At 43.8% G+C, this 144,179-nt stretch overlaps 1 protein-coding gene and 2 non-coding genes across 9 annotated transcripts; 2 read left to right on the forward strand and 1 right to left on the reverse strand.

Moving 5' to 3' along the window:
* The first annotated feature begins 7,526 nt into the window (after window positions 1-7,526).
* On the forward strand, window positions 7,527-79,553 carry FAXC (failed axon connections homolog, metaxin like GST domain containing). 7 transcript variants are annotated; one of them, XM_039252126.1, is made up of 7 exons: window positions 7,527-7,753; window positions 8,547-8,668; window positions 14,450-14,585; window positions 29,599-29,795; window positions 38,701-38,924; window positions 69,290-69,406; window positions 78,486-79,553. In XM_039252126.1, the coding sequence occupies exons 2-7, from the start codon at window positions 8,562-8,564 to the stop codon at window positions 78,773-78,775; spliced, it is 1,071 nt and encodes a 356-aa protein (XP_039108057.1). In that variant the 5' UTR covers window positions 7,527-7,753; window positions 8,547-8,561; the 3' UTR covers window positions 78,776-79,553. The 7 variants fall into 7 exon arrangements, with proteins under 7 accessions (XP_039108057.1, XP_039108061.1, XP_039108058.1 ...); XM_039252127.1 differs by lacking the exon at window positions 7,527-7,753 and adding an exon at window positions 7,779-8,038; XM_039252130.1 differs by lacking the exon at window positions 8,547-8,668 and having other exon boundaries at window positions 7,531-7,753.
* Window positions 79,554-91,238: 11,685 nt separating this feature from the next.
* LOC120245207 lies at window positions 91,239-91,344 on the reverse strand. Its single transcript, XR_005531730.1, has one exon. It is a non-coding gene; the product is annotated as a U6 spliceosomal RNA (small nuclear RNA).
* Window positions 91,345-111,905: 20,561 nt separating this feature from the next.
* On the forward strand, window positions 111,906-112,012 carry LOC120245206. Its single transcript, XR_005531729.1, has one exon. It is a non-coding gene; the product is annotated as a U6 spliceosomal RNA (small nuclear RNA).
* Window positions 112,013-144,179: the final 32,167 nt, after the last annotated feature.

Below are 144,179 nucleotides of genomic sequence, written 5' to 3' on the forward strand. Positions count from 1 at the left end.
GGGCTGTTTGCCTCAGTTCTCTTAGAGCTTCATTACTTCATTACTAAAACAATGGCATGCTACTAATTGCAACTTGAGAAAATGCTTTAAAGGCCCAGAATAAAATTATATCCTTACTTATTATAGTTATAAGTTTTGCTACTGTAAGAATGATAAATTGAAGAAAAATATTAAAATACAGCACATCCAAAAAATCTCAGTCAGGCAAAAAAGTCACAGTGCTGGACACTATTTGAAATGGCTTTATGATGTGTACTAGGGACGTCAGGAGGGCCTCCATGCTACTGTTGACCTAGAACAGCATTGAGAGGCAACAGGTAGAGATTTAGAGAGACTGCTTGGTAACCAGGCACAGGGGCAGATTATGTTTACTGGAAATATTTTTCAAACTTGGACTGGTGCGGTCCCTTCAATTCCATAAAACATATTTGCATCATAATAGACTTGCAGAAATAGGTCCAAAAATCTAAGAATCCTAAGAAAATATGGATGTAGAAATAAAGACGGAAATGACCAAATGAAAGAAAATACAACCAACACATAATTGCTTTTATTAACTTAACAATGTGACTTTATTAGAAGGCAGATTCTTAGTTGATTACTATTAATGAGATGCAAATGCCATGCAAGCCTTCTCTGTATTAAAAAAAAAAACAAAAACAAAACAAAAAAAGTCCTGACACTGAGGGGTTGCATGAATGAATGAAAATCAAGCAAAAGAATTGATTGTGAGATCAAAAGCCCTTGTGTCCCAGCAAGAAAAGGATGAGGACTTACGAATGAGCCGCTGCTTAGGAGCTAAAAGGCACCAGTTAGACCCAAAGAAAAAAATTCGTTCTCAAGATGGTGTGGCAGAGCTGAGAATGGGGGTAGGTGAAGAGTTTCAAGGTCAATATGGATACCAGATGTTTCCAATTTGCTGGATTTGAATTTTTGTTTCTTGTTGACAGAACTAATGGACATAGAGCTCACTGACATGTGGTCTCCATTCATTTTTCTAACTCTAAAACAGTCTCTGTAGTATCTGGGGCCTAGAGACAGGCTTCTGAGGTTCCAGGAAGCACTTAAATAGGGAAGAAAATGCGGGGGGTGGGGGGGGTGGCAACTGGTTGGCTCAGTTGGTAGATCATATAAATTTTGGTCTTTGGGTCATGAGTTTGAGCCCCAGTTGGGCATAGAGCCTACTTAAAAAACAAACTGACAAACATTTGTGTGTGTGTATGTGTATTTTTCTGCTGAGAATGTCCAATGGCTCTCGTCAGAGTCTCAAAAGAATTTATGACCACACAAAAATGTTAAAAATTACTAAAATACTGCAGTGGGAAATACAGTCTTTACTTAGCAAAGTATGTCAGGAAAAGAAAAATATGGTCCCTCCGTCTTTTGCCTGTAACCTGTAAAAGTGAACATGATTATTCAAAAGTTGTGAAAGGCTAAAAGTGGGATATTTAAATTGCCTCTTTTTGTTTGTTTGTTTTTTAGTAGGCTGTATGCCCAATGTGGGGCTTGAACTCATAACTCCCAGATCAGGAGTCAAATGCTCTAATGACTGAGCCAGCCAGGTGCCCCATTTTTGGTCATTCTCTTGATACTGAATCAGAGAGATGTTCTGGGATTCTGTTTTTAGACTTCGTTTGTCGGGATGGCATGGTGGAGGGCCAGCCTGAATCAATGAACAGATTTCTGCAACGTTTAAAGAATTTCAACTCATGAAAGAGATTGAGATAGAGAAAAACAGATCAATAGATAGATGGCTAGGTGGATGGATGAATGGATGAGAAGTACTCAACTATGTTATCAAAGAGCGTAAGGGAAGGGCTGTAATGCACTGTGATACCCAAGCAGCTCACCTCCCTGCCCTCAGCTACCCCCACGCTCACACAGAGCATGAGGAGGCACCCAAACCCACCTCATAGTAGCCAGTCCTTTGCCCTTGCCGGCCACTGCTTATTAACTTGAGCACTCACAGACCTGTCAGTTTTGCATCCAGAACTTTCCCTAAGAACCAGTCAAAGGAGGCTGAAACTTCTCTTCTAGAAGCAAATCTCTCTGTGCTCCTGAGGTGACACAAACTGATCAGGTCCAGCCCAGGTGTTCGTGCTCCAGGGACCTGCTGGGTCCAGACGTTTTTGACATTCATTCTTTTTTTTTTTTTTTTTAATAGTTTATTGTCAAGTTGGTTTCCATATAACACCCAGTGCTCATCCCCACAAGGGCCCTCCTCCATGCCCATCACCCCCCTTCCCCTTCCCCCCACCCCCATCAGCCCTCAGTTTGTTCTCGGCATTCAAGAGTGTCTCATGGTTTGCCTCCCTCCCTCTCCCCCACTATTTATCCCCTTCTTCTCCCCCGTGGTCCTCCGTTAAGTTCCTCCTAATCCTCCTATACGTGCAAACATATGGTAGCTGTCCTCTGCCTGACAATTACGCTTAGCATATAGCCCAATAGGATCCCTGCTAGCCATGGTTACTGCCCAGGATTTAGACACCCCCGCACTGATTCTTTCCTATAATCTCTACTGGAGACTGTCTCTTGAGTTCTTATCTGCCTCCGTCTCCCACTGCTCCCTTCTGCACTTCCTGCTGCAGTTTCTAGAAGGCCCCCTTTCATGATTTACCGATTACCCCACTTCTCAAGCCTTCCTCGAAGTTTTCTTTACCTCCTACTTTAACTGTCCTCTGAGGATTTGATTGCATCTGGAGCCATTTTGAGAGGAAGTTTCACATTCTCAGAATTGAGAGACGGAGTTTGTGTCCTCTTTACTCATGGCCACTACTCTTGTGTCACAAAGCTCTGGTGTCTCCAAGCCTCCAGTCTGGCTGTCCTGTCCTCCACTTGGTCACTCCCTTCAGTCACAGCATCTTTTTTCTTCTTCCCCGTCCCCTGTTCTCCAATCTTCCTGAGAAACTCCAATGTCTATGTGGGTGGTTTGTGTCTTACCTCAGCAGCAACAGGGCCTTGTCTCTAGAGGCTTCTTCCTTCACGGGCACACCCAGTACTTGAGGTCACCTAAGAGCATCTGAAACTGTGGACTGAAATATCCTACTCTGTGGAGGAAGCTCTCTAAAACTATGAAAACCAAGAAGCGGGGCACCTAGGTGGCTCAGTTGGTTAAGCGGCCGACTTCGGCTCAGGTCATGATCTCGCAGTTCATGATTTCGAGCCCCACATCAGGATCTGTGCTGACAGCTCAGAGCGTGGAGCTTGCTTCTGATTCTGTATCTCCTTCTCTCCATGCACCTCCCCTGCTTCATACTCTGTCTGTCTCTCAAAAATAAATAAACATTAAAAAAAAAATGAAAGAAAACCAAGAAGCCATAGAGGAAAAAAATGGAAAAATAACAAGCTGGGAAAATATTTGCAAGTCAATTCACAAAGAGTTGTTTGTTTGTTTGCAATTAGAAACTCAGGTAAATTAATTAAAAAGTTCTTATAACCCAGTAAAAAATGGAAAGTTCACAGAAAAGTCAGTACAAGCGTATTTTAAAGATATGCACCCAACCTCACACAGTAACAAGAGAAAGTAAAATTTAAAACCAAAGTGAGGGCCGCCTGGCTGGCTCAGTCTGTTAGGTGCTCAACTTCAGCTCAGGTCATGATCTCCTGGTTTGTGAGTTTAAGCCCCACATCAGGCTCTGTGCTGATAGCTCAGAGATTGGAGCCTGGTTCCATTTCTGTGTCTCCTTCTCTTTCTGTCCCTTCCCTGCTCATACTCTGTCTCTCTCAAAAATAAATAAACATCAAAAAAAAGTTTTTAAACCAAATGAGACACTTTTCTCACTTACCAAATTAGGAAAGATCAAAGCATTTAAGAGATGTGTGGTAAGGGTATGTATGAGGGAACAGTTTAAAAACTATCAAGAGTTTAAATTGCTCTCTATGACTTGTTGGGATGAGTACTGGGTGTTATATGGAAACCAACTTGACAATAAACTATAATAAAAAAAACTTTAATAATAAATAAACATTAAAAAAATAAATTGCCCTCTATGGAGGGCAATATGCCAGTATATATCATAATTACAATGCATGACTCCTTTGACCCAGAAATTCCACTTCTAGAAATATAAATGTATGATTAAGTATGTGTGTGTGTATGCATGTATAACCAGTATATTATATGCAACTATAAAACAAAAGAATCAGGAAGCTTAGAGGTTCCATATTTAAGATAAAAAGGCAAAGAAAGTAATGTGGAAGACAGGCAGTTAATGATACAATTTGTGTAAAAATAACTTAAAACAATATATGCATATATACAGGTACATGTATATATAGAAAATGCTTTTATAATGCATAGACTGTCTCGAGGAATAAACACAGAAGGTGTTGGCTATATTTGTCTCTGGGGAGGGAAACTGGGTAACAAGAACAAAGTTAGGAGGGAGACTGTCTCTTAGAATCCCAGCAAGAGGGGCCCCTGGGTGGCTCAGGTGGTTAAGCATCTGACTTTGGCTCATCATCTCTCAGTTCCGTGAGTTCGAGCCCCTGGCATACTTCTTATCCTGTTTCTCTCTCTGTCCTCCTCTATCTCGCACACTCTCTCTCTCAAAAATAAACATAAAAAAAAAAAAGATGAATCCCAGCAAAAAAACTGAAAGCACACTTAATGTGGGTATTCTGAAGAGAGGCAAAAAAAAAAAAAAAAAAAAAGGACTATTTACAAAACTGCATCCCAGGCCAGGCAGCAGCAGGATGTCATTCTATCAGCTCCTGAAGGTGTGTGGACTTGGTTCCTGAAATCCACAGAAGGTGGCAGTGTGGAGCGACCTGCGTGATAGGAGCCATGGCCCTATGGTGACTGGAGGAGAAGACACTATGGCTTTCTCATCCCTTCCCTACTCTCCTCCTCTCTTCCAACCTCTGTCATGGGGCACACTGCATGAGGGACATTTCAGTGCATTCAACCAAAAGCCACAGTGCAAGGAAATCATTGATGTTCTTTATGAAGGCCAGCCTCCGGAGCGGAGAGCAGCCTCCGGAGCGAAGACTGAAGAGAAGAGAGCCCCTCTGGAGGTGAGGGGAGAGTATCTGGCATAGAGAGCTACCTTTCACTGCATTCTTTGTAGCTGTTGAATTTTGCACTGTGTTTCTGTATTTATATTAAAAATAAATTACATAATCTCTTTCTTAAAGAATGGGGAAATACTTATTTCCCTCTCTAATGATCACCTTTGCTTTCCTCTTTCACAGTCAAATTCGTGGTGGCTGTTATTGACACCTCCTTTCCTTCATTTTTCTTTTTTTTTTTTTTAAATGTTTTCTTTATTTCTGAGAAAGAGAGAGTGAGAGAGCGTGAGCAGGGAAGTGTCAGAGAGACAGGGAGACAAAGAATCTGAAGCAGGCTCCAGGCTCTGAGCTAGCTGTCAGCACAGAGCCTGATGCAGGGCTTGAACCCATGAACCGTGAGATCATGACCTGAGCCGAAGTCGGACCTTTAACTGACTGAGCCACCCAGGCGCCCCTCTTTTTCTTTTTTTTTAAATTTTTAACGTTTATTCATTTTTGAGATACAGAGAGGGACAGAGTGTGAGTAGAGGAGGGGCAGAGAGAGGGGCAGACACAGAATCTGAAAGCAGGCTCCCGGCTCTGAGCTGTCAGCACAGAACCTGATGCGGGGCTCAAACCCACAAACCTGAACCGTGAGATCATGACCTGAGCCGAGGTCGGATGCTTAACCGACTGAGTCACCCAAGTGCCCCTTAAATTTTTTTTAAAGTTTATTTATTTTGAGACAGAAAGAGCATGTGTGCGCGTGCACACAGATACACGTGCATGCACAAACACAGACACACATACACACACACACACACACACAGGGGAGGGGCAGAGAGAAGGAGAGACAGAATTCCAGGCAGGCTCTGAGTGCTGCCATCATTACAGAGCCTAATGCAGGGCTTGAACTCAGGAACTGTGAGATCATGACCTGAGCCATCAAGATCAAGAGTCCACCGCTTTGTGCCACCCAGGCACCCTTGTCTCCTTTCACTTTTATAGAAACTGAGTTAATAATCTTTCTGCTCTGTCACAGGCCTAAGAGCTAAATTTTAATTTGCACCAAATAAAGATTATATTCTAGCTTTTCCCACAGAATTTTATTTACATGTGCATCTAAAAATAGTTCACCTCACGGTGTCTCTGAACATTTAAACCACATTGGAACCAAAGACCAGATAGTGCTCAAAGATGATGTGCTAAGTCCAGGAAGGCCACAGGCCTCCAAGAGTGAGCGGGGCAGGTTTGCCTACCAGAAGAGCCGTGACAGTAAAATGCAGTAAGTGGCTCTTGGGATCAAACCATTAAACTTCGTCTGGTTTCTAACTTGTTTCCCGGACACAGATTTTGCCAGTATTGATTCTCCTCTTCGCCTTCCATGAAGGCTTCACTGAAGGTAATTTATGCTCATCCCCATGACTGAACCTAGATACTCAGGCCTAGCGCTCAGTACCGAGTAACAAACGATTACTCTTTAAATATTGGCTCGGCATTTAAGGAGAGCAAAGGTCTCAGTGCTCTGTGGGAAGGGCATACAGGAAGAATGAAGAATCACTGGTGTCAGCTCCTTGTCCCATCTTGGAACAGAGCGTTTCTGCTCTGATCCCAAACTTGCCCCCACTGCTTCCTATGAACAAGGCTCCGAAGCCCTCTGGTGCCTCTCTCTGGAGGAATCTGGGGACCACCTGGGTCACTCTAGCAGCCCCTGGGTTTCACTCCCACAACCTGCTCGTGGGAGTTCCGGTTCCAAGCACATGCATTCCTCTTCCAGAGAGGTCACAGGGTACCTGCACAGTGGTGTACGGGCCCCTTTCCCCAAGCCTGGCCAGCACCTCCCGTATCTTCTTCAGGCTGGCAAAAAGTCCCTATTTTAGGAACGTGACAGCATTCACTGCTCTTCTAAGGACCTGATGTGGTAGCGAAGTAGAAAGGAAGCGGGGAGACTTCCTTCACCCAAGTGTCCCTCCTCTCACGCAAAAGGTTTGAGGGTTCACACATCTATCCTTTCACCTTGGGAGTGATAGATAAATCCCCTACTTGAAATTCTTTTCAGTTCCTCCAAACAATTTAAAACTATCCATGCTCTTGCTAAAATTTATGTGTATATCATAAAACTATGAAACATGGCCCTATTGTTTGGACTTAGGATTTTTTTTAAGTTTATTCATTTATTTTGAAAGGGGGGGAGGGGCGGAGAGAGAGGCAGAGAGAGAATCCCAAGAAGTCTCCCCGCTGTCAGCACAGAGCCTAATTTAGGGCTCCAACCGCAAACCGTGAGATCATGACCTGAGCCCGAGTCCCACGCTTAACTGACTGAGCCACCCAGGCGCCCCTCGATTTACGAACTTTTAAAATGAAATTAACAATGAAATTAAAGGAAGAAAATTGAATACACACACACACACACACACAGTTTGCCAGATTCTCTGCATCGAAAAGGAAAACAAATCAAAACACCCCCATCTGCGAGTCCCCCCCCCCCCATGACTTCAAAGGGGAAATAACTGAACTGGGTCAGAGGGGAAATCTCTCTAGAGTGCATTTTTGCTGTCACTTGTCAAGCCAGACATCTCCTCTCCGTGAGCACATGGCCAAAACCTAGGTAACTGTGCGCTGTAATAAGAGTGTTTTATAAATTATGCAAATACACGGCGCTTTCCTGATGGCCAGAACAACCTAATTCCCGACCTTAATCCGGGCGCTCGTTCCCAGCCCCCGCCGGGTGGCGTCTCCTGCCTGCCGCTCCGCGCGGCCTCAGGTGAGTCCCGCGCGCTCCCCGCTCTCGGGCCTGCGGGAGGGGCTGGAGCGACAGCGGAGGGCGGGCCGGGGCTTGGGGGGGACCGAGATCCGGGCCCTGACTGCAGCTTCCTCCCGGCGGAGCCGCATTTCCAGGCACCTCCGCAGCCCCAGCCCTTGCGCGCCGAGCCGTTCCCGGCCGTGCCGCCTGGAGGCGCGGAGCCCGCCGGGCGCGCCCAGCCCTGCAGCTCTGGCCGGGGCGGAGGCCGCCGGACCGCGGAGATGCGGGGCGGGGGCAGGGCGCGGGGTAGGTGACTTTATCCCGCCTCTGTTTCCCTGCCCCGGGGAGCAATGACATCACGCGGCCTTCTCCAGGCGCCGACACAAAGAGCGGCGTGGAGAGGCCGCTGCGGGGGGAGCCGGCGGCCGCCGCTGCCGCCCAGGGCCCCGGGGCCCCGCCGGCCAGGCCCGCCGCCCGCGGCCCGCGTCCTTCCTGCTCCTTCGCCGCCGCCGCCGCCGCCGCCGCCGCCGCCGCCGCCGCCGCCTCGGTCGCCTCCGCCCGCGCCGCCCGCGCCCCCCGCGCGCCGCTGAGCCCGCGCCGGGCCGCTCCGGCCTCTTCCCATGCGGGCGGCGCGGGCCCTGGGAGGGGCGCCTGCAGCCAGCCGCGCAGCATGCACTGGGGGGTTGGCTTTGCCTCGTCCAGGCCGTGCGTGGTGGATCTGAGCTGGAACCAGAGCGTCTCCTTCTTCGGCTGGTGGGCCGGGTCCGAGGAACCCTTCTCCTTTTATGGGGACATCATCGCTTTCCCTTTGCAGGATTACGGTGGGATCATGGCAGGGCTGGGCTCCGATCCCTGGTGGAAGAAAACACTTTACTTGACCGGGGGAGCTTTGCTGGCCGCAGCTGCGTATCTGCTCCACGAACTCCTGGTCATTAGGTGAGCCGGAGAGAGGGCCCCGCGCAGGGGCGCCGAGAGGGGCACCTGGCCAGGGCAGGGCTGGCGCGAGGGGGGACCGTGCCAGCCTCTCGGTCACGCCGCCCCAGATGCCCAGGAACCCTGCCCTTACCTTTCCCTAGAGGCAGTCCGTGGTCACCTGGCCTGAGGGGCAGTTCGGAGTTAACAGGAAAATTAACCTGGTACGGGGAGGGGAAAACATTGGTCTCCCGATCCTTCGGCGCTGAAAGCAAAAATTCTCTGGGTTGTTGTGGAGCAAAATAGTCTTGTTATGAAATGCCCTTAGTAAGATCCTAAGTTCAGTGTTTGCAACAATAGAACTAGGCCTTGTAGAAATATTAAGGTACGCTCGGATGAAATGCCTTATTTGTTTATAGGTAATAATGCCGGGATGCTAACCACTAACCTTATCTTTTACTTAAAGGTTAGTTCTCCACTCTCCCTCCCCATATGTCAACATCATCAAAAGGCTGAAATTGCAAAAGCTCCAGAGACCTCTGGGTCCCTGTTAAAGAGGCATGGTCAAGTGTAGTGGTGTGCAGTTCTGATGCAGCCTTAACCTGGTTATCTGCTGATCAGGTATTTACAGCTAAGCACCATCTTCCGGTTTCAATGCCATTGTTGTGTGAACAGTAGGAGATCCGAGGACAGCACTAGCACATGGGCGTGTTTGACAGGAACAGGGGAGTCACCCAGTGCCGTAAACAGTTTCATCGGCTGCCTGCCGCAGAATGTTTACAGGTCTGACTCGGAAATAGCAGAAAATGGAGGCCCCTACCGTTGGTACATCTAGAGCGACGTGAGATCTTTGTTTGAGTAGGATAATACCATAGGCTCCTGTGATGGTCCTTTGGCTCGTGGATGCATCAGTTTATGGTTAAAATTTCCAGGCGTTTGAGCCCTCTATCACTGGGAGATGACCGGAAGCAGCAGTTCTCAGTAGCTCAGAAAATCCCTTCAGCAGGTATTTTTTAAATAGTGAGAGATGGGTTCACACTGCCCTTTTCTAGCGGGGAATCCTACACAATAGGTATAAACAAAGACAGTGACAGGTGACCTTTAACAGGCCTGCAGGGATTCCTGGGCATGGTGACAGGCTAACGTAGGTATTTTGAATATTTCTAGTCTCTGAGAGGGTGGGAGATCACTTAGGTCTGAGGAAATTACTGGCTTCCACTATTATTTAACCACAATTGAGAAGTTTTATCTTGAACTTATTATATACATTGAATTCTAACAGCACAGTGATTGAATCATCTAGATGAAGCAGATAAAAAGATTTCAAGTGAATTATGTCTCTAGCTTATTTCCTACTTTTGCTAGTTTTAGAACTCTATTTCAAGTTAGGTGTCAAGCTATATGGAAAAGTAACGTATTTGTCAGTACGTTAAATGGTAACCCCGTGGTTTTCGGTCCTATTCCAGTCCAGAGCCTTTTCAGGATCCAGAACCATGTGGCTTCTCACCTGTTTTAACGCTTTGTGGAGGGGAGAAGGCACAGCTTCACAGGACCGGGTCTAAACCTTGCTTAAATGACCTTGCAGAAATAGGCAGTAGCCCAAAGCTCATCCGTGGGAGCAGGCCTCACCCTGGCAGGTGGTCGCTGGACAAGGAAGACTTTCTGCCCAGGGGAGTGTCCTTCCCCACTTAGCGGACTACATGCGTACTTACTTAGATGGAGGGGTTTTTAATCCTTGTTTGATTCACTTTGCTCCTTGACAAATATTTAAACCCTGAGTAGGAAATATGTTATAATGCAGTAGACAACCCTGTTATGATGCAAATAATAAAAATGGCTGCCCATTTTTGATCCCTTAGTAGGGACTCCGAATGGAAGTGTTTTACTTGCATCTATTTATCCCTCACAGCTATCGTTGGATGCTTGATTCCCATTTCGTAGATAAAGAAAGTACAGCTGGAGGAGGTTAAGGCACTTGCCCAAGATCACATGTAAGAGTAGCAGGATCCAGACCTGGGAAGGTGTGTCTGCGGAGTCTGTAGTTTTTACCACTGGCTCCTAGAAAGCACCGATGGTGAAATAAACTTGGATGGGGGAAGAGGAAGAGAAATGTAGAGAATTGGGGCATTGCTCAGGCAAGAGAGGCCTGTGGCAGGGACCTGAGTTTTTGACAGCCTCTAGGGTCACAAAGAGATAGGGGGGAAAATATGAGCAAGGTCTGGGACTGACAGAGGTCACAAGACAGAGACTTCCATTTAGGATGAACTCTAAGTTTCAGTTGTCTCTGTAGTTTAGGCAAAACAAAACAATCCGGAATATGCAGGATGGAAAATACACCTTGAAAAGATCACAGTGTCTGAGGTCACGGGCAGCGTAAAGTCGTGACCACTTGAATTTTCTGCTGCATAGCCTTAAGCCCAGTGTATGGCCGTGCCTCCAGTGTCTAAAGGAATGCTGACCAGTGAGAATTATTTGGGAGTTTAATTAATGAGTATAAAACCAAGGGAGGTATTTTGGATTTTGTGCATGGCTTTTCCCACTGCAGTATTTTTAAACAAATAATAGTCTCAACCCTCTACTTTATTTCCTTCAGTGGGAATAGCCTAGCAGTTATCTTAAATTCAGCCCATTTGGAAATGTGTTGTTTGTAAAGTGATTGAGTAATGATTTCATTGTTGGTAGCTCATTTGCACATAGGGCATTGGGCTCAGACTGTCCTGGAGAACTTAGGGAATCAGAGTAGCCCACAGGTCAGCCAACACCTGACTCCATATGTGAGCAGCTCATCAGCTGTGCACAGAGGCATTGTCATCTGTGATAGCCTTCATGCGGGCAGTAGAGGCTCGTCTTGCTGTTCTGTAGGTATTCTTTCTGTTTTAAAACATTGTATTTTATTTATTTTTTAAAGTTTGTTTTTGTTTAGAGAGAAAGAGTGCAGGCAGGGGAGGGGAGCAGAGAGAGAGGGTAAGAGAGAGAATCTCACACTGACAGTGCGGAGCCCCACATGGGGCTCATGAACCCTGTTAAACCGTGAGATCATGACCTGAGCTGAAATCAGGAGCCAGACAATTAACCGACTGAGCGCCCCCGCCCCCCTTCCCCCCCCCCCACGCAAGCTCCTGTAGATGTCCTCTTTTACAACCCTCATTATAAGGCCACTTTAGAAAATATAGCTATGCAAGTGTATATACAGGTGTCTTATAAAATACCTGCTCCTCTGATGCTGAGTTAAGAGAGTAGTTCCTGATGTGTGGAAGGAGGGCTCTGGAGCCAGAGTGGGTTCAAATTAACTTTGCTTTTAACCACATAACTTTGACTATGACAGTAAGCTTCTGGGCTACTTGGTTTTCTCATCTTTAAAATGGGGATAATAATGGTAGACTTCCTTATAAAGTTAAGTGAGTTAAACGTGAAATGCTTAGAACAGAGTTTGACATGTAAGAGAGTCTTCTATAAAAGTTGGCCATCATTAGCTATTATAACTCTATCAGAAAGTTCCAGGCTTGAGTGGCCTGAGTCAAACTGGCTGTTTTGACTAAATTAACTAAGAAATTGCCCATTTCAGTGTACTTGCTTAAGACTTTGGGATCTAGAGGGGTGCCTGGGTGGCTCAGTCGGTTAAGCTTCCTCTTTCAGTTCAGGTCATGATCTTGTGCTTCGTGAGTTCAAACCCCATGTCGGGCTCTGTGCTGACAGCTCAGAGCCTGGAGCCTACTTTGGATTCTGCGTCTCCCTCTTTATCTGTCCCTCCCTTGCTTGCGCTCTATGTCTCTCTCTCAAAAATAAACATTAAAAGAAAAAAAAGAAAGACCTTGAGATATGGAGCTATTAATGACCTAATCTCGAAGTGATATTCCTTGGACAAGTTATTTAACCTCTTTGAAGCTTCAGTTTCTTTATCTACTGTATAATACACTAAATTTAAACCCTGACAGTATCCACTCTATGGTGTTACTGTCGACATGAAATAAATTAATATGCATGATGTATAAAAAGTCATTGGCATATGCTTGTCACATCGTTATTATGGTATGGCCCAAGTTAACCATTAGAATTAGATGTTTCAGGCCAGTGGAGCAGAAGATTTTATATTTATCTTCCCTCTTTCCAGTTCTTAAATTTTTGCCTGGCTAATTTACATGAAAATACTACTCTGTGACTTGAATTATCTGACTGGACAAAATCAGTTAATTGTCAAATCTAGTTCACGCTCTCTAGGAAGAGTCTAAATGGCTCCTTGATTTTTATATTTGGCCTCCCCTGCATTTCATCTAAATGAAAGTCTTTGTTTTATATAGCAAATACTGCCAGAAAGCAGCAAGTATTTTTATTCCTTTGACTTGACCAGTGTTTTCAAAATGAGTTATTCTGAACTCTTTAAGTGGAACGGACGCTCTGGTGGTAAACTTCTCCAAAAGAGTTTGTTTTACTGAACGCTGCTACTATAGTAAGTGAGCATCATGGGATGATGATACAAAGAGCTTGCCTCTTGCTTGGGTAGAAGTAGGCGTGGGATTAAACTGGGAGTGAAGTGAGGGAAGCAGAGGCTCAGGGAAGGCCACCGGGAAGGAACGGGTTTATCTGACCGACGAGTGCTCGGGTGGAGTGAAAAGATGAACTGCAAAAGGTTCCTGAGGGTGGTGTAAGAGGGAAGCTGTGCCGAATGATGAGACCATATCTCTGTGAATGAGAATACATTCTATGACTCTTATACAGTGTTGGATAGCTTGACAAATCTTTACCGATTTTTGCAATTTAATCCTCATGAGAATTGATGCAGAATTGATACTACAGACACTTTCCATGCGTGAGAGGAAGAAAGGCCTAGGGTAACATGACCAGTAAAAAGCCGAGGTTGGATTTGAACCCAGGTTTCCACACTTGGAATCTAGCGTTTTCTCTATTATACTGTGTCTGTGGAAAAGCTGTACCAGGGAAATCCTCCCCTGGAGAAAAGAAGCCAAGGAAAAGACAGATGTGTGGCTGAGTCTGGAGGAAGGGAAGGGCAGGGGTATTAAGCTATGTGCCGTGTGGTGAGAGTAGGGACCCTGGGAAGCTGGAGAAGATGAAAAAGAGCCCAGAGGGCAGCTTCCTTGGCATCACACAGGTGAAAGGCCAGGTGAGGGCACACATAGTTTGGAAGAGGGACCAGAATATTCTGGGTCTCAGGTTCCCCGCAGACTGGTTCCCAGCAGAGAAAATCTGCCCTGTTATTCTTGGGTTCATGGACAGTTTCATGATAGAGTCTAGGGGTCAAGAACACGGACTCACTGCCTGGTTCAGTCCAGGTTCTGGCGTTGACTAGCAACGTGACCTTGGGCACGTTAATCCACTCTGCCTCAGTTTCCTCAGCTATAAAACACGGATAATAGTAGTACCCCCCTCATAAAGTTATTGTGAAAATTGGGTGAAATAATACCAGTGAACCCCTTAGAGCAATGCCCGACACCTAGTAAGCACCTAGTTTATATCCATCCAGCTTGTCCCTGACAGGTACCATAGCCGGCCAGAGAAGGTGCGGGCCTGTTATAGGACATACACTTCCTGCTCATAGGCTATCATTACCAGAAGGAGGTTGATGTATAGTCACTTCCTGAGCCCTCGGGATCATGGTGACAGTTTGTGAGCTTCTCCTATGGTTTGGCTACGCTTCCACCTCTACATGCTTCTGGGTGAGGTGAGCCCCTGTGACAAACAGATCTGCTTGCTCATGGAGGAGCTACAACCCAGCAGGGGCCTCTGAGGAACTCGGAATTGTATGTATAACATGTGGATTGTTCTTTATTTCTGTTTTGGTTTTGGCAGGAAACAGCAAGAGATTGACTCCAAAGATGCTATTATTTTGCACCAGTTTGCAAGACCTAACAATGGTGTCCCCAGTTTGTCTCCTTTCTGTTTGAAAATGGAAACTTACTTAAGGATGGCTGACCTACCCTATCAGGTACTTGTGTGCAAACGTCTTTTTTTTTTTTTAATTTTTAACGTTTTATTTATTTATTTTTGAGAGAGAGAGGGTGGGGGGAAAGAGGGAAGGGGGGAGAGAGAGAGAGAGATTGAGAGAGAGAATGAGTGAGGGAGAGGCAGAGAGAGAGAGGGAGACACAGAATCCAAAGCAGGCTCTGAGCTCTGAGCTGTCAGCACAGAGCCCAATGTGGGGCTCGAACCCACGAACCTTGAGATCATGACCTGAGCTGAAGTTGGCTGCTCCACTGACTGAACCACCCAGGAGCCCCCAAACGTGTTTTATTTTCATGACAGTCATGTCAGAGGAGGAGTTCCTAATCTCACACCGTGGGAAGGGCTTGCTCTTGGTGTTGAAGGGGTAGGTATGAAATGAGCAGTACCCAGTCCTTACTAGATACTTAGCAGAGACTTGATTCTAGTGTCTGTTGATTTTTACATTTAATTTAATGAGGGATCCAAAGGGTGTGGACTTTTGTGGGGTTCAGTGTCATGGTATCGTTTCTCTGACATAGAGAAGGCTTCGGTTTAGGCCTTCTAGGCAGCTGTTGATAAAAGTGGGTGTACCATTGCTCCACGTGGTTTTTTCCTTTAGATTTCTGTTTGACAGCATTATATTTTGTCCTTCAGGAATCCTGGGGCCACCAGGGGGATAGTTGTAGATTTTGTGAGAGCTTTACCATGGTGCTCCATGTTGTGTTCAGATGGCTTTCAGGGAAACATTTGCTCATTTCAGCATTAAAGAATGAACAGAGGAACGCAGTTAAAGGTATACATTTTTCTGTGGCTTGTGTCTCGCAAATTTGACAGGTTGTATTTTTGTTGTCATTCAATTCTATGTATTTTCAACAAGTCCCTTTTCTTTTTCTTTTTTTTCATTATTAGTTTTTTAATTTAAAAATTTTTTTTAATAGTTTGTTTATTTTTGAGACAGAAAGAGACAGAGCATGAGTGGGGGAGGGGCAGAGAGAGAGGGAGACACAGAATCCGAAACAGGCTCCAGGCCCTGAGCTACCAGCACAGAACCTGTTGCGGGGCTTGAACCCATGAACCGCGAGATCATGACCTGAGTCGAAGTCTGACACTTAACTGACTGAGCTACCCAGGTACCCACCCCTTTTCTTTCTCTTTTTCTTTTTCACCTGAGATTTAGCCACATACAATGTTTTAAAGCTTTGATTTTTGTCATTGTTTTTTTAACTTTATGATCAGAGCAGTGATCTATGATAGTTGATAGGGATTCCTTGGAATTTACTGAGGCTTTAGCCTAATGTGTGGCTAGTTTTTAGAAATGTTGAAAATAATGACGTATTCTCTGTTTGGTTGAAGAGCTCTCTGGATTTACTTGCTTGAGTGTGTTTAGTGTATTTTTTAGATCTTATATTTCTCTGCTAATTTTTTGTTAGCCTGTTCTAGCAGTTTCCAGAAGGAGTGAGTTAAAATATCCAAGGGTATTTGTTGATTCATCTTTTCTTCCTGCCATTTTCTTGCTTCATGCTTTATGCAAGAGGTTATAAGGTTAGGCATTCATCACATGAACGAACACATTTGTCCTCTTGTTTCTTTTCCCAGTATATAGCACTCGGCTGAGTTGCCCTTTTCTTTTTATCATAATTTTATCATAATTTTATATGATCAGATATTGAGATTGATTCTCTAGCTTTCTCTTTGTTCATAATTGCTTGCGATATCCTTCTCCAACTGCTGTCTCTTTTGTTTGTGTATCTATCTTTCAGGGGCAATGTTATACTTATAGCCAATCTAAGAGTCTTTACTTGGTGAGTCTTTTCATTTAGGCTTGTAATTATTCTCTCACTATGACTTATTTCTAACATCTTACTTAAAGTTTATTTATTTATTTTGGGAGAGAGAGGGAGGAAGAGAAAGAGAGGCAGAAAGAGAGGGAGAGAGAGAATCCTAAGCAGGCTCTGCGCTGTCAGAGCAGAGCCCATTGTGGGGCTGAACTCACGAACCACGAGTTTATGACCTGAGCCGAAATCTAGAGGCAGACACTTAACCAACTGAGCCACCCAGGCACCTCTCTAACATCTTATTTAATATTTTTCTCCTTACTGTACTTTGTTTTTTATTTCTTCTCATTTCCTGCTTTCTGATGGATAGGTAAAAGAAAAACTTTGTCATTTAAAACAAATTCTGTTTTTATTGTTATGGTGGTTGCTCTGAAGTCCCCAATATTGAGTTTATTTATCCCTCCCCACTTCTCAACTATTATGTTGGTCCTCTGATGATACAAGTATGTTACGGGCTCACCTGAGTCTTGAGTCTCTCTTTTCCCAGCCCTGATCCCAAGTGTGTTGTCAAACATTTTAATTCTGGAATTTTGGAAATGCTTTCCTTTTTCCCGCAACAAACCAGACGTGTCTGACTAGCCTTATTTCCCATATAGCTTCTCCTCTGGGATTATTTCTTTTTGTTTGAGCACTTCCTTGATATTTTCAGATTGAGCCTCCAGTGAGGCTCATTATGCAGTGAGCCTCCAGTGACTTTGTGTGCCCGATGACATCTTTATTATGTCCTCACATTTGACATGGATATGTTCAAAGTTCTTTTCCTTCAGGGCTTTACAGGTATGATTCCTCTGTTTTTCTGCATTGATATTGCTATTGAAAAATATGATGTTAGTCAGATTCTTTTCCTTTCTCTTTCTCTCTGGAAGCTTTTAGAATTTGCATTTAATCTCAGCATGCTTACATTTCACTATGATGTGCCTTGGTGTGGGTCTTTCTGTATCTTGTTCGGTCCTTTCTAAATTCTTTTAGTCTGAAGTCTTTAATCTTTTTTTGATTCTGGGAAATTACTTTCTTCAAATACTTCCTTTTCCTTTTTATTTGTTTTATCCTTATTTTTTTATAAGTTTTTTTTTTTAAGTTTATTTGAGAGAGAGAGAGAGACCAAGTGTGAGAGAGAACAAGGGAGGGGCAGAGAGAGAAGGAGAGAGAATCCCAAGCAGGCTCCACGCTGTCTACACTGAGCCCAACATGAGGCTCGATCTCATGAATGGTGAGAGCATGACCTGAGCCGAAATTGAGTCAGATGCTTAACCAATTGAGCCACCCAGGTGTCCCTACCTTTCTTTCTTGTCTCTTATTATCTGGATACTGAAATCTCTGCCTTTATTTTCTGTATCTTTGAACATACTCCTTCATTTTTCTTCCTTTTGAGTGTGTTTACCTTTCTGAGCCATTGCACCACTCTGTTCTCTTCTTGTATCCATCATCCTATTTATCTATTGAGTTCAACTTTTATATTTTTCTTCATAATATTTCCCCTGCATTTGTGTTACAACTTCTTGTCTTATACCTTAGATGATATGTAGTATGCTAATTAAAATGGTTTGGTCTGTCTCCATAATCCTGCTTCATGTCCTATATATTCAGTCTGGTGTTCTTCTGTTATAGTGATGTGTGCCTCAGGCGTCTGTTTTCATTTGAGATTTCCTTTTACCAGAGATGTCAGCTTTCCTGCCCGGGAATTTGTACTGGGCAAGGGCCACAGCTTAGCCTCTGAGGGAATGTAAGAAAAGTAAGGAGGTGAGCCTCCGGCATCCCCAAACCACTCCTCCAGATGCATCCTACTGGTCTTACAAAGTAGCAGCATTGGGAGGAGGTGGTCTCCTTAGCTGGTAACCGCTGGGCCAAGCTTTTGGCTTCCCAGATAACGATGTTCCCCCTCCAACTCCTGATGCCCCTGGGCCTGTGCTTTCTGAGCTAGTTTCTCTACGGAGGAGAGGGATGGGGTGGTAGTGATCCTCCTAAGATGGGGCCGGGATGAGAGGAATGGCATCCTCTTGGCTTGGAGGCCCCACTGGGGGTGTGATGGAAGTGGACCTGGGCTTTGGGTGACGGGCTCTGGGAGGGCACGTGGTGCTTGGAGAACAGAAGGAGGTTCTTTATGACCAGGAACTGGAATGCAAGGGCTGAGTCTGGAGAGAGGAACAGGGAGATCACGCAGGACTTTCAAAGCAGGGATAGAGGACAAAATAGCACAGAAGACAAAGCTTGAACCATCTAAAGGCGGAGGATCAGATTTCAAAGACCACTGTTCAGCTTGGTGTTGGCACTCAGCACTAGAAAGCATGTGCACTGAGGGGTTCACACTGAAGGAAGGAACTGCTACCCAGCAGCTGCCTGTCTCTGTCCCATCGTCGTCTTGACCAAATCATATCCATCAGCCTTGCCAGCTTTGGGGCCATCAGGGTGCCAATACCGGATGTCGTGCTGTAGCCTGTCATGGCTTTCTGGATCTCTTGCACCCCCTGTCGTTGATGAAGGATTCTGCTCTTTGCGGTGGCTGTGACCGCTGCGGGGCAAGCTCCCATTTCCCTTCTTGCCTTCACGCCTGCCAAGTACTGCCAGGTCCTTACCAGTAGCCTGACTACCTTAGTTCGTGTTGCAGCTGCTTCTAGTTAGTGTGGCTGGAGCAGCAGCACACATGTCTTGCCACGAAGCCTGAATCTGTTACAGAGGCCTTTGAGGAGGTGACCGCTTACCCCCTTCCAAACTTATTATTTCTTGTTACGAATATATACATATTTTTAAAAAGAAAAGTGTAGGACTGCTTTTTCTTCTGTGAGGTCTGTATGGAAAGTAAAGGAGGGGATGTGCAGCTCGGGGCAGAGATTTAGATAGAGAGAAATGGTTCTGTGGTTTAGAAAGGGCTGCTCCGTGCCTGCCCCAGGTGTCTGGGGACCTGTGTGCTGTCAGTGAGGGCTTGTGCTAATGCAAGTGGTGCCTGGGAGGTGCTGGTGGGCTCATCGCCTGGACTTGTCTGTGCAGAGACATTTTGTCAGCGGTCCAGAGAGCTCTGCTCCCTGCCCCTTCTTTGCCCCGTGCCTTAAAAAAAAAGAATAAAATGCCATATTCCTAAGAGCACGACTTTATATTTGAAGCTTCTTTATTTTTTAGCCTAAGAGAGACTGGAATAAATATTTGATGACCATTAGTAGAAACTCACAAGGCCTTTGTTGTCGTTGTTGTTGTTTAAAAGCCTGATCTATTGGCACAGTTACTATCTTTTTAAAATCAGGCTATAAATATTGGGAGGTCAATTTCAAAAGCATTTCATTTTGTAATAATTACAGATTCATAGGAAGTTGCAGAAAATGTACAGGGGTCCTGCAGATATGGCTAATTATATTTTTCAAAATGAAAATAGCTTTTTTCTGATTCCATGTAGATGCTATATAGTCCTTATAAGGTTTGCTAACAATACTTACACAAAAGCGCAAGTGGAAAATGGAAATCCCCTGCTATCTTACGGAGATTACCATCCCTGATACTTTGGCCATCCTTCCATGCATTTCCTTAGACGTGCACAAGGACACCTACATCATTTGTCATAACCGGTTGTGTAAGAAGCATGTATTGCACACAAAAATTCATTTTCAATGTGAGAAAGAAAATGGCTCCTTGGGAACTCTGTGCTCTGGCTTTCAGCCCTAACTTTTGATTGTTCTGTTTATTTGCTGATCTTGTCTGTTTTCCCCCATTGCCTTTTTATTTTGAAATTTTCTAAGCTAAAGACAAGTTAAAAGAATAGTAGTATAAGAAATTAAAAAATTCTTTTTTAGTGTTTTTTATTTATTTCTGAGAGAGAGAGAGACAGCATGAGCAGGGGAGGGTCAGAGAGAGAGGCAGACACAGAATCCGAAACAAGCTCCAGTCTCTGAGCTAGCCGTCAGCACAGAGCCTGACACGGGGCTCGAACCCACGGACTGTGAGATCATGCCCTGAGCCGAAGTCAGATGCTTAACTGACTGAGCCACCCAGGCGCCCCAAGAAAAATTTTTTAATGTTTATTTATTTTTGAGAGACAGAGACAGAGCATGGGTGGGGGAGGGGCAGAGAGAGGAGGAGACACAGAATTCGAAGCAGGCTCCAGGCTCTGAGCTGTCAGCACAGAGCCCAATGCAGCATTTGAACTCAAAAACCACAAGATCATGACCTGAGCGAAGTCAGACGCTCAACTGATGGATCTACCCAGGTGCCCCAAGAATAGTACTATAATACCCGTATGACTTTCACCTAGATTCACCAATTATTGCCCTTTTTTTTTTTTTTGGCTTTGTTTCTCTTTATATATACCTTTGTGAACAATTTTTTTTTTTATGAACCATTTGGAAGTAAGCTGCAGAAATCATGACACTTCACCCTTCGTACTTCAGTATGCAGCTCCCCATTGGGGCTCCATTGGGTGGCTCAGTTGATTAAGCATCTGACTCTCAATTTCAGCTCAGGTCATGCCTGCATCAGGCTCTGTGCAACAGTGTGGAGTCTGCTTGGGATTCTCTCCCTCTCTCTCTGCGCCTCCCTGCTTATACGCTCCCGCTCTTTCTCAAAATAAATAAATAAACATAAAAAATAAGGATATTTTGTTTATAAAGCTACAATATATAGTTGTAAAGGGAAGTACTCAAGTTTTTTCCTTCTTACACTGGGGAAAACCCAGCTTTTCCCTATTGTGTGTTTCTTCCCTGTGAGGCTCCTTTACTAACATAAAACACCTCATTTCTGACACTTCTGATCACCAAATGTGTAGAGGATTCCCCCCCCCCCCGCCCCCGCAACACACCAGGCAACTCTCTGTGACACCATCTGAATGTCCTACAGTTTAATTTGATTCTGATGCTCTCTACCCAGTGTCAGATCCCACAGGGTAAAGGCTCAGTCTCACAGACTTTATCCTTCCCCTCTACAGAATTCAGGGAAACACTTATGTTTACCAGTTTATTAAAATGGTAAAAGATCCAAATGAATTAGGATGTCTGGGTAGCTGAGTCTGTTCAGTGTCCGACTCTAGTCTCAGGTCATGATCCCAGGTTTTGCTAGATCAAGCCCCACCTTGGGCTCAGTGCTGATGGCATGGGATTCTCTGTCTCCCTCTCCTTCTCTCTCTCTCAAAAGTAAACAAATAAACATTAAAAACAACAACAACAACAAATGAACAGCCAGATGAAGTCCTACTTAGGGTGAGGTCTGGGAGGGTCCCACTGTAGGAGCTTCTGTTCTGTGGAGTTGGGGAGGGTCACCCTCCCTGCATGGGTGTATTTGCCCAGTGAGGGCTCTCTGAACCCCATACGTTTGGGATTTTATAGCTTCCTCACATCGACATGACCAATTATTAATTCTGTTTCCAGCTCCAGGGAGGATGGGGGAGAGGGTGGGGCTGAAGACTCCTGACTTCTAATCAAGGTTTGGTCTTTATGGTGACCTGTCCACCACCCAAGAGCCATCCAAGGAGCCCACCCAGAGTCACCTCAGTAAGATAAAAGATGCTCCTAGGACTCTTATCCTAGTGCTCTCATCACTTAGGAATTTTTATAAGGCTTTTGGGAGCTTGGTTCTGAGAACTGGTGGCAGAGACAAACATACATATTTCTTATTATTTCATAACAGTGAATGCATGGGCTTTCCCCCCATTGTGTTATAATCCACAAAAGTTGCTCAAATATCTCAAATTTAGCCAGTGGGAGACCTTTCAAGATGGCTCTGGGGGTGCACTGAATGTGATGGATACCTATTTAGCTGAAAAGTTGGGGGTACCATAGCTCACGTAGCAAGTCAGTGTCCCAAGATTTTGGGATTTCTTTTAAGGTTTCACATTTTGCATTTCAAAATGGTGATGGTGATGTTAATACTTCTGATGAAGGCACTTGTCAGGCACTTCATTGTGCAATTTTTCATTTACTCCTATAACTCTTGATATCCCCATTCTGTGATTGAGGAAACTGAGGCCCAGGGAAGGTTAAGGGAGACTCAGAGAGGGACCAGGGTCACAACTGAATAAATGATATAACCAGATTTTTAAATCTAAAGCCTATGGCTTTCACCACTGTGCTAAAAATGTAGTGTAAGGGTAGATTAATCTCACCCAGAACAGACTTGCAGGGGGAAACTTCAGCTCCGAAAAAATATAGAGGTTTTACCTCTTCATCTTTCTTCTCAAAATTACTTTCAGAAACTACCCTCAGTGGCCAGTTGGACTCCAGCTGCTTAAATAAAACAGACTGGGAATTCTTCAATATATTTAAGGACGTTAAGGGAAATTAAGTCTTGTTTTCAAAAAGAAATGCTTTAGGGTGCCTGAGTGGCTCAGTGAGTTAAGCCTCTGACTTTGGCTCAGGTCATGATCTTGCTTTCCGTGGGTTCGAGCCCTGCATCGGGCTCTGTGCTGACAGCTAGCTCAGAGCCTGGAACCTGCTTCAGATTCTTTATCTCCCTCTCTCTCTCTGACCCTCCCCTGCTCACGCTGTCTCTATCTCTCTCATAAATAAATAAAACATTTAAAATAAAAAGAAACACTTTTATTTTAAAAGTAATAAAACCACATTCTGAAAAATTGAAATTCATGGAAAGATCATCTGCATCTTATAGTCTTGCCAATTACTTTAGACATTTTTATGTTTCTCTTTTAAATATTTTTTGAAAAAACAGAATTCCTCTGATTTTTCATTAGATACAATCCTAGTGTCTCTAAAGTGTCGTCTCTGCTTTTTTATCTAGTAAGCAAAATACATTTCTTTTTAGTTGATCTCTTTTTATCTTTATTGGAGTCTAGTTGACGTACAATGTGATGTTAGTTTCAAGTGTATAACATAGTGATTTGACAATTCTAGATGTTATGAAATACAGCAGTAAGTGTAACTGCCATCTGTCACCATACAGAGTTATTACAATATATATTATTGACTGTTTTCCCCATGCTGTACTTTTCATCACTATGATTTATTCATTTTGTAACTGGAAGTTTGTGCTTCTTAATCTCCTTTACCTATTTTGCCTGACCCCTATATCCCGTCCCTCTTGCAACCACCAGTTTTTTTTCTGTATTTATGAGTCTGTTTCTAGTTTGTTTGTTTGGTTAGTTTTTTCGATTCTACTGGTAAATGAAATAATACGGTATTTGTCTCTTCTGTCTGATTTATTTCACTTAGCATAATATCCTTTAGGTCTATCAATATTGTTCAGATGTCAAATTTTATTCTTTTTTATGGCTGAGTAATATTCTACTGTCTGTCTGTCCTTCCCACATCTTCTTTTTTTTTTTTTTTTAAGTTTTTAATGTTTTATTTATTTCTAGGAGAGAGAGACAGCGTGAGCAGGGGAGGGTCAGAGAGAGAGGGAGACGCAGAATTGGAAACAGGCTCCAGGCTCTGAGCTGGCTGTCAACACAGAGCCTGACGCGGAGCTCGAACCCATGAACCGTGAGATCATGACCTAAGCGAAAGTCGGACGCTTAACCGACTAAGCCACCCAGGCGCCCCTGTCCTTCCCACATCTTCTTTAGCCATTTACCTATTGATGGACATTTAGGTTACTTCCATACCTTGGCTATCGTAAAGAATGCTGCAGTCAACATAGGGGAGCATATGTCTTTTCAAATTAGTGTTTTTGTTTTCTTTGGGTAAATACCTAGTAGTGGAATCACTGGATCGTATGTTCTGTTTTTAATTTTTTGAGGAACCTCCACGCTGTTTGGCGTAGTGGTTGCACCAGTTAACATTCCCACCAACAGTGCGTGACGGTTTCCTTTTTCCTACCTTCTCGCCAACAGTTGTTGTTTCTTCACTTGTTGATACTAGCCATTCTGACTGGTAATATCTCGCTGTGGTTTTGATTTGTATTTTCCTGATGATTAGTGATTTGTGCACCTTTTCATCCATCTGTTGGCCATGTAAGTGTCTTCTTTGGAAAAATACCTATACAGGTGCTCTGACCTTTTTAAAATCAGATTTTTAAAATTTAAAAAATTTTTTAGTGTTTTTTTTTTTTTTTTAAATGTTTATTTATTCCTAGGAGAGAGAGACAGCGTGAGCCGGGGAGGGTCAGAGAGGGAGGGAGTCACAGACTGAAACAGGCTCCAGGCTCTGAGCTGGCAGGCAGCACAGAGCCCGACGCGGGGCTCGAACCCACGAACCACGAGATCATGACCTAAGCGAAAGTCGGACGCTTAACCGACTAAGCCACCCAGGCGCCCCATATGGGAGTTCTTTACATATTTTGGATATTAACTCCTTATTGGATATATCATTTGAATATATTTTTTCCCAATCAGTAGGTTGTCCTTTTGTTTTCTTAATGGTTTCCTTTGCTGTGCAAAAGCTTTTTAGTTTGATGTACTCGCAGTTTATTTTTGCTTTTGTTTCCCTGGCCTGAGGAAACAGATCCAGAAAAGTATTGCTAAGGCTGATGTCCAAGAGATTACTGCCTATGTTTTCTTTTAGAAGTTTTATGGTCCCAGGTCTCACATTTAGGTATTTAATCTATTTTGAGTTTATTTTTACGTGTCATGTGAGAAAGCAGTCCAGTTCCATTCTTTTGCATGTAGGTCTCTAGGTTTCCCAGCACCATTTATTGAAGAGACTGTCTTTTTTCCTTCATATATTCTTGCCTCCTTTCTTGTTGGTTAACTGACTGTACAAGCATGGGTTTTATTTCTGGGCTCTCTATCCTGTTCTGTTGATCTATGTGTCTGTTTTTGTGCCGGTGCCCGTAGTGTTTTGATTACTGTGGCTTTGTAGTATAGTTTGAAATCAGGGAGTGTGATACATTTGTTCTTCTTTCTCAAGATTGCTTTGGCTATTCAGGGTCCTTTGTGGCTCTACGCAGCTTTTAGGATTATTCATTCTAGTACTTTGCTAGATATTAATGGTATTTTGATCGGAATTGTATTCAACCTTAGACTGATATGGGTAGAATGGACATTTTAACAATATTAATTCTTCTACTCCATGAGCATGATAATATCTTTCTATTTGTTTGTGTTGCCTTCAGTTTCTTTCATCAGTGTCTTATAGTTTTCAGAGTATAGGTCTTTCACCTCCTTGGTTAAATTTATTCCTAGGTATTGTTTTCTTTTTGATGCAGTTGTGAATGGTATGTTTTCTTAATTTCTCTAGCCGCTAGCTCATTATCGTATGGAGATGCAACAGATGTCTGCATATTTTTTGTATTCTCCAACTTGACTGAATTTATTTATTTGAATAGGTTTTTGGTGGAGTCTTTTTAGGGTTTTCTATATTTAGTATCATGTCATCTACAAGTGGTGGCAGTTTATTTCTTACCAATTTGGATGTCTTTTATTTCTTTTCCTTGGCTGATTGCCACCACTAGGATTTCCAGTACAACGTTGAATGGAAGTGACGAGAGTGGGCATTCTTGTTTTGTTCCTGATCTTAGAGGAAAAGCTCTCAGCTTTTCACCACTGACTATGATGTTAGCTGTGTGTTTTCACATACGGCCTTTAGTCTGTTGAGGTGTGTTCCCTCTGTACCCACTTTGTTGAGAGGTTTGATCATGAATCGATGTTGAGTGTTGTCAAATGCTTTTTCTGTATCTAAAAGTAAAATCTGTGATGGTGAAGACCTACTAGAACTTTCATTTCCATAAGAGTCAGCCACTAACTTTTGTTACTCCAGTTTCTAAAAGTGATCTAGATAAAAATGTACCAAATACTCAGGGAGGGGATGGTTCAGAGGAAAAGGCAGAGGTACAAACAGTAATGTAATACGAAGACCGGAATGTACTCTGCATAGTGGAAGCATGGAGGAAAGGAGATAATGGTGGCACCTTGAAGACACAGGTCACCAACAAGGGCAAATTTGAACTAAATATTTTGGATGGATATGACTTGGCAGAGGTTGGAGGAAAGGGATTCCTGTAAAAGGTGAAGAGTGTGCTAAGTCAGAAAGGTGACAGAGACCTTGACGTGGGTGTGAGCAGTTTGGAATTCAGGAAACCAGAGGGATTGATAGCCTGCCCAGGCCCGGGTGGGCAGCAGCTAGATGGTGTAGGCCCAGACTGCCGTGTGGGAAGGGTTACAATAGACCCATTCAAAGCCCCTGGATAATTTTGAACAGCAGAGATTTTGCCTCTCTCTGCTGTTAGCATTGCAGTTTCCTATGATGTCAACATGCAGCGTAGAATCCATCTGCAAATGGCAGGAGTCCTGAGGGGAGGTATTAGGAGGCTATGGGTGGTATCAAGGGTGATCTGAAAGAGGTGCTATGGTATACGGTAAATCTACATCTTTAGTGCACAGATGATGAGAATGTGTGATGTAATAGCAACTTTTAGAGGTATCTGACATTTCTCCTGGTCAACATCAAGGGGAACGTCTAGGGTTGCCATGTACTGTTGTGCAGGTTGTTCGCTGCACAAGAGAGTCTGGCTAAGGAGTGAGGGTGACATCTAGATGGACCCACTTCTGCTTGCCAAACTGTGAACCCTGGCATAGACTGTATTTACCCAGAGGAGGTTCTGTTTTAAAAATTGCAACAAAAACATATGGCTAACAGCAGCCCCAATAGCTCCCCTTTCTAGGCGAGGCACAGAATGAATTTCTTTAGAATAAGCAATGAGATACAGCATACCAAGAGACAGGGACCAGGTAAAGTCCCCATTGTTCTTTACCAAGACAGGGGTAGCACATGTAACTAGTACCTGCTCTGCTTTGCAGAAAGGTGATATTACCTCAAAGATTTGAGAAGCTTGGGACCTTCAAACGTAGTCTAAGCTCAGTTCTGTGGGTACAAATAGACAACTGCCTTTAAGGGCCACGATATTCAGCTATAACCCTCTTATCTCACTGGCCGCCAGCTCAGTCTTCAGGCATGCTTAGTACATACCACATGCAACTGGCAAGCAAAAGTTCTAGACATAGAGAGACTGGACTTAGAAAGCTGGCAACGTTCTATGTACTTATCCCTTGTGCTGGGATGTATGTTTGCTTTGGGGGAAATTCATGCACAATTCTTGGTGTGATTTGGGTGAGAACTAGAATGATAGTTACCGTTGTTAATCCCAATGGTTTCCTACAAAAAATGGTAGTTTTTTCATTTCTCAGTAAATTTTGGTTTTGAGCTCCAAAGGAGGGTTTGACCAGGCGTCTCCTTGAATGGGGACCTGGCCGAGTTTTCTGTCATCTGTGCAAGGAGAGATCTACTTATCCAGGGCTTGATGCAAATCGTAACTTAAGGTTATTTTGTTTCTCTAGGAAGTGATGAGGGTTAAGGGGCGCCCCTTGAGCAGAGGTCAGCAGGCTATAGGTTTGTGGATCAGATCGGGCATGTGAGCTAAGAAGGATTTTTATATTTTTAAGAAGTTGAAAAAAGTAAAAAGGAAAATAAAAACTTCATTGTTCCCAAACAGCCCTTTACTGCCACACTCATTCGCTTCTATATTGTTTGTGGCTGCTTTTCTGCCACAGCTGTGAAGTTGAGTTGCGACAGAGGCCCCATGGCCTGCCGGGGACATACTGTATGCTGACCTCTACTTCAGAGAAAAGCTTAAAGATGTAGAGGGCTGATGCATTTAAAACTTATCTCATGCTATCTTTTTAAAGAAAAAGCCCCAGCTTTATTGAGATATAATGGACATATAATAAACTGCACGTAATTAGTATGTATAACTTCATAACTCTGACATATGTAAATACTCAAGTAAACATCACTACAGTCAGGATCGTGATGTATCCATTATGCCTAGATTTCCCTGCTCCTTTGTAGTCCTGCCCCTTCCTGTCTCCCATCATCCCTAGCAAATATGGATTAGCTTTCTGTCACTATAGATGAGTTTATTTTATTCGGAGTTTGTTTTATACGAGCGGAACCCTACAGTAAGCATTCCTTCTTTGTCTGGCTTACCTCAGGTAGCAACATTGCTTTGAGATTCATCTGTGTTATTGAGTATATCAATAGTTCATTCTTTTTCATTGCTGAGTGCTATGCCATTGTAAGAATATACCAGAATTTGTTTATTCATATACTTCTCAAGGGCATTTCTGGTTTGGTTTTGTTTTTTTTTTTAAGTACAAATCAACCTTCTCTGAACATTTGTGTACAACCATTTGCATGGGTATATGCTTTCGTTTCTTTTGGGACTGAGTTGGCTAGGTCATATGGCCAATGTTTTTTTAACTTTCAAAGAAATTGTCAAATGGTTTCAAAGTGATGGCAGCATTTTACTTTCCCACGTACCGTGTTTTGAGAGTTCTGTCCCTCAGCAAGAGCCAACATTGCTATCAGCCAACAGTATCTGCGCAAGTCAACTTGCATGAAGTATAAGGAAGAGTAATAATCTGATTTGTAATAACCTGATTAATTTAGGCTGTGTAGACAGCCAAAAAAAGGATTGAGATTTAAAAATTAACTTTGAGGTCTCAAATGACCCAGATTTACTGACAGAATTGATAGAATAAATGCAGTCATTACCACAGAATCCCCTGCACCAGCATGGTTAAGATCTTGACTTCTCATATGGCAGGCAGTACATGTCACTGTAATTCCCAGTGGACCCCACCCCATCTGGACCACGTCCTGTTGGACACTGTAAGATTCTAGCACAGGTTTGAATCAAAGAGGAGCTTATCACAAACACAGATTTCTGGGCCCCACTCCCAGGATTCTGCTGCAGACGTCTGGGCTGGGGCCCAGGAATCTACATTTTCACTCACACTGGAGTTGAGTCAATTAAATTGGATATACATTGTTATACCCAAGTGTTATCGTTTCTGGGGCCACTTGTTTGCAGTGTAGCAGTATTAAACATTATTCAGGCATGAGCTCCTGGGTTTCAGATGAGGTCTTAGGTTACCAGCCTGGTCAGTGCCAGCCCCATGATGGTTTATTTACTCTTTTTTGGCATTTGTGGATTGCTCATGCATTGTAACTGGACGACTCTTACCAGGATCATTTCAACACTACCTCTGGTCTTTTTTGTAACACTCACTATACAAGAGTCCTGGATAAAATCTGTGGGAGTAAAGTAGTGTCTTCATGTGAGGTAAATCCTTTTTCTTTTTTTTTCTCTCCAAGAGTAACTATTTATTGTCTTAAAGAGTTTCTGTGCTGAGTTCATTCACTTGAACAGTCTAGTCACTGTCAAATACAGGGTCGGAATGTTTGTTTCTGTTAACCATACAGTGAAACTTAATAAAACATTGCTTTTCTCTTTTTTCAAATTGACTCTGCTTAGAATTATTTTGGTGGAAAACTCTCTGCTCAAGGGAAAATGCCTTGGATTGAATATAATCATGAAAAAGTTTCTGGCACGGAATTCATAATTGACTTTCTGGAAGAGAAACTCGGAGTGAATTTAAACAAAAACCTTGGCCCTCATGAACGAGCTATCTCCAGAGCAGTGACCAAGATGGTGGAGGAGCACTTCTACTGGTGAGTCCCCCGGGCATGCTTGGCGAGAGCCCAGGGCCTGTCCCCAGCCTGCGGAGGAAGCCCAAGTTCTGCTCCACTTCTCAGATACTCCCCAGCCTTTGCAAAGTCTTCTACATTCTGACTGACTGAGGGTCGAAGTTGTGACCATCGAGTGTCTAGGTCTCTAAGCCAGGGGTAGACATTTTCTGTAGAGGCCCAGCCAGCACCCGTTTTAGGCTGAGCAGGCCATGGCCCCACTGCAGCTTTGTAAACTCTGTCACTGTAGTGCGGGTCGTAGATGACATGGACATGACGAGCATGACTCTGTTTCACTAAAACAATAAAAACACTGACATTTGAAATTTCATTTAATACAAAATGTTATTCTTTTGACCCCCCCCCCCCCATTTAAAAATGTACAGACTTCTTAGCCCATGGGCTGTGGTTTGCTGACCCCTGATCTCATTGAGGTGAGGAAGGGATCTCAACGGATCCTGCCCTTTACTAACACCAACTGCCGAATTACAATACTATTACATCAGACACGCAGGGGAGGGAACAGAAGACTAAGGCAGGATGGAAGTCTCAGGTGAAATAGATTACTGAAGCTTTGTAAAGCTCACTGCCAGTTTTCCTGAGATGACGAGAGCTTCTCTTGTGTTCCGGAAGTGAAGTGTAGTACTGCTTTCTGGGTGCCCTGGCCCCGACTGGCTCACACCTAGCTTGTTTTCCTGTCTGAGGCACACACTCACACTGTGTTGACGAGTCGTCCGTGTTCTGCATGTGGCGCTGTGCTGGCTGGGACATGTGAGTTAGGTGGACGTGGTTCTCCTTGGCTTATAAACTCATGGTCACGTGGGTTGTTTTTTTCTTTTCCTTTCATCCATTTTTTCTGGAGTTTTCGTACCTTTGTGTACACTCCAGTAGATAAGTTTTCTCTCCGATTTCTGTAAACTTACCTTGTTCCAAAGATTGAATTAAGAATCATGGGCCTGCTTTTTTTTGGCATTAATTGTTACTCCTGGGTCACTTGCTCATGCAGTAGTTCTTACCTTCCTCCACTGAGAGAGACACTTAGCATGGAGTTGATTTTAGAAGTTCTTTCCCTCACCTTCCTATTTCATCAATTCAGCTCTCCTTCTAAATGGAAACTTGCTGTCCCTCTCTTGGATTTTAAGTGGCTCTCTGTTTCTCTTTTCCTCTTTCTGCTTGCAGCTCCTGCCCAGTTTACTCCACGGCAGACCTGAAACACCACTTCTCTGCCCCCTCTCCTGCAGAGGTGAAAGGGGTGGGAATAAGGGGGGATCCAGGCAGAGTGGAGGCAGGGGTGCCCCTTAGCGTGGAAGTCATCATAAACTCTGCTCCTGGAATGAACCCATGTGCTTTCCTTTTAAAACTTGTGAAGAACTGTTGGACTTCCCCTCTTAAAGGGTGCAGGGGTTGTAGGATGGGCCAAATGGATGACGGCATGTAACGCGCTTAGCCTCAGGGAAAAGCCTGTGGCACAGAGCCCATCTCACCTGCTTGCCAGGTTCCGGTCCCCACTTTGCAGCAGCTGAGGGAAATGAAGAACCAGCACAGGGCCGCCCTGACCCTCTGTGCCTTCTTTTGATGCAGCCCCGCAAAGCACCATCTCGTTTGGTTGATGGGCGCATTAATGCGGAGAGCTATTGCTTTGTGAGCTCCCTGAAAAGAGGCTGAAAGAGGCATCTTAAATGTTCATTGGTACTTTTGCTACAACTCTTTGATTTTTGTAGTGGGTCATAAAATGTGTATTCCAGTTAGAAAGGCTTTGATCCACGGAGATTCCCAACTACCACCTGTCCCTGCTTTTTGCTCTGGGTATGTTTTATATCTTTACTCTGTGGTAGAAGTTCATCTTCTGCCCTTCCTTCCCCTTCTTTCCCTGCACTGGCCACAGGTAATACTTGATTGGAGGCAGCTCTTGATGGAGGAGGGAAGGGTAGTAGCAGGGGAGGGGCGGATGGTGGGCTGGGAGGTCGTACTCTGGTGGCGAAGAATCTGAATTTTATGGACCATAAAAACCCAAGTGTTTGGGGAGTTGCTTAGGTCATATGTTGACTCTTCTAAGGATAGTTTTGTTTCTCTAATCCACTCTTTACTTACAATGTATTTTTTTGCAGAGGGGCTTTAGCTACTATTTCTCATGTGTGTCTCCTCAAAGGTTAATTTGAGGAAGAAATAGTGAAGGTGGAAGTTCAGGTCTTGACTGAGGTACAAATATCCAGTGCATTTGCAGAGACAAATTCCTAATTCCTTCAATCCCCTTTGGTCCCAAGCAGCAGAAGGAAAAACAAGCCTTCCTCTGTTTCATAAGGTTCCTTAGCCATTAACTATGTTCTTGCCTTGAGAAGACCTCGAACAGGCTTTCCTGTGAGCTCTAAATCCTAATGGAGAGAAGACCCCTGTTGCCCTGGTAAGAACATGCCTGAGGCAGAGAGTCTGTGGACACTCTTCCTCAGGCTCCTCTCCTGTTTCCCTCTTTCTTGTCTCTGGGCCACATGCAAGATGTGCACCTGTGGAAACCGGGTCCAGCATAAGGAATGGACCGCAGTATGTAGGAAAATACTACAGGTATGAGCTTTTCATGAGAGCTGGATAAATCCTGATGGTCAGTAAGCTCCAAGGCTGTGTCTGTATTTCCAGCAGTGGAGGAGATGAAATCAATTGTTTGACTCAATTGATTCAAACTATCTGGAGTATTCAGATATGTTTATTTTGTCTGAAACTATAAACATACTCCAGGTATGATTTTCTGAAAAAGCAAAGACAATGGAAAACTGACATTGTTATGTAAATACCATCACATAATTCCTAGGCTCTGCTTCAGGATTGTTCAAGTAAGCACATTGTGCTATAAGGTGGGCTTTTTTTGCACTTGAAATCCATACAATTATGTCCAACGTGCGTTATAAAACTATTACTGGACATGAAGAAGACAGGTTTCTTTTTTTTATTTAAAAACATTTTTTAAATGTTGTTTTTCTAAAAATTTATTTTGGAGAGATAGAGCGAGCCAGCATGAGCAGGGGAGGGTCAGAGAGAGAGGAAGATACAGAATTCGAAACAGGCTCCAGGCTCTGAGCTAGCCATCAGCACAGAGCCCGACGTGGGGCTCGAATCCACTAATTGTGAGATCATGACCTGAGCCGAAGTCGGACGCTTAGCTGACTGAGCCATCCAGGCGCACCCCACTGAATGCTTTTTTGATCCAACGCAAGGAAGTTGGTATAAAGGGAAGTATGAGAGACACGTGGTCAAATTAGTGGGATGAAATTGACTTTTGGTAACAGACACTGCAGCCTCTTTTGTCTGAGACAGTAGTGTGTTAAGTCTTCCAGCCCCACAGGGAAACGTGCAGGGCACCGTGGTCACGCCATCTAGTCATCCCACTTTGACCAATTAAAATATAGGCATCAGAATAGGGATTTCAGTTTTTTTTCTAGGTTGGCCATAATTTTTAAATTTTGAGTTTGGCTTTTGGTATAGTTTCCCTGAATGGGGGAGGTAGGATCCTTACAAAAATGACTTACCCAGATTATCTAAAAGCCAGGAGTCTTTCTCCCTGATTAAAACTGGGTCGATGTGTTCCCCTCTTCCATCCTCCTTCTTACCCCCAGTTTTAGATGTAGAGAGAGGTCCTGCTTGGAGGGGCTAGTCTAGTGCCTGTGCAACCCAGAGAAGCCACAGAAGCTGGTCATATGCTCCTACACCCTCATGCATGTGGAAGACAGCAAAAGACAACAGGGATGTAGCAGGGCATGGAGAAATGCGTCCTCACGGTCAGGAAGGCCACATGCAAAGATTCACTCATCAAATGGTAGTTTGCCATGGTGTGTGGTTCCCCACAGGTTAATACCGTTTCTGCAAAGGGCCAGGCCTCATGTCAGTATATAACGAGAGATATCTTCATGGAAACAGCAGGGGTCAGCTCTTCTTTCCTGTCCTCTTGATCTCCTTTAAAGATGTTGAACAGTGTTTATTCTTCCATTCTGACTAAGCTAATCAGTCTTCAAAAGAAACCTTGACCCCATTTTGCAGAAGGGATCAGAATCATCAGTTGTGATAAAGAAAATGAGTATCAACTTCCCGAAAGAGGTTCTCAGAATGATGAATTCTTTTAATTGTTCTTCCTCGCCTGGTTTCCACATTGGCCCTCCCTGCCCTCTCCAGTTAATGATTCATGAATCCTTGTGCAGCGGGCCTCTTCCCAGTAGAGAGTGACACAGACCTCGGGAGGGAACATGTCAGCCCCTTCTTCGTTCTTCAAAGGCATGTCTCTTTTTCCGTCTTTCCGTTTAAACATTGGCAGCCCTTAGAAACACTACTTGGCAGTAGCTGGCTCAGAAGTGAAGCTTTTTTACATTTCAGTCAATAGATCATTCTTTCAGTAAACTTAATGAATGACTACTCGTGGCCAGGCTCCGTGCAGGAATGGGGGTGGAGGGGAAGCAAGGTGATCAGATGCTGTCTCCGTCCTCAGGTGACTCGTAGGCTGAGGGACACGTCGAGCCGTCGTAATGGTTGGTGCTGGGGGAGAGTTTGAAGAACTGAGGAAAGGCAGCCAGCACCTGCTGGAGTGATGAGAGGAAGGCTTCCCAGAGGACATGGTGTCACCACAGAAGTTAGGGACAGTCAGAGTGGTGGGTGCAGGGGCTGGGTGGCAGGGGAAGATTAGGATATCCAGGCAGAGTAGCAGCATCCGTTGCAGTTGAGAGGTAAGACAGAGGAGGTATATGTGATTCTGTGTGGCGGGGGAGGCCGTGCAGGGGGATGGGGCCAGAGAATGGCCAGACCATGCCTGGGTCAGACTGTGGCGGGGCTGGCGTGCCAAGCCCAGGAGTTATGAGGAGTTCATGAATGACTCTGAGCAGCAGCCTGCTATGACTCGATTTATGTTTTAGGAGCTCATCGTGGCTCCCCTGGGGCACTTGGGTTTCTGAAGGGCCTTGAGGGGATGTCAGTAGGAAGCCACCGGGTGCTCAGGATTGAGAAACGTGGATTGAGAAACATTGAAGGGCTGACTGACGTGCTAATTGAGTTGGAGAAAGGGGCAAACTCACAGGCAGACTGGCTGTCAGGAGTGAGGGAAAGAGAACAGTGAGGAACGACACCTAGGATACTTTCGGGTTTGGATGAGGAGAAGCAGATTTGAAGGGAAGGAAGATGATGAGCCCAGTCTTGGAAATGTGGGTTTGCAGGTCCTGAGGACCCCTCACATGGACCCCTGTGTGTCAGGTCAAAGGTCTGGGCTGGGTATGGGTTTGGGGGTCATCAGTTTGAAATCACGGGTGCAAATTAGGTCACCCCCACAAGTGTGGAGTAAGAAGTAGGAGGCATAGTGATGAAAATCTCTGGAATATGCATGATGGGACAGGAAAAGCAGTAGAGATGTAAGCTGAGGGAGAGTTCTTCCACAGAAGACATGGATAATGCCAGATGTTGCAGAAAGCTCAAGAAAGATAAATATAGGAAGAGTCTTTATTTGGGTTTTGCAACAAGGAGGTATCATTGATTTGGAGGACAGTGGTTTCGGTCAAGTGTCAATAGTTTGCCAGAAGCTTGGTTATGGGAGGAGGTGGATTCTTGATTGTAATGATATGGAAGCATGTGTAAATGAGGTTCGCTACCTGCAGTGATTGAGTCAGGCATCCATGAGTGACCCATTTTCTTTGGTGTTTAAAGTTTGTACCCACTTCACAGGGGTTGACCCTTATAGAGCCTGCCTGGCCCTCGTTTGCTTCTCTTCCCTGACATTGGCCTACGGTATTGGGCACAGGGAGGGAACGGGGAAGGAAATCAAGAGCAGAGTGGGAAAGAGAACAGAGGAAGACCAGTTTCTCAGGTTACCTCTAGCTACTAGAGGTAGCTACTTCTAAATCAACCCACTGTTCTTCTTCTGTGCCCTCCATTCAACTTGCTAAGGCAAGTAGAGAACCTTACACCATTGCCTTGGTTGGGATTCCTCCAGCTTAGCTGTGTGACCCAGAACAGCTGCCTCTTCCCTCCCCATCTGCTACTCGAACCCATTTGTCATCCAGAGCTCTCTCTCCATCGCTGCATCCTCATCCTGTGCCCGTGAAGTCACTAGGCAGGAACCCTGAACCTCTCTGCAGCCCCTCACCTCTTGCAACACTTCCTTCCTCTCCATCTCCAAGAACATAGTGTCTCTATTCCTCTCCAAGCTGGCCCTTCCAGCCTGGCCTTTTCACCTTCTTTCTTGCTCCTTGAGCTGTGGATTTCCTAATACCACTCCTTACCCTAGAAACTTTCTTAGGTGACCCCTTTCCTCCGACAGCTGTAGAACTCTCACTGACATGCCCTCACCTGCAAATTCTCTATCTTGAGTCTAAATCTGTCTCCTAGTTCTCAACCTCTGGATGTGTTCACTTGGGGGTTTCATGGGACCTTCAAATGCAACAGCTTAATGCATCTTTCATCACCTAAATCCATTGTACTTGGTGTGTGCCCACGCATACTGGCAAATGGTATTGTTATCCTCTTAAACCATCAGCCTGAGAGAAAATACCTAATCTCTCCTTTTACCTAATCCATCAGTCAATAGACTCTTTTTCTCAAATCTCAGGGTTTCTCCTCTGCATTTCTGTATACCTCCCCCCCACCACCCCTGCAAATTGCCCTAGTTCTTGGGCATATTTGCCAGTCTTCTAACAGCCTTTCTACCTATGGTTTCTCCACTTCCAGCCCTTCCTTTATATCGACACAAATCTTGTTACCTTTCTTGTCTGCTTAAAACTTTTTGGTGGTTAAACTTTGCTTCCAAAATAAAGTTCAGCAACCTTTGTCTCTGGCCCATCCGTATCTGGGTCTGGCCCACCCTTCTAGCCTCTATTCTTACAGGCTTCCCCAGGCCTCCTGTGTCCCCTAGCCAGTGCTCTTCACACTCCCTCCTTCTCCCCCTCTCCCTTTGCTCCACCTGGGAGCTTCTGTTCATCCTTCAGGACCAGTTATGCTTATCATAAAATCTGTATATTTGTCTACAAAGAAGGTACTTTTCCCCCCCAGATCAACCTGTCAGTGTAGAGCCACCATATTCCTCATTTGTACTCTTTAGATGCTTATTGGATGCTATTACCTGGTCACACCTATCAAGATAATTCAGTTTTATTCTCAGATCATGGACTTGCAAAATAATCAAGGATGCTATACCCCTTTTATTGTGTATTTCAGTCTAGTACAATTAGAATCAAAGTGCTGAATTATTCTAATGGAATGTGAAAATTGATACCTTAATTACTGCAGGTGTAAAAAGAAGAGCAAGTAGGAAAGTATTTAGTTTGTATGTTTATAAAGAATTTACTAGAATGTGAGATCTTTTATGTCAAAGGATAACAGTTGACTGTTCAGACTGTACGTATTTGTTACCATTGCAATGTACTTTTTCCTGTTTTCACCAAAGTCCATTCTTTGACTCAATACTTTATTTTGAGAAATTCATAAAAAAGAAGTACACAAAGCTTTCTAACAAGATTTGTAAGCATTCTTTTAAAAAGGTACCAAAGAAGAGTTATGGTTACGGTTCAGAGAGTATGTTGAAATTGGCTATAGGACTTTTCAGTAAAAATCAGGAATGCTTAAAATTTTTTAGAGAAGTCTTCCCTTTCTTATTTTCTTTCTTTCTTTCTTTTCTTTTCTTGTAGAGTTAAGAACATGGGAAAGAATAGAATTATATAAAATGATAAACATTTCAGGGACTCTGTTTTTCTTTTAAAAAGATGAGGTCGAAATGTAGCTATAATTTATTACAATTACTTGTGTTCTCTCTGCAAACATATTTTTTCACTCTCATTTTTTCAAAGTGACCATCATTACTCTGTCAACTAACACTAGGAGTAGACATGACTGTCCGTCTATCTTTTATTGCTCATTATGGGGAAAAACTAAAATATCTTACATCTGTACTCTCACTACTACACTTTCCTCAGCCTTCAGCAGGAAACCATTTTTATTTCTATCCACCAGCATTCTTAGCCGTAGAAACAGTCCTGCCATTGCACAAGTTCAAAGAACAAAATCAGTGTCGGCCTGAGCCTGCAGCCAGCACACCACACCGACAGCGAGTAGCTGCGTAGCTATCTGTGCGCAGAACGTGGGAACTCCCGGCCAGAGCGTTTGGCCACATGCACCACCCAGATGGGAAAAACAACTCAACTCAGTTCCTTTGGTATTTGTGTTCACTCTAAGAGCCCTGGAGAAACAAACGGAAGCAGAGTCGATTTTCTGGAGAGCAAATCCTATACATAATATTTATAATTTATATAGTTTATAATAAACACGGGCAGGTCTACCTACTCCCTAATCCCCTGTCAAAAAGGCAGAAGTTTTCCTTTTTAAAAAACTCTTTGCCACTGTAGAATGTAAAATGCACACACAAATCGTACAAAATTTATAAAGGGCAGCTTAATTAATTACCACAGAGCATATACCTGCATATCCATCACTTAGATCAAGAAGGAGAGTGAAGCCAGCACCGCAGTCACTGTGCCTCCCTCCTGGTGTCCCTGTAGGCACACACTGTCCTGCCTAAAAGCCTCTTGTAGTGGGTTTCTAGTATTTTCTGAGGGGTTGTCTCAGAGGAAGCAGAAGCGAGCCTTGGGAGGTTGGGGGGTGGGCGAGGGTCTGAGGGCGGGTGCCAAGAGACGTTTGCTGGAATTGTAGCATGGCCTCGTTATCTGGATTTGTCTTAGTTTCTCTTCCAGACCCGAAGTCTAGGCCCTGACCAGAAGCCGTTGTACTATCTGCTATGCACGCTGCTCTTTGTAAAAGCTGCGCTGACTCATTTCCTCCGGAGTGTGCTAACTTCTGACGCACTCACTGGAAATGGCCTCTGTGGAGCTGACATGTATCTAATGCCCGCTAGTAACCTGTTTCCACACAATTCCAGGACGTTAGCTTATTGCCAGTGGGTGGACAATCTCAATGAGACCCGGAAGATGCTCTCTCTTAGTGGTGGCGGTCCCTTCAGTAACCTGCTGAGGTGGGTCGTGTGCCACATAACGAAAGGAATTGTGAAGCGCGAGATGCACGGCCACGGCATTGGCCGCTTCTCAGAGGAGGAGATTTACATGCTGATGGAGAAGGACATGCGGTCTTTGGCAGGGCTCTTGGGTAACGTACCACACCTTCTATTCTACGTTTTCTGTCCTTGCTGTTTGCATGATTAGTAAAGCACTGTTAGCGTACTGATTGAAAGTTTTATTTTGGTCGGTTTCTTTGCTCCCACGTGTACGCTGCAGTCCCCCCCTCCCTCATTTAACCAGATCACCTCATTTCCAGGAGCAAGTGTCCCTCTTCCCAGTCGCTAGTGCGAGGCAGTCTCGCGCGGCGGGCGGCAAGCAGAGGATGTAGCACTCGGCTGCCGGAGTCGCCGCTGGCCTCTCAGCGGGTGTTGGGAGTTGAGGCTTGTTCTGAGCAGGGCAGCTCGTCCACGTGTAAACAGGCCAAGTGCTTGCAGAGTCAACCGTGTGTCCGGGGACATCAAGCTAACAGAAAGGCTGACGGAGCTGGTTCCCACCCATCCGGTGTGCACGTGCTGCATGTCCTTTCTCACGTTTCGCATTTGCAAGCTTAGTCCCCCTCGTACTAGCAGAGCACGTTGCACCTCTTCTGATTTTGCATTTTCTGCACACGGTGGGTTTAACTGTGCTTGGGACCCCTCAAAGAGAAGCCCGGAGCAGCACGGGTCTGGGCAGGTGAGGCTACAGAGTGCGGAGTAAATGTGTCCTTTCTTACTTCGTTGGACACTGGAGGTGGCTGGGCCAATGCGATTCTGTACTGAGCAGAGCTTGAGTCTTAACTATGTCAGTTAGTAAGCACATCATTCGAATTCAGGAGCTCCTGTGTGTGAAATGATGTTTTGTCCTGGAGACAACTAGTGTACAGGGAGCCAAGCCCTCTGTGTGACTAGCCATAGGGTCCAGTCATCTGCGACTGCTTGTTTTGCCTGGTGGAGGTGTTTTTTTTTTTTTTTAATTAAAACAAAATTTTTAATGTTTGTTTATTTTTGAGAGAGAGAGAGACAGAGTGCAAATAGGGGAGGGGCAGAGAGACAAGGAGGCACAAAGCTGAAGCAGGATAAGGGCTCTGATCCATCAGCACAGAGCCCACCACAGGGCTGGAATTCAGGAGCTGTGAGATCATGCCCTGAGCCAAAGTCGGACACTAAACTGACTGAGCCACCCAGGCACCCCAAGGTGGGTTTTCATTAACTTTTGGCCTCCTCATCTCCATCCTATTTTTTTTTTAACTTTTTTTATTTTTAAAATAATTTTTTTTTTTTTTGCATTTATTTATTTTTCTAGAGACAGAGCACAAGCGGGGAAGGGCAGAGAGAGAGGGAGGCACAGAATCTGAAGCAGGCTCCAGGCTCTGAGCTGTCAGCACACAGCCCGACACGGGGCTCGAACCCACAACTGTGAGATCATGACCTGAGCTGCAGTCAGCCGCTCAACCTACTGAGCCCCTCAAGTGCCCCCCTCATCTCCATTCTAGAGCACACTGGGTTCCTCACCTCCTCTAGGAAGTGGGGTTTGGGGTTTGTTTTGTTGAAACCCATCTGGTGCTCCAGGAACTGGGGGCTGTGCTAGGTATAACCTGCCCCTACAGGATGACTCACTCTGGCTCCTTCCCTGCACGGCACTCCAGATGTTTATGAGACCGGGAGTCCTCCCCTGAACCCTGGCCTGCAGGCGGGGATCCCAACTGCATGGCCAGCTCTCTGCCAGTTTTCTTTTGTAGAGGTTTGCTGCTGGCTTCTGCTCTACTCAGACATTCAAAAGCAGTGCATGGTTTGAGGACTGATGCTGTCTGGACCTTCTGGTGCTTTACCTCTCCGGTCCCAGAAGGGCTTGCCTCTTGTAGGTATGAATGGGATTAGCCTCAAGTTCACCTTGTTCCAATGGAAACAGTACTGGACTTTCAGTCTCACAGGGCAGGCCTGCAGTGGGTCATTTCCTCCTTTGTAACAGCTCTGTCCATTCCCAGCTTCCTTTTTAGCTCATGCTGTCAGAGCCCCAGCAAGCCAGGCATTTAGCCCTCAAAGTTAAGACAGAGATTATGCCAGGAAAGTGCTGCTCTTCTCTAAAAACTTAACAGTGTTGGTTTCTTAACCAGGGAGGGGGTGATCACCACTTTCTGGAGCGCTTCGGTTGGGAGAACCATGGAGCAGGGTGATAGCAATAAGAATAAGTGTTAAGTGTCTAACTTGGGCTTAGGCCATGATCTCACAGTTCTTGGGTTTGAGCCCATCATTGGGCTCTGTGCTGACAGCTCAGAGCCTGAAGCCTGCTTCAAAAAAAAACATAAAAAAAAAAAAAGAAGAATGGTAACTGTCCATGTTTCTCTGGCGCTTAATGACTTAGTAAAACGCTTCTTCCCCAGTCCCGGTGAGATGGGAGGTAGATCTATTATTGATAGCGAGGGTGGATACCTGGCAAATATTTCAAACAGCAAGTCTAGATGATTTCCTGAAATGAGAAATTGACTCAGTTACTTGAAAAGAGTTTGCTGGAGTTCTATTCCATGTGGGGGCGTAGGGAGCAGTCTAGTTTCTCATAGAAGAAGTACTTTTTCTGCCTTTGGGGAGGGAGAGGCTCTTTGGCTGAACATCAGAGTTTTTCTTACTAAATGAGATGAACAGCATTACCTCTCCCCTCCCCTGGAGATATAGCTTACTTTAAGATGCCTAGGAGGCTGAAAATGCATAATGACTTTTGTTAAGGTAGTTCAAGATTTGGGAAAATTGTCCAGGGATGTATTTGCCTCATCAGGAAAAATTAATTATTGATGTTTCAGTTCAATTGACTTCAAGGATTGAATACCTTCTCTGTGGCAGGAGTTGGGGAATACAAAAATGAAGAAGAGATTGTCCCCTCTCTCAGGTAGCTTATACCTGTTCACTGGGAGAGATGAACTTATAAATAGGAAGAGGCATAGTTGGTGGCCTGGTGTTTTTTTGCTTGTTTTTTTTTGTTTGTTTGTTTTTTGTTTTGTATTTTAATGGTCTCTGAGCTAAGACTGGTTTTACCATTCAAATATGAAGGAAAAAAATGCAACAGAGATCAAATATGGTCCAGAAAGCCAAAAATATTTACCATCTGATGCTCCGTGGAAGTTTGCTGACCTATGCTCTAAATAAGTACCCATGTTCAAGTTGGGCCATGACAGGTCACATGACAGAGGTCTACGTGTGGTGCTCTGAAGACATGGTAAGAGCAGGGATGAAATGACAGGGAGTTGTGCTGGCCCCAGAAAGTAAATGGTTGTCCCAGGGAAGAAAATAAGGAAGGAGCATCTGGGCAAATCATGAGAAAAGGGGTCACAAGTGAGGGGCATTTTGGAATCATGGTCAAAATGAAGATGAAATAGTAGTTTAGGGCCATATTATAAAAAGTAATAGTTATGCCGAAAGACTTTGTCATACAGAAAACATGGAGGTGGTTCAGATTTCTGAATGTAAGAGTGAAAGAGTCATATTTGTGATTTAGAAAAGAGGCACTGTTGGTGTCATAGTGAATGGGCCTGAGGGGGTAGGTGGTAGAGAGAGACTGAATAAAGGCAGTATATATCTATGGATGTAGTTTTAAAAATTGTGATTAAATTCAAATCAAAATAAACAACTAAATTTAAACAAAACAAAAATTAGTTGAAAAAAGATGATAGATATCTTCATGTTGGAAAGGAGGAGACGGAATTTTTATTTATAGAAATGAGATTATAGAGCTAAAACAACGGCGAATCAATTAATTACAGTTAATGAAAGAGTTCAACAGGTTTACAGAGTTACAGACATACAGATGGCTAACAGACACATGAAAAGATGCTCAACATCACTCATCAGGGAAATACAAATCAAAACTACAATGAGATATTACCTCACGCCTGTCAGAATGGCTAAAATTAGCAACACAGGAAGCAAGTATTGGTGAGGATGTGGAAAAAGGAGAACTCTTTTTGCACTGTTGGTGGCAATGCAAATTGGTGCAGCCATAGTGGAAATCGGTATGGAAGCTCCTCAGAAAATTGAAAATTGAACTAGCCTATGATCTAGGAACTTCACTACTAGGTATTTATCCAAAATATACACAAAAACACTAACTCAAAGGGATACATGCACTGCTCTGTTAATTGCAGCGTTATTTATAACAGCTAAGCTAGGGAAGCAGCCCAAGTGTCCATCAGTAGATGAATGGATAAAGATGATTCCATAACATAATGGAATATTATTCAGCCACAAAAAGAATGAAATCTTGCCATTTGCAACAACATAGATAAAGCTAGAGAGAAATACATCAGTCAGAAAAAGACAAATACCATATGATCTCACTCATGTGGAATTTAAGAAACAAAACAAATGAGCAAAGGAAATAAAAAGAGAGAAAGAGAGGCAGAACAAGAAGCGGACTCTTAATTATAGAGAACAAGCTGATGGTTACCAAGAAGTGGGTGGGGGGAGAGGAGAAATAGGGGATAGGGATTAAAGAGTACACTTATCATGATGAAATAAAATAAAATGATAAAAAGTTTACAAAGTAGTAAACATGTAAACACCTTGATATCTAAAATAACAATTAGAAAATATAATTTAAAATTTCCATTTATAATAATAAAAAACCAAAATATTAGAAATACGATGTATGAGAAATATTCAGGACCTATAGAAATAAAATTAGGCAGTCCTAATAAGAGATAGAAAGTTTTTTAGAAAATGGAGAACATACCTTCATTTATTTATTCAAGAGCAATGCCTCTAGAGCCAGAGGTCAAACCTGACTCCATCACTTCCTCACTCTGTGACCTTGGGCTAGTGTCTTAACTTCTCTGGGCCTCAGTTTCCTTATGTATAAAATGGGGACAATAATGGTGAAAAGTAGCACACGTAAAGTGCTCAGAATAGTGCCTGGCACATAGTAAGCAGTCAGGTAACAAGCAAATGTAAAGCACAACTGTGATGAGGACAGGAAGGAGAGGCTCATGGTGCTGTGAAGGCCAGTAATGGGGGGAGGATTGTCTAGTGGTCAGTGCTAATCCCCATTCAGTTCTGCATGTTTCCATGTCCCCGTTGGGAAGGTGTGTGCTTTGAAGCAGAGATACTACATGTAGTGGATGCCTGACTTTCACCTCATGCAAGAAGTGCATCTATCATCGATTTCGATCCCCTCCCCAAAGGGCAAGCATCAAAAAAGCATGGAGGATGTGAAAATCAAGAGCAAAAAGGTTAGGTTTGTGGGAAGCAGCGTATGAGAGAAGGATTTCTGGAGTCGGATCCCCGGGGTTTGCATCTTGGGCTCCACCACTTACCAGCTGTGTGACTTCCCATGAACAACTTGAACTTTTTCATCTATAGAAGGGGGGTCAGGACAATGTCTTGATCATACAGTGCGAAGACTCAATGAACATTTATATAATGTACTTTCCATAGCATTTGGAAAACAATAAATAAGTATTAGCTATTATCATTATCACTGTCACAGATTTTGTATGTAACACAACCCCATTAAGAACATTGTTTCCTGGGGAAGAAGCCTAAAAACACCTTTTCTCTGATTTTTATATTTATTAGTTAATTGTAGAAACTTGGGAAGATTCAGAAGGACACAGAAAAGGAAACAAAGTCACTGTAATATTATTACTTACCGCTAACCACAATTGTCATTTTGGCATATGACTTTTCAGTATTTATATGTGTAATTTTGAATCACATATATGTATTTGTGTGAACACACACATACATGCACATAGTTTTCCAATCTATCTTTTCCTCACCTAATATATTGCAAATATTTTTTTCTATACTCTAAATTCTATGTGCCTGGTTTTGCACTTGGTGCTATTAATACTGACGTAAAACTCATCAGCCAAAACCCCACTTTGCCTTCTGCCTATTTTATATTTCTTTTTTTATTAAGATTTTTAAAAATTTATTTTGAGAGGGAGACAGCATGAGCAGGGGAGGAGCAGAGAGAGAATCTCAAAAAGGCTCTGTACTGTCAGCCCAGAGCCTGATGCAGGGCTTGAACCCATAAATCCCGAGATCATGGCCTGAGACAAAGTTGGATGCTTAACTGACTGAGCCACCCAGTTGCCCCTACTCAAGGCTTCTTTGAGGAGGTGACACTTCAGCTGGACTCTGAAAGGTAAGCTGGAGTTAGGCAGGCATGTGTGTGAGGGGCAGGAACCGGCTAAGGCAGGAGGCTGGCATGGAAGACAGAAGGGACTTCACATGAGAAGGCTCTGACATGAAAAGCAGCTGGGAGCCCTCAAGGAGTGAAAAGGTGGCTGGTGTGTTAGAAACTGTGTGAGAACCAAAGGCATGAGGTAGAGGTAGACAGGGGCTAGGTCACATGGTCTTCATATCACTTAAATAATCTTGGGCTGTGTTCTAACAGCAATGGAGGCTGTTGGAAGTTGAGAGTAGGGAGATGGCATGCTCTTATTTATAGTTAGTGTGCTAGAGGAACCAAGAGTGGATTTATTTGGGGGCCCAGTGAGGAGGTTGTTGAGGTCCAGGAAAAATAAGATGGTGTTGTAGATTACAGCCATGGTGCAGATTTGGACATAAAATGATGGATTAGAGCTATATTCTAGAGACAGGGTTGACTACAATTTGATGACTTGATATGTGTGTGGGGGGGGAGGAGGAGAAGTGGTGATGAGAGGGCAGGGGTAAGGAGTAACCAAGTTCTTGACATGAAAACGTAGTGAACAAATAACCATTCAGAGTTGGAGAACGCTGGAGAAGAGGGGCAGATCATGAATTTCAGGTGTGGGTATGCTGAGTGAGTCTCAGATCCCTGTGAGGTGGATGCGAGTGGAGACGAAGCATATGATAAAGATGCCCTTTGAATCAGTACAAAAAACACAAATCATTCAGTAAATGGTGTTGGGACAGCTGGCTGACCAGGTGGAACAAAATATGTACGGTCCCCCTGACTTTATGTCATACACCTGAATAAATTCCATATGGATTAAGTATTTAAATGCAAAAAATGAAACCATAAAGGTGTCAGGATAAAATATGGGAAACATTGATATAATCTTGAACTTGGGAAAGTTTTTCTAAATATGGTACCAAAGGGAAAAGCAACAAAAGAAAAGCTGAATTGCTAGGTTTCTTGAGAAAAATAAAACCTCCTGGATGTCAATAATCACCATAAATAAAGTTAAAATTGAAATGGAAAGCTGGAATAATGTTTGCAGCATGTGAAAAAGGAATTAATGTTACTATTTGAAGAACTTGTACAAGTCAGTAAGAAAAGTACATGTTTGCAGGAGAGAACTGGGCAAAAGACATAAAAAGAGAATTTGGAAAAACAACACAAATAATGAATAAATACATGAAAGGCATTCAATCTCTAGTAATCAGAGCAATTAAAATTAACAAATGAGGTACCACCCTGTCAATCAAATTGGCAAAGTGTTTTGTTTGTGTGTGTGTGTTTTAATGTGACATATTGCTGGAGGTGGGAGGGAGACACTGACATACTCTACTGCTAGAAATAAAAACTAGTACCTACTAGTACTGCAGTTGAGTTCCACAGTTTCAAAAGTCATAACATTTCACATATTTACTTATTAAATAATTAAAAAAAACCCAGGAATCAAAGCTTTGAACCTTAACAGGAAGAAACCTAATAGAGATAAATGTCAAATTCTGACTTAGGTCCCCAAATTGAATTCCACAAATATGGGGGCGGGGGGAGAAACGTGTGTAAAAGAGACTTCAGGATTTTAGTGGATTTCATTCTCAGTATGTCACCAGTGTGATGGACTGTCAAGGAAGCCAATAAAAACCTAGCCTTTTAAATGCTGCTTAATGTTTCAGCTTAAAAGATGTTTCCTTAAGGAAACCTTTCTGGATCTTTGTCTCAGTGTGTCAGGCACATCTGTTCCTTCTTCCAGGTACTTGGTGCTTTCTTCCTCAGAGCACTCCCTGTACCTTCTTTTAATGTTTTAATGGTTTGGTTTGACTGTCTCCTCAGCTCGACTGATTTTTTTTCTGTCTCTAGGGCCTGAGTGCCTGGCACACGCTAGGCATCCAACAAGTGTTTGTTGAAGAAGTTCAATGCTAGGTTCTGGGATCCATCTTTTTTTTTTTTTTTTTTGAATCCCAAGCAGGCTCTGCATTGTCCGCACAGTGCCTGGGGCGGGGCTAGAGCTCACGAACTATGGGATCATGACCTGTGCTGAAATCAAGAGTCAGAGGCTTCACTGACTGAGCCACCCAGGTGCCCCTGGGATCCATCTTTTAAAGGATCTTGGTCAAACTAGGGTGTATGCAGAGAAATGTGGTTAGGAGGGTGTTAGTCTCAAAATAGTTTCATGCAAGGAATTTGAGGATCCTCGGGAAAGATGGTCTGCAGAAGCGAAGATGTATGGGTCACATACCAGCTTTTTAAAAATACTGGAAAGGGGTAGTGACTTAGGTGTTGCAGCAGATGGTGGACATGTTTGGGGAGAGGGGAGGAGGACAGAGGAGAAGGTGGAGTGTGTATGTGGGGGAACGACCCTAGATTACAACTCAGGGTAAGGCTGCTCTTTTTTTTTTTTTAATTTTTTTAAAATTTATTTTTGAGAGAGAGAGACTGCATGAGCAGGGGCGGCATGAGCAGGGGCGGGTCAGAGAGAGAGGGAGACATAGAATCCGAAGCAGGCTCCAGGCTCTGAGCTAGCTGTCAGCACAGAGCCCGACGTGGGGCTCAAACCCACGAGTCATGAGATGATGACCCAAGCTGAAGTCACTCTTTAAAACAGACCTGTCCTGCGGTGCCTGGGCAACTCAGTCAGTTAAGCGTCTGACTTCGGCTCAGGTCATGATCTTATGGTTCGTGGGTTTGAACCCCGCGACGGGCTCTGTGCTGACAGGTAGCTCAGAGCCTGGAGCCTGTCTTTGGATTCTGTATTTCTCTCTCTCTGACCCTCCCTTGCTCACGCTGTCTCTCTCTCTAAAATAAAGACATTAAAAAAAATAAATAAATAAAGCAGACCTGTCCTAAATTGGAAGGGCTTGTCTTCTGATGTGGTAGGAGTGGCTGTTCTTCAGAATTACTCTGAGGTGAGCTTGCCGACCACCATCCAAATAGCTGAGGTGTCTTTTTATAAGTGATGAGATCTCTAATTAGAGATGATCTCCAGGGGATCCTTCCGGTTCTGATGGTTTATGATTTTATATTGGCTCTCTAGAGAGGAGAGCAGAGATGACTTTCCAAGCTACAAAACAGGGCAGAGGCCAGAGTAGAGGTCGCTCAGGTTCCGGTTGATCTCTGGGACTATGATTTATGGTAGGTTGTCTCTCCTGCCTTCTGAAGGTCTGGTCCCTTAAATGATCCGTGTGTATATCTCTTGTTATTAAATTTATTTTATAAACAGTGGTTGGTTTCCAATAAACGTCTCTTCTAACTTTCCACTTCTTTGAAGGTTATTTTTACTCAAAGGTTTATGAACAGGGGAAGTTTGTTTTTAAGTGAGTTTGGGAATAGGCTATTTTAAGAGCTACTCTCCCGACCCTGTTTAATTATATTATACAAACAGCACTCCATTCACATTAGGCGTTTAGGTCTAGGCTGGGAACTCCCTGGGACACAGCAGCCACACATGGTGCCACCTAGTGAGGGTGATGGGCTATGGAAGCCTTCTGGACTATGTTTGAGAAAAAGATGAGAAGCATGAGGTTATATATCACATATGAGCACATGTAGCATATGTTGAGGACAGAGGAATAGAGACATAGAAGTAATTATGCCTGGGGTGCCTGGGTGGCTCAGTTGGTTAAGTGTGTGACTCTTGGTTTCATTTCAGGTCATGATCTCACTGTTTGTGGGTTCAAGGCCCACATCGGGCTCCATGCTAAGAAGGATTCTCTCTGCCTCTCTCTCCTCCTCCCTTGCATGCTCTCTCTCTCTCTTAAAATAAATAAACAAATAAAATCTTTAAAAAGTAAAAGAAGTAATTATGCCTGTCAATCTAGCTAGAAAGATGAAACACACAAATAAAAGAAGAAAATAATAGACACTAAAGGGAATGTTTTGGAACCTCAAAGCATTAGTGTTTCCTAATACAGTTTCCAAGCCCTTTCCAAATTACTGTCACCTACCCAGCGTAATGGTGGTTCTCAGCACTGATTACACATTAGAATCACCTCAGGGGCTTATAAAACACAGCTACACAGGCACTAGGCCAGGCCAAATAATTCAGATCTCTGGGAGGGAGGTCTGGGAAAAGGTGTTTTTTAAACTCAGCAAGTGTTAAACTCTGATGTGCCTGTAATCTAATCTAGAGCATCCAAGGCCAGCTTGGGTGCCAGGAGGAGGGACTGGGTAGGTAGAGAAAGGGCCCCAAGAGGGGCCTGAGCCTTGGTTTGGCAGCTATCAAAAGGGAGAAAATTCAGAACAAACGGAGCCTACTTCGTTCAGTTTTGTGTCCAGGGTAACCCTGGTTGGGTGTGTGCGCGTGGTGCTTCACACAGTCTTTCCTTCTTTCTATGTCGAAAGCCTGGTAGGCTGATTTTTTATGAGGATAAATTTTAGACATGTAGATACATTACAAACATTTTTAAGTGTTTATTTATCTTTGGGAGAGACAGTACGCACGTGCAGTTGCGTAAGCATAGGGCAGGGGAAGAGAGAGAGAGAGAGAGAGAGAGAGAGAGAGAGAGAGAGCAATGGTGGGGCTCAAACCTATAAACTATGAGATCATGACCTGAGCCGAAATCAAGAGTCGGATGCTTAACCTCCTAAGCCTCCCAGGCACCCCATAGATATGTTTAAAGATTTTCACAGCATCTTCAAGATGTTGTATCTTACCACACTTCTGAGAGCTAGTTATTTTACAGATGAGAAGGCCCAGTGAGGGTCAGAGAGGCAAAGGACTAGGTCTCAGGCCGCTAAGCTAACAGTAACGCTTTTTTTTGGCTCTCGTATAACTTCTGGATGTTTGCATTAGTGGCTTGTTAAAATCACATGCAGGGATAGTAATAATTTGAGTTGGAAATCATAAATTCTGTTGTTACCTCTATTGATTGGGTTCCAGGGAGTGCCTGAGCGTTTCTACATGTTCCTCCTGGAGTCCTATACTCCCCTCCTGAAGTGGAAGTGACTTCCTCTGGCAGGTCTATACATATTCTTCAGGAACTCTAAATTGCTTGCAGGCCAGTAATGGGCATCAATGCTTCTTTTCAGGAAGTCTAGACTTCCAGAAGGAGGAGGGAGGAATGGATGGACAGGGGGCCATGGTGTCCTTAAATAGCCAGGGGCTGGTGGGGCCAGGCCCTTCTCATGGTATTTGCACCCTCCCAGGGCCTAGGCAGTTGCGGCCCAGATTGTGGCTAGTTTCTTTTGCATTTTCATTGTTGCTATCTCAGTTGGCACAAGTATGTTGGTTATTCATGAAAACAAAAAAAAATAACTTTTAGCAGAATAAAATTAAATGCAAATGAGTCCCGAGTTTTTAGACATCTTTGTGGCTTATTTAGCAGCACAGATTGGTTGGTCTAATTCTGACAGAAGTGATCTGGTCTCTACTTTACCCTGGGGGCGTTCTAGCGATTTCTTCCTCTGAGAAAAGTGTCTTTGACTTTGTGTTTAAAATTTCAGGGTTCCAATTCCTGAATGATTGGAATAAAAGAATGAAAAATTCACAAGATAGCACCGTGTAGATAATACACTTTTAAAATCTTTACTGGTACACATCCCTTCCTATTGCCAGATACGGAAGGCCCTCTGCACCTGTGTTCTGATGGGCTGATTTGCCTGGATCACTGCATCGACTACCTAACTCGGGGAGGCATTATAATAAATGATGACCTGATGTATTGTAATACATCATTTTTATTTAAAAACTTCAATTTATATTAAAAAGACTGATCAGTAGGGGTGCCTGGGTGGCTCAGTTTGTTGAGCATTAGACTCTTGATTTTGGCTCACGTCATGATAGCTCGATTTTGAGATCGATCCCTGAATCAGGTTCTCTGCTGACAGCATGGAGCCTGTTTGGGATTCTCTCTCTCTCTGCCCCTCCCCTGCTCGTGCATACTCTCTCTCAAAAATAAGTAAATCAACTTAAAAAAAAAAAGACTAAACAACATTTAAAACAAAGGAAAAAATTTAGATATTGTCATTCTATTACCTAACTGAGTAACAATATTCTATCTTTATCTTCCACATGTAAATTCTTAGGAAATATATCTAATGTATACATATCTTTGTATTCTCATTTTTTAAAGCAGATGGTAAAATTAAATATGCTTCACTTTGGAGGAATTATTTACTTTAAGTAGACTCAGAGGAGTGAAATTACTGGGTGGAAGGTCATGAACATCATTAGGTCTGTACCTAGGCATTGCCATGAAGTTTTCCGAAAGACAAGCACAGATTCGCAAAGTAACCAGTAAAAGATTGAGGTACCAGTTTCACGGAAGGCTTATGAGTAACGGGTCTGATCCCTAAAATTAAAAAAAAAGTTGGCCACTTTTTTTATTATAAACTGTTACCTTAAGGTTGCTTTGTATTCTGATTCTTTAATCACCTCTAAGATATATTTTTATCCTTTTTATTTTCTTGTTTCTTATGTGAATTCGCTGTTCCAATCCTTTGTCAATTTTTCTGTTGAATTTGAGGTTTCCTTTAACATGTAATTGATCTATTTACATCTGACAGATCTACTCTCAGTGATGTTTGAGGCAAGTTATTTTCTCCGTCTCGCTTGGAATCTTAAAGATTTATGTAGATGGACAGCCAGACCCAAGGTTATCCTCTTCAATCCTGACCCCACCATAGGCATCCATAGTGCTTGTGTGGGCCTTTGTCTAACACCTCGCAGCCTCGACCCTACCCTGCAGTGACCTCTGCTCCTTCCACAGAGCTGCCTACCTTCTTCCCTGGACCAGCTCCGGACTCAGAGGGCACCTGGTGCTGTTGACCTCTGACCAGGGCCTGAGAGCCTGCCAGCGCACTCTGAGCAGCCCATCTCACTCCCACACTTGATCACTGATTGTCTCTCAATCTCAGGCTTCTCTTTCACCTTCTCCCCACCCTGCCATTTTGTTAGCCCCTCCACCCTTCCCCTGTTTACTGCACTGTCACTCAGCCTAGCCCGACATCCATGATGGAAGCTATTCTCATCCCCTCGCCCAGCCCTTCGCCTCCCCCATCCTGCAGTGGTGCAGTCAGCCTGGTCAGCCTCAGCCTCCTCACTCTGCGGAGTCCCGCCCCCTCCCACCCTTCCCTCTTCAGGAGTTTGAGTTCGAATTCTCTTTTCTCTCTTCAACCTGTATTTCTTTACAGGCTCCTCCTACTTACACAGAAGTCTCTCCCTTCCCTTATTTCAGGCTTTATTTGGAAGTAGGAAACGTTAACCTGAGGGAGAGACTCTGAGGAGTGTCTCTGGCCCTCTGTAAGACCCATGGAAATGAGGTTTCTTGAGTGTGTTGAAGAACAAAGGATTCAGGCTTTTTCTTTCTCTGGAGGCTTCACCCTCCATTTTCAAGTCGCAGATTCCTGGGCACCCCCTGAGGAGGCATTAGTGTCTTGCTGTTTCAGGCTGTGTCCCGGTTCTTGGCTATAACCTACGAACCCAATGCAGGCACTTACTCTGTAGGAACTCATTAGTGCTTGCAGTGATCCTTCCCACGAAGAAATTTAGGCATAATGAGGTCCCCTGCCCAAGGACACCCAGTTGGTAAATGGCGGAGCTTAGATTTGAACCCAAGTGGTCTGGGAGAAGCCAGAAAGCTTTGCAGAACACTTTTTAGCCTTTATCTTACTTACTGGATCTGTCTGACCCTTCTTTCCTGCTTTTTCTTTGCAGGTTCCTTAAATACTGATGGTGAAGGGAGTGAAAAATCCTTTTCTATCTTTTAAAGTCTTCCAGCTGGACTAAAAGTTAAATTTACTTGAGATAGATTAACTGGATTAAAAAAAACCAGTTTTTAAATAATGTTTATATTTGAGAGAGAGAGACAGAGACAGAGACAGAGCACAAATGGGGGAGGGGCAGAGAGAGGGAGACACAGAATCCAAAGCAGTCTCTGGGCTCCAAGCTGTCAGCACAGAGCTGGGCGCGGGGCTTGAACTCACAGACCATGAGATCATGACCTGAACCGAAGCTGGGCGCTTAACTGACTCAGCCACCAGGCACCTCAACAGCCCCCCCCCACCGCCCCAGTTTTATTACATACACACAGAGCCCTGATAATGAGATTGAGACCTAAAGAAATGACCACGGCAGGCAGTTTGTATAATTTTTGGACAAAGAGACAATAAATCTATGAGGAATTGATAGGAAAAAGAAAACTTGAGGAGCTTCAGTTAGTAAGGAATTCTAAACAGTATTTGGGCTACAGTAATAAATTAGTAAAAAGTAACACAGTTGTTTATACGGTCTTCTCGGCTCTAAATTTCCTGCCTCTGGTGGTAAGATCGTCTCTTTGCCTCCTGGTATAGGGAGGACACCTTTCACATGGGAGATTTATTTCTTGCTTTCAGGAGGAAGGAGGAGGGTCTTAGTGTCCTTGCATGGGCTTCTTTTAAGTAACTTTTACGTAAAATAATCAATATGCCAAAGTGGCACATTTTGGGGACAGCCTGCCGTTGGCCCCTACGGTGGTTCCTAGGATTCCATCCCCCACCTTCTGGTCATCTCCTGAGTCCAGCTGTTTTCTGTATCTGCACGTAGGTGTCCCACAGCCACCTCATTTCAGCACATCCTGAAAGAACTCCTCACCCTCCCACCAAACCTGTGACCTCCATGCGAATGGCATCGGCATCCGTTCAGTCATTCACGTTGGATGCTAAAAAGTTATTCTGTATTTCTCCTTTTCCATTATCTTCCACGTGGCTTTCAAAGCCTCTACTGCCAGAGCCTGGCCTGCTTTCCAATCTCATTTCTTAATCCTCATTCCGTGCCCATTATATGCCAGCCACACTGGTTTCTCTCTGCTTCACAAACCCACCAAGCTCTTTTCTGACCTAGGGCATTTGTCTTAGCTGTTCCTTGTGCCTAAAATTCTTGTCCTCAAGCTCTTTGCATTGCTAGATCCTCCTTGACATTTGCATATCTGGGTAAATGTCACCTCCACAGAGAGGCCTTCCCTGACTCACAGAGTGGTTTAGTGTAGCTGTAGGTCACCCCCTATCGTGTCACCTTACTTTAATTCTCTGTGTGGCACTTATCACTTATTGATTGACTTGTTTATCATCGCTCCATGTGATGTAAACTCCACAAGACTGGTGACCTTGTCTGTTCTGTTACTCCTGGTATCCCAAGCCTCCAGAGCTGTCTTGCATATAATCAAAATGTTGACAAGAGCTAATATTTATGGAGCATTGCCAATGTGCTTAAGCAAATAGTGATTCAGTATATAATACTTAACCCTCGTATGGTAATCCCTACTTTCATAATATACATAATATATAGTACATTGATTATATAATATTTAATATATTATACATATTATATATGATATGACGTATCTACTATAAATATATAATATGTACATATAGTTGTGTGTGTGTGTGTCCTCACACTAATATAATAACAATACCTATTTGCATATGATTTTGGTGAGAATTAAATGAGATAGGAACTATTCTCATTCATTCTCACCAAAAGTATTATCAGTATTATTATGCCTGGTTTGTAAATGAGGAAACTGAGGTACAAGTGGCTTACTAACTGACCTAAGATCACATAGCTAATAAGCCATGTGGTGGGGTCAGGCTTGGGCCCAGGAGTCCTTAGACCCAGGAGCTCTGTCAGTGCTTGCTCACCAAAGAAATGGATATACCTCATCACCAGGTGCTCACCACATGCCTTTCTCCTTACCTCCTTTCTGCCCCATAGCTACAGGAGGGGCACCCACTGTCTCTTGCCTAGATTTTGCCACAGCTTCTTAGCTGATGTCCCTATCTCCAGGTCAGTTTTTTAATTCTGCCTCCTGTTTAATCTAAGATGTACATCAGAACGGTAGGCTCCCAGTCTTTTAGACTAAAATCCAAACTCCTTTTCTTTACAACTTGAATTCTGCTCACATCTCCATCCTCACTTCCCACTTCTCCCTCTCACACACATCGCTTTCTACCACAGCATATCACCCTTGGATTCCTGAAGCGCACTGTGCTGTTGGGCAGTTCCATGGCTTCTCATCGGCTGTCTCCCTTGCCTTGCTTAGTTCCACAGATTCTTAAATTTTATTTTTACTTAGAAACTTTCTTGATGTTCTCAACCTCCTCTAGCCCCATGGGGCTGCCTACATTGGATGTTTCTCTTCTCTCCTGTTTCATTTTGTAATGACTTCCATCCTGGAATACTATATTGTACTTGTCTGGTCTCTTTTTGTGTCCCCCACCCCAACTTTCCCCAAACCTTGCCTGAGAACATTATTTAGTATTTTGAAGGAAGTGGCTGACTGGCTTTCCTCTAACCCTGGTCCCTAACAGAAGGTCTGGTAAATAGTAGGCACTCAGTAGCTGTTTGTTGAATGAATACTAACTTCCAAAAGGAATTTGAGGCAATCCCCATGTAAGGGAGGTGAATATAACATATTGAACCATAATATAAAACTTTCAGGAACTGAGTGAAAAAATCATGTTCTTGGAATGTGTTCCTGGAATCAGGCACAGATTAACTTTGAGTTTTTTTGGCTACCAAGATAAAAAGGGAAACTTGAAGGGTGCCTGGGTGACTCAGTTGGTTAAGCTTCTGACTCTTGATTTCAGCTCATGTCATGATCCCACAGTTTGTGAGTTCAAGCTTTGTATCAGGCTCTGTGCTGACAGTGCAGAGCCTGCTTGGGATTCTTTCTATCTCCTTCTCTCTCTGCCCCTCCCCTGCTCTCTCTTTATCAAAATAAATAAATAAACTTAAAAGAAGAAGGGAAACTTGAACTCATAACTGAGATTCAGAGTCACATGCCCTATGGACTGAGCCAGCTAGGTGACCCTTATACACAGTGTTCTTGAATGTAAACAGTTATAAAAATTTTCCTAATAAAAGTTCAAGGTTAAACATTGCATGTAGTTCCTATATACACATATATATATGTGTATATACATATATATATTCTGATACAAGTTATAAAGTTGGAACTTAGAGAGCCTAAAAGTTTTGATAACTTATCCTATAGCCATAGCACAGGCACCTCATAGATCCACCGTTTGATATAAGATAGTTTTGGGGGGAGAAGTTGAGAGAGTCTTAGCTAGCCCTGAGACAGCTATTTTATGTTTAATTCTTTTGGTGACTACCAGAGGTATAGGTCTTCCATGTTATGGAGAGTTTAAGAGAGTTCTCCTTGCATTAGAAACCAGGTGGTCCAGGCTTCGATGTCCTCTCATGGGAACTTAAGGTCCTGACCCATTGTGTTACCTGGTTAGAAGGCCATCTTACCTCCATGAAACAGTGAGCTATAGCCATCTAGGACAGGGCCTAGTAGTTCTTCATGAACTACTAGCTCAAGCACCTATACAAGCCCTTGGTTGAGCCCCGGAGTTCTAGATCCAAGAGTTCTATGCCATCAAGTATGGGAGGGACAACTTTGGTCTGCAAGACTTAAGGGCAAGATATTATAAAAGTTGCTGTTCACTGAAAAATAGGTTTACTGAGTACCTGCTAGGTGTGGGGCATGGGGCTGGGCACTGGGGATACTGTGTTAGCTATCACTCAAGTAGGGCTCATCATCTAGTGTGATTTCTTTCTTCACTGATTTCACAATCTAGACAAAGTTGCAAAAAAATCATTCTGATGAGACTTTCAGAGCATCTAGGTACCAAATAAACCTCCGAGTAGCTGAGTTCAGTAACCTGTTAGATGAGGATGGTTTAGTATTATCTACTTAAACGTTGAGGTTTTCTGCCAAATGTTATAATGTCATAAGAGCTAGCCTAGTTGATACAATTTTCCCCCTTGATCCGTTATTAGTGAAAAGGGTGGTTTTGATTTTTTAATTAGGAAAATTTTCAGACACATAGAAAACAGAATAGTAGTCCAATGAATAGCTTTATAATCATCATCTTGATTTAATGTTTGTCAACATTTTGTTATATTTGCTTTAGCTATTTTTTTTTTGGTGTGCTAGTATTTTAGAGTAAATTACAGATATCATGACATTTAACTTCCAAATGCTTTTGTATGTGGCTCTAATAGATTCCTCCTGTAGCAGGCAGCCTCCAAGACGGCCCCCAGTGATCCCTGCCTCCTGGTGTTCATCCTCTTGTATACTTCCCCCCCCCCCCCCCCCCCCCCCCCCCCCGCCCCCCCCCCCCCCCCCCCCCCCCCTTCCCCCCCCCCCCCCCCGCCACCGAGTGTAAGCTGGATTTATTGATTTGCTTCCAACAAATAGGATATGGCAGGAGCAATGGGATATCCTTTCCAAGGTGAGGCTATAAAAAGGCTGTGGCTTCCATTTTGGGCATCTTCTCTCTCTTGCTCTTGCTCTCACTCGCTTGCTTTGATGGAAGCCAGCACTGTTGTGAGCTGCTCTTTGGAGAGGTCCGTGTGGCAGGGAATGAATGTCTCTGGCCAAGAGCCAGCAAGTACCCGAGGCCTGTGAATGAGTTTGGTAACAGCCTCCCTGCATCAAGTCTTGTGTTAACTGCAACCCTGGCCAACTTCTTCATTATAGCCTGTGAGATACCCTGAGCCCGAGGCACCCAGCTAAGGCAGCCTGGATTATGGACCCACAGAAACTGTGAGGTAATAAATGTTTGTTGCTTTAAGCTGCTGAGTTTTGGGGTACTTTGTTATTCAGCAATAAGAAATACACCTACGTAGCTCTGATCCTCTTAATCCCGGCAGGAGACTCAGTGACTGCTGAGTTGTGAAGAGTGACGCCAGGCTGTCAGAAGACGGAAGAATGCTTATCCCGCTATGGTGGGTGGCAGGTGGCGGATCTCATTTGCCTCACGTTTTTTAGTAAAAGGTTTTACATCTTTCAGAAGTAGAATCATATCTTTCTGTCTCTCAAGATACTATTATTATTACCCATTCTGATTCTTAAAGGATTATTTTTGTCTTGGCTCTGAAGAAATCTGTATCTATTCCAAAGTAATAGAGCTTGGCACGTGGGAGGTTTCTGTCTCTGGATTCAGCAATCTTGGAGAAAGGAGTCTGCACTGGGAAGTCATGTGGCACATTTTCAACCATTTAATGGTGAGGATACATGGACAAAAGCATTCAGTATAGGAGTAATAAGGTCTCCTATAAAGTAGGATCAAGATTCAGTACTGCACTTAAAAGGAAGCTTCACTTAGAATTCTGATGTGATATTTAGCATAGTCATGGGTATATCATTTAAGAATGGATAGGATTTCCATGTTTAAGTTTTTAAATGTTTTTTATTTATTTCTGAGAGAGAGAGAGAGAGACAGCATGAGCAGGGGAGGGTCAGAGAGAGAGGGAGACACAGAATCTAAAACAGGCTCCAGGCCCTGAGCTGGCTGTCAGCACGCAGGGCTCGAACCCACGAACCGCAAGATCATGACCTGAGCCAAAGTCAGACGCTTAACTGACTGAGCCACCCAGGCGCCCCAGATTTCCATGTTTAACGATGAAGTCAATAGCTTTGATTTTACCTCAAGGGACCTGTGCCCACTGAGTGAATCTGAGTAAGATCCATCCCTCTGGGCAGGCCCTAAATGGTTCTGGGGGTGAAAGGTCTTTACCAGTTTTTGGTGCATGCTCCAATGTTTGAAAATGGTTGAGGATCCTGGGTTCTGACTAAGGTGACCCCTGAGATCTATAAAATGAATAAAATTCTTTGAGGACAGTAGAGACTGCATGGCCTTGATGGCCGAACACAAAACCTCCCATGGGAATCTACTACTAGTCAGTCTTCTTAAAAAAGTTAAGTTCCTTATAAAAGGATTTGAACTTAAATTTCACTGTGACACTGAGTTCTGTCTGATGTGTCGTTTCACTCACCAAACCAGAATGTGGGGCCACCAGATAGTTCTTAGTGAATTAAGAGATAGAACTGCTGGTTCCTTTGCCCAAATACAGGGCAGACAAGACAGAAATGAAACTAAGGGGAAAGCCTCTCCTGGGATATAGTTTGAGTTGAGTGATCTATATTCTTTACCCTCAGAAGGTGTACTTGAGGGGAGATCCTGGATGTCTCAGTTGGTTAAGCGTCTCATTCTTGGTTTTGGCTCAGGTCAGGGTCTTCCGGTTTGTGAGCTCAAGCCTCTCACTGGGCTCTGCGGTGACAGTGCAGAGTCTGCTTGGGATTCTCTCTCCATATCTCTCTGCCCCTCCTTTGATTGTGCTCTCTCTCTGTCTCTCAAAATAAATAAATAAACTTAAAAAAAAAAAAAAAGAATGTGTACTTGGGAAGGTGAGGTGAGACTGGGGAGACCCGTGTGATTTTTATACTCCTCAGATTTCAGTCCAGTGTGTAGTCAGACTCAGAAGCAACAGTATTGTAGCATCTTTAAGAAGAGAGATGAATAGGGGCACCTAAGTGGCTCAGTCGGTTGAGAGTCTGACTTGATTTCAGCTATGGTCATAATCCCAGGTTTGTGGATTAAGCCCTACGTTGGGCTCCGTGCTGAGGATAGAGCCTGCCTAACATTCTGTCTCTCCTTCGGCCTGTCTCTCCCTCTTGCACTCTCTCTCTCCCTCTCTAAAATAAAAGAAGAAGAAAAGAGATGAGTAAGGCTGATCGTCAGTGAATCAGTAACATTATGTCATCTTTAGAGAAGTTAGTTGTAGTTCTTTATGATTTCCAGGAGCTGCTGTTTACTGGTATTAAATTATAATAATACATGAGTCTGAGCAGGCATTTGCCTCCTTCCGAGGAATGCTTTCCTAATCTAGATTTCCCATGTGTGAAGTTTTTCCACAATTGGTACAAATCCCTTATCCAAGTTTTCTCAAGTTACAGTTGCATGCCCATGGAGGCTTTGGGTGTGTGGCATTCCTAAGGTGCTCAGACACATTACGAGGACCGAAGTATAGAAGAACAAGTGCAACTCATTCCATGTAGTGGGGATGGGATGTACTTCCTGGTCTCATCCGTAGGAAATCTGAAGAGCCGGGACATCAGCAAAGAGAAGATGGGGAGGGAGAGGCTAGATGATTGGTTTTGGTCAGTGGGGACTCCGTCGAGATGGTTCATACAAGCTGAGAAAAATTCTTTCTAGGTGTTCTTTCAGAGACTCTTACAGAAAATTATAGGACCATCAGAATTACCTCTGAGGAGGAATGAAATTTAGGTGTTCTTCTGGTGTGTCCTTTTGGTGATTAATAACCTCACATATAAGGTAGCAACTCCTTTCTCCCTCATAATTGAAAGGATCACACACACGGTGATTTTAGAGTATACTGGAAATCTGGAAAAGAGCTCTTTAAAGGAAGCAGGTCAACAAAGAGGGTCTGATCAGGAGTGTAAGAGAGAACAGAAAGTAGATTTTATTTTTCCTGGGGCTTTGCTCTCTTGAAGACTTGCATGCAGAGAAAGAGCTTAATGTGTCTTCTTGAAGGTTGGCTGGTAAGATTCTGTGACCTGTGCTGTCCTTGGGGAAAGTACTAAAAAATGTTTGTTTCTCAAATTCCTAGTTAATTAAAGGTGAGAGAAGGACAAATAGAAATATGGGTGGTGTCCACATTGACTTTCCTGGAATTATCTGCTTATAGTCATATCAATAGAAGGAAATTCACAGTTTTTCTTTATTTCTTAGACTAATTGAAAAAAGCATGCTTGAAATTTTTTGACTACTTAATTTCTCTCTTGAACTTATATTTTCTAGCAAAGCCTTTTCTCTTTTTAAAAATTTTTTTAAAATGTTTATTTTTAAGAGAGAGACAGAGTGTGAGCAAGGGAGGTGGAGAAAGAGAGAAGGAGACACAGAATCAGAAACAGGCTCCAGGCTCTGAGCTGTCAGCACAGAACCTTTTGTGGGGCTCAAACTCCGAAATGGCAAGATCATGACCTGAGCCCAAGTCAGATGCTTATCCAACTGAGTCACCCAGGTGCTCCGCAAAGCCCTTTCTTTTAATGCTAAATTGCAGAAGCAGAGTTGGTCATGACCAGTGGAAAATGGGAACAAAATTAGTAAGGGAGGCAACAGGTGTGAGTCAAAGGTTCATTTCTGTAGCTGTTTCCAATGCCCTGAAGTAAACTTCCAACTCACTGTTCCTAGTGGTACATGGGCAGGTGGTCAGCTTTCACTTAGAAATATGTTAGTGGCGATTTACTTTCCTAGGAATGGGTGGAGTAAATATGGCCATAAATTCTTTGCGTCGTTCCTGAGGAAAGAGCTGGGATGAATGGTGGGAGTTCTAAAGAGTCATATTTTTGTCCAGTGTTCGGAACTGTCTAACCATAGAATAGTCTGTCCTGCCCAAGAAGTGATGGACAAGTCCCCAGCAGGACTGGGTTGGGAAATATGTGGGGGGAAAGTGGGAGAAGGGATTTCTGCTGTGGGAAAGACATTGGACTGGTTCTGTCCACAGGCAGTACTTGTCCTAAATACAGGTGATGTTAAAATAGTAGTTCTAGGGGCGCCTAGTCGGTTAAGTGTCTGACTTCACCTCAGGTCCTGACCTCGCAGTCCATGAGTTCAAGCCCCGTGTCGGGCTCTGTGCTGACAGCTCAGAGCCTGGAGCCTGTTTCTCTCTCTCTCTCTGCCTCTTTCTCTCTGTCTGTCAAAAATGAGTAAACATTAACAAAAATTTAAATAAAAAATGAGCACTTCTAGTTTGCAAAGTACTTTCACATTATTTTATCTTTTAATCCTTACAAATAGCTCTCCATTCTAAGAAAGGGCAGAGATCAAACATACTTACAGTTATTATCATCTAATTGACGGTTTCTATTGTGATAGGTACCTGGTGGACGGAAAAGTAAACCAGAGGGTTATTTGCCCTCAAACAGCTTAAAAACTACTTGAGGAGATAGGACATGCACTTAAATCAGACTATGAGATGGCATGTATATGAGTTATCTACTGAGTGAGCTAGATCAGTGGTTCTCAAAGTGTGGCCCCTGGACCAGCAACATCAGCATTACCTGAGATCTGTTAGAAATGCAGGTTCTTGAGTCCCACTCCATACCTACTGAATCAGAAACTCCTGGCGAGGGGATGGGGCATCAATCAGTATTTTTTAAAAGGCCTCCAGGTGATAATGGTGTGTGTTTGAGTTGAAGATCACAGATCTAGTCTAGACTAATACTTCTCAAACTCCAGCATGGTAAGAATCTCCTAGAACAGTGCCATTCAGAGTATGGCCCAAGAACTGCAGACTCGCCAGATGATTTTAGCTGACCTGAAAGCTTGTTGAAACACGGATTTTCTAGTCCCACTCCCAGGCATTCTAATTCAGTAAATGGGACATGAGAATTTGTGATGCTTATGGTCTCAGACTATGGTTTGAGTAGCCCTGCTTTAAGCTGTTATAGATCTGGGTTTAGCAGAGGAGTGGGCAATGAGAGGTACTCTGTGGGACCAGGACAGTGCGGGTGGTCTTCACGGAGTAGAAGAGGGAGGACCTGATCTGAGTCTGATGGGAAGACAGATCGGTTAAGAGGAGTTATTTGACGCTGGGGGGGTGGGGATGGGGGGGTGGGTAGGTAGATAGGATGAACACTCAGCATGTTTGACTGAAGTAGAGCATGCATGCTAGCTAGACCTTGGCATTGTGCTGCTGGGGACCCAGGAAAGCTAGCAGCTGTCAACCCTCTCCCATCCTCCCCATGGTGGAGGCCGAGAGCCAGGCAGCAGGCAAACAGCCTAGAATCGGGAGTTCTTTCTTAGTTGCACCATTATGTGGTCCCACCTCTAAGTGGAACTTTTAAGACCCACTTAGAAAAGTTGTCTGCTTTTCTCCTCCTCCCTTGATTCCCCTGCTCACCAAGCCTAGCTTGCTTCAACTCTACAGCTTACTTGTTCTCTCAGTTTGGCCTGAATCTTCAGGCTTGGATTCTGACCATTCTTCTCAGACTCCATGTTGATTTAGTTCTCCCTGGACAGCTCTGTGGCTTTGCTCTCCATATTCCCCCTTCCCTTTCATTTCCACCCGTCACCTCAGTCCGTCTGAATGGAGGTGAGGGACCTGGCCATGCTGAGTCTTCTTCTATATACTCTCATCTTTGGTGTGTCCTGGTGTCTCCTGGTCAGCCCTGAGTTGCTGTCTATGATAGGAGAATTGGAAGATAGTGTGGGGAAGAGCCAGAGGTCAGGCTTGGAGGTCAGGATAAGTAGCCTTGGATTAATGGGGCTATATGATTTTGACCAGTGATCTTGATAAAGTCCAATCAGAGCTCAAGTCTGAGGGACAAAGAGCAAATATCCTCTAGGCCATAGAACATTCTTGTTATTCTTGACAGCACACCCACTCAATTTCTGGTCGTCCTTGGGTGCCCCAAAGGTTACTGCATCTGCATCATGGTTTTGCCCAGACCGCTCAAGACAGGTAGGTCAGATTCTAGAAACACCCAGGACCAGCTAGCATTCATTCCCTAGCCCTCAGTGGAGCCAATTCCTTTTGCCCCTGCTGTGGGCTTTTCTTCTCCTCTGCTCCTCCCCTCTGGCTGTTTGGTCCCTATACTTGTATTCCCTCACTTGTCTCCCTAATGGCCACTTGAACATCAGGGCATGGAGTTCTGTGAAATCACCCTGGGCACCCAAAGTCACCCTGCCTTCACTTGCTGGGTCTACTCCACACTCTTTTGTGCTGGGGGCTCCCCCTTACAGCCAGGAGTGCCCTGCACCCTCAGAGAGGTATTCCAGGTGCTTGGAGACTGGCCTCCGGTGGAGTGGCCCTCAGGGAGTCTGCTATCCCTCCCCTCCAAGGATTTCTGATATGTTCAACCTTCATTTGCCTTCACCAGTGGTTGTGGTCCACGCTCCCAACCTGGAGGCTGGCAGCGAGTCATGGGTGCTCAGATATGTCTCAGCTGCTTCTGTCCTTCCCTCCAGAAGCTGGTGGAGATAGTTTACCTACTGAAAATAAAGCTTGAGTTGCCTCATCTCCCAAGCCTGTTCCTGCAGTGCCCTTCAAAAGTGCCCTTAGTGTTTTGTTTTTGCAATGTCTGGCCACAAGATATGGGAACCGCTTGGTAAAAGCTGGGAGTGCTGAAATCTTGAGACCTTAGCTCGGCCTGTTTGTCTCTAAGCAGACTCAAATCTAAATGCAATTTCCCTCTTAAAATTACTTCCTGCCAACGTCCAAAAGGCCAAAGCTAGAGCAATTTGAGCAATAAAATATATAGTGAAAGTACTGGATTATAAGTCATAGAATAAGATAAGTATTGATGAATACATACTTACATAAATAAATAATTGAATACATTAGTAAATGGGGGATGTAGGGAATAGTAAAATTCTAATCAATACGGGTAGGAGTGAGAGAAATAGAAAATCCTGACGAGGCAAACATCATAGTAATGATTGTTTCAGATAACATCCATCAGTGGGTGCTGAAATCAGTGGGCCAAAGTTTGCAGAGAAACATGATATTTATACAGTTTCAAAATAGCTCTCCCAAGATTATTATCTGCAAAAGGAAAAATAGTACCATTACAGTGAAGAAACCTCACAGGAACCACCTTTACCACAGATTCAAGGTTAACCTCACCAATGGTAAGACACACAGACATCATGGGCCCTCTGATCTGATGTCCTGAGAAGGCACATTAGTCAGGGTTCTTCAGAGAAACAGACCCATAGGATGTATGTAAATAAATAAATATACTTGGTATATGTATATTTAGTATAAAATTTTAGTATAAGGAATTGGCTCATGCAGTGATAGAGGCTGACATGTCACAAGATATACTGGGTGAGTCGGCAAGCTGGAGACCCTGGATTGCTGAGGGCGTGGTTCCAATCCAAATGTCAGCAGGTTCAAGACCCAGGATGAGCCAGTGTTCCAGTTGAGTCTGAAGACAGGAAAAAGCCCATGTCCCAATTTGAAGGCAGTCAGGCAGAAGGAATTCTCCCTTACTCTGGGAAGAGTCAGAACTTTTGCTTTATTCTTCAACTAATTGGATGAGGCCCACCCATATTCAGGAAGGCAATTTGTTGTACTCAGTCTGCCATGTAAACGGTAACCTCATCCAAAACACCTTCACAAAAATAGCCAAAATAATGTTTGATCAAATAATTTAGCACTCTGTGGCCTAGTCACGTTGACACATTAAAGTAACCATCACAGAAGGGTACATTATTACTTCCATGGTATTGTTGCCAAAAATGCATGATCTAATCTTTTTTTTTAAGTTTATTTATTTATTTTTGAGAGAGATGGTGACAGAGAGAGAAAGGAAGAGACAGAATCCCAAGCAGTCTCTGTGCTGACGTGGGGCTTGAACCCATAAACTGTGAGATCATGACCTGAACTGAAACCAAGAGTTGGACGCTTAACTGACTGAGCCACCCAGCTGCCCCTGCATGACCCAATCTAATCATAAAAAACCTTCGACAAACTCAAATTGATGAACATTGTGCAAAATAAGTGACCACTATTCTTTAAATAGTGGTTTAATAGTGATATTCTTTAAATGTCAGGGTTATGAAAGACAAGGAGAGAGTGAGGAAGTTTCAGATTGGCGGAGTTAAGGATACATGACAAATAAACTCAGTGCAGGATCCTAGATTGGATCCTGGGACACAAAAGGACATTAGTTGGAAAACTAATAAAATTTGAATGGAGTCTATAGTACAGTTAATAGTATTATATTCATATTAATTTCGTAGTTTTGATAAATCCACTGTGGTTATATAAGAGGTTGATATTAGCAGAGACCGATTAAGGGGTAAATAGGAACTCTGCTATTTTTGTAACTTTTCCATAAGTCTAAAGTCATTTCAAAATAAAACGTTTTTTAAGGTATTTTTCAAAAAGTTTATTTTTAGAGAAGAGAGAGAGAGCAAGTGGGGGAGGGGCAGACAGAAGGAGAGAGCGAATCCCAGGGCAGGATCCACACTGTCAGTACAGAGCCTGACAAGGGGCGCAAACTCAGAAACCATGAGATCATGACCTGAGCCAAAGTTGGATGCTTAACCGACTGAGCCCTGGCACATTCCTGTAGGGACTATTGGTGGGCACACCTCTCCCGTCCTTGCACGATGGCACGAGAGTTCTGGGTCAGGATCCCTCGGCCAACCTGCGTCTCTAATGCTAGCACTAATGTCAAGGTATGGAGCCAGCAGGGTGCACCATTTAAGAAATAACTGACACTCTTGAGAACAAATGATTTACCCAGGTTTGCTTTGTTATTTTTGCCCACATAGTATTTTTCCCGTGCATTCCCAGGATAGGGGTAGTGGGCTTTTAGATCCCAGGGTAAGACCCAAGTGATGGGGACGTTGGTTGGCAATGGGAAACACCTAAGGGCTCTGGCATGAACAGCTTGCTCGTCCTCCCCAGAAAAGACAATTTGGGTGTGTTCAGCAAATTGCAGAGTTTTCCTCAGTCTCTGTGTTGTTGTTGTTTTAACATTTATTTATTTTTGAGAGACAGAGAGAGACAGATCATGAGCAGGGGAGGGGCAGAGAGAGAGGGAGACACAGAATCTGAAGCAGGCTCCAGGCTCTGAGCTGTCAGCACAGAGCCCGACGTGGGGCTTNAGTGAGTGGAGCCAGACTCTTGATAACTTTGTCAGGCCAAGGCTGGGAAGAAGGGCATTCCTGGATGAGGAATAGCGCGTAGGGGACTGAGGGACAGAGACAGTCTGGTGTGGTTTGAGCACAGTGTGCACAGGGGTGGGGTAGGAATCATGGAAGATGAGTCACGAGTGTTTTATTTATTTATTTATTTATTTTGTTTTATTTATTTCTGAGAGAGAGAGAGACAGCATGAGCAGGGGAGGGGCAGAGAGAGAGGGAGACACAGAATCTGAAGCAGGCTCCAGGCTCTGAGCTGTCAGCACAGAGCCCGACGTGGGGCTTGAACCCACCAACTGTGAGACCATGACCTGAGCCGAAGTCAGACGCTCAACCCACTGAGCCACCAGGACGCCCCTGGGTTGTTGTTTTTAACTTTTAAAATCGAGATATAACTGACGTAAAACACTGTGTAAGTTTCCAGCGTACAAAGTGTTGGGTGGACAGTTACATCCTGCAGTAGCACCACAGCCTTAGCTAGTACCTCCACCGGCCTCCAGCTTTACCCTGTGGTGTCGGCCTGTTAACTCGCATTGCCACAGCCAGCCATTTCTGCTCCCGACTTGTTTACATATTGTCACTGGATACTTCGTGTTGTCAGCCTGCCTCTCAAGAATAGTGAAATGGGTGGATATTTTTAGAATACAGCATTTAGAACCATGCTGGCATGTAGTAAACATTGTATTAGAGTTTGTTTCATAAAAATAAGAAATTATTCTCACTTTCAAAGAACTTACCATATAGCTGGGAAGATAAAATATACAAACAAAAAACCCACCAGCACATAGCACAGTGTGGGAAAAATGCCACTCAAGAGGCTGGGTGAGAAGAAGCAAGACCTTTCTTCTTATCTTCTTTTTTTTTTTTTAATGTTTTTTATGTTTTTATTTTAGAGAGAGAGCATGTGAGTGGGGGAGGAGGGCAGGGAGGAGAGAGAGAGAGAGAGAGAGAGAGAGAGAGAGAGAATTTTAAGCAGGCTGCACACTCAGCACAGAACCCGATGTGGGGCTCGATCTCACAACCTTGGGATCATGACTTAGACCAAAGTCAAGAGTCGGATGCTAGAGGCACCTAGGTGTCTCAGTTGGTTAAACATCCAACTTGACTTGGCTCAAGTCATGATCTCATGGTTCATGAAATTGAGCCCCTCTGCGCTGACAGCACAAGCCTGCTTGGGACTCTCTCCCTCTCTGCCTGCCCCTCTCCTGCTGTCACATGTGTGCTCTCTCTCAAAATAAACATTAAAAAAAAAAAAGAGTTGGACAATTAACTGACTGAGCCACCCAAGCGACCGAAGAACTATCTTTCGTGTACTCTCCTGGGTCACCTCATTTATTCATCTAAACAACCAGCAATTCTTCCCATTTTATGGCTCAGTAAAGTGAAGTTAAAAGGCACAAAAGGCTTTAATGTCCTATCAGGTCATATGTGTAATAGTGAGATTTGCACACAGAGCTGTCTGAACTGAAAACTCCCATTACCAACAGAAAGAATAGAGAAAGCTTTGAAAGGAGACTTGTGCTGGACCTCGAAGGACGGATAGAATTTACCACATGGAGGGACGTGGGGGGCACTTGCAGGCTGTAGGGGGCAGAGAGAGGGGTGGGCACAGCATGGGCAAGAGTGCAGCCATGGGAAGCACCAAGCGTGCTGGGGCATGGTAAGTATCCCCAAGATGTGCTAGAATAAGGGAGGAATGACAGATAAAGCCAGAACATGGGTTGAGGGCAGAGCATTCTGAGCCTGGAGTTCTGAGTTTGGGCTTTATTTCATAACCCCTTTCACAGCCCATTGAAGGTATTTGTGGAAGGGAGTGACACAGTGAAAAGAATACCTTAGTGACTTAAGTTCGGGTGGGATATGGAATGGGCTGGAGAAACAGAGAGGCTGCTGCCGTGGAAGCTAATGTGTGAGGCACCTAGACATGGTGCCTTAGGCCATTCATCCTCACTGTGGCCCTAAGAGATGGGCACTGTTGATATCACCCCCATTTTCCAGATGGGCAAATGGAGGCTCTGAGAGGGTGAGTACTGACCAGCCTACCACAGTGAATCATGGTGTTGCTGGGATGTAAACCAGGTGCGTGCGGTGCCTCCTGTGCTGCCCCTGTCTGCCACGGCGCCCGCCAGTACCTCGGGAGACATCCTGGGGCCATTTTAACAGGGCAGATATGATAGTCCACGTGGTGAGGACCGAACTAGCTCAGCAGTGATGGAGAAGGAGAGACGGGAGCAGCAGTGTGAGACACCATCGTGTGGTAGCCTGATCCCAGGGCTGGACCTGTAGCTTCCTAGCTTCTCTTTATGTCGTGTTCCCTGTGCAGACGGGTGCTCAGGGGCGAGAGCGTTGCCAAGACCGAGGGGCGGCCTGGACCACCTTGCCTCCACCCTTCCTAAGTAGCTCATTTTAGGCTTCTTGTTTTTCCTGAGGAAATGTATTTATCTGAAAAAGCAAGTGCTGAGTTTGGGGTCCTTGGTTTGGGTTACTTTTGAGACGGTGTGAGCAAACTTCCAGGTGTTCTCAAGCATCTCCGGCTTCAATTACTAGCGTTTGAGACAAGGAGGTGCCTCCAGAGGTCTGTGGGTGATCACATCTCCCTTTTCCCCATGAGCCTCCTTCTTCATCTGCTTCTCTTGATATGTTCCCACTTACTTCCCTGTTTTGCTACCATATGGGTTGATATATCATAAAATTATTTAATTTGTTTTACTTTTGTTTCTAAATTTTTTTAGGAGAAAGGGGATGCATGCATTTTGACTCTGCAAAGCTTTCGACATGCAGTTGAATGAACTTATAATTCGAGTGTGCTGAATGCCATGGTGACCATGTAGGGCAGTGCAGGCCAGCCCAATGACCTCTGTGCTCTGTCTGCTGCAGGTGACAAGAAGTACATCATGGGGCCCAAGCTTTCTACTCTCGACGCCACTGTCTTTGGACACTTGGCACAGGCAATGTGGACCTTACCCGGGACGAGACCTGAGCGGCTCATCAAAGGCAAGCCTACAAACCTCTTCAGGTTTTGGGAGTTGCTGTGGGATGAAGGGTAGGGGTAACACAGCAGAGAATTCTAGGCCATTGCCTGTGAGCTTGACTGTGCTTTGTGGAGACACCAGGCTGTGGTGTCCGGGGCCAGGGTCAGTTTATTGCCCTCAGGATGTGCAGGGGTTGAGGAGACACTGGGTTTCTCACCTGCCATCTTGCCTAGACTATGTTCTCAACAAGGTTGACGTGAACTGTACTGGGTTTTACACCAGGGCTTTTCTTTTATCCCCTTATATTAGTGGGCTTAACACTTGCTGAAACAGGGCTTGAATTCCACCTCATGCCCTTGTTTTTTTGGTCTCCCTTAACTTTCCTCTGGACAGCGGTGGCTCACCGCTTTCTGCTATATCCAGTGCGGCAGTAACCATGGTGGGCGTGGGGCTGATGGGCCCACTGCCCATCTCGATGCTCCTTTTGAGTCTGAACTGCTCTTACATATTTCACATGTAGGTATAAGAACATATGTTTCTGTGTCATTGAGTTCAAAACATTCTTTTCTCCTCTTCCAGTGGGTGTCTGTAGATCATACATGGAGAGCAGTAGCTAGTAAAGTTCAAGATTGTAAAAATGGAGGAAGTGCTAACCAATGTTTTGTAAGTTTGGTACTATGCAAAATATTAGTAGTAGTAGTAGTAGTAGTAGTAGCAGCAGCAGCAGCAGCAGCAGCAGTGCATTTTAGTTAGAGAAACACAACCTGTATCTTTGTTGTGTTACCTTGGCTGTAAGGCCTACCAGAGTTAACTTCCAGTTGGAGGGGTGGAAGTGGGGATGAATGGGACCAGACTGGAGGATGAATATATGTGTGGAGGTGAAGGTAGGGGTGGTAAGCCAGGAGTAAAACTCATGTTAGAAAAGGGGCAGGGAAAGTGAACTCAACGTGGTTTGATGTCAAGGGACCAGATGTTGATGTGTAGGATCCTTGGGAGGAGGGTGGTGCAGACTGAGGTGGTGGGATGTGCGTGGCAGCTGGGGCATCTAGGAGAGGCTTCCCCTGTGCTGGTAGATGGGAACTGTTTGGAGTCCTCCCCACCTAAGTGCCTGGGGGCTGAGGATGTGGGGATTGAAGTCCAGTATTTGGGTTTGGGAAAGGGTGTGACAGAGTTGACCAAGGTACTTATACCCCAACTGAGCAGGTTAGGGGTATAGATAAGATCACCAGTGAATGGTATGTAGAATGCTTTTGATGTTGGGTGGATGGATGGTTGGAATCAAACAAGGGAGAGTCATATAAGAAACTAAGGCAGGTGAACACTCTTGTGTGGTGGTCACCGATGGGTAGGTAGGAAGGTTGGTGAAGGCCGTGTGTGTTTTCATGTGCGTGCCCAGAAGCCCAGACCAGGGTATGGACAGCAGGAGTCATTCTCCAGATCCTCATATTGGTGGGGTGAGGCTTCAGATACATTACCAAACTTGGTTGGAGTGTATGAGGCATTTACTAAAGGTTTTCCAGAACTTCAGCTGAGTGAGGCTAGGAATAGTATGGACTGATACTTAAATTTCCTAAATGATCAGCATGGAGATGTTCCTTGTTTTGTGATATGTTGAAATTTAATCTAAATTTAATATGTTTATCCTATTGGTGATGCTTATAGTATTTAATACAGTTTCACTATATTTTAATCAGATTTTCCATGCTCATCTAAAATATATTGGTTCCCTTGAGTTAATTTAGAGCTATGATTTATATCTACTCCGTTCCTGTTACTTCCTGCTGCCTTTCCCTAGCACACCACTCTTACACACCTATGTACACACACCACCACATCTGCTCACATACTTTTATACGGACGTATCCCATACACTTGTACACACACTTACATTACATTACATACCCAAGCATACACACACACACACACACACACACACACACACACACATGACTGAGGTCATCTGGTATTTAGTCAGAGAATTTAGGTATTCATTATCAGTAGAACTATCAAATTCTATAGAATCCCTTCTTTCAGGAATGAAGCATCTTTATGTTAAATTATTTATGACTTGGCCCTTTACTCTTTTACTTCCTGGAAGGACTTGAAACATTTAATGTTCTTTTTAAAGAAATGGCCAGCCTTTTTGGAGGATTGATTTTGAGTCCCACCCAAGACCCACACATTTGGTGAAATCTGACACTGTCGTCTGTGAGGGACTTTGGCACGTAGTTTCATGTACTTTGATCTTAAACAAAGTAGCAGCTTCCAGTTCTCCCTGGGGACTGGTGTAGCATGAGTCATTAAAGTCCACAGAGGGCCTCTTGGGGGCACCTGGGAGTCTGGTTAAGCATCCGACTTCAGCTCAGGTCATGATTTCATGGTTCATGGGTTCGAGCCCTTCATCAGGCTCTGTGCTGACAGCCCAGAGCCTGGAGCCTGCTTCGGATTCTGTGTTTCCCTCTCTCTCTGCTCCTACCCTGCTCATGCTCTGTCTCCCCTCCTCTCTCTCTATCTCTCAATCTCTCTCTTTCTCAGTCTCTCTCAAAAATGAATAAACATTAAAAAAAAAGTCCACAGAGGGTCTCTAAATCTCATTTTGGTCATTGGTTCCATGCCCTCCCAAATCTTCTGATTGGAGCTGCTAATAGACTAATATTTTGGTCTCAACTTCTTTCTCTGCCTTTGTTCTTTCTGTGGTGGAGACTTTTCCAAGAAGTAACAAGAGGAAGGAGAAGCAGAAGCAACTAGAACCTGTATGACTAAGAACTGGCTCAACTCCAGGAGTGTGAATGGCTTAGATCAGGCAGTTTTCTGCCCTAGCTTTGGAACAGCCAGGGCACTGTTGGCCTTGTGATGTGTGTGAGCTAATAAATATTAGCTTTTGGTCCTAAATATTAGTTACAGTAGCTAGCCCCACAGGCTACTTCTGGAGCCATCTGAAATAGTGAGAAATTTCCCTTAATTTAGGTGAGTAGGAGGACACACTTTGAATATTCAGCAATTCTTAAAATAAACATAAGTATGTGTTTGCATATAGATAGATGTAGATGTATGAAATATTATTTCCTTGCTGGAGAAAATCTAGAAAAAATAGAGAAGTTAAAAAAAAAAAAAAACTTGTGTCCCCATCACTCACAGAGAACTGTTAATATTGTGCTATGTATCCTCATCTTTCATCAAGTGCATGTCTGTATATATTTTTAACAAATGGAAAAAAATTGGGATCATGGTGTTGATACACTTATAAACCTATAAATTTTAATTAACTGTTTACTCATTTCCCTGTCATTAAATATACCTTAAAACAATATGCTTAGTAGTTGCATAATATCCTATCCTATGGCTACATTGTAATTTATGTGATTAATCTTTTTCTAGTCTCATGGGTTATTTCACATAATTTTTTACCAATATTCTGTAGTGAATATTGTATAGATATATATTCTTGCTTAGCTCTGGTTATTTCCTTAAGCTAAATTTCTAGTTGGAGAATTTCTATCTCAAAAGGTATAAGCCCTTGGTCTGTACAGCTAAACTATTTTCTAGAAAGACTGTAGCAGTTTATATTCTTATGAGTAGTGTCTGAAAGCATGTCAAGTTTTGTTCCTCAGTTAAGATTGAATATAATTTGTCTTGAAATTTTTGCCATTTTTCCAGTAAAGAATCTCAGTTTTACTCTCAGCAAATTCTTCATGTAGAGTCCCATTTGATATTTTGTTCCGAGTGTCCTTATTAGAGAATTGCACATGGATCCGGGCACTCTTTGAAACAGACATGGAGAATTGCAGAGCCTGGGAATGTGGAGCGGAAGCACCAGAAGGGAAGGAAGGAGTTCTGCGACCCGTCCACCTGCCCTGTAGCATGTAGCCGGGCCACACAGCCCGATGCTGTTTTTCTGAATCTGTAAGAAGCACCCTCTTCTGTGTGCCGAGAAAAACTTTATTCATCAGCTCTTTTACCAACATTGATTTGTTGCTCTTGGGTGTCTTTTTTGTTTATTATTTGATTGACTGAGAGGTAGAAAAAATGCTGGCTATCCTGGGAAATAGTGGAGTCTGTCCCCACCCCCACACTTACTGTTCTCCATCTGGACGTGTTCACCAACAGGTGGCTGTGTGCGAGTTGGGTCTCAGGAAGGGGCTGGCTCAGATGACTTTTGTGGGTATTTGTATTTTGAGATCTACAGATTAGTATCCTTTAGCTTCAAGGAGATGAGGGGAAGGTGCTATCCTCATCGTAACATTTAAGTTTGTTTTGAACTTAAAATTTTTTTTATTAAATATTTAAAAATATTTATCTTTGAGAGAGAGAGAGAGTGTGTGCACAAGTGTGGGAGGGGCAGAAAGAGAGAGACACAGGATCCAAAGCAGGCTCCAAGCTCTGAGCTGTCAGCACAGAACCTGATGCCGGGCTCGAACCCACCAACCTCGAGATCATGACCTGAGCTGAAGTCAGATGCTTAACTGACTGAGCCACCCAGACACCCGTTTTTCAGTATTTAAAAAAAAATTTTTTTTTAACATTTATTTATTTTTGAGACAGAGACAGAACACGAGCTGGGGAGGGGCAGAGAGAGAGGGAGACACAGAATCCGAAATAGGCTCCAGACTCTGAGCTGTCAGCACAGAGCCTGATGAAGGGCTAGAACCCATGGACTGCAGGATCATGACCTTGAGTCCGTAGTTGGACGCCCAACTGACTGAGTCACCCAGGCGCCCCCCATTTTTAGTGTTTTTATTTTTATTTATTTTTATTTTTTTTACAAATAGTTTATTGACAAATTAGTTTCCGCATAACACCCAGTGCTCATCCCCACAAGTGCCCTCCTCCATGCCCATCTTCCCCCTCACCCCCACATCCATCAGTCCTCAGTTTGTTTCTCAGCATTCAAGAGTCTCTTCATGGTTTGCCTCTCTCCCTTTCCCCCACCATTTCCCCCCTTCTTCTCCCCCTTGTTTCTCAGTTAAGTTCCTCCTGATATTTTTAGTATTTTTAAACTAAATGATAGAATTGCATTATACACATTACTTTATAACTTTCTTTTTTAAAAAATTGTTTTTTAATGTTTATTTATTTTTGAGAGAGAGAGGGAGAGAGAAAGAGAAAGAGAGCACTCAAGCAGGGGAGGGTCAGAGAGAGAGGGAGACACAGAATCTGAAACAGGCTCAAGACTCTCAGCTGTCAGCACAGAGCCTGATGTGGGGCTGGAACTCGTGAACTGTGAGATCACGATCTGAGCCAAAGTCAGACGTTTAACTGGCTGAGTCACACAGGTGCCCCACTTTTTTCACTTTATAGAATATCATGGTTTTTTTTTTTTTATCTTTTTTTTAACGTTTATTTATTTTTGAGACAGAGAGAGACAGAGCACGAGCTGGGGAGGAGCAGAGAGAGGGCGACATAGAATCTGAAACAGGCTCCAGGCTTTGAGTTGAGCTGTCAACACAGAGCCCGATGCGGGGCTCAAACCCACGGATTGTGAGATCATGACCTGAGCCGAAGTCAGACGCTTCACCGACTGAGCCACCCAGGCGCCCCGCAATATCATGTCTTTTTAACAGCTGAAAAATATTACATAGAATTGATACACCATTGGGGCGCCTGGGTGGCTTAGTCGGTTAAGCGTCCGACTTTCGCTTAGGTCATGATCTCGCGGTTCGTGGGTTCGAGCCCCGCATCGGGCTCTGTGCTGACTGCCAGTTCAGAGCCTGGAGCCTGTTTCAGAGTCTGTGTCTCCCTCTCTCTCTGACCCTCCCCTGCTTACACTGTCTCTCTCTCTCTCTCCTAGAAATAAATAAAAAAAATATTAAAAAAAAAAAAAAGAATTGATACACCATCATTTATTCAGTCAGTCCCTATTGATGGACATTCAGGCTGTTTCCATCTTTCCTTTCTTTCTTTTACTGACACAATGCTGTCAACATCAGTATACATATATCTTTGTATACTGATGCTTTTATTTTAGTAGAATAGAGAACTAAAAGTGGAGTTCTGGGCCAACAGTTACACTTAAAATTTCAACAGACGACATGAGATTACTTTCCAAAAAAGGTTATAGCAATCCTATAATCCCACCAGACATGTAGTTACAATCCCTGACCTTCGACATTGGTTGTTACCAGATTTTAAGTTTTACCAGTTTGATGGATGAAATTTGTATCTGATTATTGAGTACCCTTGGAAAAAATACAGTGTTTCCATTATTTCATCAAGTTTACACCTTCAACATAGACATTTGTGTTAACAGAGGAATACCTAACTCACACACACACACACACAGACACACAAACACAGTCTGTTTCTACTGCCAACTGTTTTCTATTCTTTGGCCGGGCCACGCTGAGTCAGCTGATAGAGAATCTAGGCACGGAAGGGATTGGCAAAGCCAGACAGGGGTAGAACTCAAACATAAAATTTCATTTTTCCTTCTACTCTTTGTCAGTGACAGGAAATGAGGAGGGGTGTGTGAGCTCCTAGTGTTTGCTCAGCAAAGCAAACCCTTTGTGGACTGCATGATAGAAGGATCACTTCTTGACAACTCATTATCTTTGAGGGGCAGCACCTGTGGCCTCATAATTCTTAATACCCCAGAAAGAATTTGAGAAAAATATGCTGTGACAGGGAGTGTGCATCTATGAATTCTCGAGTCAGACTGTGAGATCATCAGGAGGGAGAGGGAGAGTAGGTTCGTGGTGAAGGGCATGGAGTCTGGACTGCTGGTGTTTAATTCTTGGCTCTGCCACTTTTCTTACCCTGTGACCTTAGGCAAGTTAATTAACCTCTCTGTTGCTTCAGTGTTCTCATGACGTATGGGGATAATGATAGTTCCTGCCTCATAGGATTGTTGCAAGGACTAATTCAACAGATGAATAAAAGCACTTCAAACAGTGCCTGGTACACAGTAAGGAGTATATGCATGTTTGCTATTATTATTATTATTAATTTTTATTATTGCACACTGAAGTGGTTTTAATGTCACATAGTACAAAGGAGTACAAAGGCAGGGCAGCACTCCTGGAAGAAAAGCAAAGAAACAGGTGGTAGAAAAACCAGCCATGAAAGAAGTGGATAGAATCATGTATAGTGTAGATCCTGTGGATATTGTGAATAGATTCTGACTTTCTAGCTGCTCCCTAAACAGCTTGTAGGGAATGGACTTGACTGAGGCAAACACGGCTGTCCCCGGACCCTGCTGTGAAGTGACTGTAATCCATCTTTGATTACCACCCCCCACCAGACCTCAGTGCTACCTCCACATCTTTATCTGATTCTCAGTTACCTGTGCTGGCAGCAGCACCTGCTGAGGTGTTTCCTGACTACTTTCCTGAGGGAGAATCTAAGTGAAGGTTTGCCATGCATCTTTTTTAAGGAGCAGTGATGTTAGCCCATTGGCTGCTGGCTTGTGCACGTGTATGTAAAATCTTTGAGGAGGGGGCCATCAGAAGGGACTCAGGTATAGTATGAGTTGAACTGTTGTGATCTGAGACAATGCAAATTGGCAGCCTGGAACCATACGAGTTCAATGGTTAATAGGATCTATGAAGTAGGGGAATCACTTCATTATATTTTGTAGGAGATGTGCTTATTTAAGCAGAACAGCAGTCAGGTTTTGAAAAATTTTCATGGGGAAATGTATATAATAGCATTATACAAAGTAATAGGAAGTATTAATAATGATAATGAATAGATAGAAAATATGCTAAAAGGAATTACACCAGAATGTTAACTGTGATTACCTTGGGTCGACGAGATTATAGGTGCCTTTCATTTTCTTCTTTATTTATACCATTTCTATATACAGACTTCTGATCTTCCAAAATGCAAATGTATTATCTTCTTTGATAGAAAATAAAATAGAGGAGTTAAAGGCTATGATCAGTAGAACTGTTAATGTAGAAACAACTTAAATGGGTGTGGTGAAAACAAAATGAAACTATGGTACATCTGAATAATGAACTGCTGTGCAGTTATCAGGGTGATAGTGTGAAATTGACAGCATTTCATTATATGTTGTTAAGTGGGAAAAAGTAGCATAGCGAACAATATATAGTAAATGCTAAATAGCAAATGTAAATATGTGTAAATACATATCCAAGAATATAAAAGAAAATGTTATTATGGTGAATGTGACTGTTGGTAATTCTTTCATTTTTTTGAGTTTCTATATTTTCTAATATTATTCAATAAAGCATGGGTTACCTCTATAATAAGTAGATGTTTATATAACTTAAAACAAACAAACAAACATCCAAAGAATATTCTTAGGGCAATGAAGTCCTGGAAGTGACTGATCTTGTATTTGTAAGCAATAGTGCCATCTGGTGGATCAAAGGCAAAAACTCACCCTTTTCATTTTTCATTTGGAATTAGGAAATGAAAGTCAACTCAGTGTCATGTTTCAGACAAATGGCTGGACAATTTTAGCAATGTAACAGAAGTGTTCCTTTAATTCACGTGAAAAAGAAGTAGCCCAGCAACTGAGTGAGGATCTAATTATGAATGTAGCTGTTCAATTTTATTTAAAAAAATCTGTTTTATTAAATGTGCCTTGGGGCACACTCATCCTTAGACAATTCTGAGGTATCCATTTCATTGAGGATTATTTAGGGTGAAATTTTCATCTTAACGTAACTGTTGTTCAACTATGTGGCATAGTACCCAGCCCTTAACAACACCACCAATATTTGTGGAATGAGTGATTACTTCTGGCTGACTGAACCCACTAACGGTGGATTTACATGGGCTATAAGTTAACTTAAATATGAGCCTGTTGAAGTACCAGTTCTCTTGTTGAGCAAACATAAAATAATAAAATGCTTGACAACGCCAAATGATGATAGTTTAGCTGCCGTTTTGGATAAATGACACCCCCCTCCAATCACCCTAAGACCCCTTCCTAAATCTCAGCCGATTGCGAATGTAACTTTTCCCACTCACCGTTCTTCTTATGTGCATGAAAAATTAAATATTTGATAATCCATCTGTGGAAGAACACTGTTAATGTCTGCCCCACCACATTCTTCCCAACCCCACAGAAGGCCAAGCGGCTGGTAGACTGTGGCCTTTGAAAATTAACCCTGGCTCTCCTTCCCGCCCCGCAGGTGAGCTCATCAACCTTGCCATGTACTGTGAGAGGATAAGGAGGAAATTCTGGCCCGAGTGGCACCACGATGATGACAACACCATCTATGAGTCTGAGGAGAGCAGCGAAGGCAGCAAAACCCACACGCCCCTGCTGGATTTCAGCTTTTACTCAAGGACAGAGACCTTTGAAGACGAGGGAGCAGAGAACAGTTTTTCCAGAACCCCAGACACGGATTTCACTGGACACTCGCTCTTCGATTCTGACGTGGACATGGACGACTACACAGACCACGAACAGTGCAAGTGACGTCCAGCCTCGCTAACCCTCTTCTGCCGGAGCTGCCAATCTCTGGGCTTGGTCCAATTTCCCAGGTAGAAATCCACCAGAGCTGGGAGGAGATCTTCGTGCTTGGCACACTTCTCACGAGCTAACTGGACGATAGCAGCCTTATTTCTTTTTGTACGAATGAAACACAGAACCATTCAGATGGGTCCATTTGAAACAAACAGGCAGAAAAAAAAAAAAAAAAGTCAGCATGGTTCCTGAAATCCATTTTTGTTTTCATTAGAAAACTAACATTGTATGATAGAGCAGGTTGTCTACAGGTCGTGTCTGTAGATCCTCTTCAACCCGAGGGCTGAGTCGTGAGACGGATTCCCGAACATCCTTCATCCACCTGTGTTCAAAGTAATGAGAGAAATCATCTGGAGAAACATTCAGGAGACAGATGTTCTATGGCGGCTGCTTGTATTTCATGTGTGTATATTGTATGTTGAGATAAATTAAATATGTTGAGATTCAAATAAAATCCATAGATATTCAGTGAACACCTACTATGTGCGAAGCACTGTGCTAGGTGCTAATCAGTATAAGATTTATTCTCAGTCCTGCCAGTGACTAGCTGTGTGATTTCGGGCGAGTCCCTTAATTCTTGTGTGCCTCATTTCCCCCACCTGTCAGGTGGGGATAACAGTACTCTCCACCTACCTACCTCACAGGGGTGTTGTGAGGATTCATATGGTAGCATTCGGCGCTTTAACCCTCTTGGGAGAGGTGTGACATAAACACAACATTTTATTCTTTACTGTGCTTCCTACGTTTGAAGATTTGAGGGCAAAGGAGTTCCACATCCAGCCAACAGCAGCCACAAGTCACTCGCAAAAGCCGAGCAGACGAAACGCACTCAAAGGCGCAGTTAGGATTCGGTTACCATTCTTCTCTGTGATCTTCCTTGAATTGGGATCCTTTATTGAAAGACCCCTGAAACTCCTTTCACAGATCATCAACAGCCACACAGTCTTCAATGCTGTGTATTCGCAGACGTCTTTCTTCCGTTGCCCGAGCGCCCACTGGAATGTAGACTCCCGAGTATTAGGTTGCCTGTGTTTGATTTATCTGAAGGGAATAAAGCTCAGGAATACGATGGGTTTCACAGAAGTGAAGGGGGGAAAGGATAGGACTGATTTTTCTAAGCAGATGCTTGCCAACTTGTAATGTCTTTTTGAAAACCAATCGTGGAAGATGTATTGAAGAGATGAAGTATGAAGAGGATCACTTACAGGTATAAAAGCACTCTGTGCAGTGTAGACTCTATGCAGTTTTACTGATGCAACTTTTCTGGCATTCTCAGCCATTGCCCCAGGAGAGGAAGGCGATGCTGGGGACAGATCTTCGTGTTTCTTAAGGCTCTCCCGTGGCCGCCCTGTGCTCCCTTTCCTTTCCTGCAGAGCACATGGACCCTTGTGGTTACTGTATTTACTAACGCGCTCTAACTCCGAAGACATCCTTTTTGTTGACTTAGAACCTTTCCTGGTGAAATATGGGGTGAAGATGCTGGGGTGACGGCCATGGATTTGGGCTAGGAGAGTCGGTGTTATGATTTACAACTGCAAACAGAGCAGCTATGCTTCTGCTCACGATGGACTCACTGGGTAAGGGTTATTCATGGTGGGACCAAAGAGGCATTTTTTTTTTTTTTAAAGACAGCAACTTCTGTTGAGAAGTTCATGTACCTTGCTTGAAAAAGACTCTCTTTGAATATGGCTTTTGCAAAAACAATCCTAAAATGCTGCGGATTCACAAAGAGGTAAAGGGGGAGAATTGCTGAGGCTGTTTACCTTTGGAGCCACAGTGTAAGACCTATGTAACTGGGAACAGACGCTGAGCTGCCCTCAGTTAGAGATCCTCATTGCACTGCAAACTCAGTTGTTAGTTTCTTACTAAAAGCATTCATCTTTGAGAGGACTGTTTGGTGCCTCATGAAAATGTGGTGGAGAAGATATGAATAGAGGAGCACGTTGTATCTCCAGCGTCACTTGGGGAGGACTCGTCACCTTTTCTGTCTCTAACAAGTGTGTTCCAAGGTCAGCTGGTGGTAGTTCTGTGTGACTAGGGAAACTTCTGGCTTGAAGGTGTGAATGTAATAACCAGCTAGGCTGTGGACCCGGCCGCACAAAGACCGAGTTGCCCTGTCACCACCTATATCTGGAAAGAGTTGTGTTTGCAATTTCGCCTGCAATTTATTCTTACTGTATAGCACAAAGGGTGTTGTATCTTCATGTCAGGAATGACTTAAGTTATGGCTGAGCAGAGTCACCTATCGTTTTACTGTGCATTTCTTGCAGGGCAAGTACATAGAGAGCCAGTGTTCATTGTGAAGTTGTAAAATAAGTCCTTCTTTCCAGGTACCTCATACAGAGGCTTGCATGGACATTACCACTTGGAGTCTTGAGTACTAGCCTGCCAGCTCATGACTGGGTACTCAACATTTTGAAGGTGTAACTTGATTTGGAACCCTGGAATATACCTAGGTTTTACCTTCCCAATGTGGGTTATGGAAACAAAATGACCAAGACAAAATCACTGTGGTGTGGATGACCTAGGTAGTCTTTATTGGGAGGGCTTTAGTTTCATTTGGTTTGTTCTTAAGTTCCCCAGATTTGAAGTGTTCTCCAATATGGTGAACAGGTGCTACTTATAAGAAAAAATAAGAAATTAGGGGACATTTTGGTCATCTGGCTTACTTATTCAAGGTGTGTTTCTTTTTTCCTGCAAAGTAACTTAAGGAGGTGTGGTCTTTAATATTAACAGATGTTTTTGGTTGGACAGAAGCCCCTCTGGCTACCGGTTTTTTTGTCTGTTTGTTTGTTTGTTTTGTTTTGTTTGCCTCTCATTATAAAAATAATGAGCTATTGTAAAAGTAATTCTGCCCCTCTGTCCACTTCCCTTTGCCCCTTGCCTACACTCATCAGGATTAAGGAGCAGCAGCGTGATTTAATCTGCATATGTCAGCTATGCAGAGATAAGCTGTATTGTCAGCGTTTACCATTTTGTTGTCGTGACATAATGAATTGTGAACAGTGATGCTGTTGTTGAGGCCATGAGCTACCCAGGTGACTGACCACAGAGAGAACAACTCGGACTTGAGTCAGAGCTGCAGTCTGGCTCTCCAGTGAGCCTGGCCTGTGTATACTGTGGCATTAGGTATTAGGATACATTTTCTTGAAATAGAGTTCAAGGAAAGGAAGAGCTGGGAATTTTAGCTTCATGGATCTTGCCCAGGTTATTGAAGAGAAAACATAGATTCATAACAATATATAGCTGAGTTATGGATTAGTTGTAGAAAGCCCCTTACAAAGGAGCGTCTGAGGTTTTCATTGGCTCCATATCACATGCATATTCATTTGTAGGCAGGACCTGAACTGAAGTCTTTCACCTTGCCTTAGATGGTTCTTGCCATTACATCACTTTGACTTGGTTTCATTTTAAAACCCACGTTCCCTGAGAAATCACTCCATGCGCATGGAACCAGCACATCCCCAGCCTCTCTCAGGGAGTGCTTGGAATATTCCACTCTTGCCCTCCATGTCTGTTCAGCTGAGTACAGACCAATTCAAGAAATCTTTCTTTAGTATTTACTCTGTGCAAAGCACTGCTAGACCCTGAATGATACCAAGTCACCATGACTCCTTATTCCTTGTTTTCTTTTTATCTTTTAAAGAATCTATGCCGTGTGCTCTCTCCTTGCATATTTACTGAGCACCTACCCTGTTCCTGGCCCTGAGATCCACAAGAGATATAGAGTGGTGAACAGAACAGACATGGCGCCCTGATTTTAGGGCATCTGTTTTTACCAGACTAATGCAATAGCCTCTTTTAAATGCTTGGTCACTTCCCTGATCCATTCCACCCATCACCATTAATTTTTTTAAAAAAGCTCTGGCCCTGATGGGGTGCCATATTGCCTCAGGATGGGGGTCACTCTCTGGGGCCTGGTATTCTCAGCTCTTCCTTCATCTCTTTCCTGGGGCGTCTCCCAAGGCTTCTCCATGTGAGCCATCCAGTGCTTCCAGGTTAGTCTCCTTGCCATTGCCTGAACATGCCTCATGTCCCCACCCTGCCTCTGCTTATGCCAGCCTCTCTCCTGAAATGCCTGCACTTCCTGTCCAGTGTCCCAACTCATGGCCACCACCCAAGGCCCACCTTCATCAGTTCTACAAGAAGACTTCCCAGCTCATTATCATCTCCCCTTCCTCTAGGAACACATCATTCATCATTGTCTTCCCTGATGGCTGCATGGGAAAAGTATGCCCAGAAAGCAGGCCAAACAGTACTAGAAAGTAGTGCTTTTAAGTTTTTTGTGCCAGGGACGCCACTGATAGTCTAAAGAAAGCCCTATACCTTATTACCCAAAAAATACATATAGGCAAATCTACAGAATTTTACATGGAAGTTCAGATTTAGAGGCCTGAAATCATCCATGGATTCCTTAGGGGGCTCATGGACCCCAGTTGGAGAAGCCTTCTTCTAAAGAGTCTTTAAAAGCTCCTGTTGTTATTGTTCATTCTTTCTTGCCTTTGACATATGCAGAGGGGAAAAAATTGGTATGGAATGTGCATGCGAAAGCAATCTCTGTTATTATCTAGTTGGGTGTGTGTTGGGTGGCAGGGAAGGAAGGAAGAAGAGCTGTCTTACATTAATTGAAAAAAATATCTTTGTTTTGACATGTTTGGCATTTTGAAACTGACGAGGTTTTATTGTTGTTGGTTATCTGTTAACCATCCAAAAAGTTGGTTTATCAAAATCAATTCAGGGCCAGCTGAGCTTCATTTCAGCCCTCAAGCCCTCCACTGTGGGTAGGATGACTGGCCTGGGGTTATTAAGGTAGGATAGAAGAGGCTGGATTTTTCCTTTTAGGAAAAAGATCGGCACAATCAAGTTTTCCTGTATTCATCATTCACTCATTCATTCATTCATAGGACAACTGTTGAGTGTATTTTCAAGGATGGTGCCTTTGTTGATAGGTAACTACTCAGGTTCTTCTTTGTCGTCGTCGTCGTCTTCTTCTTCTTCTTCTTCTTCTTCTTCTTCTTCTTCTCCTACTCCTCCTCCTCCTCCTCCTCCTCCTCCTCCTCCTCCTCCTCCTTCTCCTCCTTCTTCTTCTTCTTCTTTAATAGGGTGAAATTTTTTATTGCTCCTGACTATGATCCCAGATCCTTTGTTTTCCTTTATGTGTAGTGCTGTTTAAGTTGAACAAGAACCAGTGAAAATACATTCGATGACAAATACTTCCAAGTCTGAAGGCTGAACTCTGGCAACCCATCTTTAATAGGTCCAGCCATCAATTAATGTGTGATTGTGGAATGCTTGACCTTTTTTCAGTTGCTTCCAGTGGTCTGGGTAAAACTGGGCAAAGTTTGATAGGATCCCCCTGTTGGGTGGGGCAGGGGGTTGCTCTTGCCTAGAGTCCTCTTGCTAGCGTCAGGAGTAAATGCTAACAGATGATGAATATTTTCTTTATTTGAATTCCTTACAGAAACTTGAGTTTTCAGTCCCTGACTTTAAAGGATATCTTAAAGATATTTAAAGTTCCAAGGGCACCTGGGTGGCTTAGTCGGTTAAGCATCCAGCTTCAGTTCAGGTCATGATCTCGCTGTTCCCGTGTTCAAGCCTTGCATCCAGGTCTGTGCTGACAACTCAGAGCTTGGAGCCTACTTCAGATTCTGTGTTTCCCTGTCTCTCTCTGTCCCTCCCCTGCTCACTGTCTCTCAAAAATAAATAAGCATTAAAAAAAATTTTAAAACGATACTTAAAGTTCCTTAATGTTTAGGATAAGGTAACTGGAATGGGTAACTTATTGGTGTTGCTTCTTAGAGATGGTTACAGAGGAAACTGAAAAATTGCTTAAAAGAAAGTGACTCAGCTCTTTTGAGACCTCCTTAACCATGCTGGCTCCTGCCAAGGCAGGGACCCTGTTCCCACAGCAAGGCTCTCTGAAACTTCTGTTGTTGGCTAGATTATGACACAGTGGTGGTGCTCAAATTTCAAGAAGATTATTGCCCCAATTTGTAAAACTTGTAGGTAAATAAAGGGTCCCACTGCAATAATAAAATAGCTTAGGAATGTGGTCCTGATCATTTTAGTGGAAGAAACCAGTTATCTAGAGTAAAAGATTGGTAGAGTACTTTGGTGTTCTGTACACAATTCAATAATGTCATCAATGAATGTGATGGCCTTGAAGTTTAAAAAATTCTTAGTGTCCCTAATTACAACTTTAAATATTTTGAAACAATCTACTAATTGTAGAGCAATATATATTTATGATATTGGTTAATTTCATAAAAAGTAGTATTACTACATCTGACCATTCACCTCCCTCTCTCCCCATGGCAAGCATTTTTTTTTTTTTTTTTTTTTTACACTTTATGGTTCTGGAATAGAATAACTTTCATTTATCAGCAATATTTAAACCTTTTTCTTTCTTTAGTATTTTAAAAAAATTGCCTGTGGCTTTAAAAACAATAGGGTTCAGCTGCTGAATTGCCATGTTAGTCAGCTGTGGCTAAACAGGTAGCAGAGGGAGTACAGTTGTTCGGTGGAAGGCTAGGAGAGAGACCTGCTTTGGGTATTTACCATCTCCCTCCTCTTAAAATACAAAACCGGACAACAATCTATGGACTTTTCCCTTTACCAGTTGTTTAGAATCTAAAGTGTTCTCTCATATTTGCTTCTGTCTCTCCACAAGTGATCTCTTTCAGCTTATTCAAACACAAACCATGTCCAGATGATTGTATTTCTACTTTAAATTGAATTCTTTTGCAGCAATAAGATTAAAAACAGTGCTCAAATTTTCAAGGAACCTCTGCTTCGGTAGGGGCGACGTGTTTGTGTTACTCCTGTCAAAATGATTACCTCAAGTGATCAATCTCATGGGATCATGCTTATCGTAAACATGTGTTTTCCCCAGGAATCTGCATCATGCAGCGTGTCTGACAACTTGAACAGTGGTGATGGCTGGGAAGAAGGGTCTGAATCCTTCATCTGGCGCTACTAGGATTTCCTGAGTGGGAGGAGAGAAGGGTGACAAATGTGGCATCTTTCAGGCAGCACGTGATATGGCTGTGTTAGAGATGTGTCAGGCACATCGCAACTTGTCTATAGGGTGGTGTCAGTAATATAATACAAAATCCAGGTTTATAAACCAAAAACAAATGCAATTTGTAGGGAAGGATTGTTTGTGGATATACGAAGGACCGGTGTAGGAAGCACTGAAATAATGTCGATCTTTGTCTTAATTTATGTGCTCAGGCACCAGGGATGTGCCCGTCTAAAGCCAAGCCTGGGAAATGGGGGAGCAGCTGAGAGTGATGCCCCCCCACCCCAGTTCCTTTGATTTGGGAAATTCCTTCTAGTCTCTCAAAAGGGTTCGCGGCACATGGTTTCCATCTCACGAATATAAAATAGACAAAGTAATGTGCATTACATTTGTTTTATAGACACCCCTTAAATGGAGACACCCCAAATCACCCATATTTAGGGAGTGGTCTCCAAACCTTTGTGCTCATTCACCTCCTCAGTAAAACTTTCTGAGCATGCCCTTTAGCATACTCATTTATAAACACACACACACACTGCTCATACTGCAGCACTGATGTGTACGTTAAAAACCAAGCGAACATAGAAATTTTCAAAGGCTATTGTTCTGGACTCAGTAGAGTTTAGGGAATGGGGCAAGGAGTACTTACAGGCAGCACCTCAAATGCTGTAATTGATTAAAGAATGTGTATGTAACATTTGTGGCAAAGTGGATGTAAAATAGGCATGGGCGCATGATTTTAGGTCAGCGAATGTATGTATGTATGTATGTCTTTTTACTTAAAATGGGCATTTTTGGGTTGGGGAAGAGAATGGTGAATAAATAGATGTCCCCTTTACAAGAGCTATTTTAATTCTGGTTTTGGGACCACTTGATCTAGAATGTTTTGAAAATTTCTGAAAGATTTCACAGTATATGGACTTAGGCAAAATAAGGAAAGCTAGGAGGGGGAAAAGCAAATAATGCAAATACAGGATGTATTGCTTCAGAATCTCAGTACCAATCTGAAAAGCATGTTTTGATAATTCCTGGTAACCATTCATCTCGCTGATTATAAATCTCTCTTCTATTTGTTGACAACCCTCTGTCTCCAAATGTGTGGAAGACGCACAGATTTATTTTCAAATATCCAAGACAAGAAGGACCAATGTTGATATAATTCAAACCCACATTTCAGCTGCTTGGGGGCTGATGGATGGACTCTGGCTGGAAGCACTTACCTGCACCATCTGTTTTGCAAACACAAGGAATAGCATCTTGCTGAACAAGGGCCTCAGTGTCAAGGTGGCATTCCAATGTTTCTTTCTGGACCTCTGAGTTCCTTTAGCACAGTTATTGTTAGTAGTTTATAAAGCCATATTTAAACTTGTACACTTGATTGTAAGATAGATTTGAATTGTGCACTATGTTGACTACTGTATATAAATGTGGAAATTCTGTACATTTGGTCTTCATGCTGTATGTATTTGATGTGTAAATGATAACTAATGGTTATGAAATAGCTTGCTGTGAATGTCTTTATTCCAATTTGCTTCTCTCTTTGCAGATTTGAATGTCTTAACTTTACACTCATGAGGAAAATCTGGAATCTTTGATTCAAACATACTGTTAAGTGGTGGTCTCTTAGAGGATCGGGAAGATATTTTCCCTGTAAGGTTCTTGTATAATTAAAACAGAGGTAATGAATTTTTTAGGCATATAACTTTCAGATAGAAATTCAACAGAATGTTTTTTATGTAGAAAAACAGGTCTTTGAATATGCTTACACCTCCTGCCTTTTCATTCTTGCCCGGTGTGCCCCTCCGAGCTTTTGGGGAGTGACACGCACTAGTAGAGAGAAGAAAAGGGGGAGGGGATCAGATGCTAAGACCTTTGCTGTGGGTACAAGGCCTGAGGATAGGGCAACTTCCCCTTCTGTTAATAGCATCTGAATTAGTTTTTGCCCCTCTTCAATGAAGTAATTGTGATGTCCATTTTGTAGAAGAGGGAAGAGGCTTGGGAGGTCAATTAGGGTAGAGAGGCTAAGACAGGCTCAAGTCATTGATTTGCAGTGAGGTTTTAAAAATACAAATCTTATGACCTAGTGTCCCGTCCATATGTGCCTGGCGATGAGCCGTGAAAGACAGGCGGACCTAAGGGCGTGTCAGGAATGATGGAGACATTTCGGGTGTTTGAAATCCTATCTAGAAATTTGACCAACTATTATTCTCAGTGTTTAGAGCAAACTGCGATAAGGTAACAGCCAAAATCCCAAACTTCCCAAACTATGGGAAGATCTATTAAGCAGAAAATGTGAGAATCCCCGAACCCCACATTCTAGAGGTCACAGTTTGGTTTTCAGACCCCCTTTCTCTCGACTAATAAATCGCAACCATTCAGCCCTGCTTATTAACGTAGGCCCTTATTAACATAGACCCATAATTAAAAATGCTTTGGGACAAATTTCTATCTACCTCAACTTAAATTAGCTCCAGACCCTTCTAGAAGTTGTATGGGGGTTTTGGACCCAAGCCTGGTGTCTGTCCCCGTAGGGAATCTTGCTCTCCTTGCTTTCAGAGGCTTCAGAAGGAAGGGGGTTGTTTGCCTTTCCAACGTGCTGTGTTCTCAGAAGTGTTAAGAGAAGTATCTTGCTGCCAGCTGTCCTGAATATTCCATGACTTGATTTTTCATATTTTTGTCCTCCTTTCTTTTTAGAGGAGAGGCAGAGCAGTTGGTGTCCTGGCTCTCTTAGGGGCCGCCTGTTTTGTTTGCACAGGATGCCACTGTCAGCACCCATTAAACACTTCCCATCTGGGCTCGTTCCCATTAGCAACAGACTTCTTTTGAAACCTACAAGGTTAAAGTCGCTTATGCTCTGGGGCAAAGAAAACTTTGAAGAAACGAGAAAAAACGAAGGCAAGAGAAGCAGCATCCTCCCTCACAGCGTTGCTGCCCTGTGTGTCCAAGAGGTACCTGGTCTGTTTTCATGGTGGGGAACTACTGTGAGGGCTTAGGGGGTCCTCTCCCATCGAGGGCCTGTTAGAATTGAGGGTTCATCTACCCCTGGGTGTAAGTGTGTTTGGCCTTGGCAGGCACACTAAGGACTCATGCTCAGCCTGTATCCAGGTAAACCCTGATTAAAACGGCGTCACAGGCAGCCTCGGAAGGGAGGAGGAGAGTTGATGGAAGGGCTGTAGGTGGCCCCAGACCCCTTCCCCAGCCCTACAGTATCCTCGCGTTTAATTGTGTGGAAACCCTGCTGCTTCCTTCTCCACCCTCACAGACCTCCCTCCAACTAGCTGGGGCATTTAGAGGCAAATAGTGGAAATTTTAGGGCTGCACAGGGATGTCAAATAAGTCCAGCTTCACCGCTGGCACAAGCATAAGGTGGGTGGTAAGTGGGGAGGAAGCCTGGGCCACACTGTGTGGGAGTCATCCCTCTGAGGGTGAGGAGGTTTACTGAGCAGGGGACTACTACGGGGAGAGAATATTTAAAGAAGGTTTGTTTGGTGACAGCCTGGATGCAGGACACGTGAGAGAGGAGGCTGTAGCTGAGCAGCTGGGCAACCTCAGTGGTTCCCAGAGAAGTCAGAAGGAAGGGGGGGGTGGAGCAGGGGGAGTGGGGAGGGGGGGACGCCAGCCCCAGAGCACAAGGACATGCCTAGTCTTGGATGTGGGGAAGGAGAGGGCCAAGATAATGAGGTTTTGCTGGGAGCTGGGGGCTGCCAGGTGTAGGAAATGGGGAAAAGGGGCACTGGTGGGGGGAGGGGAAAGGGGGGAAGTGGTGTTTGGTTTTGGTTGTAGCCGCACTGAACATGAACCAGTAGGAGGCGCAGGGCTAGAGATGTGATGTGGGTAAAAGTAGAAACAAATGGACTGGAGAGAGAGGAAAAATCTTTAGTACCTTGGGCGCCAGGAAGGCTCAGTCAGTTAAGTGTCGCCTCTTGATTTGGGCTTAGGTCATGATCTCACGGTTCGTGAGTTTGAGCCTGCCTCCGGCTTTGAGCTGACAGCATGGGGCCTGCCTGGGATTCTGTCTCTCCACTCACACCCCTGCCCTGTCTCTGCCCCTCTCCTGCTTGGTGCTCTGTTTCTCTCTCAGAATAAATAAGTAAACTTGAAAAAAAGTCTTTAGCACCCTGCATTTGTATGTTTCACTGTCTTTAGGATACTCTCTCAGTAGCTCCCTGACCATGTCCCCTGGAGTCCTTGTATATAAGATGAGGGGTCTTGCAGTTTGCTCTTCAAGGTCCCTGCTGGCTCAAACCTCCTTTCACTGTTCCCGATGGTTGAATACCACTTAATACCAATAAACATCGATTCCACCTCCTGCTTTGTTGATTCTCATAGAATTGGAAAGAGGAATTTATTGACCAAATCAGCTAGTAGTAGCTAACATTTACTCATCACTTACTGTGTGCCTCGCACTGTGTTCTTGGCAACCTACATACAGGAACTCATTTAACCTTTACAACGGCCCAGTGAGATGGGTACTATCACTCACCACTGCCGCCATCATAATTACCACCACCCCTACCGTGTTGTCACCACCCCCTTCCTCCTCAGCATCACCATCATCATCTGTAGTTTATAGATGAGGAGCTGAAGCAAAGAGAGGTTTAAGTAACTTTGCCCCGGATCTCTGCCAAGTGAACAGCAGAGCTGGGGTTCAAGTGCAGTGTCGGTGTTTAAGAGCCTAGCTTTGACACCACTGTGCACTGCTAGCTCTAACATTTGGACTTCTTGAGTAGAAGGCTGTGAGGACGGAGGGTGCTTGTGTTGAACCAGAAATGACTTTACTTAATTTGCTTCTGCTGAATCATTCTCAGCCAGCCGTGTGAGGTTTGCCGTCCCACACAAATTGACAAGGTTTCCTCGGTCAATTCACTTTGCTTCTGGTGTCATGGCCGTTGAGACCCCACATGCTTCATTCCCTTGACACCTTAGGGAATTCCTGGGGAAATTCCTGGGGGAAAAGAAGGAGAAAACACACCGAAGTGGCAGGATTCTTAGGGTTCTTACCTCCTGCTGTCCAGAGGAGCTCACCACGTACATTGTTTTCCACTGTCTATAAGCAGATGCTGCACACGTCTCCGTCTCTAACCCTAGACCTTGCTCCTTATTCTCCAGAGCCATATATATATATATATATATATATATATATATATCCATGGGACACTGCCTGTGGATGTCTCCACGTGTCTGGATGTGAGATGATAATCCCTTTTCCTCCAGTCTACCGGTTCTCAGTGTTTCAAAGCCACTGAACGTCTAAGCAAGACCCCTGTAGCCACCCAGTCCTGTGGCTTCTGCTTCCTCAAAACAGTTCGAATGCATCTCCCTCTCCGCTCAGCCTGAACTTCCGGGGCTGCAGTTCCCTCCTTCTGGTCTGCTTCCCTCACACCCATTCTCCACCTTGCTGCCAAGCGATTCAAGAATTTGGGTATCATCCTTGCGCAGGGGCCATGCTAGTCTTCTCTGTATCCTTCCACTTGAATATGTGTGCTGCTGAAGCGAGCACTGCCAAGCTGCTCAGAGAAGGAAACTGTCCAAGTTGCTTCTGTAGCTTTCGGTACAAAGTACAGGCACAAAAGGCTCCCCGTGACCTGGAACTTGCCTCCCTCACCTGCCGTATTTCTGGCCACTGCTCTTCCCATCTTCACACACCAAACTCCAGATCTACTGAGATATGAAATTGCCACTTTGTTTTACCTGTCATTCTACCACTGAAGGAATGATGCTGTGTTAAAAAAAAATTACTGGCATTTTTTTTTCTATTTACATTGATAATAAATGGTTTGCTGTAGTTGATTTTTTTCTGTTTTCTCTGCTGAGTGCCTTCATTTCAACAGACTTTCCCTAAGGAGAGACAGCCAAGGAGAAAGGTGTTCTTTTTCATATCTTTGACATGGTGGGGGATAGAATGATAAATCAGACACTGACACTACCCTTAGTGGTAGGTGAGACATGAACACATAAAAACTCTGGTAAAAGATAAAGGCTAATAAATACCACAAGAGAGAGACAAATAAGATGGCTTGGACCCCATGGTGGGGAGAGTCCTTCCAGCCCAGGAATGCAAGAGAGGGAACCCACTGTGCCTCTCTCTACTATTCCCCTGCTCTCCCAGTCCTGAAGGTAACTCACTTTTCCAAGTCATGACAAGTCCAGATGTGCCCCCTTTACAGCATAGGAAGGAGGAAACGTGTCTTTCTTTGGCTAAAAAGACTTTCATGAGTCTGGACGTTTCAAAATGGTGGTCCACAGACCACGTGATCTGAGTTGTAATAAGTGTGAGGAGTACCAGTAAAGCTGGATCCTCATCTTTCTGAGACAACCCCCACTGTCAAGGACCCTCTCTCCACTGTTAGCATCTTAGGTAAATAACATTGGCACTGAAGGGGCAAAGGAGGCAAAGAGGTGTCTTTAAAGGGTTAAAACAGACATGGAGCACATCTGTGGTAGGGAAGGACAGGGTATTACACCAGGCGCGTTGAGGCAGGTGGTGTGGGCTGACTCGGTGTATGTGCCCTATGTCTTAGCATCAGCTAGGTCAACCCTTTCTCCTTAAAAGCAGCTTTTGCAAGTCCCTGTGCAGAAGCTTCTCCTAGGAGTGCATATTAGCTTTGGGAAACTCTTAGGATGGAACACCATCCACAAATGCTTGTGGTTGCATCCTTACCAAACATTTGCTTTACTTGCTGTTGTTGGGTATTTATTCCCCAGGCAGGGCTCTCTAGCTGGTTGTAGGGTGTCCAGTTTCTGGTGTTGGGTAACTTTAAGGGTGTAGGGTTTGCAGTAGGTGGAGGCCCAAAGGGTACCACATGATCCAACTCTTCCACAGCATGATACACATAGTAAATGCTCAATAAAGATTGGTTACAGGAATGGACACATCCTCAGGTAAAGGACAAATCAAATTGCAAAGAAATATCCAAAGTTTGAAGTTTGACATGACATACTGTGCAGAGGCAGCCAGTAAATTACTCACAGAACAAACCACAGGTGACTGAAATATGGGGTAGTAATTTTTGTAGGCTCAAGTGGTTTATGCAGTCCTCAGATCTCTCGATGGAATTATAGCCCCGTAATTCAAATAGCTCCCATTTCCTTGACACACATAGGCCATGGATCTGAATCCCAAATCTTGCGTTTTTCTCCACCCTTGCAGTCTTATGCTGCCCAATAAAATCTTTTGTTGGAGCCTCAAGTATGAGGTACATTCACTTCTTCTTTGTCTTATACTGTTTCTATGTATTATAATGTATTTAATTTATTAACGAGACTACATCCATTAAAACTGGCTTTCTTATGGGGTCTTGGAAGTGTATTCCTTTTAGCTATATAGGTTTTTGCATCCTATAGGAAGCAGACTGATGTTAGTGATGCTTTCTTTGCTCAAGTATTAGCATGCATGGATTTAGCCTGATCTCTGCACTCAAAAGTAGAGGGAGAAATCCTTGGTAGGTAGGAGATAAAGGTTCTTCTTTCCTTTTTCCTCCTCCTGCTTCAAGTCTTCCCTGATATGAGGAATTTGAATTCATTGTACTGAATAGCTATTGTTGTTAGCTCTCTTTCCTATAGATGGTCTTATACATATGCAACCAATACTTTAGTTTTTTTTTTTTTTTAATATTTTTATTTATTTCTAGGAGAGAGAGAGAGACAGTGTGAGCAGGGGAGCGTCAGAGAGAGAGGGAGTCACAGACTGAAACAGGCTCCAGGCTCTGAGCTGGCAGTCAGCACAGAGCCCGACGCGGGGCTCGAACCCACGAACCGCGAGATCATGACCTAAGCGAAAGCCGGACGCTTAACCGACTAAGCCACCCAGGCGCCCCGCAACCAATACTTTAAAAACAGACATGTCAGGTACAATTATAAAGCAACTTATTATTATTGGATTTTTTTTTTTAACTGGCCCTGCAAAGTTAGCCATGGTAGGGCTAGTTTCCCCCCTAATATTGGATGAAATTATAGGCAAGCCTCATTGTTTATCTGCTTACTCTTAGATGGTGAAAAGTTGGGGATCTCTTTAGTCTCTCAAAGCAGGTGCAGTTCTGTGAAGCATATGGGTAGTCGTGTAATAATCGAAACTCTGAATTGCATTCAGCACTAAAGCTGCTCCCTTGCTTTGTTTGAATCTCCACCAGAAGACAGCATGGTACTTTTATTTTGTGTCTTCTGTTGACCTCTACCTCCTGACCCTTTTCCCACCCCACATGTGCATTGGCTAGCTGCAACTTCTGACTATTCCAGGATTAGAGCAGAGGAAAACATGTATAACTTGACTGCCACCAAAATGGTTGCAGATATCTGTAGATGTTTAATTTTTTAAATATTTATTTTTGAGAAAGTGAGAGAGAGAGAGAGAGAGAGAGCGAGAGCGAGCGAGCATGAGCAGGGGAGGGGCAGAGAAAAAGGGAGACACAGAATCTGAAGCAGACTCCAGGCTCTGAGCTGTCAGCATTGAGCCCGATGCAGGGTTTGAACTCATAGACTGCAAGGTCATGACCTGAGCCAAAGTCAGATGCTTAACTGACTGAGCTGCCTAGGCGCCCCAATGTAGATGTTTATGTTTAAAAATTTTTTTTAATGTTTTATTTATTTCTGAGAGACAGAGACAGCGGGGGAGGGTCAGAGAGAGAGGGAGACAGAATCTGAACAGGCTCCAGACTCTGAGCTAGCTGTCAGCACAGAGCCCGACGCGGGGCTCGAACCCACAAACTGTGAGATCATGACCTGAGTCGAAGTCGGATGCTGAACCTACTGAGCCACCCAGGGCGCCCCCCCCCCCCCCCGATGTAGATGTTTAAGATGACTCTGTGGTGAGCACTTTCCTAGAAATTTTGGAGCCCTCCCTAGTACTGGGAATCTTTCAACTGGCAGTTCCCATGACAAGCAAATTCATTTCCCCTCAGTTGGAACTCTATCACTTTTCCAAAGGTGTCTTGAGCAAAACGCCTTTAAGATGGTGCCATTACCTCTGTCTCTCTTTACGTTAAAATGTAGACCTCTCCACTAAAATGTTGAGCTCTCCACCAGACCCCATTCAGTAAGCTTCAGAGGATTGGAAACTACTCCCACCCTTCCCCCACCTCTGCTAGACCTGCTTAGGTGGTTTGAGACTCCACTGCAGAGTGGGATTAGTTGGAACCTATTGTCCTGAGGCCTCAGTAGAAAGTGAGGGTACACACCCAATTTTATGTCCTGTAAAAAAAAAAAAACATATACATGTGAAAGAGAATCAAAAAGATTTTTATGTGGGCTTGACGGTCATAAGTCTGTGGGGAGCTACTGATGTCCTCACCTAAATGAGCAGGACTTCGGGGTCTCAGGCTAGCTGTGGGAGGCTCTTATCACAATGGCTCTGCTCCAAGCAACTGCGCCTTCCCTGTTCCTTCTCTCGGGCTCCTATTTCTTCCTTTATCATTGCAAAATAAGAGAATGAAACATTCTCTGTTAGCCCAATGAACTGGTTGATCTTGCCCTCAGATCCTGAGGTACTCTGAAGCTATCTATCCCCTTGGTATGGAGGAATATTTCCAAATGTCCTTTTCTTTCAGTAACCTAGAATGAAATTAACATCCATATATAAAAATTAATCATATAATCAATTAATCAATGGGTATCTATTGCTCACCTTGTGCTTTGTTCTGTGCTAGTGATTTGGAGGGGCTAAATATGTATGGGAATATAAACCATGTATATGTGAAAAGATATCTGGCAAGTGGGCAAAGGGGACTGTCAAGGGGCCTGGATGAAGATCGACTAGTAGGAGTCCTTGGCCTTATGGAAAGCTAGTGGAATTTGATGGGAGAGATTAGTTATTAAAATTTCTCATCTAAAGCCACAAATGAAGGATACATTGTTCATAGAGGTTTATTCCCAAATTGTGATTCAGGGAAGTTGTAATGATTTGTGTTTTAATTATGCCTATGTATTAGGTTAGGGTTAAGCCAAGACTTACCAAAATAGAAATCGATGCTTTTAAAGTCTGGGTGCTGTGTGCTGGGTGCTATCGTTGTGCCCCTGACTAGCTGACTGTGGTGGAGGGGTCCTGCTGTGAGTGGCAGGTCTGTGAAAGACACTATAGCATGGCGGATGCAAAAAGGAGGAATTTGGACTTCCTGTGCGACGCAACGGAGACTTTCAAGTGGAAGATCAGCAAGATGATAAAGGGCGATTAATCCCACAGCATTGGGCATGAGAAGGGAAGAATAGAGCGTCTTATAGAATAGAGTGTCCCTTCCTTTTTATTCACATTGTTGCTCTCAACTTGGGTCCCTATTGTTTCTTGTCAGAACTTCTTACTTTAAGGATTCCTTACTCCCTGCAGAGTAATCTCAACTCTGTAACTTGATTGTCAAGGGCATCTGATACCTGGTTCCTAAATTATTATTCTCATGCTCCCCTACGTGAAGCTTTTTCATTGTGAACTTTATCCTCCACCCAAAAAGCTGCATTATTCAAAATTGTGTCATATCTTTGGCTACTTTTATGTCTTGGTTTATAGAGTTTTCATCCTAATGGCTTATCTGTTTCCATTCTATGCATTATGGCCTTATCAAATTCATCCTTCTCCGGGAAGTCTTCCCGCTTTGAGACATGATCCCTTCTTTTTAATTTCTGAAGTAATCACTGTTTATCGGTTCATTGAGCACACCTAGCATGGGCCTATATGCTGTTCTATTTGTCTCTTGTTGTATACCACATCCTACATTCTAGATTATAAACTTCACATTTTAAAAATCTTCCCCTAGGCATTGGCAAATGCATGTTGTCTAAGGTAAAGACAGTGGACGTAGAGGGGAAGAGACAGATGCATGAATGATTTTGAAGGAAGAATTCACAGAACTTTGTGATTCCTGAGTTATTGAGATCCTTCTTGGGGACTTATTTTTATTTGTATGCTGTTTAAACTCTTGAGATAATGGGTTCCATATACATCCATCCTCCTGTGCAAAGAAATTCTTCCTTTTATTTGTCCTAAATTGCCCTTTATACTGATGATCCTATTTAAAGCATAAGGTCTATATGCCTTTTAAAGGTTAGGGCACTGTTTAGCCAGATGCCCAAATATTTATATACTGAGACCTACACGAGTGTTGTCTGATTAATACCTGTCTTCTTGGGAAAGCTGTGAATAATGTCAACATGAACTACATTATTCCTGCTAAAAATTCATCCATTTAGTTTAACTTGCATGTAATGACACCTGAAAGTCAGGAGCTGTTTGCTGAGCGCTGTTGCAATACTGTTGTAGCTCATTCATAACGAATGGCGATGAAGTACCCTCAGCATACCAAATGGGAGCATCAGCATAAATGGGAAATTTAGGAGCTCTTGGAAACCTTTAATATGTGATGAATATAGAAGAAAAATGCAGTGGGCCTCAGAGAAATCCTTGTTTGGAAAAAAAAAGACGCTTTCAGTAATAAAATTGAATTGGAAGTTAAAACTATGGTGTTAACCACATGCTTTATGTTAACGCCAGCTGAAATTTATCAAAATAGCTGAACAATGGAGAAGGTGGGGATGGGGCTATTAAATAGACCTAGGAGGGGCTGGGGAAAGGCAGAATGTCTCCATTTTCTTTTCATCCTTCTCTTTCCTCTTTTTGATTCCTTCTTTTCTCTCCTGTTATAAACATCAGCCTGTCCTCTCTCCTCTCAGGGCAGCCTCCTTTCTCCTCTCCCTCATGTTTCCTACTCTGTGAGCCTACCTTCCCTCCTCAGCCATCCTATTCCCTCTTTGTTGTAAGTTATAGGGTTTTGCAATTGGAGGGAACTTGAGACCATCTAATTTAGTCTCTTTCTTATATATGAGGCTGAAAAGCCCAAGAGGAATTAACTTACTCACTCAAGTCATCCAGACAGTGAGTGATAGGATCTGCCTGGGAAGCATCACATTTTAGTATTGAAAGGGACTGGGATGTCATCTGTGCCACTCATCCATCCAACGCAGGAGCACTTTCTAAAATATCTGGAAACAGCCTGTTTGAGAATATTTCCAGGGAGGGTAGCCTGCTTCTTGGTTAGGTGTGTTACTCTATTGTTGGAACATTCTGATAGAAAGCTATTCTTTAGGTTAAATTCTGCCTCCCTTCAATTTTCTTCCACTGCTCCTACTTCTATCTATTGAGTTTCAATGAAGGTTTTCTTTCCTGTGCTTGCTCTTTAAATATGTGATGAAGCACCTGCACTTTCTTAAGCCTTTTCTTTTATAAACCAAACATCCCCGATTCTGTTAATGGTTTCTCATGTCGCATGGTTTAGGCATCTCTTGCCACTTTAGAGCCCTCCCGTTGGTGATCTCTGGTCAATGTCATCCTTTGAGAATGGCAACAGATTTAGACACAATACTTCAGATAATATTTAATCTGCACAGACTGCAGTGTCATTATTACCTATCAAGATCTGGGAATTTGATCGGTTTATCAGTGCTCCTCATGTTCGCTTATTGGGAGATTAGACTCAGCTGAAACCCTCATGTCTTCTCCATTTCTGCTGCCAACAAGCCAGATCTTTCCAGCTCTTCATATCTGATTACGTAGATGATTAATCACTATTCCCATCAAACTTGATCACTTTGGTTTTCCCCAGCAACCTGGGTTCTTTCTGGATTGGTAGCCTTCATCCACATCCCCACATTTACAGTGCACCGGCAGCCTCCTGCTGCTGACCAGCCCACTTCAATTAAGGTGTAAATTTATTTTTAACTACAATTAATTTATTTCTAACTACAGTGCTGTCTGCCAGATAGGATGTAGTGACAGAGTCACCTGATACAGAGTGGAATGGAGTACTCCTTTGCCTGTATCAGTTACGGTTCATTTGATTATAAGCATTAGAAATCAACTAGAAAAACCCTTATATCTCACAGAGCTAAAGGGAGAATGGGGCAACCAAATCTCAGACTGGGCAATTCTACAGGTAAGTGTTCATGATGTCTTCTAGAGATCGGCGACTCCTTGTCTCTGGGTTTTTTCATCCTGTCTTTCAAAAGTCTTCATGAAAAATATCTTCTTGATCCCACGTGGGTGCGACTGAGGTCCCTGGAGCTGGCTTGGTCCCTGGTCTCCCCACTCTTGGTTGACAAACTATGCTCTGAGTCATGTGGTCAGAGGTACAAAGCTTCATTCCATATGCATGGAGCCATCAGGACCCAGCTCCTGTGCCCTGGACTTCCGAGCAAAGAGGGAATAGTATAAGCTGGTAAGCCCCACTGAGGCCTACTAAGGGCAGGGCAAAGTATAAAGAGAGTGCCGGAGGAAGAGAGTGTGCTCACCGGATCATATGAGAATGGGGCTCCATTAGTGTATAACACAGCAAGGGCAGGACAGTAAAAAGATTTTCGCAGACCTCTCTGCAGTGCTGAAGGGCAAACATGGGAAGAGTGGCAGGTTTAAAGATACTACCAAATGTAGCTGTAGGGGTGATTCTGCCGTAATTTTGCTGATCTCATCTGCTCAGCACACAGTCATAAAATACTATGTGTTTACCACGTGTGAGTCATTATTACAGGGGTTTGGAAAACCATGGTGAATAAGGCAGATACAGTCGTGCTCTGGTGGGGCTTATGATTTAGTGTGTGTATGGGCCCATGATGGACAAGGAAACAAGATAACGGTACGTGTCATAGAGAACACAAAATGGGGTAGTGTTTGGGGGACTGACTGGCCTGGGGCATGGTCAGGGAAAGCCGTTCTAAGAAGATGACAATTGAGCTGAGGCCTGAACGTCTCAGGAGACTGCCATGTATTGACTTGGGGGACTAGAGATGTCTGACTTGTTTAGTGTTATATTGAGTCCTCTAGTACCTTTAAGTATCCCCAATAATGCTAGTATTTGAAAGTGAATCACAGACACAGCAAGTCTGAGAGCCCAGCTGTAGGTAGATTGCTATCAGGTGATGACTCTTGACATGGCTCTGAGAATGTGGTGGCTCTGGTGGCGTGAATGAGGCAGTAGTCCTTGGAGCTATTGAGCTTGGTATGGATGTGTGAAAAATAGGCAGAAATTTAGATTTAGTTTCCCAAAGCTTCATAATGAAGAGTGGGAAGTTCTGCCTCCCCCTCCCCCGCTCCCCAATGTCACTGCCCTGTGTTGTCCACCATTTTCCTATTGGCTCCCTCCTTAGACACAAGTTCTGGAAGGACTCAGAGAGTTCTCAGAGATCAGCAGGCCCAAATCTGCTTTTGACAAATGAGAGAACTGAGAGGTTAGGTGCCTTGTCTAAGATCACGCAGATAGTTAGGGCTTCTCCTGAGGATTTGATTTAGGTTTTCTGTTCCCTAGTTCATTCCTCATTCTTTCATATCACCTGGAGACACAAGGGTGTTTTTTGAGAACTGTATTTCAAACTAGGGTGGGATCAAAGTATACATTTAGTGTTAAAAAGAGTTATTTCATAAAACTTCTAAAGATAAAATTATTATTAGATAAGAAAATATTTTATAATTAAACATAGTAGAGATCAGTAAAATATATTATTGAGAACAATTAACAAGTGACAAATATTTTATAAAAATATTAAGGGGCGCCTGGGTGGCTCAGTCAGTAAGCGTCCGACTTTGGCTCAGGTCATGATCTCACAGTTCATGAGTTTGAGCCCCACGTTGGGCTCTGTGCTAACAGCTCAGAGCCTGGAGCCTGCTTTGGATTCTGTGTCTCCCTCTCTCTCTTCCTCTCCACTACTCATGCTCTGTTTATCTCTCTCTCTCTCTCACTCTTCTTCAAAAATAAACATTTAAAAAATTTTAAAAATATATATTAAATGGTTACAGAATTACTCACAAAAGGCCAATTAGCTTTATGGTTGTAGGGAGAGGGAAAGTGGATCATGGGAAACTGCAGGGAGGAGCTGATAATTAACCTGAGTCTTAAAGGATAAGTAGTATTTCACTGCACAGTGGAGGTGGGAAGTACAGAGGAGACATCCCAGAGAGATTAGCATAAGTGGTGGGTTAGGGGCCTATGTAGTGGGGAAGTCTGGAGAGAGAGGCCAGAGAGGAGAGGAGGAAGGAGGATAGCACCAGAGTGTTAAGAGCCTCATTTGCTTTGCTGAAAGTTTTAAGCCATCCTATAGACAAATGCTGTTCACAAATGCTGATCGCTTTCTGTGGTCTTCAACATGTTTGATATTTGTGCTGTCCAATATGGTAGCCATATGTAGCTACTGGGCGTTTGATTTTTTTTCTTTTTAGTTACTGAGCACTTGAAATGTGACCAGTGCAATGGAGGGATTTTGATTTTATTGAATTAAAATGTAAATTTAAATAGACACACACCTAGTGGCTCTCAAATTGGACAGTGCAACCTTAGAACATGTGGGGCCATAAGAGGTTCTAAGTTGGTGTGTGATACAATTAGATATGTGTTGAATGATTCCTCAGATGGAGGAATTATTACTATGAAGCTATATTTATGCAATTCTAAGACAGTCAGTCAATTACAGAAAAAATAAATTCATTGATTTTTTTTTATGTTTTATTTATTTCTAGGAGAGAGAGAGAGAGAGAGAGAGAGAGACAGTATGAGCAGGGGAGGGTCAGAGAGAGAGAGGGAGTCGCAGACTGAAACAGGCTCCAGGCTCTGAGCTGGCAGTCAGCACAGAGCCCGACACGGGGCTCAAACCCACGAACCGCGAGATCATGACCTAAGCGAAAGTCGGACGCTTAACCGACTAAGCCACCCAGGCGCCCCTAAATTCATTGATTTTTGCATCAACTAGCCTTAGAATGAAAACAATGATGATTTTGGGTTGGAGGATGCTCAAAAAATAGGCTTTTCTAAAGTGTATACTCCTGGGATCAGAAGGAATGCTCCAGTAATAGTGTTAATAACCATTGTATTGTGACATATCAATGAAAAGATAAAGGTAAATAAAATGCTGTTAAATCTTATGTTATTTTCTTAAAAGTAAGCTCCATGTCCAACATGAGACTTGAACTCATGACCCTGAGATCAAGAATTGCAAGTGCTACTCACCGAGCCAGCCAGATACCCATAAATACTGTTTTATTAAGGTCCCCTTTTTTCCTTAGATTGTTAGAATATGGTGTTGCATTTCTGCGAGGTTTCTGAAATTTCATGTATATATTAAGAATGTAATAATTAAAAAACGCCATTCTGGTTCGTTTATCTGTCACTAGGTAAGTTGCAAATTACGTGGTGGCTAACAGGGAAATCGTAAATCTTTCATTAGCACAGGATGGTCTCCAGAGAGGCTGTGACTTCAACACACATTTTGGATATATTCCAAGCTAGGGAAGATATCTTTCAACATTCCTAAAAACAAAACAAAAAAATCCTTTTAGCTCCTGAAGGGCTAACGTCTTGTTTGGCCCACTAGGGGTGGGACTTAGGCTGCGAGGGGGATGAGGGATGGGGTGGGGGAGTGGGGTACAGCATCTGCTTCCCGCTCAGGCTACAGTGTGAATTCACCTCCCCTCCTGTGCCCTGGAGCCTGGTTTGGTTGATCTGGTTCAGGATTTCATGACAGGCCTAAGCCATTGATCTCAGCTTCTCTAGAGAAGATGTAACTCTTAGAAATTGGTCCCGGAATATCTCATCTTGGTCTCTGTCCCAACCCTCAGCCCCCTTGACTGACCCAGGGTTAGGTCAAGAGAGCCCAGATCCAGATAGGTACCATAGGAAAATGATACCCCATGACAAATCACAGCTTTTGTTTTGTTTTGTTTTTGTTTTGCTTCCTTCCCCCTTCCTCCAAGGCTAAGGATACACCCACACTTCCTTTGGGTACCCAAGGCCCCAGCCAGAACTAGACCGATTTCTGGGCACCAGCATGGTTGGGACTAGGCAGTCGTGCAGTTCTCCAGGTCCTTTGAAGAGATGAGCGAGGCTTTTTGGTCATCAAAAAATCCTCCCACCCCCCTGATTTTACAGGCCTCTAATCTCGGAAACCAGGGGGAAAGGATACCAAGTCACCCACAAGATGGCAGCAAATGATTTCCATTCCAGTTTTGTTTCTCTGCCACAGAGCTTCTATTTAGTCAAGAAATAAAAATTTGATGCCAGTGAGAGGAATGGGGCCTGGGTTTCATTTCCCTGTGCCGCTTTCGCACAATTCTCATGTACCCTTGTTAGTGCAGCGTACTGGTGGAGTGTGGCAAGTCCCGGCTCGTGGTCTCCCGGCCCAGGCAGACAGGACGGGAGGCCTGTGGGGACCTGGCCTTCCTCTCTGCTCAGCATTCAAGGTTGGGATCTGTTCCTGAGGAGAGGAACGGCCCAGACCTGCATTCAGTGTTTATTTTCTTGTTTCAACCTCCTTGTTCTGAAAGATTCCTCGGTTTGTGCTTCGGCCTAGATGATCAAAGGCTGGTCAGTTGCCAATTTGCCCACACAGGAGACTGAATAGGTAGAGATATCTCCAGGGCAGAGGACTTTCCCTCATTGGTCATCATGAGGAATGCTACCCTGTTGGTGAATGGGGTGCGATTATTCCTGTGTGCCCACAGTGTGAGGCTCAGACAGGCCTAGGTTCAGTTGTGAGATGGCCCTAACCCAGCATCCTTTGCTTACCTCCTTCTCTCTCATGAGAGGGGCTTTCTGTGGTCTCCAAGTCCAAACCAACAAATATTTATTAAGCACCTCCACTGGGTAGGTGCTCAAATGACATTAATAACAACTTATTTATTTATACACATTTGTGCATGCTCAGATGATATCACGATATTTAACAAACCCCTTAAACAACCCTATGAGGTAGGTATCATTCCCAATTTATAGATGAAGGAATCGAGGCTGTGAGAAGGTATGCAGTTTGTCACTTAGCTAGCCTAGAGGGAGGGACAGGAATTTGAACCCATGTGTGGCTGACTCCAGGACCCTAACTGTGATACTCCATGGGTTTTCTTCCTAGAAAGGCCTTTAGTCTCAAAGACCCTGTAATTTAATGCAGTGGTTTTCCACTTGAGTGCACATCAGAATCACCTAGAGAGCTTTTAAAAATCCCAATGCCAGTGTCTTATCCCAGGCCAGTTAAAGGTGTGTGTGTGCACGCGCGTGCGTGTGTGTGTGTGTAGGTGTGTAAAGGGGGTGATGTCAAAAGTTCCCCAGGTGTGATTGATTCCTCTGTGCAGCCAGAGTTGAGAAGCCTGGCCCTTGTGGACAGGAAGGGACAGGTGATACGAAGTCCAGGCAGCCAAATGAAGAGGAGGTAACACTTGTTCAGGTAGGGATCAGGGGTGTTGCACACCCCTCTCCAGAAGACCATTGACTGTCCCTGTCGAGGCGGGTACTTACATGCAAAAAAGCTCCCATAACAGTGGGAGTTAGTGACAGTAACAGTGACAATAACTAACATTTTTTTCAAGCACTTGCCCCTCATAATGCAGTTTCACATTTTGACCATAATTAACTTTTAATCCTCACGATAGGCTAACGCAGGAGGGTCCTACCTCTTCATCAAGTCTAAGATACCACGGGTTCTAAGATGCACCATCGTTATATGTACACTGAGAAAGAAAGAAAAAAAAAACCCACTACCAACTAGTTGTATGTCTCTGTAAATGATGGTTTGTTTTTTTTCAGAGATGTTAAAATGTGAGAAAACATGCATCTTAAAATTAATGAAGCATGGTGTTGTTATTTCCCTTATTAGATGAGGAAACGGAGGCAAAGGATGGTAAGTGAGTGTCCAAGATCAGCCAGCCAACCAGGCGCATGAGCGTTTACCACACTGTCAATATTCTGCCTCAACATAATTTGTAATGGCAACATTAAGTTCCATATAAATATGCCCTAATTACTTTAATTACTCCCATAATTTTAGCTGATTATATCTTGATGCAGGTTTTTATATGTGTCTTTTCCCAGGGCACTGTCAACCATACATTAGGTGCTGACTATTTTACAGCCAATAATTCCGTTAAGCCATCGCCACTGATTCTCCATGTGTCTGATGTGAGATTGATGCTGGGACCTCACAGGCCTCTTGTAGAGCTTTCTCTTTTTACCACTTCGTGTTGAACTCTGTGGATGGTGGGATGCCGATTGGCTGCACCTGGTTTGTCCAGCATCTCAGGTCGGCCAGCCTTGGATGGTCCTCTGCTCTGCACTCACCCTGGCTGCTCTCTGAGACCTAATGATGAATGGTTGCATAGTGAATCAGATTTCGAGTGCATTGCTTCCCATTAGCATCAGGAAGTGAGTGGATGGTTGTGACCTGAAGGGTGAACACACCTGATGATCAGGAAACAGTTGCTGGGGCTTTTTGATTCTGACATATCCAATCCTTTTCACTGCAAGCATCTGTAGACATTCCTCACGCATGATCCCTGATCAGATTATGGCACTTCTACAAGAAGCCTGACCCGTTTCTAGTAGAGCCTTTCTTTTTCTGAAGCATGACGCAGTTGGGAGTTCAGACATCAATGAAAGTGACAACGTTTATAGTTTAGGGGGGAAGGTGGCAGATTATCTCAGCTGCTTGAGAGTCTGGTTGGGCATACATGAAAGTTATAGTTATCTTTCTTCAGTTATCACCTCTGAAGAAAGTATAGGTGGACCTTGACTTCTCTGTCCTTTATCAATCTTCCTCTCTTAGTTGGGTATTACCGTGTTTTTCCACGTGCACTGGGACCACAGTTGATACATCAACCAACTGTTGATTGGTCACGCGGGCATGTTACGTATTTTCTCTCACACGAAGTAGATTTCTAACAGGTAGGGTTAGCATCTTGAGATTCCGAGATCGTTCCTGATTTACCAGAAGTACACTGTTTTGGTTATTTATTGTTGTACAACAACCTTCCCCCCAAAATGTAGAGGCTTAAGACAAAGGCCAGCTTATTAGCTCTCATTTGGTTCTGTTGGTTGACCAGACTCAGCTGAGCAACTGCAGGTGTTATTTGGAGTCTCTCATGTGACTATTGCCAGATGGTAAATGGAACTGGGGTCATCTGCAGCTAGACTTGGATGCTGGTAGGGCTGAGCTTTCCTCTCTCTCCACAGTCTCAGAGCCTCACCTGTTCATGGAGATTCTCCTCCAGGGTAGTCAGATTACCTGCATGGTGACTCAGGGATCCCCAAAGAGCAAAGATGGAAGTTCCCAGGCTTTCTCAAGGCTTAGGTCTGGAACTGGCATAGTGTCATGTCTATTCATTAGAAAGTTACAGGGGGGCGCCTGGGTGGCTTAGTTGGTTGAGCGTCCGACTTTCGCTTAGGTCATGGTCTCGCGGTTCGTGGGTTCGAGCCCCGCGTCGGGCTCTGTGCTGACTGCCAGCTCAGAGCCTGGAGCCTGTTTCAGTCTGTGACTCCCTCTCTCTCTGACCCTCCCCTGCTCACGCTGTCTCTCTCTCTCTCTCTCTCCTAGAAATAAATAAAACATTTAAAAAAAAAAAAAAAAGAAAGTTACAGGGCCAGCCTAGATGCAAGGGATGGTTGATACATGACACTTTTATGGAAGGAGTTACAAAGAACTTGCAGCTATCTTTACCACATATGTTCACACTTTGTGCGGTGATATGAGTGAAAGTAGGTCAAGAGATAGATCTGACCCCAAGGATTTTAGGGTGTGCGATGGATTCCCTATTGTTGCTTTGATAAAGATGTCAAATGGGTCTGTGTCCATTGGCAAATGCTTTATTAAGAAGAAACGGGAAAGTGTAGTGGGTGGAAAATGGTATTTGGTGTCTCTTTGCTTTGGGGATTGACCATCTAATCCAAGTACAGAAAGGAGAGTTAGGCACTTTTCCTAATTGACAAGTAGCTATCATTTTTTTGGGTCATTTTTGCTGTGTTTTGATTGGTGAAGCCCTTTTCTCAAGTGTTGGTGCCCTTCGAGAGCCCACAGCAGAGCCCACTGTTAGGGTGAATGAGAAGAGAGAGTCTAATCTCCCCATTTGGATCACATCTCTTGTAGGACAGGGCCTGTCTCTCACCTACCCTTGTAACTAGAGCACCGGACACAGGCTCCAGCACAGAGTAGACAAGTGGCTAATTGGTTTTCATCGAGCCACCAGTATAAGGAATGAGACAGGGCAAAGCTAGGTAAGCGTGGGTAATGACAAGCACAAGAGACAAAGAAAAAAGTAATGTCTTCCTACACACAGCTTCATAGACTGTGAGAGGGCAAAATAGCCCCAAGGGAAATACTTGAGACTGAAATCAGGACAGGATCACTAACATAATCTTCAGTGATGCTAGTAAAAAGCGAGAGAACTCAGGAGGGCCAAGTGGGTGTAGGATTAGGGAAAACGTAGTGTGACACAGGCTTCTCCAAGTTTTGTGTGCAGGGAAATCATGAGGAAGTCCTGATAAAAAAGCCAATTCTTATTGAGTCGTTTGGGGGTGGGGTCTGAAGGTCTGCATTTCTAACAAGTTCCCAGCTCTTGCCCATGCTGCCAAGAAGGATCAATGCAAAGAAGAAAAATTAGGAAAGCTTCAGGATGGAGAAGAGTAGGTGAAGTTTGGAAGTGGTGGTAGGGGGTCTTGCTAATGGAATCACTTTTCTCTGGACAGCTCTTACCTTAGCAATACTTCCGTAGCAGGACTGTGAAAGATTATGGGGCAATGCCCTTCTAGAAGAAAGCTGTGTGGGAGCAAATGTGAGAGAACAGTCTCCGTTTTTGTCTATTTGTTTTGTATAACATCAGTGAGTTGAATTCAGATATTTTCTTAAGCGTGCCTCACTCAGCACTCCCCAGTATATTGGGATTCAATTTTTCTAGTATTACCTGCAACATGGTCTCAGGGATTCATTCCTGGGGGGGCGGGAAATAGGGAATTTGCTAATTTTGATACTGCTGAGAGATTATGGACAGATGCTATGATAGCCCAAAATTCATTTGAAGACAAAAATGATGTGCAGAACCTCAGATGGTCAGAAAGATGAGAAATACTTGGAAGATCTATTGAAAGACGAGTTCCTATTTAAGGTTATTGTTTGTTTTCATTTTTTCTACATGGCAAGACTTTAACTTTTCCAATTCAATATGGCAACCATTTGAAGTAGTGTAGGGTTACTTCTCCTTCTAAGAATATGCTTTTAGGATCCCAATAAAATCCTGTTGATGCTAGGAGCACTCAATACAGATGGACTACAGGGGATATTATACCCGAGAAACCACTGGCCTCTACTATAGCCACATGGAGCCCTGTGTCTCCACTCCATCTGAGATGAATGGGTGCATGGCCACCATTACTTCCATGTTGTGAGTGGTTATAGACTGTAATGGGAGGTTAATACCTGTGCTGATTTATGGCCTCCAACCACCCTGAGTGACTATTCAGGTAGACAATATCTCTTCTTATCATGTGTCTTCTGTCATAACCTGGGAGATAGTGACCAGGGTCCAGATAAAAAAATACCACTTGAGTTCATTTAGTGATTTTTCTATCATAGTAGTTATTTCAGTTGTACTTTCCCAAGCTCTGTGAAAGGTGGTCTCCTGTCTTTCCTGCATAGGAACTGTGGATTTGTAACACTCATTTTCCAGATAATTGTTTTCCTTGGTCTTGTGTTGCTGCTGCAAACCACTCCCTAGAAAGCTGATACTGTATCTTCTTCTTTTAAAGTGGTCCGGTTTAGATAAGGAAACATGATTTCAGATTCTTATCCAAAGCCTATGCAAACCACTTTGGTTGAGAAAATTGGTCTGTAAATCTTACAAGGTCCAGGACCTTCTTAGACACTTACATGGGTTCGAGTGGATCAGAAATATTGATACAGCCTGTGCTTCAAATTACAGTATTGCTCCTTGAAGCCAGCCTGTAATTGCAAATACTGGGCCGCATTATAAGATGGAGAGGAGAGATACCGGGATGTTTGGAACTCTAAAAAGAACTTCTATTTAATTTCCACTTCAGCTTCAAGTTAGTCCTCTCCAAAGGCAAAGCTTAGTTTGTCCTCTGGGGCATGTCCACCCGGCCATGATAAGAAACAGGGCCACAGCTCCCGGGGCCACAGCTGAGGGCAGCCAGATTGAAGTAATGCTACATAGGCCTTGTCTGGCCACATTGAATTAGGTGGGATGGTTGTGGTAGCCAGTTAGAGATAACAATGGTATACAAATTGCTGATGTGCACAACCTGCCAGGGGAGAATAACAATGGTGACTGCTGCCATGTATTGTACATTTACTGTGCTCTGAGCTCTGTGTACTCATCATATCATTTAATTCCCTCAGTAGCCCTGAAAGATAGGCATTATCATTCCCATTTCCCAGTGGAGGAAGCTATAGCCTGGAGGAGAGAGATCTTCAACATTCTACCAGGATGACAATGGAAGGTCTTGTCAAGACAGCCAGCTTTTTTTTTTCTTTCAAAATTTTTTAATGTTTATTTATTTTTGAGAGAGAGAGAGAGAGAGAGAGAGAGAAAGTGTGAGTGGGGGAGGGGCAGAGAGAGAGGGAGACACAGAATGGGAAGCAGGCTCCAGGCTCTGAGCTGTCAGCACCGAACCTGACGCGGGGCTCGAACTCACGAACCAAGAGATCATGACCCGAGCCGAAGTCGGACGCTTAACTGCCCGAGCCACCCAGGCGCCCCAATACAGCTAGCTTTAACCACGACAAAATAGCGATTGGATTGGTCTTCACCTCCAGCCTCATCTGTCCCTTCAGGTTCTTTGTCCTGCCCGCGCCTTCCCCCACCGATTCGACTTTTTCCCTTTGGGAATGCGAGGAGTGTGAGATTTGAAGAGGGAGATGGAGCCGAGAAAGACAATGATGTTAGCGGTTTAAACTAAGAAGAACACCGCACCGACTGAGAGTGGAGATGAATGGAATAAAGTTGCTCCATCTGGATCCTCTAGGGCCATGTTTTCACAGGAAGGAGGCATGAGTGGCCCAGTGGCCCAGGAAGACCCTGTCTTCCTTGCCTGGTGGAAGAGCAGGAGGGCAGGAATGGAGGAGAGGCTCCCTGGGGCCGGCTCTCTTCGGCATCATTGCCGGGACCAAAGATACTATGGGGTGGAGGATACGTTAAGTGTAGGGGGCACTCTCCTCTTCTTGAATTCTGGGCCAGTGGCTTCTATCTTATTAACATTCAGAATTCAGATAGTTTTTTCACTTTGTTTTCAATACAGGGATCCAGACTTTGGCGGAGGCCCTGGGCGGGGGGGTGGAGGGGTGGGGGTGTGTGTGTGGGGAGGGGAGTGTGCTGCTGCATGGCGCTTCGCAGAGCCACGAAGTGAGGCACCACAGACCCTGGTTCTGAAAAGTCGAGCCTTCCTTCTGGAATTCTCCATAGCAGCTCTGGGTTTGCAAGGCCGCTTGTCTCCCTTCTTTGAAACTGGGATTATTTGCTAAGCAAAGGCAGCACCATCACATCTTGCTGATGCTCCGAGCAAACATCAGTAGCAAATGATCCTCTTAAGCAAGTGCAAGTGGCTGGAGGCAATGCTTGGGGGCTAAAAGTACGGAATGGACTGAAATCACCAAAACAACCGCTCAGCCTCAGTGCCACCGCGTCAGAGGACCCCTTTAGAATGCTGATGTGCGGAAGGTGTCTTGACGCTGCAGGCTGATGGAACAGGAGGAGAGGCTCCGTTCCCTCTGAGCAAACTGCTCACATCCTGGGGCTCCGAGGCCGACTTTCAGCTTTTCTGCTTTGTCTTTGTGGCTGGAGAACGGCCCAGCCTCGGAGGCCAACTTGGATGAGGTATTAGAGGACTATTGAGTGGAAAAGCAAATGCCTTCTGTACATTCTGGCCCCTTGATTTCAGCAAGCCGAATTCCTGCAGGCCCGGTGGACCATTTCCCATCGCTTTCAATGGATGGCAGAAATCCCTCTGCTTGAGTGAATGGTCTATGTCTCCATTTTGGAAAGAGAAACCCTTGGATAGCTTTCACATAATCCTTGCTTAGTCTTAGCGTTCCTGTCAGCAGCTTATTCTAAATCACAGGAATTCTCTTTTCTGACAGAGGCCTGGGACAGGGCTCTTCGCACGGAAGGGGGTAAGGGAATGTTGATGGCTGGTGGCACCTGTGTTATTAGGTTACTGGTATCACTAGGTTACTGACATAACTGGAGCACATAGAGGTGGGACCACATGAGGGTTCAGGCTTCTCAACCATAGAGCTACTTGTCTGTCAGGTCGATATGTTTTCAGATGCTTGTGGTGCTTGTTGGAATTGCCCATGAGATTTTGGCGTTTGCATTTTTCTGGAACCCGATCTCGGTTCTCCTTTCTCCTTACTGGAGTCATTAGGGTCCTGTTTGCTTCCAAGGTTGTTTGATTTTCAGTCTCTGTTGGCTCTTCTCCCCAAGGCCGGATCTTCCTGAACACATCTGTCGTCTCAGCTCTGTCCTGAGCCCTAGAACAAATCCCATCTCCAGGTAGGAGAGACTTAAGTTTTCAGTTTCAGCAGGAGTGGCCTTTGGTGCGAATACAGCCTTGTCCAATTCTGATAACCAGAAGCTGTGCATTGGTCCAGAGACAATGCATCACTCTGTGCCCGAGGTCTGAGGGTTGAACTTCTGTCTGGTGCAGTTGCTGTTTCACTGGGGAGTTTACTTTTGGTGTCATTGGCCTCTTACAAATTATTGTGTTGACAATCTTCCATTTATTTTGGTTTCTCCAGGATGGAAGTTCTGCCTCCCTGTTTTTTCTCCCTAAATACCTTCCACCTGCTGATGGATAGCGCTGGTGCTTCCTGTCTGTTTGGGCTGCTGAGTTTCTCTCGTGTTCCTCATGTCCCCTCATGGGCCCCTCATGTCCCACAATTGGGTGCCTTTATCAGTAACATGCTGTTTCTTTATGGACTCTAACTAAATGCCCACCTACCCACCCTTTCACCCACCCAGCCACCTGTGCACTCACTCATCCATCCATTCATCCATCCATCCACCCACTCATTCCTTCCAGGCATCATCTTCTGTGACCATTCCTGAGAGAGAAAAAAATAGATAGAGGGAGAGAGAAAGAGGAAGAGGAAGAGGAAGAGAGAGACAGAGGATCTGAAGTGGGCTCTGAACTAACAGCAGAGAGCCTGATGTGGGGCTTGAACTCATCAACCGTGAGATCATGGCTTGAGCCAAAGTCAGGTGCTTAACCGACTGAGCCACCCAGGTGCCCCTCATCTTCCGTGACTATACTCTTTAAAGAAGACATTGCGGTGCTCGCTTCGGCAGCACATATACTAAACTTGGAACGATACAGAGAAGATTAGCATGGCCCCTGCGCAAGGATGACACGCAAATTCGTGAAGCATTCCATATTTTTAAACAGTGTGGAAGTTCCTAAGGAAACTAACAATAGAACTCCCCTATGACCCAGCAATAGCACTGCTAGGAATTTACCCAAGGGATACAGAAATGCTGAGGCATAGGAGCACATGGACCCCAATGTTCATAGCAGCACTCTCCACAATAGCTAAAACATGGAAAGAGCCTAAGTGTCCATCAACAGATGAATGGATCAAGAAAATGTGGTTTATCTATACAATGGAATACTACATGGCAATGAGAAACAATGAAATCTGGCCAAGTGTAGCAACATGGATGGACCTTGAGGGTGTTATGCTGAGCGAAATAAGTCAGGCAGAGAAGGACAAATATCATATGTTTGCACGTATAGGAGGATTAGGAGGAACTTGACGGAGGAACAAGGGGGAGAAGAAGGGCGGAAATGGTGGGGGAAAGGGAGAGAGGCAAACCATGAGACACTCTTGAATGCTGACAAAAACTGAGGACTGATGGATGTGGGGGGGAGGAGGGATGGGCATGGAGGAGGACACTTGTGGGGATGAGCACTGAGTGTTATGTGGAAACTAATTTGACAATAAACTATTTGTAAAAAAAAAAAAAAAGAAAAAAGAAATAAAGAAGACATTGCGCCTGGTAGGCCAAGTTTCCTTCCAGTGTTTATAACTAGGTCTATCCTTCAACTCCATTGTGGGGATCCAGTTATAGGACATTCTTCCCTGATGTCAGACCCCTCCAGCTGCTCTGTCTAGTTGTACTTTATTGAGATTTCTTATTTGCCCATATATGAGAGGGTCTTCAATTCAGCTTTTTCATTCTTTCTTTATGATTCTGATCACCATATAAGCATATTTAGTTCAACATTTTAAATTCAATTATTACTAACTCTGTGGGTATTCCTTGAAGCTTATTAAGAGTCAGGATCTGGTCAATGTAAACAGGATTCTCTTGTTTCAGGTATGTCCAAACTCCTTCTAAGCTGTACAATTAGTTCATGTTAATTCCACTCCTACTTTCACCTTGATAAATTTTAATGTGTCCTTCTAAGAAATTTTATACCGTTTTGTCAAAATCTCTCATATTTTAAAGACATTTATGGAAAAAGTTGTGGAAAACACAAAAAACAAGGTGAAAAAGAGTGTCTTGCCCAACTCGGGCAACCTCAGAGAGCGACAGGATCAGAGAGAAAGCCATTCGCTGCTCTCTCTTCCGGCTCCTCAAAGGTAATTATTGTTCAGTTTTGCAAATCAATCGTTTAACATTATTTTCTTTGAAGTGGTAGATTTGTTCTGCAAAACAGTCAAATGATAGAAAAGAGTTAAGAGTTAAGAAGACACAATAAAATTAGTTGGTTTGAAGGAGTAGGAAAAGACACTTATAATCTGCAAACATGGTGAAGGAATTTTTTTTAACTTAAAAAAATTAGTGGGATGTATAACAAATTAGTCCAATAGCAAGTGCTAAAATGCAAATGAAGTGCTAAACTCAGTGAACTGGTAGAATACATAAATATCTCAGGGTGAGAAGATTGGTCCTTTCTGAGGAAGATTGTTGGATGATGGGTGACATTTTCTGGCAGGTCAGAGGTCCCCGGGATTAGGGTGGAGACATTTAAAGCAAGCAGACCCCACTGGAATCCTGGGCACTTTCATTTAAGCTTCTAGATGCTGTGTTCTGAACAAGTACTTGAATAGTTCCTCTGGGCAAAGTCCTTAGATGTGGTGGCTGAAAGCCAGTTCTATTATCTCCACAGTCCTCTTCTCTGTTAACTTGATAACAATTCGCTTGATTCCCAAATGAAATGTTTCTCACCCGTCAGAGTTTTTGATCTCACGTGTCAGCGTCACATCAGATTGCGTCACCTGCTTTCTTCTCTCCTTGCCGTATCATCTCACTCTGTTTCTTCTCAACTGCGTGTCCCTTCACGTTTGGATGATTATGTTTGAAAACGTGGCCTCGACATTTTCCCTACTGTATCATGCGTCTTATGCTCCCACTCTCTGTTGGAAATGAGAATGCATTTAAAAGAAGCCCAAACATTTTAGTTAATAAGATAGGTTTAGTTAATAAGATAGGACAGAAACCTCCCTATTTGTGCCACGCACTGGAGTACGTCTGAAGAGGCACCCTTAAAGGGTTCCTCTTCTTTAGAGCATTGCATATAATTCATTTAAAGTGGTTTAATTTCAAGTCTAGAAAACTCTGAAGTCCACATAGACTCTGAATGGTTTACTCTCTTTTGCTCTTTCGGCAAATTGTTTAGGTAGGTAAGACCTACCTGCTAAGTTATATGGTTCTCTCTGCTCTTTGTTACACCATGATATATATTATTTATTATAGAAAAGTGTTATGATATATGTTACCTACGTGTGATCACAATCATCTGGACCCTTAGAAAATTTGCAATGACCTTAGGTCCTACTTACAAAGCACATACTCTATGACAGAGTGTTTTTCAAACTTGGGTGCACTTCAGAATTACCAAGGGAGTTTTACAAATCCCGACGCCCAGGCCACAGCCAAGACCAATTAGATGAGACTCTCTGGGAGTGGGGCCCAGTCATTAGTGTTTTTAAAAGTGTCTGGCAAGGTTTCAGGGTCAGCTTCGAGGGTCAGCGGTGTACAATCTACTCAGGTCTTGGTCTGTGTTCCAGCAGTACTGGTGTCCCTGGGAGCCAGGCAGAACTCTTGAGCCCCGTCTCAGACTTTATCTGCATTTTATCAGTGCAGGTGGAGCTCCCAAGATACTTCCGCATGCACTTTAGCATCTGGGAAGCACTGATGGGCACAGGAAAGCACTCGATGAAGCATTGTAAGGGTGCCCATTCACAAATTATTACTTCCATAGCGTGCCAGGCACAGCGCAGGGCTCAGAGTCATCATCACCCAGAAAAGGGGTATTTGAACATTATATTATGAGGAAACTGAGGTGTGGTCAGGCTGAATATCTCAAAAGAGGTTCAGCCAGGATTTGAACTCTGGTTTCTGTTACTCTAAAACACAAGATTTTCCCACTGCACGGAGCTGCTTCAAAGTATAACTCTTGGATATTTCCTACAATAAACCAAGTAAACAACACTTCCTAAATCTTTACCTTACTAATGATGTCTTTAATCTATTTCTAAGAGCAGAGTTAAAGGTAAGGTTGCCTGGTGCTACATGTCATTCTTGCCAGAGAAACATAGTGAGGTGACGAGTTGTATGTCAGTCACTGGTGCAGGAGGCAGGAAGCAGGACAAAAATATTCCCCTTTGGTTATGAGTGCATCTCAGGGGGCACACTGAATATTCATTTTAAAAAGGAAATATCCTCAGTTAGTTTTGTGGGAGCTCTCATGTGCCTGACTTCGGGTAACTGGTCTGGCAGAACCCAAATCGCCTGTGGGATCGCTTCACATAATCGACATACACTGTTGTCATCGCACTCGGTTGTTTGCCTCAAGGGCATCATTCTGGGGCTACTTGTTCGAAGATTGTGTATAAACAAGTCACTGGGACTCCAGTAGCTAGGATGTGAGGGATATTTGATATGACTGAAAATGTGTTCAATGATGTATGTTGCATGTACTGATATTATTTCAACTAAATAACAATAATGATCTGCCACTGTAGTTCTCTTCCACAAATCTAACTCTTGGCTATCTTGTGTCAGTTTCCTTTCCCAATTAGAGATAGTTTTAGTGAAACATTTCTGAGATATATCAGATGTAGTAAAATGAAATAGGTTAAATAAGCACTACCTTTTTCACTCAATCTTATTTTTCCCGTTGTTAAAAACCATGAACATGCAACACATTTTTTAAATTACTGTTTAATATTTCTCATAAATAATAATCTAGGGTAAAAGACATGAAGTCTTCTTCCCCCCATATCCATACCAGTTCCTGAAAGTGATTTTAATTGACTGTGTTTATGTCATATTTCCATCCACGAGCCAAGCCCTATGTCCTGGGTGATGTACATTCTGATTGGCCAGCCAGAACCATGTGCCCATTTCTGGGTTTGAAAATTCCATCAGATAGGAGGGAAGCTACGCAAAGAAAAAGCTGGACAGACAAAAAAGTAAATGTGGAAGACAGAAGTCATTCCTTGTTTGACTCTCTGGGCTCTAGTTTCTTCAATAGTGAGATAAAGAAATGGGATGAAATAAATCTCTAAATTAAAAAAATAAAACTGGGGACATCTGGGTGGCTCAGTCAGTTAAACAACCAACTTCAGCTCAGGCCATGATCTCGTGGTTTGTGAGTTCAAGCCCCACGTTGGGCTCTCTGCTGTTAGCACAGAGCTTGCTTTGGATCCTCTGTCCCCTCTCTCTGCCCCTCCCCCACTCGTGCACGCGCGTTCTTTCTTTCTCTCAAAAATAAATAAATATTTTAAAAAGAACGCTTTTAAGCAAACAAGCAAACCAAAACTGTATTGACTTACCTGATTACCAAAGTAATATATGTTGGTGTAAAAATTAAAACAATACACAGATTTACGATGCAAAAGGGGAAAGGTTTTACGTAATCTCTAATTTAGTAGATATCTTCCAGGCTTTCTTCCCCAATATTTATTTTATAAAATTTTATCTACTGTTGAGCTGCTATAATGAAATACCACAGAATGGGTACCCTGTAAAGAACAGAAATTTATTGCTTATAGTTTTGGGAGACGGGAAGTACAAGAATAAGTGTCAGCATGGTCTGAGGAGGGCCCTCTTCTGGATCAGAGATTTTTCGTTGTATCCTCATATGGTGGAAGGGATCTGGGGATCTTTCTGGAGCCTCTTTTATGTAAAAAGCGCTAATCCCATTCATCACTAATCTTCATGCTTATGACCCAATCACCCACTGGAATCACACCAAAGCCCCTCCTCCTAATACAGTCACATTGGAGATTAGGATTTCAAAATAGGACTTTTGGGGAAACACAGGCATTCAGTCCATAACAAAGAGTATGTACATTTCAAATATAAATTAATGATGTCAAGTGACTCATCAAAAAGTTGTATGAGTTTATATTCCCTCTGACAGTGATTGAGAGGGCTTGCTTCCCTATAACTTCCTCAACATGAAGCAGTATCTACTTTCTTAATTTCTGCCAATCCAGCAGATAAAATATATTTTCATGTTATAATCATAATTACTATTGACCAAGTTCTTCAATTTATCTTCAAGTCTGGCCACAAGGTGATTCTGGTTTATAAGGCTGATGACCGCTTCTATAATTTCACTCAAGTTTGGGTTAATATGGTAAAATTTTAAGGATTTTGAGGGGTTGCACATGGGTCACAACAGAACAGTACATAACTGTAGCAGACATTTCTGCATTTATTAATTCATTCAGCAACAATATCTTGAGACCCTACAATGTGTAAGACACTATGTTTGGTAGTAAAGATGTAGGAGCGATTAAGGTAGATGTGATTCCTGTCCTTTTCCTTAAGGAAGGACAGTGGATATTGCACAATTGATTACCAGAAGGAAAATAGGATGTACTGGGATTTAAAATAGGGGGGCCAGGGCTTGTCTGGAGAATTAATCAAGCTTGTTTGAGAAAGTGACATTCCTATTGAAACCCAAAGGATAAGTTGGCTATAGGATCAAGGGCAAAGAATATTCCAGGTGGGGGAAATAGCTTATGGGAAATATGGGGAGGACTTGAGTTGAGAAGGACCCATTTAAAGTAATCCAGGTTGGCTGGCACAGACCAAGCAAGAGTGGTACAGGCTGTGGCCAGGCAGGTGGACAGGGGCCAGATCCTATGGGCCTTGTGGGCCATGGTAGACAGTTTGAGTCTTTTTCTAAAGGCATGGGAAACCACTGTGTGTTTTGAAGAAGCAAAGTGACATGATTATATTTGTATTTTATTTTTATTTATTATTTTTTTAAGTTTATTTATTTATTTTGAGAGAGACAGAGACAGCATGAGCGCGGGAGGGGAAGAGAAAGAGGGAGAGAGAGAATCCTAAGCAGGCTCCACACTATCAGTGCAGAGCGGGGAGCAGGGCTCTAACTCACAAACCATGAGGTCATGACTTGAGCCGAAACCAAAAGATGGATGCTTAACCCACTGAGCCACGGGGCACCCATATATTTGCATTTTAAAAGACCACCCTAGCTGAAGTGTGGATAATGGGTAGGAAATGAGCAAGACTAGAGTGTGCCGTTTAGCAAGAGGCTGTTGCAGTGGTCTAGCCAGGCAGGGTAGTGTCTGGATCAGGTGAGCACAGCGGAGGTAGAGAAATGGGGAGAGACATGGAGTCAGGCAGGAGAGAGAACAGACAGGATGCAGGGGTGTGAGAAGAGTAGGGGGTGCGTTTGAAAGAAGGTTGACCTAGATGACATTCAGAATCCTTTGTTCCTCTGAAGTGATAACATTCCATGAACCTTGGGTATATACAAGGTCACACAACTTGTTAGAAATGTACTTGACTATAGGGAGAAAATGACAATCCTCAAACCCTAGAGGAGTCCTCAAAGCCAGCAGAAAAGTAAGCGTGACAATGATGATAATAATATTTGTATATTACTTTTTCAATATTTAGTGCTTATTTATTTCTACATAGCTTCATCAATATATAAATGACATTCAGTAAACTGCATATATTTAAAAACCATACGTTTCGAAAGCTTTGACATGTATGTACAACCACGACACCACAACAATCAAGGTACTGAACATATCCATCGCCCGCAAATGTCTCCTCATGCTTCTCGGTAGTCCCCCCCTGGCCCCCCCTCCCTGGACAACCACCCATCTGCTTTTTGCTCCTCTGGACCAATTTGTGGTTTTATGTCTATGGAATCATACAAGGAAATTTGGCTTCCTTCGTTCATGAAGCTCTTTTATATACATTATCTCATCTAATTATTATGTCGATAACTCTATTACCATGAAACTGATATTCAGAGAGGCTAAGTCTCAAGGTCACCCAGCTAAACAGTGGCAGCATGGGTCTCAGAGCCCAGGCTTTCCCCATTGCCATGCACAGCCTGGCTGGGACACCTTCACAGCATGCAGTCCCTGAAGTGCTACATCGCCATGGCATGAGTCTAAGGGCAGAGGCTGAGCCCGAGTCTCATGGGTTTGCAGGCTGGAATCATGACCTAAAGATCTGAAGACGAGCCCGTTGTCCCCCACCACAGTATACATGTGAAGGATTCTAGTGCCAGGGCGAACAGACATTGGTGGCCCAAAGTTTTGCAAGATCTTTATTCGTGAAGGCCCCTGGAAACCTAGGCTGGTGGAGACAGAGGGATCAGTGAGGGAATGGGGCCGATGATAGACTCTCTTGGTTTTGAAACAGAAGCCAGTGCAGGCCTGAGTTCAGGGATGGGTGGAAGGCGGGCTCTGGCTGCCCACCTCTGCAACCAGCCGTGGCAGCTCTGTTCTTACTTATTTCTGTTATTGTGTCTCCCGGGAAGGGTTCTTTTGACTGAAGAACTTTGTCCTTAAAGAAGTTTGAAAATCACTGATCTGGCTTAATATTCCATTTAGATGAAGAAACTGAGGACTTGATAGGGTGCCAGATAAAATGTAGCATACCCAGTCAAACTTGAATTTCAAATGAGCAAAGAAGAATTTTTTTAGTATATCTCAAAGATTGCATGGCACATACATGTGTTAAAAATTATTTACTTTTGGGGGCACCTGGGTGGCTCAGTTGGTCAAGCGTCCGACTTTGGCTCAGGTCTAGATCTCGTGGTCTGTGAGTTGAAGCCTGGCGTCAGGCTCTGTGCTGACAGCTCAGAGCCTGGAGCCTGCTTCAGATGCTGTGTCTCCCTCTCTCTCTCTCTCTCTCTGCCCCTCCCCCACTCACACTCTTTCTCCAGCTCTCTTAAAAATAAAGATTTAAAAATTTTAAAAAATATTATTCACTTTTGCTGAATCTGACAACCTCTGCCCAGTGCAAGAGGAAGTCCGGGCTGCTGTGGTGTAGGAGGTGTGGAGCTGACTCTGGTGAATAGCCTCCTGTCCAGAAATGGACCTTGGCCGGCTACACTGTATAAAAGTACAAAGCCTTCCTTTGCCAGAGGCCTACATGTTTGTATCAGAGCCACGCCTATTTAGGTGCTGGCTCAAGAGAGGCTAGTGGGGGCAGGCCTCTGTTAGGCCAATGGCCCTGAGCCCTTCACAGTGCCCGCCTCTTCCCAGCGTGCCATCCTGTCCTCCCCTCTTACCTGCTGTGACCTGGGGTGGGGGGTTTCCGGAAGCCCAGGACACTTGGGGTGATGAGTCTTGTTATAGCTGAGCATAGGTGCCTGGCAAAGGGGAACATGGAGTCCTCATCCTGAAAGCTTCCAGCATTCTCTCCAGAGCACAGAAGAGAGGACAGGCCTGAAAGTTAACAAGCAAAATCACTCAAATGATCTCCATTCTTACTCTTCCCTGACTCGGCCTCATTAAACAAGGAGGCTAATATTTGGCTCTAGAGCGAAGGCAGGACTGAAGCTCTCTCCAGGGGCTCTGTTAAATGTCAGAAATTGCGAGAGCGCAGCTTGAGGAGTTTGTGAATGGCATCTGAGCCCGAGGCCATCTAGTAATATTTATACCGTGTAAGTTCAGCCTTTTTCCCCTTTAGAAAAAGTTTCCGATTTGTTTCAGAGGGTGTCCATCTTAATCACTGTTTCTGGCGCTCTAATGGGCAAGATTCTCAGTTCCTGGATGCCAGGGGAAGGCCATGGAAGAAGCAGGCTTCATTCTCGAGGAGGTGCTCACTGGAGTCCAGATTGTGACCTTTTATTGTGCCCAGTGCCTTCTTTCTGTTTGGGGTACAGTTAGGAAACAGGTCTCTAGCTTTTGAGGGCAAAGAGAATCATTCTTATTTTTCGTCTATCAAATCCAAAGAATGAATCAAATATGACTGTTTGGCCATATCCAAAGGACATGAAACTCTTGAACAGGGATGATGAAATATTACCCTCCCCTCAAATAAAATAACACCATACATACACCTAGAATGTATTATTTGCCAGGTTCCTTGTTCTAATGAATATATATCCAAACATACATATACATATTCATTTTATTCTTGGAACAATATTATGAAGTAGGTACTGTTATTATTCCCATTTCAGAGGCTAAGAAACTGAGGCTGAGGTCTTAACCACTAATCTCTGCTATAGAACCAAGCAGAGGATCATACTAGCTGCTGACATCTAGATTGGCTTCTGAACCCCAAAGTCTAGCACTCCAGACCCCTCACAATTTGCCCCCAGCCTGCCTTTTCTTTCTTTTTTTTAACGTTTTATTTATTTCTGAGAGAGAGAGAGAGACAGAGTGAGCAGGGGAGGGTCAGAGAGAAGGAGACACAGAATCCGAAGCAGCCTCCCGGCTCTGAGCTGTCAGCACAGAGCCCGACGTGGGGCTTGAACCCATGAACTGTGAGATCATGACCTGAGCAGAAGTCAGACGCTTAACTGACTGAGCCACCCAGATGGCCCCAAGCCTGCCTTTTCAATCTTACCTTGCATGACTCCTCTTTGGACACAAATAAGACGTGGCAGGTGCCACTGTCCCTGAGCTCACCAGGCACATCCTTCCTCTGAGACTCTGGGTCTATGGAGTATATTGTGAATGATGTCTTCCATCACTTCATAAGGAAAAAAAAGCCATTCACCCTTGGATCAGGTCCTACCTTCTACCCAGGCATCCTCATGGTCAATCCAGACCATCGAGATTTCTCTCTTGCTCTGAATTATTGGATTGCTGCTCCTCAGTTGGGTAAGCCTGTATCGCCTTGGAAGTGCTTTGTACTGTCACTCAAGTCTGGTGCTGTTTCTTAATGACTCATCTCTCTGTTTTGTTCCCTAATTAGAGTATAACTTTCAGGAGGAAAGAGGCTGTACGTGAACATAATGGTCCCTTTGTCAGAGATGTTACAGGATAAGGGGCTGAGAGGTTATTTGACACTTGCAGACTTTTGAAAGAATCACAAAAGAGATAAGAGGTTTCTCTTCGCAAGCAATTGGGATGCTCCTGGTGTCTCTTGGACTGGGCAAGGTCTGAGATTTAAGACTAAGTATAAGAGACACTTGTGTAATACTGGTCTAACACAAACTCTATTTTCCTAAAATGATTCCTTAAAACCTATATTAATATTTTAGAGTCATAGAACATTTGTGATGTACAGGAGCAAAGAGTCAACTGTTGTAAGCAGCAGCCACTGGGAGCAGGTCCTTTCCTTTCTGACATGATTTTGGTGTCCGTGGGACTCAGGGTGCATCGGCCTACAGTATGTCAGTGTTCTCTGTGTCATTCTCCCATTAATTGCCATGAGTTCCCATTAATTAATGAGTTCCCTTCCCATTAACTGCAGAGCAGTGACTTCCAGAGGCTGGAAGTCTGACGGAGGATGTGAGGGTAATGTCCAGGGGTGCCAACACTGGCTCTGTGTCCAGCCATGGATGGTTCAGTAGGCTGAGCTCATGCTTATTTTTATGACATAAAAGTGTGCTTGACAGGGGTTGAGAGGAAGAGAAGAGTATGCTGACGTGTTTTTGACTTTTACAAAATTTGAGTTTTGCAAGACCTTTTTATTTTTTTATTTTTTAAAGTATATTTATTTATTTTGAGAGAGAGAGCACACATGGGGGAAGGGCAGAGAGAGGGAGAGAGAGTCCCAAGCAGGCTCCACACTGTCAGCGCAGAGCCCCATCTCACGAACTGTGAGAGTGTTACCTGAGCCAAAACCAAGAGTCAGACACGTAACCGACTGAGCCACCCAGGAGCTCCTGTGAGACCTTTTTAAACTGACAGTTGGGTGTATCGGGGAACATTTGTCCTTTGTGAATCTGGAGAAGGTAAACCAAAGGTGAAATATTTCTGGAAATGTGTAAGCGTTATATGTCTTTACCCTCTGAGAGGTCTCCAAGCTCACGCCTGTGCTACTTCTGGCCTCCGGGCCTGTCCTCAGCTTTTCTCTTTGCCTGGAGAGGCCTGTTTGTCCTCATGACAATGGGGAGGGGACCTTGTGGGGCCAGAGAATCATGACTGCTCTTCTTTTTTTTTTTTTTTTTAAATATTTTTTAATTATTTCTAGGAGAGAGAGAGACAGCGTGAGCAAGGGAGGGTCAGAGAGAGAGGGAGATACAGACTCTGAAATTGGCTCCAGGCTTTGAGCTGCAGTCAGCACAGAGCCCGATATGGGGCTCGAACCCACGAACCGTGAGATCATGACCTAAGTGAAAGTCGGACGCTTAACCGACTAAGCCACCCAGGCACCCCGACTGCTCTTCTTTTTATATTCATCATAAAGATCAATACTCCACATACAATTTCCACATTGGGCCATAAATATAAGTAATTATGGAATAATTACATGTGGTAAGGGTGGCCAGGACTGTTAAAAGGGCAATTATGTAGCTAACTCCCTCTGGGCTGACTTCACTCTGAGTTGAAATGAAATAATTTGAAATAGAACGTCAAGTTTCAGAATGAGCATTTCAGACTCCTATTACACACTGTTTACCTGTAATAGAACTTCTTTTGTCCTTCTCAAAATTTAATGAACTGAGACCAGTCTTTGGACCTAAAACAAGGGCAGAGACATAGTGAATTCAAGACTGTGCTAAGGGAGGGCTGTCCCCATCTGACTGTGTGCATGTTTCCACTAGAATCTTGCTGATCTCTCAATGTCTTTGTTCATATGCCACTTTCTCTGAAAAAAAAAAAAAAAAAAAAAGATTCTAGGATCGGAATTACCTTGAGTCCCTCCCTGATTCTATGGTAGAGTCCCAACTCTGTAAAATCTATCTTATTTTATGATGATAAAAATAATAAAAACCTTTCCATAGTGCTTTGTCATTTATAAAGCATTTTTCACATATCTTCTCTTACAACAGCCTGCTAGTGTAAATACTATTGCAAATTTATAGATGAAGAAACTAAAGCTCAAATGACTTAAAACAGACTTTTAAACTCAAATGCCTGTAAATGCAAATACTAAGTAATCTGTTCAGGTATGTATCAGTCAGCACAGGCTCAAGTATTTGCAGTGATAAAGCGATTCCCAAATCTTGGTGGGTTGTATCAGCAAAGGTTTATTTCTCAATCACATTTCATGTTCATTGCATATTGACTATGGTCCTGCTCCATATAGTTTCCCTCTGGGATCCAGACTCACCGCAGGGACATTGCTAGGAGTGAGAAAAAGACAATATGGTACAGTTGTGTGATGGCTTCTAAAGATCCTACTTGGAAGTGGTACACGTCCCTTTTGCTCACAAATCAAAACATGCCCTTTTCCTCAAGCTTCTCTGGAAGATCTGTAGGAAACAATGTTCATCCTGCATTAGGGATCAGCAGACTGATACTCATGGGCCACTGCTTGTTTTTGCATGTTAAGAATAGTGTTTAGATTTGCAAAAGGTTGAAAAAAACGTGAAAGAAAAATATTTTGTGATACATGGACATTACATGAAAATCAGATTGCAGTGTTTTTGTCTAGTTTCACTTGGACAAAGCCACTCCTTTGTTTGTGTATTGTCTATGGCTGGTTTCAAGATCAAGTGGCAGAAATGAATGGTGGTGACAGAGACTGTATGGCCTGCAAAGCTTAAAATATTTACTGTCTGGCCCTTTACACAAAAAGTTTGCCGCATCCTGTCCTTTATCATTGGTCGGAAATCAACTTGGTCAGGTAGGATCTCAATCAAGGCCTCGGCTCCTTTTTGTTTGTTTGCAATCTCTACGGACAACCCAGGGCTAGCGCACTCCCCTGTGCATCCCCGGAGTGTTGTTCAGATAGCTTTCAGTGTGGCTGGACTTGTGTGACTTGGTGAAGTTGCTCGCACCAGAGTTAGGGTTAGGGTTCTTACCTCTTTCTTGGAACACTTTCAAAATTAAACTGTAACTAATAAATAAATTGTAACTAATTCAAAAAACATCCTAAGTCATATTAAGAAGCAGATGATAGCCTGTGGGAAATATTGGTGACAATATAGTAGACCTAAGATGGATATTTTTAGTGCATAAAGAGCTCTTCAAAATAAATAAAAATAAGTACTGCAATATAAAAAATAGATAAAAGTTATACATAATTAAGTAAATGTCCAAAAAGCATATGGTAAAATATTCCATCTCACTAGTAAACAAAGAAGTGCCGATTAAAACACTGTATTTTTTGGTTGCCTGGGTGACTTAGTCGGTTAAGTGACCGACTTTGGCTTGGGTCATGATCTCATGGTTCGTGAGTTTGAGCCCTGTGTTGAGCTCTCTGCTGTCAGTGCAGAGCCAGCTTCAGATCCTTTGACTCTTTCTGTCCCTCCCATGAGCATGCTCTCATTCTCTCAAAAATAAACATTTAAAGAAAACAGTGTGCTTTCAATTTCACCTATGAAATTGGCCAAAAAAGGGGAAATGTCCACAATTGACAAAGATTTATGGGACAGGTCATATTAAAAAAGGAATAGGGTGTATTTTACAAATGTGTACAATTTTTATTTGACAACTTGTTAATATAAAGCTTAAAAACATTCATATTCCCTGGCTTTGTCTACTTCAAGGAATTTATCTTAAGGAACTAATAAGTAGAGATGCACAAAGAGAATTACCCACAAGAACTTTTACTCCTGATGTTATTTCTAACAGAAAAAATTAGAAACAACTTAAATATGTGACAGTAAATACTATACAACCCTTAGAATTATTTTGTAGAAGAAAAATTAATGTCATAGAAAATATTTCAGATGTATCATTAAGGGAAATAAACAGGATACAAATAGCATATATAATATGTTTCCATTTTTGTAACAACGAAAACAAGAGAAATGTATATTCGTGTATAATAAAAGACTGGAATATATTGACTAAAATGCTAATAGCAGTTACCTCTGAGTTACTGGATGATGATTGATTTCAGGTTTTTTCTTTGTGTTTCTCTGTACTTTAAATTTCTTACTAAAAATATATATTATTGGTAATAAGCAAATTAAGCACATTTGGACTGAGGAAACATTATAGGTAGAGGATGCTCACGGGTGTAGTAGGGATCATATAACCATCCTCATTATTTTCTTCAACTTGGAGAAAATCGTTTTAAACCACTTTTTGCATGATTCATAGGCTTTGTTGTCCTTGATACACTAGAAAATGTGTGATTCCTGATCATGCTCGAAACGGAACATCCTGCTTTGGTCTTTCTTATCTGGGTCTTAAAGAGAAGACTGTGGGGTGCTCTGAGGTATTTAGAAATTTGCCTCAGTTCATCAGACCCACGTTATTATACAGCCGTGGCTTGTGATAGTCCGAAGCTGGAGTGCTTCTGAGATGGAATGAATCTGCTTTGAGCAGAAGCATCTTCTAAATTGGGGTAGGACCCTGCAGCATATGGTTTTCATTGAGAGTTGGCGGGCTTCCCCACCCCCTGAGATGAGGGGGCGCCCCCTCACCCCAGCCCAGGCATGCCTGACGGTCAGCGGGGAGCAGCCTGGTGTGGGGCCTCGCTTAGAAAGCTTGCAGACTGCTACTCAAGAAAATTGCTTTCGTTCTCTAGTTCTCCTCACTGCCAGTCTGGCCCTGGCTGTCTGTGGCAGGTGAAATTCTAAGCAAAGTTTGAAGAAAGTTGAATACTTTTCTTGAGTCTGAGGCTAGAAATCTAGAAAGCTCTGGGCAAAAGCCCGTTCACTTTGGAAGTCAGCTTTTGCCTAGCCTCTTGGACATGGTGCTATCACGGAGACTGTTACCTGGTGTCCTGATGTTTCCTGTCCTTTAAAAAAAAAAATCTTTTAAAGTTTATTTATTTTGGGGGTGGGCAGTGCATGAGCGGGGGAGGGCCAGAGAAAGAAGGAGACACAGAATATGAAGCAGGCTCCAGGCTCTAAGCTGTCAGCACAAAGCCTGATCCGGGGCTCGAACTCAAAAACCTGAGATCATGACCTGAGCCGAAGTCGGATGCTTAATTGACTAAATCATCCAGGGGCCCCTACTGTCTTTTTTTGAGGCTCATATGGCCCAGCGTCACATGCTCACATGCAGATGGGGCAGATTGGAGGGAACTGGGAAGAGGCTGGGAATGGCTCCTGGTCAGCTATAGAGGCCACGAGAGAGGACTGGTGAGGCTAGAGTGGCAGAGATTTCCAAGGAGTAAGGAGATGACCTGGCCCGGCCCAGCCATGCAGTCAGCAATAGGGATCCAAGACAAATAGCTGGGGGCCCCAATGGAGAGGTACGTCACAGTAAGTAGCCAGTCAATGGGTAAGTAGGGTGCCAGCCCCCAGGTGGGGGGTCAGAGATGCCAGATGCTTAGCACATGCAGCACAAGAGCATCGAAGGGGTCTAGCACTGGCCATGTGGTACAGCTGGAGGGGCACGGGCTTTGGAGCCAGACAGACCTCAGTTCGATCCTGGCCTCACTGCTGACTGGCTGTGTGCTGTTGGTACAAGCCTCCCTGTCTGTTCTACCTTCAAGTAGAGCTAACGCCACCTAGCCCTGGGGGGTGTTAGGACAATTAAGTGAGATAAGTTGGGATAAATTGTATAATGCATTCAGAGCAGAGCAGACACACTAAGGGAACTTCTTAGCCCCTTCTTGGGATTAGAACGAGGGATGGGGCTGGGCTTCCAAATGGAGAACGAGTAGCCCAACTGGGTGACTTGTGCTGAGGCCCGGAGCCAGCCTGGGTCTCACACTGTTGAAGGGGTTTTAGGAAAGTGTTCCCACTGGGTTTCCTATTTTCTTTTCTAATGACTTCCCTGTGGAAGGTCAAGGACTTTGATATGACTGATTATGTCTAAGATGATTAGAAAAGAATGAGGATGATCCAGCAGAAGTTGGATTTATGGACAGAATTCCAAGATACAGCAGGAATTCTTGCAAAGAAATAAAATTATAAATGTCTATGGAGAGAGACAATAAAAATGTAAAGATTATTGTTCATCTGACACATTGCCTTCTAATTTCAGTCAAGGAAAATGAGTAGGGACCTATTCCTGTGGTGTTAGGTGCTTTGCAAATAATCTAAAAAGATTTACTGAGGTCATTATTTTTTCATTAGTTTATAGTATTACTACCATTGTAACCCTTTCAACATTGCATTAAAAATTCCAGCTTTTAGGGGCGCCTGGGTGGCTCAGTCAGTTAAGCACCAGACTTCAGCTCAGGTCACGATCTCAGAGTTTGTGGGTTTGAGCCCTGCGTCAGGATCTGTGCTGAGAGCCCGAGCCTCCTTCAGATTCTGTGTCTCCCTCTCTCTCCTCCCCTCCCCTGCTCACATTCTGTCTTTCTCTCTCCCTCAAAAATAAATAAACATTAAAAAAAATGTAAGGGACGCCTGGGTGGCTCAGTCAGTTAAGTGTCTGACTTTAGCTCAGGTCATGATCTCATGGTCAGTGGGTTCAAGCCCTGCATGGAGCTCTGTGCCGACAGCTTGGAGCCTGGAGCCTGTTTCAGATTCTGTGTCTCCCTCTCTCTTTGAGGCCTCTCTCCTGCTCACACTCCGTCTCTCTCTCTCAAAAATAAATACGCATTAAAAAAATTTTTTTTAATTCCAGCTTTTCTATAGGCCTGACATAATGCCCACTGTGACATTCAGTGAAAATAAAGTAATGATGCCAACTACTGACGGCAGCCTACAGGAAGTGTGCCACATTCCCCTCTGCCTCTCTGCCTCAGCCCAGGGCTTCCCTCCTCCCTGCAGGCCTTCAGTAAAGGGTTGTCGAGCTGAGCCAAATGACAAACAACATTCTTTTATTTTATTCTATTTCAATTAACTAAATTTCACTTATTTCTATTTATTTTATTTTACAGCTTTATCAAGGTATGATTGATATACAACCCCCCCCCCCCCCGCATTTAACGTATACAACTTATTGCCCTTAGCACGATCAAGGGAATAAACATACCCATCACCTTTAAAAGTTTCCTGAAAAACATTTGTAACTGAATGTGCTGCAAATTACAAAAGCCCAAGACCATCAAGGTTTAGGAGGCAGGTATATAAGATCGTGGAGGCAGCCTGAATGTGAGGGACGTTAAAATTCAGACTACAAATGGTTTCTTACTTACATAGTAAAAATATCTTTAAAGAGAACGTTCCTGTGTTGACTTAGAAATAAGATTTAACTTTGGGAAATTCATCCTCACGTTTCTTTTTGGGACATGTTATTTTCATGAACTAAGGCACTCGGGTACTTCTGTTTCTATTAAAGCCATTAAAAAAAGTTTAATTTTCCTTAAGGTGTCAGGAAATGTGTGGTTCTCTGACCCTGAAGGAGAAGACCTTCCTTAATTTTGCTATGGACCTAACACCTACATTCCTAGGACCCAAACTCGAAGCATTTCTCCAACTCACCCACTTGTCTCTGTATCTTGGGTCACGCGGTGGAACAGCAGTCCTGAGGACAGGCGGTCCCTGGGCGGCAGGTGTCGCTGTACGTGAGTCCTTGGCTTTCGGCACTGGTCATTCGCAGTGTGAGCGTTCTCCTCCGCAGAGGGCTGAACGCCCCTGTCTGTGCTTGGGCTGTTGGGAAAACCTCTGCTTCCAGAGCGGTCAAGAGGCAGAGGCAAGTCCTCACTAGAAAGGTGCTACACCCAGCGAAGACAATTCCTAAAATATAAGAGATCAAGCGGGTTGTTTACTGTTCAGCTCTAAAATTTGACCTCGTTTCATTGCTTTGATGCATTTATTGACCAATGCTCAGAGCCATGACACTGACCTATGTGAAGCACCTTTTGGGGATCATAAAGATAACTATAGGTGAGGAGCAGGAGCATTTCACAATCAATATTGGAGGCCACTCACAGACACAAAGGCAAAGTAGATTCCATTTCAGCTGGTCTCTTGGTCCAGTCAAGTAGTTTGTCACTGAGATAGAATAAGGTTCTTCAAGCAGGGATTGAATCTTTAAAATGTCATCCATATAATAAAAGCTATTTCAAACCATCCATCCTGCATATTGATCTTACGGTGTGTTGATGTATAACTCAGTTCTCTCCTGCTGTGTTTCTCCCGGCCCTACTATGTGGATCCGGAGGTCCAGCTTCGCTGAATTATACACTCATCCCTTTTTACTGCCTGTGGTTATTTGCTTCCGGGCCTTTGTTCAGACTGTTCCTTCACCTGAAATCTCCCTACCCGCCCCCCCCCCCCCACCCCCCCCCCCCCCCCAAGCCAAATCTTATCTTTCTTTTAAGACCCTGCTGCGGGCTGAATATTTGTGTCAACCCAATTGCATATGTGGAAACATAATGCCCAACGTGACAGTATTGTGAGGTGGGACCTTTGGGGGATGAATAGGTCAGGGGTGGAGCCCACAAAGGAATTAGTGCCCTCCTAAAAGAGGCCTGACAGGACCCTCTTAACCTTCCTGTGTGAGGACACAGCAAAAAGATGGCTGCCAATGAGCCCGGAAGTGGGTTCTCACCAGACGTCAAATCTACAGACACCTTGGTCTTGGACTTCTCAGCCCGCAGAGTTGTGAGAAATAAATGTTTGTTATTTATAAGCCACTCAGTTTATGGTATAACTGTTTTAGCAGCCCAAATGGACCAAGACAGACCTGCTCAAGTACTGACTCTCCACGAAGACTTGCATAACATATGTTGGGTGCCCCACCCACATTCTCTTACCCCACCTGGAGGATCTACAGGCAGGTTCTGTAAACAGAGGAACTCCCCACCCCCCGCCCCCCAACTCTGGACAGCACTCTCTGGCCACAGACTTGGGTTTAGGCTGTCAGACAAAAGGAGTTAACGTCCGGGAGTGAGCCCCAACGTAGATATGCAAGTAGGGGGGATCAGCACTCCAGCCTCCTCACCCCTCACCACGATGATCCTGAGGCATGTTCAGTGCTCTCCCAGGGGTTCCCTAGGGGGAGCTCATAATGGTAACTTAGTAAAGTACCTCCTTTTGGTTTTCCTCCCTGCACTGACTTGTGCTTCCTGAGATCTTCTTTCTCCCAAATAAGCTACCTGCACTCAGCTCCTGGTGTCAGGTTCTGCCTTTGCAGAAACAAACTCCAGACATCTTACCTGATACTCCGAATACCAGTAATTTCTTTCCATTCCTGAGACAAATGCCCACTCCACTTGTTCTTTTTACATTGCATCTGTGGTATGTTACCTTATCTTAGACAATTGTATCTGTGATTTATCTCCTCTGTTAAAGTATAAGCTTTTCAAGGATGGGATACCTGGTGAGTGCTTCTTTTATTTCCCACGTTACCTAACATAGTATCTATCTACTGAATATGTGAATAGGTAAATGATGAATGAATGAATGAACAAATGGCAAAGCTCCTTTTCACGTTCCGCTTTATCAGCACAGGTGTGGGCAGAGCACATTCCAGATGCTCTGTATCCCCAGACTTTGCATGTGTGAGGAGCTCAGAAGATGTTACTGGAATGAGAGGAAAGTGTGTCAGGCTGAAACAAAGCAATCCGCAGCGGGGCCAGTGTTTTTTTACCAGACTCATGTCCATTTCATGGTGACCTGATCCAGTGGTGTTCGAGGTGTTCGAGAAACCTGCATGTTCTGCTGTTGGCAGCCAAACCCAGTTTCCTGGGGCCTCACTGAACCAGCCAAATCGGTCTGTCAGTCTGGGCTCTGTCCCTGTCTCAGCGAATGAGCCTCAGGACTGGCCGGCGGCAAGAGGGAGACCTGCCTCCCTGACAGCTGTCAGCTGCCCATGGATGGTAGGAAACCAAGTCAAGTTGCAGCCTATAAAATTCAGACTACTCTGAACCACTGAGGGGAAGCCTTAAAACCCCTCAGATAGTGCCCTAGGGCCTGATCTCAGCCTGGAGAAACCCCTGGGGGCCTGGGGCTTGGCTGGACTCCACTGGGATGGATGCGAGGGGGGAGCCCAGAAAATTCTTTGGGTTGTGGGAGGGTTGAGGAGACAATGAGGCCTTGATTCAAGCTGTCTGCTGCTTGAAGTGTTTTCATGCTGGTGGCCTGTGTTGATACCCGGGGTCTGGGTGGCAGACGAGGTGACCCCTATGTCCCACGTCAAGGGAATTACTTAGTGTGCTAGGGCCAGACCTCATCCGAAAGGAGGGGTGGGGGCAAGGGTGCTAATGTGCATTAAGTGACCGCCCAGTGTGACTGTCTGCAAGGAGTAGACTTGGGAGCTGAAATCGCAGAGGGACGGCAGAGGGAGCCGCAGACGCATGCTTATTAGTCCCGGACCACGTGCCAGTTGTATAAACACGCCCAGCCGCAGTCCCCTTTCCCTGCTGCCGGGAACAGTAATGATGACTGGGGACTATTAGGACTGTAAGAGACAAGGTATGGAAGGCATTTGGTTCACAGGAGATACTCAAAACATGTCCTCTCCTGCCCTCCGCTCTTTTCTCTTCCTTTTCTGTTTCTTTCTCATTTCCATTACACCCTGAAAGGCTAATAAACTGGAAAGTATTCTTCAAGTATCTAGTATTTTACCCTTATCACTAAATAAACTATGAATTGATGGGCCTGTGTTTTGAACGCTGCAGAGACACATGTGGGGCCATACAGGTTCCAGTCTCTTGTCACGAATGGCCCCAGGCTGGGAGCCCTTACTGGGATTCTTCTCCCTGCTTGTCCAGGAGCCAGGCTTTGGGTGTGGTGCCCCTCCCCCCACTCCCCGATTTGGCTGAGGCTCTCTGCGAAAGCTGATACCCCAAGTCCATCTCTATCACCTGAGGCAGTCTCTTTGATTGGACTTGGGAGTCTCCCAAAGTGGAAAAATTCAGAAGTAATCTATTTGACAGAGAAGGTCTTGTACCTTCCTGCCTCTTGAAAGGGAACACAGAGAAATACCTAGCAAAAAAAAAAAAAAAAAAAAAGAGAAGCGTCTGGGTGGCTCAGTCGGTTAAGTGTCCAACTCTTGGCTTTGGTTCAGGTCATGATCTCATGGTTTGTGAGAAGGAGACTCACATCAGTCTTTGTGCTGACAGCACAGAGCCTGCCTGGGATTCACTCTCTTTGCCCCTCTTCCATGCACTTGTACACGTGAGTACTTTCAAAATAAGTAAAAAAAAAACTTTAAAAAAGAGAGAGAGAGAGAAAGTCTCTTGGGAGCATCCCACACAACTCAGAAAAGACTATTAAAGAATTTGCAATTTTCAGTATTAAAAAGCCTATAATGTAAATGTAGTATACTTGATAACAGACAAAAAGGAATTCTGCACACACAATGACCTTTAACACTTTTATTTTTGTTGAGAGGTTGGGAACCATGAGGGGAAGGTAAACATTTGAAAGCCAAATCTGCTTTATTAGGGAGAGAAGATAAATTTTTACAGTCTTTTATTACAGATAAGTGAGAACTCTTTTCTGTCACAGCTGTGTTTATAACGTTGACAGCTACACTTTCTATTACTTTATTAATTAATTTACCTACATATCCTTTTTAAAAGATTCATATCTCAGCAGAGCAACAAAGGGCTATGTGTGTTTCTATAATCTGTCTGTTATGCCGAGGGAACTGCATTTTGATGTAAAGATAGTGTTACAGTTCTATCTTGGTATGCACATCCATCAATCAAATATTATGGGTTATGTATATATTTTACTGCCACAAAGTTCCAACGAAAATAACGAGATTGACATTCTAAATACGCTTTCTTATTTTGGACAGTGGAAAGACCTTAAAATGCTTATATATATATAAGATGAGGCGTCCAGAAAAAAATATTCCATTCTTCCAGGCTCATGCTTGTAAATTTAGTTGTTGCTTAAAGCTACTGACCACCTTGAATTGGAGGTGGATGTATGTATCTGTGGTCACCATGAGGCTTCAGTTGGTGTTGGCACAAGAAGTTGAGGTGGGCATGGAGATGGGCAGGGCACAGGAGCCATTTCCACTGGAAGGTCGTTAGATAGTCAAGCTGAGGGAAGCTTACGTCTCCGTTGATGTAAGGAACCAAAGATCAGTGCAGCCTTATGTACGAGGAGGTTTGGGGAGACGGGGTGGGGCCAATCTAAACACGTGGATTCTTAAGAGTGAAGAATCCTTCCAGACCACGATCAGAGGGTGATGTGACTTCAGAAGAATTGTCCGAAAGATGCAATATTGCTGCCTGGAAGATGAGAAAGGGGGCCTCAAGCTAGGAAACGCAGGTGGCCTCTAGAAGCTGGAAAAGGCAAGGAGATGGATTCTCCCCTAGCGCTTCAGGAAGCAATGCAGCCGCAGACACCTCGGTTTTAACCCACGGAGACCAGTGTCAGACTCCTGACCCGCAGAGTTGTGAGGTAATGTACTTGTGTTGTTTTAAGCCACCCACAGTTTGTTACAGCAGCAGCAGGAGACTAGGGCAAGAGTGGGCAAGGTGCTAATGGCCACAGACGTCTTAGCCCGTGTCCAGTCCTAGGATTCCTTAGTCCAAACTGGCTCTTCCGGCACCTCCTCCTGTCTGAGTACTTTCCCCATTAGCCTCACATATTCCCAGACAGTGTAATAGTAAGTCAAGACATGAGTTGGTTTACCTTGACTTCTATAAACATTTTCTCATAGATTAATGACAATTTTTTAAAAAAATTCTGTTCACTCAGAACAGTCCATTTAAAACATGCTTCTTTTAAAAAAAAGTGTCTAATGTTTATTTATTTTTGAGAGAGAGAGAGAGAGAGAGAGAATGGGGGGGGCATAGAGGGAGGGAGACAGAATCTGAACAGGCTCCAGACTGTGAGCTGTCAGCACAGAGCCTGATGCAGGGCTCGAACTCACAAACCACAAGATCATGACCTGAGCCAAAGTCAGACGATTCACCCACTGAGCCACCCAGGTGCCCCTCAAACACGCTTCTTTTAAAATGAGTTCACATGTGTATCCCCTGAACATTGTCAGGGTTTTGTGCCCTAGGACCTTAGGAAATTAACTTTTACATGTTACCTTTTAGCTGCGTAGGGTCACTGACACCTTAACGGACAAGATTTAATGACAGCTTACATGAAATTATACCAAGATGCTACCAGAGCAAGCCAGTCCTGGCTTTAGAGGGCTCAGGACAGCACTGGATCTGAGGGTCAGTTAGTGACAGGTAAGATCTCCGGGATCACAGAGCAAGGAGTCACACTGACCTGGTTGCTCTGGGCTGCAAACCCCACAGGACTATTCTATGAAGGGGCTGCCCCTTAAGAGCAGTCATTAGGCAGACATCCTAAAAGTGTTGTTTTTGAGCATTAAAATGACTATTTAAACTCAAAAGACTAAAAGACTGTTGAAAAAGTCATTGGATCTACTTTATTCTTTTTGAGAGTACCCTTGCTTGCCCTGTTTTGCAGCTCGGAAAGAAAGAGAAGGTACAGAGATGGAGAGGCATCCATTTTTCAATGATAGAAATGAATTAAAGGTCCACTTTTCAACAGGTGGAGAGAGGGTGACAGCCACCGAATCATTTTTTTCTTTTTAGAAAAATGTGTATTTATTTTTGAGAGAGAGAGAGAGAGAGAGATCAAGTGGGGGAGGGGCAGAGAGCGAGGGAGACAGAGGATCTGAAGCTATCTCCATATGGCAGCGGAAAGCTGGACATGGGGCTCAAACTCACAAACCATAAGATCATGGCCTGAGCCGAAGTCAGACACTTAACCGACCACTCAAGTGCCCTTACAAAAAAATTTTTTTTCAGATCACTATTCCCTAGACCCCTTTTTATCTCCAAGGATTCTGGGATGTATGGACAAGAAGATAAATCTAAGGCATACTGTTCCACTCTGCTTTTTTTTTTTATTCCATTCCACGAATTAAATCATGTCTATAAAGCACCTATCATCAGTCAGGCATTGTATCAAGAGCTGGGAGAACAGATCAAGAAGACATCATTTTTACCCTCAAAGGACTCACTGTGGAATAGAGAACACATGCAAGTAATTATCAGTTGAGAGATTAATAGTACAGTAAGAGTAAATGTATAATGTAGAGGGACTAGGAAAGGAAGGGATTAATCATGGAGGCAGGACATCCAGGAAGGCTTCCTGGAGGAGGCAGTGTCTTTTTTGGTGTTTGAAGCAGCTCTGCAGGTGCCTTCTGTCTTACTGTTGAATGGCTGGTTGGAACCCTTCAGCGCAGATTGGGGGCTAAGGAGTAGTAGGTATATTGACTATGGACTGTGTCCTCAGAAGACCTGCATGTGAGTCTTGCCACCAACTTCCCGTGTGACCTCTAAACAGTTACTTAATCTTTTAAAGCCTCAGATTCCTTTCCTATAAAATGGATATATGAATAGTGCCTACCGCATAAAGCTGTTCTGAGGATTAAATGAGCTAATGCTTTGTATATCACTTGGCATCCAGTAGAAAATCGTACTTATTATTTCTGTCTCTGGCTAAATATGGTCTTCCAAGAACCCAAGGACAGCTCTTTCTATTACTACAGTTCTGTCTAGGTCACTAATGTGTCATGAATATTGACCTCATTTCCTCTCTTTAGCCAAAGACACTGGAGTCAGCGTCTATCAGGCATGAGCAGTAGTACAACCAGATGGCATGTGTGGGTGATGCAGAGAAGGTGACAAACAGGGCTGGCTTCATGGGCATGTGACCTGTATAGTTGCAAAGGGCTCTACATTTAGCTTCTGCCATCACTGTCTTGAGATTCTTAATAACGTTTGAATTTTTGAACAAGTGCATTTTCATTTTGCATAAGACTCTGAGGGTTATGTAGCTGCTCCTAGGGATGGGGTGGTCCCAGAGGAGGCCTGTACCTTCTACGCCACACTCCCCTCTTCCCCAGGGACTGTGGATCATACCTATTCTTTTTTTTTTAAATATATATGTATTTTTATTTATTTCTGAGAGAGAGAGAGACAGCATGAACAGGGGAGGGTCAGAGAGAGAGGGAGATACAGAATCTGAAACAGGCTCCAGTCTCTGAGCTGTCAGCACAGAGCCTGACGCGGGGCTTGAACCCATGAACTGTGAGATCATGACCTGAGCTGAAGTCGGACGCTCAACCGACTGAGCCACCCAGGCGCCCCTGGATCACACCTATTCTTGAGGTTCTTCCTCAGGGAAGGGTGTGGAATCTTTTTATAGATTCCCCCAAAGTTCCTGGGACAGTGTCAAGACTGGGCAGGGCCCCTCCAGCCATTAGCTCCTCTGGTCCTCTTCTGAAGGTGTTCACAGAGGTGAATTCCACACAGGCTGTGCCCCAGAGAAGCTCGCATTCTAGAAGGTGGAGAGAGGTGTACATACGTACGCAACTACAGATTGATATGGCCAGAGCTACAAGTAGGAAGGTAGATGTCCTGGGAGTCTGGGGAGGATGTGCTGGGATTACATTGGTTGAACACTTATGATCTTTGTGTGTGGTCTTTCTCTAGCTTCTCTTGTTGGGAAGAGTCATTTTTCTCATGATTTCATTTCCCTGGATGAGGGTTCAGGGAAGGGAGGGTTCAATAGGGCAATTCTTGAAACTCAGAAAGTCACCCAACAAACTTAGATATGTTTGTGTCGAGACCTTCTTTTTTTTTAATGTTTATTTTTGAGACACACACACACACACACACACACACACACACACACACACACACACAGAGTGAGCAGGGAAGGGTCAGAGAAGGAGGGAGACATAGAATCTGAAGCAGGCTCCAGGCTCTGAGCTGTCAGCACAGAGCCTGAGGTGGGGCTCGAACCCACAGACTGTGAGGTCATGACCTGAGCTAAAGTAGCATGCTCAACCAACTGAGCGACCCAGGTGCCCCTGTGCAGAGACCTGCTACTGGGATCTTACACTGGGTTCTGGAAACTCCACCTCACTGAACAGTACAAGTGCTTGCAGATAACTCTACTGTCTGGCAAACAGGCACCTGAAGTCAATAAGGCCTTTGTTATAAGGTCTTTCAACATATTTTATTTTATTTTATTTATTTTTATTTTTTTTAATAAACTTTTTTTTTTTTAATGTTTTATTTATTTCTAGAGGAGAGAGGAGACAGCGTGAGCAGGGGAGGGGAAGAGAGAAAGGGAGACACAGAATTTGAAGCAGGGTCCAGGTGCTGAGCTGTCAGCACAGAGCCCAAAGCGGGGCTCAAACTCACAGACTGCCAGATCATGACCTGAGCTGAAGTCGGATGCTTAACCGAATGAGCCACCCAAGCGCCCCGATCTTACCCTTTTCATCATAAGTTNGGCCTTTGTTATAAGGTCTTTCAACATATTTTATGTTAATGTTATCCTTTTCTTTAAAAAAAATTTTTTTTTTTTTTTAGTTTTTATTTATTTTTGAAGGAGAGAGAGAGACAGAATGTGAGCCAGGGAGGGGAAGAGAGAGAGGGAGACACAGAATTTGAAGCAGGGTCCAGGTGCTGAGCTGTCAGCACAGAGCCCAAAGCGGGGCTCAAACTCACAGACTGCCAGATCATGACCTGAGCTGAAGTCGGATGCTTAACCGAATGAGCCACCCAAGCGCCCCGATCTTACCCTTTTCATCATAAGTTTATCTCCCTCCTTACTTGCAAATGCCTTGAGTGTTGCCTTTGCTAGAGGGGAGAGGATTTTAAAAAAGAAATCTTCACTTTATGCTCTCAGTTATAAAATATTTTCATGAGTCATCCAAGTTGATGATTTGGGGGAGATTTAGGGCTTTTTTCTCCCTCTCTGAACCAAGGAATCAAAAAGATGTCTAGACTGGAAGGTGGTCCCCAGTAGTAAAACTGTTATTTCCTCGTGCTGAGCTCCATGGAGGCAGGACTCGTGTCCTGGTGATCTCGTCTCTGCTGTGCCTAGCATCGTGCCTGACATCTGTGAGGGCTCACGCCTGACTTGCTGAAATCAAACAGGGTAATATTAGAGCTGTAGTGAATGCCTTTGGGAACATGAGGACCAAAAAGGAATTTTGAAAGGTGTAACAGAGTTTCTATAGTTTCACCTGCTGCTGAAGAGTAGCAAACAATGGCAAACTCCTGGTCAATCCAGGGCCCTGGGGAGTACCTACCTTCGAACACCCCGGTTACGTCTCCCTGATGCCAAACAATTGAGTCAACTGCTTTCAGCTTTCCCCGAATTGGCGAGGTGCGTACTGTTCATGAGGAGTGAATTACAGAATGCTCCAAGTTCTCTTCAGTTACATAAACTGAGGCCTGAGCACTTCTCCAGAATATTTCCCGGCTGAGTTGATTCCGTGTGTTGCATTATTCTATGTAACCAAATACACCCTCTCCAAGTGAAAACAACAGACTGGGGTTCACTTACAGCCAAGGCACGAATATGTGCTTCTTTTACAGAGCACATTGCTCTTGCAGAGCCAAATCCCACCTCAGGAGGTTGACATTGTCCTTTTGGAAATCACCGGGAGCCAAGAGCCCATCTCCACAGACGTCAATCTGGCCTTTTGATTCCAGTCATGTTCTCCGGCAGCGGAGGAAAGCATTTAAGGTGAGCGGGAGCTCTTGGGAGCTGAACTTCTGCTCCTTATTTCCTTATGAGAAGATTTAAGGCTTCTCATAAAATAACACCTAGCATTTGTTTTACTTGATGGGGAGAGAGAAAGAAAGAAAAACCAAGTAAAACAGAATATCTTAGAATGCAGTGTCTTTGTAGTGGAAGATCTGAGCTTGGCCCCCTGCCCTGGGTGTCTTTTCTCTTCATTTGTGGAAGGAACAGCAACTTGCTGTTGATCAGATGACCACCGTCACCATCATTATCAAATATCAGTCGCAGAGCACTGACAATGTGCAACGTGACTTACAATCAGGCTTTATGATTTATTAAAGAGAAAATAATTCTTTGAAGCCAATTGACTTCTTATCTGGGGAGTATTTGTCTTCTGATCTCTGGTTCACTAACCTGGCAGCAAAAGTAAGTGGCTCATTTTCACTCCTGAATTTGAGCCCATTTGTACACAATCTCCGAGTTTTAGAATTCAACACTTCAGTGAAAAGTAAAAACCTGTTTTTAGATTTTCATGAGAACATCCCTTCTGCCGTACTTGTAATATTGGGAGTTACAGTGAATTTAAATTAGAAAAGGAAAAGAATGGGTTGAAGGGGAAAGGAGAATGATTCGGCTTTGAAGCAAATCTTGTCTCCTCCACAACTGCGGCCCTAACCGTGGCTCTCACTGTATCTTAGCACGGACGATTAGGATGGCTTGTCCCATGTCTCCTTCCACAGTCACCATCCACAGTAATGGGTTGACAGAGGGAATCATGTTGCCTATTGCTTGAACTTACAGATGGCTTTCCATTGCTTCCCAGCATCTGACACAGATGAGGCAAAGCAAACTTCAGTCGGATTTGTTTGTTGAAATTCTCATTTTGTGATGCCCCTGGGCTATAAGGACAGAGTCAGGGAGAAAGGCTTTTGATCGATTACTAATGATGTGGATTTTTTCCCCTTACGTTTACTGAACTTGTGTGTGTATGTGTATGTGGATTTCCTGTTTCTATCCCTTATCTATTTTTCTGATATGGTAGATATACTTTTCTTTCTTGGTCTCAACACATACTATTTAAACACTTTCTTATAAAATGTGATGGGCCAGTTCTTAGCTCTCTTGGCCATGAATATGTGTGTGTATGTGTGCGCGCGCACACACACACACATAAACACACACAGCTATTCTGTGACCTATGCTTTGTGTCATCATTTGGTAAATTGTGTGTAAACCACTTCAATAAAGAAGTCCTAGTTTCATATTCTTCCCTTTAAAACCTTGCTTTTCTCTTAATCTCAGATCTAATGTGCACATTGATGCATTTAAGTCCTAGTCTCAAATATGGGGCTAAATGAATTCCTACAAACATGGTGCTCCAGGGTGAACACTCTCCCCGCTGTTGGGAATCCTGTCCTAGGTCCTCACACTGCCCATTGCTCCTCGCTGCAGTCTGCTCTGTTTTCCCCTGTGCTGCACGAAGCTGGTAATGAAGGACTAGAAAAGGAATTGATGTTCAACAGGTACAATAAAGAGCACCTCCCACACTATCATCACTGGGCAGCTTGTGGAGAAGACCCGGTCTAGGCCCCCAGGAGGTTGACCTAGCTGGGTGGTTAAGCCATAGAGACACCACATGCTTCAGTTATGAAATAATGAGGCCATAAGTAGTTAAGAGTTTGAAGGGGTGGTGTAGATAATAGGTGCTATAGGAATCAAAGAAAGGACAGATCTATAGTAACCAAAAGGATGAGGAAGCACCGCTAGAGAAAATGGGACTTGATGTGGGGTTTGAAGAGGGGCTCGTTGAGGTCATAAGGTGCAAAAATAGAATCTCAAGTGGGGTTTCTGTTGCAGATAATGGGGAGATGAGATGGATTCATTGGGCAGGTCTGCATATCAGGTGGCGTCGGGGCTAGGGAAAGCCTGGATTCTGGCTGAGGACCTGCTGGAGGCTTCCAAGCAGGGCTGGTGAGATAAGTGTCCCGAGAGGATGACTCCGCTAGCATCATGGGGGACAAAATGGTGAGGAAAAGAGCCTGGATGGAGGGAGATTCTTCGCCTGTGCTCCTGTCACGGTGTTGTAGGAGGGATTCGTCTGAGAAAGGCAGTCACAGTGGACAGGTTTGGCCCGACATGGGTTTTGATAAGTAATTGCACATAGGTCAGAAGTTTAAAACACGACTCTCTGGTGGAGTCATTGACCATGGCATGCAAAATGGGAGGGAACTGTGTTTCGGGTCTTTGGTGAAGGAACGAAAGGGCTGGTGCCATGCTAGAGCTTTGAGGGAGGGTGTGCACGGGTCCCCTGGGGTTGGGGCTTCTGTCCCTCAGCCACTTGCCTCATGATCACCTAAGGACTGTTTGGCTGTTTCGGTGCCACCCAGTCTGTTGGAGATTTCACGAGGCCATCAGGGGGCCTGCCTCTTCTGTGCTACTCCTGAAAGCTAATTTGCTAATTCGTTCTGAGGTTCCCACACTTTCCCAGGAACTGGCCGTGCATGCGGTGCAGGACCTATCAGCCTAGACCTGGCATGTGGCCATTTCTTCCCTGGGCACAGGGGACTCTGCATCAGTCTGCTCTTATCCCAGGGCTCTGATCGGAAAGGGCTAGGTTCTCTTTGCTTTCAGTTTTTCCAACCTATCGTCATACTTCATGCCTTCCCCCAGCACACACACACGCATATGCACACTATGAAAAGGCTCTTTACTTCATGACATCTCCAACGTTTCCACTATCCAGGCAAGGGGATCTTTATCCAATCTTGGGGTAGGGTGTGTAAGGGAGGCTCTGTTTTTCTTCACATTACATCTTTCTAATCAATTTGTCTGTGTAAGGGCTGAGGCATTTGAATCAAGAATTGACTCCTGTGTTTTCTACTTTATGCCGTGTCATCTCTTCCCTGAGGTAATTCATGCCACATTGAGAAGAGTAGGAGTAATAAGGAATATTAGGATGACATTCTGACAACTAATTCAATGTACGAAGCAAATTTGGGGATGATAGTGTCTTTGCTGTTTTACTTAAAATTGTACTTTCACTATTTTCTGTCTCTAAATATTTTGCTGAAACATGGTTTGTAATGAGTGATCATGTATACAGCCACCTTTCTTTTTTTTATTTTATGGTTTTTTTATTTTTAAAAGGGGGTGGAAGGGCAGAGAGAGAGGGAGATGCAGAATCTGAAGCAGGCTTCAGGCTCTGAGCGTTCAGTGCAGAGTCCTATGTGAGGCTCGAACTCACAAACCATGAGATCATGACCTGAGCTGCAGTCAGATGTTTAATGAACTGAGCCACCCAGGTGCCCCTATACAATTACCTTTCTATTGTTGGAATTCATCGTGTCTTAGTCTGTTAGTGCTGCTATAACAAAATGCTACAGAATAGGTGGCCTATAAGCAGCAGAATCTTATTGCCACAGTCTTGGAGGATGGACTCTGAGATCAGGGTGCCCACTGGGCAGGGGAGGGTCCTCTTCTGGGCTGCAGACTTCTTGCTGTAGTTTCACCTGGTAGAAGGTGGTTAGGGATGTCTGTGGAGCCTCTTACAAGGGCACCCACCCTATTAGCTTCCAAAAGGCCCCACCTAATACTGTCACCTTTAGGGGTTAGGATTTTGACATACGAATTTTGGAAGGCACAAACACTCAGGTCGTAGCACATTGTTTCCTGGATCTTTTTTCAATTTCAAATCTTAGTGATAAACACATTGTACATAAGTCTTTGACAACATTTCTTTCCATTTCCTTACTATGGGTTCCCAAAGAGAAATTACTGAGTCAAAGCACATGAACACTTAAAGGACTCATCATAATTGTGTCCAAGTTGCCCTCCAGCTAAGTTGTTTCAAATACTCCAAACTGCGCTGCCTGCTTACTCACGCTGTCGGCAGCCTGATTACGCTGAGTGCCGTCAGCTGTGGAATTGTTTTCATTTTGAGAGTCCATCTTTCTGTGCAGTTTTAAGTTGAATGTCTTTATCTGTAGTGAGGTTGAATATTCTGAAAGCAGGGCTTTCTGGAGAAGTGCAACTGGGTTTATAAGGGAAGAGGGGAAGGGCAGTGGTAGACTTGGAAAGGGATTAGGGTCCCTGTGCCCAGGAAGGCAGCTGGGAATGTGGGGTTAGGAAAGGGAAATGAGGCTGGGGCAGGAGGGTGGGGATCTTTCTGGGAGGAGGCGATGGAGTCAGGACATTCAGGAGGCACCTGCACCTTCAACTACTTATGAAGCCTGGGGTGGTCACACTCACTTTTATTTTGCAGGGGAAGCATATTCATAAGGAAAATCGCCCTCTTTTTCCCTAAGTAAAGTCAAAGACAGGGAAATTGTAAGGCTGACATATAGCACATTCCAAGTGGGACTCATTTGCTGGCTAAGCAGTAGATCAGCACAAATTATGAGCATTTAGACATGTGTTAACCTACTAATTGAGGGTAGGGGGACACTAGATGATGCGTTCTCCCTAGATGCCCTTGATCTTCCCCCTCCTGATTCCTGAAACACCAATTAACACTCTCAGTCAATACTAGAAAACATATGGTGAAGATAAACAGTACCGTATAAAAAATCTCACCCCTGCTCATCTCAGGGCATTAACCGACCCGTGCAGACAACCCTAAGGGGGTGGCAGCAGCAAATTATAATGGAAAAGTTTCTCTTTTCCTATGTGACTTTCAAATCGAGAAGAAGATCTTTTGGATGTCTAACAACAATGTAAGAAAGTTGTGTGCGTGTGTGCGTGTGTGTGCGCGCGCGCACGCGCATACGCGTGTGTGCACGTATGAGTGTTGTGGCTTGTGGTTTGTCTTATTCTCATCCTTATGTGGGGATAATCTGACTGTTGTCGCTTTGGTATAAGGTCAGCCTAATTGCAAAGGTGGCTAGAGGAGTGAGTACATGATGCATTTTAA

The sequence above is a fragment of the Hyaena hyaena genome, unplaced genomic scaffold, assembly GCF_003009895.1.
Source record: "Hyaena hyaena isolate Hyena2069 unplaced genomic scaffold, ASM300989v1 scaffold_408, whole genome shotgun sequence".
Taxonomy (NCBI): Eukaryota; Metazoa; Chordata; class Mammalia; order Carnivora; family Hyaenidae; genus Hyaena; species Hyaena hyaena.

Excerpts from the sequence above, each read along its gene's own strand:
- FAXC (XM_039252125.1), top strand. The coding sequence starts at position 8,403 with ATGCACTGGGGGGTTGGCTTTGCCTCGTCCAGGCCGTGCGTGGTGGAT. Across the intron at positions 8,669-14,449 it reads CACGAACTCCTGGTCATTAG|GAAACAGCAAGAGATTGACT; the intron begins GTGAGCCGGAGA and ends TGGTTTTGGCAG. Across the intron at positions 69,407-78,485 it reads ACCTGAGCGGCTCATCAAAG|GTGAGCTCATCAACCTTGCC; the intron begins GCAAGCCTACAA and ends CCCGCCCCGCAG.